Source organism: Equus caballus, chromosome 18, assembly GCF_041296265.1.
Source record: "Equus caballus isolate H_3958 breed thoroughbred chromosome 18, TB-T2T, whole genome shotgun sequence".
Taxonomy (NCBI): domain Eukaryota; kingdom Metazoa; phylum Chordata; class Mammalia; order Perissodactyla; family Equidae; genus Equus; species Equus caballus.
The window spans coordinates 70,337,297-70,481,475 of record NC_091701.1 but is presented as its reverse complement, the minus strand read 5'-3'; the positions used below and the strand labels follow the sequence as shown (position 1 = coordinate 70,481,475).

General features: G+C 34.7%; 1 pseudogene; it reads left to right on the top strand.

The window, feature by feature from the left end:
* Window positions 1-66,238: 66,238 nt before the first annotated feature.
* Window positions 66,239-66,335, top strand: LOC111768947 (U6 spliceosomal RNA; annotated as a pseudogene).
* Window positions 66,336-144,179: the final 77,844 nt, after the last annotated feature.

The window sequence follows — 144,179 nt, the reverse complement described above, 5'->3', positions numbered from 1 at the left end:
TAACCGTCATGTCAACCTTATGCGTTAGGCATTACAATCTTTAAGCTACCAAAGCATAAATTAAAACTCAGGCTAAATTATCTGTCCAAGTCACATGGTTGGTAGGAAGGAAAGCTAAGGTTAGAAGCCAAGCAGCCAGGCCCTTACTTTCCACCCAATACACTTTCTCACCCAATAACCCACATTACTGGCTTCACACATAAGTTGCCTTGTCCTTGACATTGAATGTCTTTCAAAATAGGGGTTGTGGGAAGGAAAATTGAGCCCACAGTAACTTCAATATTTAAAAAAAAAAAATTCAAGGTATAGGTTTAATGTTGACTTCAAATACCCTTTAATCCACAGTTGGATCAAAGATCTGCCTGAGCTCCTGGATACCCACTGTGTCACTTACATAGAGCCTGAGACTGGCTCTTTTTTGATTTCTGTCCTCCAGATTTCTTGGAGCAGATTTCTTGACTCATGTTTTACTTACATCAGCAGATGTATTTTCTTCATTTTTACTAATCATTTCTCCTCATCCTTGTCATTCTTGTCAAAGTGATCCTTGCAGCAGGTGCTGGTGAGGAAGTAGGGAACAAGGCTTTGAGTTAGGCCTTAGGTCTCTTGTTTGCTGATTAACACAGGAACAGTTGTTTAAAAAGAGAGAAAGCTGTTGCTAGGAGCGAGAGCAGTAGAATGGCAAACAAAAAATAGGGTGAGGGCAGAGTATATAGAGCTGCAGAGTGGGAGAGGCTGTCTGTCTATGAGTAGTTCACATTGTCGTGTTATTTCTCCTTGACACTGAGTGCCTTTTCATAATATGACCTTATTCCTGCTCTTACTATATTTTCCTTAGAGGTAGGAACTAGAGTTTTAATATCCGATTTTCCACATAATACTACTAATAATTATTGGGGTTTATTGAACGTTGCAAAGAACACATCTCTATAGTGCTGTATAGTAACCGCAATGACCAAGGTTTTTACATAACCAATAGCTCCAGATGGATCTAATTTTCCCATATTTTACTTTGAAGAATCTTAAAACTCCATCTTAGGAGGTGTTATATAGAAACCTTTAAGTTTCCAGATCTTGAAAGTAAACACACGTTATGTCCCACAAGGCAATGTTCGAAAATTACATATTCTGAGTGTCAATTCACATGCTGTCAAGTTCAGCCAGTTTTCAAAATATCGCATATGTTCTTTTCTAGCAAGAAATACACTGGCATTAAAGTCATGTCAGACTCTCCAGAAAGATAACAAGAAAAAATACAAGATAATTCAGTTCTTTGGCATAAAATGATAAATGAGTCATGCTGAAAAGTGGGCAGTTACATCACATAAAAAGATAATGACTAAAAGCTTTCCAAATAGCCATCTGACTCGAGCCAAGTAGGTGGCCGGCATGCTGGTTTGGCAGAATGGGTGGCTGATTGCCAGAGCATTTTTGAGCAACGCAGCTATTCATTTCACCTGCAAAATCGGCAGTTCACTCTGACATTGCACATAATGAAAAACAAGCCAAGGGCTATTTTTAGGCTAAACTAATAAAGAGAGACTAGAAGTACAATAATAGCACTTTTTTTTCTTCATGGAAAACACCTTAACGGATAATGTTTCTGTTCTAGGATTATTTTTTTTATTATTATTCATTGTTTGCTTTTTTGACTTAAGTTTTATCAGACAAATGGGATGTAGCTTTTGGCAGTAGTATTATGACCATTCTGGGTTCTGGTGAGGTTTTAGGCCTGAAATAAATTATATCTTTTTTAAATGTATTTATATTATTTTGTATGCATGTGTATATGCATTTAATATTCTTTACATTTAAATTAATCAATCTTAATACTTATTACGAGTGTTATATACTATTTATACTTATTTGTAGAGAGAAGATAGAACCAGAGAATAATATTTGAATAGAAACATAAATATATTTTCTGTGAATTATTTCACACATTGTAATGTATACATATGTTTATATGCATATGTGTATTTATATGAATATGAAAAGTATTGATGTAAAAACACAGCATAAAGATTGAAGCAATACTTAAAATACACCTTAGCACTTTAACGGAAAAATTTGTTAATAAATAACAAAACAATATATTAAACCAAATACAGTTACCATTATAAAACATACACACAAAAATAATAATTGAGAGTGCAAAAGGCTCCTATTCCTATTTAGAAGATAAATGTGTGTGTGTATATAAATATAAAATATTATTAGCATTTATATTTTACTGTATATCCTACATATAATAAATAAATGTACATTAAAATATGAATGCTAATATTCCACAGATTTACTCATTAAATTTGTTTTAATGTGCATAATATACATTTCTAATAGATATTTGCAGAATAGGAAAAATTGTCATCTCAAAAGTCATTTGTAAAAGTTTACACATGAAAGGGGAGGTGATTTAGTCAATTAATATGGATAATTTAGAAAATCGTTATATAAATACACCTGTTTGTTTCTTGTTATTTCACTAAAAATTTTTGAGTTGTCTCAAGCAGGAGTCCAAGGCAGTATATCTGTAATATATAATATACAGTAGATGCAAACACTATCCTAAATATGTGTTTCTTTGCTGGTGTCTGTGAAATCTTGTATTCATTAGAGTATCAGGTAAAGTTTATAAAAACAAAAAATCAAACGTTTAAAATTCACTTATAAGTAAGACTGTCAAGTCCATGCGATCTATTCCAGTAAAGGTTACATGTTAATTTTAATTAATAGTAGAGAAACTTAAGCTCCCTGTGCTCTAACATAAGAAAGTTTTTCAAATGACTGGGGCAAATAATTTTCCATATGTAAAAATTTAACTTTAGAAAGATAAGCCTTTATTTATTAACAATAAATGAGTAAAACACAAATTTATTGCTTTTTGACTAAGTAAACATCCTAATAGAATAATTTTTATTACTCCCAGTGAAGATACAATTACTGTATTTACATCAGAACTGAGATCTAGTGTGGAATAAAATGCAGTGAACAACTTACCAAGGGGGATATGGTAAGAATCGAAATTTTAGGCAAAATTTGCAATGGCTCGATTGTATTAGTTCCAACAACTTTCATGATCAATTCTTTTTCCTGGAGTCTAGTCATTACCTTTACTCTTCACCCCTTGTATAACTAAAAATATTAATATTATTAAACATATGCATGTTTCTATGAAATTAAAGGAATATATATATTCCTTTGTATATTATATTTTATATATACTTTATTATATAAAGGAATATATATATAATTTGATATACTTTCATTACTCTTAGTTCTTATGTGCTAATTATTCTACAATCGTTATTTTTTCCTTTGGGGTAGCAGTAAATCTAAAAGGAACTGGAAGGCCTTCAAAAATGTTATTTATTGAATCAAAACTACACTCTAAAGGAATACGCCGCATCATACATATCTGCATCATCATACGTTCTCCTTATTAACTGAAAATAATAATCTTGTGTTGAGTAAAGAGCTTTTTACAATGATATCTCTGATTTATACGAGGAAGTGTTGGAACACAACATGACCCCTCTTTAGTAGCGATGACTGTCAAAGAAACGTGATTGATTTATGTCTCAGTTGAAGAGAAAAATCAATACCAGACAGCTCTAGGGGAGATGTTTCTAATGGCTTTACTGTTTTAGAGCCGCCTGCCAGATGCCTTTCAAAGATCAACATGGCCAAACAAGATCAGTCCATCTATATCGTGGACCAAATCCAGGGGGCTCAAAATTTAATTTAGAAGGAATCCATCTGGGTTCATTATTCCAACAAAAATAAGCATTCTACAAAGCATGCATATGTAGATTACTCAAATACTTTCGTTGTTCTTATAATTCATCATAAAATATTGTATATATAGTTTCAAATATTACCTAGTTTATAATTTAACTGGAATTCCTCAGGTTAATAAATCAGAATAATATGATAAGCAGTACAAAATTTTCTATAATTTATTCATCATCCATTTTTTCCAACAGTCCGTTTTTGTTTGTTGACTGTCTTTACAGTTTTCCCAAATTGCTGGTGGAGATGAAATAATTTTGATAAAGTTTCTATCTGCATATTCTCCAGACTTGAAAGGCAATGTAGAAGGCATGGAAGAACGTGTAGAAAAGCAGTGTATGGTTTAAAAAAGCTGCCAAAACATTGATTTTTTCCTACACGGAATTGAGATTAATCTAATAGCGGTTTGAACTGATTTAAATGCTTTAAAAGAAATACTACACAATCAGACCATTCCCCTGGAAACTGTTTTGTAAAATCAAAGCTAATACTTCACACAGTTTACTCTCAGCTAATTAGTAGGGGCAGTCCTTGGATAACATATCTTAGATAATCTGGCACATTTTAAAACACTTTATGGATTATTTAGCATGCAAATTTATTCAGGTCAAAATATTTTTTTTCTAATGAATATTTTCTGTAAAATTGTTACTGGACATGTTGCATGTTCTGTGACATAAACAAAGTGATTCATTAGCAGTATGTGAGTTTCAAGTGGCATAAACCCAATTCAAACTGGCTAAACAAACATGGGAAGGTAATGACTTACGTAGTTGTAAAACCAAGGGATAGTTGCATCTGGGGAAATCAAAGGATGTTATAAAGAATGTGCCTCTTTGTTTCCCTGGGTCTCCTTTTTTCTGGCGTAATCTAGCAAGATTTCCCCATGTGAAGGTAATTTTTCCCCATGCTTAACACTCCAAATAGCCTAAACTCATATCGTGTTTACAGTGCAAATCCTGAGTGAAAGGAGCACTATCTCCTCTGCCCTAGGTTCCAGTTCAATCTCTGAAAAATCCACATTGAATTGTCCTAGTTGGGGCCATGTACTCCTGCCCAGCACCTGTTCTTTAGCGCATCTGTGATGGTAGACATTGGTCCATGTGTTTGACAACCTTTAATAGAAGCGGACAGATATTAAGTACAAGATTTTAAAAAAAACAGTCCAATTCATCTGGCATAACTACATAATGCATTCCATTCACCAGAACACTTCTAACCCTGCCAAAGCTTCCTCACTCAACCAGTCTCTCTCAGAGTTTCTTGCCTTTGAATATTATGTTCTTGCTAACATGAAGTGTGAAATAATTGTGCGTACATTTTAGTATCAATCATTCTCCATTGGTAGTTGGTTGGTTTCTTTCGTGTTGTTCCTTTGTTCAATTCTCTCTATATTTTTGTTTATCCTGTACATGTTTGTGCTTTATCTTTTCTACATTTAGGTGATTATTTACCAACACATGTGTATTTCAACTCCCTGTTTTTAAATTCTTGTGTTTGTAAATTTCATAGTAACCTGAAACTTAAACACTTTTTTTTTTTTAAAGATTTTTTTTATTTTTTCCTTTTTCTCCCCAAAGCCCTCCGGTACATAGTTGTGTATTCTTCGTTGTGGGTCCTTCTAGTTGTGGCATGTGGGACGCTGCCTCAGCGTGGTTTGATGAGCAGTGCCATGTCCGCGCCCAGGATTCGAACCAATGAAACACTGGGCCGCCTGCAGAGGAGCGCGCGAACTTAACCACTCGGCCACGGGGCCAGCCCCAAACCTTAAACACTTTTTAAAGAAAATACTTGGTTGTACTTTCCCAAATCCTGCCAAAATCTAAAAGTACATTATTTTTAATACGAATGTAATCTCTTTCAGGAAAAAAAATTATGCAATTTATATTTATATCCTCAGATTCTAGCAAGGTGACACGCATTGTTAGATAAATGGCAGGTGTGCTAAGGTTTTGGTTAATGTTCTTTTATCTAAAATCAGCTTAAATAAAAGGAAAATGACAGAAGGACAAATAAGAATCAATGGATTCATGCAATTGAAAAATGAAAGGGGATACCAACTTCAGACACTGGTGAATCAAGGATACAAAGAAATTTTTATTATGCTTTCTTTTTATGCCTCAACTCTATGTGAAGGTCTCATCTCTCTTACAAAAGAAAAAACGGAAATAAGCATCTCTGGTTTACATGGTACTTACAGCTTCTGGTTTCTAAGGCAGACCAATTCTGTTCTAACATCCTTATACAAAAGTTTTAGAAAAAACTTGGAATGTTCGAGAGATGCCTGTTTTGGCTAATGTAATATTTGGTGGATCTTATGTTCCCTTTTCAATAGCCCATGTATATGGTGACCAATACAAAATAAGATCAATATTTACAACAACACTCCAAATATAAAATCATAATTCTAGGTGGAATGGTTCTACATATTGCAGTGTTGATGAGATTCTACCCTGAAAAAGAACTACAGGGCCACCTAGGAAATAATTAGGAGTTGACAATATCGCATCAGTCAACAGAGCCTAAAAATGTAAGAGCTTGTAGGGCTTGAAAATTCGTCCGGGGACTATGCCCATCAATGTATCCAAATGCTGTATGACTGAGAGAAGAATTACTGAAGAATCTAAATGAAAGATAAGTGAGATAAAATTAAATCATGAACAATGATAGTTGAAAGACTAGATACTTGGCTAGAACCTAACTCAAGAAGTAGGAGAATAAAAGAAGAATATTGCAAATGGAAATTTCTTAAGCAAAGCTTAAAATAAGTGATAACCTGAAAACTATCAGGAAAGTTTGCTTCTCTAAGTTTATTCTGGAAAATTGAATAATTTTAGAAAATATCTCCATTTAAAACAATGGGTATGTATCAAACAAAGGATACATTTTACACCAAATACATAAATGTAAATATCTCTAAGAAGGGTTATGGTTATGGGGAAGGCTTACTTGTGATGTTAAAATTTCCTGCAATAGAATAAAAATTGTCATCATGTCGTTAAAACAATTTACAGGGCCGGCCTGGTGGCTCAGTGGTTAAGTTTGCATGTTCCGCTTCTCTGCAGCCCGGGGTTCACCGGTTAGGATCCCTGGTGCAGACATAGCACTGCTTGTCAAAAGCCATGCTGTGGTAGGTGTCCTAAGTATAAAGTAGAGGAAGATGGGCACGGATGTTAGCTCAGCACCAGTCTTCCTCAGCAAAAAGTGGAGGATTGGCAGTAGTTAGCTCAGGGCTAACCTTCCTCAAAAAAAAAAAAAAATTTTCAAAAGAATAAAATGCTTAACGAGGGACTTGTCATATTAACAATGCTTAAGAAAAAGAAAAAAACGATATGATATTAAAATTCTCCTTTTAAAAAGCATTTCTGGTTAGATTCAGAGTTTTTCTTTCTAACAACACAAAGCAAGCATCAAGGGAAGGGGCAGGGCAACAGCAAATTTTTTCCCCAGAAGGCAATTATAAAGCTGAACAAAATTGCCATCCTCTCCCACCATTAAAAGTACAAAATAAATAAGTAAATAAATAAATGAATATAAAATAGCACTCTGGAAAATGACCAAAGACGCAAGACCTAAGAAGATTCTAGGCTTGAAAAATTCCTGAACTTCCAGTAAGAATGATGTGCATCTGAGATATTCTGGCCTGGGGCTGCTCCCATCTCTCCCACATTAAGTACCCTCATTACCTACCCCCAGTTTGATTGACAAGGAAGTTCTCCCAGGTTAGGGCAGGTTGTGAGGACCACCAGCCAGCATCTTTTCTGCTGTGTAGAAGAAGGTTGTCTCTGTGGAGCACAGGGCAATGTTCATTCCCAGTGACACTGCCTATGAAAGTGAAAAAGATTTCAGAAGCATGTGGATAGGAGAGGACTAAGGGCTTAGCTCTACCAGCCTGAGATTACGGTCACAGTTGAAACAAACATATTCCTAGCTGAGGCTGTGGATACACAAAGGAGAAGTCAGAGAGGGCCAAGCCCTGACTAACCTTGAACTTTGAATGTATTTTCCCGTCCTAGCACAAATCCATCTGGAGAAGGTGACTGGCTTTGTTGGCTCTTGGCTCTTTGAGCACAACCTCTGTCCAGTTGTTGGCTGATCACTAAGCTATGTAGACACAGGGGCATCCATTAAGAAGGAAAGCGGGCTTAAAAATAAAAAATAGAATATTCAAAATAAAAATTGAGCTGAGACATTAGTGGCTGCATACTGCTATTATTATCTATAGTAATTGAAACAATGTGGATAGACCCATTGGTTGGGGTACAGAATGAAGGCACAAAAATTGGTCTACCCACATATGAGAATTTTGTATATGACAGAAGAAGCAATGCAAATCAGTACGGAAGGATATTGAAATAAAATGTGCTGGGACAATTTAATATCCATATGGAAATATAACAAAAGTGGATCTCCTATCAACAATCATTTCCAGGTAGCTTAAAAATTTAAAACTGAAAAACCAAACTTCTGCAGGAAAAAATAGAATAATATTTTTAAAGCCTTGCGATACAAAAAAATAGCATAATCAAAGGAAAATTACTAGATTTATAGTTCTGCTACACTAAATCTAGTAACCTCTTGGGAAGAAAATCTGTGATAGATATAAGCAAATAATGATCCTACAGATAGGTATAGATATGGTCTATTATGGTCTATAGATATATGTACACACATATACATATAAAATATGTAACACATGAACATCTTAAAATCAAACCAACACATTAAAAATATCAAGTAGAAAAGAATCTTCAAAAGATATAAAGAAGTGGCCCACACAAAACATAAATGGCCAATTAACATATACAAAATGTTCTATTTCACAGCTAATACTTGAAATGCAAACCAAAATGAGATTCTACCGCTCTCATTATTTCGCAAATTTTATAATACCTACCAACACCAAAAACTGGCGAGGATACGGATCGATGGAAATCTTATAAGCTGCTTGTGAAAATGCAAATTAGTGTAACCAATTTTGAAATTGACTTGGTGTCATCTCTTAAATTTGAAGATGTGCATACTGTTCTATCCAGTAAATTCGTTCATTGGCATTTTTGTGATATGAACAAACTAAAAACAATTCAGCTAATAAATATGCTCTATTCATGCAAAGACCTACCGTACCATACAAATAAGTGAATGGCAGCTCTGCATACATGAATGTAGGGTTGGGAGACAATTCTCCGTGGTGTTTCTACACATCTCATGTAAATTTTTGTTCCAAACTATCTTTTCAAGTATGTTTATGGAGCAAACAGCTTTGCAAGATAAAGTGTCTTCCTTTCAGGCAGAGGGAAGATTTGTTTACTGTCTAAGATAGTAAAGATAATGTCTCCATCTGGGGTAAATGTTGCACGGGTTTGCCAGTAGCCTCCTTTAAAAGACTGGGGATTCTGACCTCCTCAACTGTAACACAGACTCACTGTGTGTGTGACAAGTACCTGGCCTTGACACCACATCGCCCCAGTGGGACTTTGGGGCAAGTTGTACGCACATAGCATGAAGATCATGCTGCCCTCTGTGATGGGAGTAAACGATTCCTTTGCCCCTCCCCAGGAGTCCCATGTGTTCTTCCAGAATCTTTAAAATTATAGCAGACTAGCTTCTTAGTTAGCAAATAGGGTAAAAATCTCAGATCTTTCACAGTTTTTGATATGTAGAAAAGTCATAAAACATAATGTAGTTGAGAATATTGAGATAGAAGAAAATGTACATAATTATTTCATTTATATTAAATACTAAAACACACAAAGCTAAGTAATACATAGAATGTGGGAAAACTGAAAATAAAAGGAAGTTGATATTAACATAAAATTTGGAAGACCATCTATCTCTAGCAAAGGGAAGGAAATAGGATTGAGAAGACGCATGCAAGGACCCATATAATTATCAGATGTTTAATTTCTTTTTTTTTTTTTTTTGCTTTTTCTCCCCAAATCCCTCCAGTACATAGTTGTACATTCTAGTTGTGGGTCCTTCTAGTTGTGGCATGTGGGACGCCGCCTCAGCATGGCGTGATGAGCAGAGCCATGTCCGTTCCCAGGATCGGAACCAGAGAAAGCTTGGGCCACTGAAGCAGAGCTTGCAAACTTAACCGCTCAGCCTTGGGGCCGGCTCCTCAATTTCTTAAGCTATGTGGACAAAAGTAGTCTTAATTTACCATTCTTTATGCCATTCTATATATTCATCTATTATATTTTATAAGTAAATTTTAAATCAGAAATAAACATAAAAAAAGAAAAAACTACATTTTTTCTTTTTTAATGGTCAAAAAATTGAACCCCAAATTTCCAAGCAAGGCAAAAATCATAGAGGGTTTAGGGACTACAACCTTTTAATGACATTAATATCTTCAATTGTGTGATTTTTTCCCAAAGGGCTCAGCATCACAAGTAGAAGAATGAGCAAGTCATCCTCTCTGTATGATCGAGAGTTGGGGTTTTGCATGGCAGGTGAGGCAGAGGACACAGGCTGAGGGGTGGAAAAGAGATGAGGCTGATAAAAAGAGTGTCCTTGAAATTATGAATCAAAAAGTCTGGAGCAATTAAGAACAGAAAATCAGGACGAGATAAAAATTAGGAGATAAATACAGGTACAAGAAAAGGTTTAGCGGAAGTAATTAAATGAAAGGATTAAAAAGATAATTTTGTCAAAAAACATGATTTCGTTAATACTTTAGTGCCTGAATAGTATCTGAGATACTCGTTCAAGGATATATTTAGATATGTGGGTGGCTTAAGTTGAATGGAAGAAAAGGTAATTAGAATTAAGGAATCAAATTACTGTAATGAAAGAATGTTCTTTTGGATATTGAATTTATACAGAATGATGGACACATTTGAGCTGGAAGAAGTTATGACGAAAACATGCTATCAGAATCACTACTTCCTGTAAAAAATGACTTGGAGGTTACTAAATGAAAATGATGAAAACAGTTAAACATGACCTTCTTTGAAGGCCTAAATATTGATTGATTATAAAATAAAGATTACAAATAAGTCTGGTCTAATAATAGATTTTTGCAAAAGATAATATTATGACATTGTAGGAGTTGTTAACACATTCAAAAGTATCACAGGTAAGAATCAAAGGGTTATTTCCAAAAGTGTTGTTTTCAACAATGATCATGATCAAACAGTTCTGATTTTACAGAAATTTTGCTTATTTGTACTGGTACAATTTTGCATGTTGCTAAACTCTCGTGGATTTATTGTTAAAAATATTGACAAATTTCCACACCTATTAGTAAGGAGTTGCTTTGTCCTCTACCTTCAAGATATCTCTTCAAGTCAACACCTGAAGTATAGATGCCTGCCCTGCAGTTGGTCCTCAACAACCTGCTCTGCTCTGGTGTGGCACCAGCTGTTCAACATGTTGACAATTACCCCTGTGAATGTGTGCATTTCCATACAAAAAGTCGTATGCATGTATCTTAATATCAAAGACACATCCCTCTGACTACAGCCTCCTAACTTTCCTCTAACTGCTTTCACCGTGACCATTCTTCAATTTAACCAGCAAATTCACTTGTTTTATCCCTTTAAAGCTGCACAGTCGTGACTCCCTCCATGTTTTCCTCCCACTTTACCCTGTGTTGTGTATAGCCAAATTTTAGTACTTCCATTGTCAATACCTTTAATCTCTTGCCCAACACCCCTGTCTGGCTTTTATTTATTGAACTCATTTAGGACTCAGTCCTGGGCCCGTATCATGCTCCCATTTTTACTTTTACTAGTAAATTTTTACTTACATGATTTCATAGTGCCCACTTTTCATAGTTGCATGTATAAGTTTATGAATCCCAAATGTCTGTTACTGACTCTGGTTCCCTGAATTTCATGCACCTATAGGCAATTGCCTACTGAGAATCTCCACTCAGCGATATCATTCACTCTTTATACTCAGAATTTCAAAAACTAAATGTATGACCTTCTTATCCTATAATAGTTTGTCCTTGTTAAGTTTCTCTCCCTTTTTTACTTCTTTTTCTTTGCTTTTTGCTTTTTTGTCAGTGAAAGTTGACATCATGCACTGAAATATGTTTTACAGACAAGAGTCCTGAGAGTCCTTTTTGAAAAGTCCTTGTCTTCATTCCCCATTTCCAAATCGTATATTTAATTCACTCATTTCCAGCGATTAGTTCAGAAGTTACACATGTCCTAAGCCAGTTCAATAAAAGAATCTTACTGTTATTGCTCAGAAAAGCCAAGTGAGATGCAAGTAACTCTGCAGAAAGCAGAGAAATGACACAAAAAGAAACTGGGTTGTATCGCATTGAATTTTTAATCATAAAACTCTCTTGGGTAAATTTTGTCAATGGAGCCTCCTTTATTTGATAAAATCTGTCATAAAATCTGTTACTAGAATATGTCAAACCCTCTTCTTATAAACTTCTAGAGCATCCTGTATTTTCTTCAAAGTTCCTATGCTAATTTGTAACTATGTATTTGCATAACTGGTAAATAAGTGTCTATGGTTTTCATTAGAATGTAAGTTTCACGTGGCTAAGAATAATATGGTTTTCTTACCATTCGACCCCCAAAGCTGTCACAATATAAGAGATGAAATTATTTTTATGTGAATAAATATAGAGACTTGAACATAACATACATGAGTTAAATAAAAGTGCAGTGGATCAATACATGGATGGAGAGACAGATTTCTTTTAAAAGGGCCTTTTTAAAAAAGAAGATTTTCATGGACTCTAGAGACAAAGTTATCATGTTTTCCTCTGAGAAGAATTACCTTCTTCATTATTAATTAAAATGGAAAGGTTGCTGAGAAATGTTTGTTTTACTAGAGATGATTTATGACTGTCTCTTGTCAGTGTACAAGGACATTATAATTTGACTAAGCATTTCTCTAACGGAGTGAATTTAGTTAAGCAAAATATTTTTAAAGGCCATCATCAGTATACCAGTGTCAAAGCACCAGTGATAAATTGTATTCACAGATTTAACTTTTGGAACACATGGCATTTAACCAGAAAATACACAGGAACTTTTCTATTTTTTTTTTTAAACCTTGATAAAGTTTGAAAAGAATTTTTTTCAAGTTACACCTTTTACCTGACATTTTTAGCAACATTTAAAATACTCGTTCTCCAACTTTCCTGAATTAAGGACTATTTTGAGAATGTAAGAGACCCATATCACAACTAAAAACACATATACATATGCACACACAATTTTGTATGTAATTTCAAAGTGTTCATAAAACATTGAACCCAAATTCCAATTTAGAATAAGTGATTTACTGGATAAAATATGAGACTTGATAAAAAGTGTATATATATATTTATATATGTATATTTACATTTTTTCACACAAATTAATTAAGCAGACAGAATTCAGCCAAATTTACTTGGAATTTTGAATTATTAATTTGACTGTAAAATGTTCTGATGTCTTAAAGAGCTATATAGCTTTGAAACTGATTAAAAACTGTCATCACACTAGGCAAAATGGGCTAAAAATACCCAACAACACTGTGCACGCAGTGTTATGTGCTTCAATCTTAACACTGCTCTTTTTTCTCAAAGAATTCTGGAGAGACCAAGGTTCACTGGTCTCCAGAGCCTATACATAATATACAGCATTACAAACAAATTTTATGTAGCTTTTACTATTATCGTAAATTCTTATTTTATGGTTTATTGTATAAGACATTAACCCAGTGAATGTTAATTTTTTATTGCATATGAAGAGAAAAGAAAAAAATACTGATAATAATCTGCCTAATGACAGCATCTCATGAGGAACTTTTATGTTACAAAAGTTCTTCTTTATTTTCATCTTCTGTAACTCTTAGAGATTTCTTTGACATTGCACAGATTCTCATCTGTTGCAGATTCCGTAAATTCCCATTCAAAGCTCATCTTTTCCATCCTTCACATAATATTTTGTTATTATATCATATAGCTTTTCTCCAGTTCTCTCCGATGTCATGGCACAAAGAGAAAACCAAAGACTGCAAAGACTAATAAGCAGGCTCTACACTCTCCTGTCAAGAAGATGAGGGCCCAAGGGCTATAACCTGTTAGAGACTTTGATAAGTCGGCTTTGCCTTTATGTAAAATGTTAAAACATTAAGTGCCAAAGCATTCAAAGGGTGGACGTTTGATGAATATCAACATCAAGGCCAATGCTTTACTTTAATATCTTGTTACAGGCCACTAGTTCTCTTAACAAATAAATATACAGAAAATAAACCTTGTCTCTGAATACTGAAATAACATATTCTCGATTCAAAACAATTATGTCTACCACTTAGCAAGTTTTAAGAACATTGCTTCTTAGAAATATGATTTCTAGATCAAATCCACTTTGCTGACAACATACATTTCAAAAACCCAGCTGTGGAGAAATATCACCTCTGTTTTCAGTTGCAGAAAGAATACTTTAATTTGTTGACGCCTCATTACATAGAAATGATTACGGACCTAATTTTTTACCATCACTACACCTACTGCTGTGTGAAGTACAAGGGTCAGTACCTGCTTGTGGTTCTAGAGTATCTTGATGAGATGTTATCTTCTAGCTTTATTTTCTACCTGGAGAGCTGTGACTATTGCAGAAAAGACTTCCTTTAAAAAATTATATAAGCCTCTTCATTTTATATTTTCTGCTGGTACACCTTGTATCTGAATTTTTCTTTTACTTTCTGTAATTTGTCTAAAGCTGCTAACACTAATATATTTTGTTTTTTTCTTTCAGTTACCAAGCCCTCCAGTGTCTCTCATCATGACAGGCATGGGTTCCCACACCTGCTCAGTCTTGAATACCTTTACTGCCCCATCTTACCAGAGCCATTTACTCTCCCTTCTAGACCACGCTATCTCCTGCCCATAGCATCTCCATAGTCAGAGCTTGGTTTTGCTGACAGTCTTTTGCATGTAAACTAGCTTTTTGCCATCAATTTTGGTTGACTTACAGAGTTCCTTTGTTGGTAAGAATCAGCACTTTCCTAAACTGTATCAAATTTAATGGAAATATATGGGTCCTCTCATGAAAAAAAAAACAGCAGATTTAGGACAATATGAGTAGAACTTGGAAGTGGGAAGTCACCAGTAACCTAAGCAATGATTCATTTATTCTTTCTCTTTCTGTCATTCTCTCCACCCCATCCCAACACTTGGCTTGTCATCTCTGCTTATTTCTGCACGTCTATTCTATACTATGCTTCTTTTTCTAAACTGTTTTCTTTGCATAATAATTGGCTTGAATTTATCTTAAAAAATGGCTTTTCTAGCTCCAATTCAACATGACCTTACTATTTAGTTACCTATAATGAATTGGAAATTATGTGTCTTTCAGCTGAAATTCCCAAGAAAACTAATCTGCCTCTTTATCCATTATTGGACTCTTCGTAGATTGGGTGTCAATCCCTGACCCGATCCGTGGCACCCAGGGACGGAGTCACCAAGTAGAAGTACCACTGTGGCACTTCTTCAACACAAATTTTGGCTGAAGAGGTGGTTTTAAGGAAGGAGGCGGGAACGGATGGAAACTGCAAAATATATCTATGCTAGCTTTACTTATGTAGACGTTTTAATTCTAATTCCACTGATCTGATATTCAGTGTTAACTTCTGTCAGATTTTGGCATTAATTTTATTACATGCTCAAGATTTTTATAAACTGTATTACTGAAATATGATTCATATGCCATACAATTCACCCTTTTAAAGTGTACAAATCAGTGCTTTTTAGTTTGTTTACAGGGTTCTGAAACTGTCACCACAATCTAATTGTGAACATTTTTACTCACACTGAATGAAACCCCATACCAGTCTGGCAGTTCCTTAAGAATTTAGACATTGAGTAACCATATTTTTGAGTCGCATTCATGTTGTAGCATGCTTTACTACTTTATTTCTTTTCATTGCTGAATAAGATTTCATTGTATGGATTTACCACATTTTATTCATTAATTTGTCAGTTGATAGACATTTAAGTTGTTTCCAGTTTTTGGCTAATATGAATAATGCTTCTCTGACTCATCCGTGTACACGTTTTAGGGTGGACATATCTTCATTTTGGGTATGTCCATGAGGGGTACGTATTTAGGAGTTGAATTGCAGGGTCATATGATAACTCTGGACCCTGATCCCACTCAGGAGTCATTTTTGTTGTTGCTGTTGTTTCCTTTGTCGTTTGTTTATTTGTTAAGGGCCTTCGCCAAATTCTATGAAGTCAATTTCCAACACAGTATGCAGTCTCTGATGTCCTGATCAGATCCTCCCCTTTTATTATCTTTTATGCTGTTATCACAATTCAGGCAGTTTATTTATTTACTTTTCTGCCCCATCTTCAGTCAGCGACCTTCAGCTGGGAAGTTCTCTCTGAGTATCTGGAAGGAGACAGCCTCGGCCATTTAAACAATCTTCCCAAGTGTCAGGGCTATGTAGGATTTTGTTTTTAAGCCTGCTGTCCTAGGAGTTGCCCATGGGTCAAAGTGGATTGTTGTTTGGACAGTGGTTGGTCAGAGGTTGTGTTAAGCCCCTGTACCAATGAAGCTTCTCATCTGTGTTGGTGGGTTTGTGTGCTTTCAACTCTGCTCTCACATCCTTATCTGACTGTTCCTAAGTGGGTGCAGCCTAGAACATTTGCACAGCTTTCCAGAGCCCCGGGTTGACTGTGATCCGAGGAGGGCACTTCTTGGCTATCTCTTTCCCTGGTTTTCTCTCTATTAAACTTCTAACTACTCTGCCATTTTGCTTATATCATGGAGCGACCCTCCTTCTCTTAATTGCCCTCCAACAAAATCTCCATTGTTTTAGCCAATACCCTATGCATGGAATTCCCCATTCTGTATTTTAAAAATAGTCAAGTCATCCCTTCAGGCAGAGCTGAATAATTGGCCTCCTTATAGCCTGCTCTCTCCCTAGGCGGTGCCCTTGTGCCACTGCAGTGGAGTGGGGTGGTGGGCACTCTGTTTTCTTGGAGTAATGCTCTTTCTCTGTGGGTGGGTACTGGGAGAGGGGTGGTAGCCTGTGGTCTTCTTGGCTTGGCCTTTCCAGAATGGAAACTCTGCTCTATGAATAAGCAGAGGCAGGGGCAATCAGGGCCCCAGTATTCATGATTCTTCTAGGAGGACTAATTTCAGGTAAAGAGATGTCTGACCAGACTTGACTTTGCTTTGAAGAATAGCTAGGCTTTCTGAAATTCTATAATTTTTCTATCTTGTAATAGGATCTTTACAAATGATTTATAATTGTTTAATATCTTATGGTTTACAAAAAATTATCATAAAATAACTATCTCTTTGAACTCCCACAGACTACTGTGAAGTAGATTAATGCCCTCAATTTAAAAGTCAGAAAAATGAAAGAGATATATGAACTAGTTTGACTAAAACCATTTGACTAGAAACTGCCATGAAATAAAATATGAAGTTTTCCATACCCAAGACCTGTCCTTTTTTCATATACTACAATTTTATTCATATTGAGAAATTACGGATAGTATATTAGACTATAATGTTCAATAAAAAGAGGCGTTCCATGAATGTTATGACACATCGTCATGTTCTGATCAATAGAGATTGCACAGGGCTCTTGCTTTCTACTACATCTGACTTTAGCAAAGCAGGGCAGTCATATTTGACATGGTTGTGTGCTCTTCTATGTAATATCAAATTCGAATAAAATGAGGAACTTACAGCATGAAATCAGTTGCTAGTTTTAAGGAAGACCGCTTTCACCTTTGAAAATGTTATCATATTTAAAAAGAAAGAGACTAGATTTAATACTTTGAAGTTGGACTTTTTTCTTGACTCTGTGAATAACGTCATTGGAGAAGTATCTGAATGCTGATAGATTAAACACAACAGCAACTGAGCTATGACTTTATTCTTTCACAGATCATTTTAGGTGCAAAGACCGAAAATGAGAAAAGAACAGTGGAAAATGAGAAGTTTTAGAGCTCTGATTTTATAGGAATCTAATTTTATAGTATAAGGTTAGAAGGATAAGTCAAGAAAGGAGTATAAACCCTGCTCTCATATATTGATGCAGAACTTCCATTTTGAAGCCTATTGCTTTTGATGGTAGATATCTTTTATGACAGTATTCATGGTTTTCTGTATTTATTTTTTATTATGTTGTTTCTCATCTGCCATATATCTTGGCCAAGGTAAAGAAAAATGTACCATCATACATTACAAAATACTGCACCGTCCACAGAGCTTTGAAAATCAACATCAGGTTTAAAATGAAACCCATATTTGTATGGGATTAAAAAGTAACATTTCAAAGTGCTTTGATACATATCCTCAATTAAATGAAAGATTTGTTACTATCCTTTATAATTTTACTGTACTATTTATGTCTATGAAAGATAAATCCCAATCTTTAGGATGACTAAACAGCCCATACTCACAGACTCAAAGGGTCTCTTTAATTATTTTTTAAGTAAAAGAAAGACAGCCATCTATTTGACACTTTAAACACTTGTCCACCTCAACCTAGATGACAAGAGCTTACATATTATTTAAGTCTGTCCCAGTTCTGTATTCAAATGTAATTGCCATTTAGTAATATAAAACATAAGACACATTATATTACTTAATATTGATCTTTTGTCTGAGTTAATATTGATATTTTATACCAGTAAAGAGACTATATTTTGTTCCCTCTGTATTAATTAGGAAGACATGTAAAAAGTAAGTTTAGTGTAAGAAGAAAGAAAATCATAAAAGCAAATGATATATAAAGACATCACCTTGTAAATGTTGACCAGCGAGGAGAGTAGAGTAAATTTATCAGCTTAACCTTAGATCCCTGAGTAGTGACATGGGTGGTATCAGAATTGCAAATTAATCCCTTTGAATGGGCTCTGCTTTGGCAGATATTATTTTTATTTATTTATTTTTGTTGTTGTTTGCTCATTTTGTAAATGATATAGTACAAATTGAAATGTCTGCTGTAGGCTCTTTTCTGAGTAGATGCATTTGATCAGATACAAAACTCAAGTGAAGGGCAAATGATTTTTTTCGTAACTTTTGGGGCAGTTTCCAATAAACTCTCAGCCCAATAGTTAAAGAGATAATCACAAAAAAATTACTTCTTATAATTTTAATAAAATGTATAGTACATATGCATTGAGAGGTTTGACAGGGGGCAATTTCAAAAACAGAATTCATGAGATCATAGAGATCATAGTGAAAACAGTCAGATTTTACTAGAAAGAGGATATTGGAAAAATGATATAATAGGACAACTTTGATGGAAAGCATAGGTATAAACTATCAAGATAAACAAAAACTGAACTTTCCAATAAAATTAATCGCAACTGGAAAACACAGATGAGCACAACAGACCATAATAAGCAATACAAAAAGTATTTATTAAGAATGAAAAATATGAATAATCCAATATAATAAACCCACTTACTTATAAAAGTAATTGCATATTTGAAAACACAAGCATTATCGCCTTAGGTATTTTATATAATCTCCATCAGTTTTATAATATTTAATAATTTTATTTCATTATTTTATAAGAAATCACCTATTTTCTGCAAGATAGAATTGCTTATCTTATGCTATGGTATCTTATTTGAAATTATTCTAATTACACTGTACTACTGATCACCATCAAGTGAAAGTACACACTTTACCCCGTTTGCCTAAAATATTAGACTAGATGCCATTCAAGGTATCTGATTATTTATCATATGATGGACAAAATAGGACTATATATTTATAAAGTTTTATTTGTTAAAGTTTAAAAAGTAAAAACAAATGGTATTAAATAATATATTTGTTTAAAATAATAAAGCTAAATTAAGGGGAGACACTCATTGAAAAATGCTTTCTTTATATATTTGTATACCAAAAATGCTGTGTTCAATTTATAAAAGACACTGTATGTAAAAATCATTTTAAAACAAGTCTAGCCTACATTTCTTTTCCTTAAAACAGATAAATGGAAAAATTCCAAATAAAATCCACTGAATTTGTAATTTCATTAAATCTTATCAAAGTTACAAGAAAAAGAACTTAAGACATACAAATTTATAAAATATACATTATAGACTTCTAAGCTAAATGAACCAGAATTTGATGCAAGCTACGAAATATATATTTCCAATGAGAATTTATAGAGGACAGTCCTCTTTATTCTATTCTAGAATTTATAGCACTGATATATCAAGGTATATGAACACACAGTATAATTTTGCAGATGTCTATCAGGAAATCTAGATGTTGAGGCACAGTGGTTCAGAGTCAGAAGTATGCATTCAGTGAGAAGCCATTTGTCTCTCAATGCTGGAAGGTGGAGGTACACTAATATGCCTAAATGAGCGTTCCTGATATCCTAGAGCATTATGATCTGGTTAGGCTTTGTCAAAGTTTTCCAAAAATAATAATGATCTTTTTTCCAGAATGATATTAAGATAGAATTTGGAAAGTTCCCTGAGGTTAGCTATAATTTTGAAGGTGATAATGACTATGTTTTAAGAAGCTACAAATAATTTCTGATGACACAAAAATATACTAACTCATTAAAGCTTCCTTTGTATAATATTAAAATAACACTGAGCAAGTACCCAAAATAATCTGCTCATCTTTGGTCTTAATCCAATAATTATAAGAAAGTTTGATGACTTTAGTCTTCACTATGTGTTCCTTTACAATGTCTTCAAAACACAGTTCATTTACAGATATTCATTTGTAAGCCAACAAGAATAAGCCAACAAGAATAACTCAAACGGACGATGAGAGAAGAGAAAGAGAGTGAGAAGAAATTAGCAAAAATAGTATGCATTCCTTTGCAACTCAAATTCTCACAGCAATGAAAGCAAACGTAGGAATAAAGTCAAAGTTTGCAAAGTATCATTTACTAGTTGCCAAGTGTTAGGAACACATTTTGCCCCTTACTGAACTGTACAAACTTATACAGAGAAGATTTAATTTACTGATTATTTCCCTCAACTGAAAGTATTTAATGCTATTTATACTTCACCTCACTAACCACCCGCCAAAAGAGACTCAGAAACTAAAAAACCCAAAAATAATAGAATTCTATTTTTCATAAAGAGAAATGTACAACATAAATATCAATGTACATAACCATATGTAGTAAATAACGAGGCTTAAATGTAGAAGTCTTACTGGAATACCTTACTTTTTCCAAATTCATGTAGAATCAGACAGCAGACTTTCAAAGCCTTGTTCAAATAGAAGAGCTCACTCTCAATCTTAACATTTTAATATATATTTTTCCATTTTCTGTACACACGTATATTACTTAAGAGCATCTGCATCCGTTACTAAAGAATTTGTCACACATAAAATGTCATTTCTATAGCTATTTAATATTCTAGTCTATTTTAATTTAACCAAAACATGACTACTAGAAATGACAGATATTTAGAACTTTTCACTATTACTAACAATGTTGCAATAAAAATTTTTAGCCAAAAATTAATAGACATCTATGATTACTTTACAGAGAAAAAATTTGTAAATTGGACCTGCTGGGTCCAAGTGTTTGAATATTTTAAGGCTTTTTAAAAAATTTGCCCCTTAATTAAGTTTTTATTAAGTTGCAGTTGGCATACTATACACTGTTTAAAGTGTACAATTTGATACAATTTGACACATGTATATACCCATGAAACCATTCCTGAAATCAGGATAATGAACGTATTCATCACACACTAGTGTTTTCTTGTGCTCCTTTGTGACCCCTCCCTCCATCTCTATCTCGCTCACAAGGCATGTAACAATTTGTTTTCTGTCGCTACTAATGACCAAGAGAGTTGTTGAAGTCCTATCTATGACTGTGGTTTTGTCTGCTTCCCCTTGTTGCTGTGTCAGTTTTTGCTTCATGTATTGTGAAGCTCTATTGTTTGATGCATACATGCTTAAGATTGTTATGTCTTTATGATGAATTGGCCATTTTATTATTATATATAACTCTCTTTGAACTTGCTAAATTTCTTTGCTTTAAATCTAGTTTTTCAGAATCTGATATAGTTTCCTCAGCTTTCTTTTGCTTGATGTTTCATTACATACCTTTTGCATTCTTTTACTTTTAATCTAACTATATAATTATATTTGGAGTGAATTTCTTAGACAGCATATACATGGATTTTATTTTTTTAATCCATTGTGCCAATCTCTGTCTTTTAATTGGTGTATTTAGATTATTTACATTTAATGTAGTTATCAATATATTAGGATTTAAATCTACCAATATATTACTATTTTTTCTGTTGTTTCCTCTGTTTTTTATTTCTGTTTCCCATTTTCTGCCTTCCTGTGGATTACTTGAACACTTTTAGTATTCCATTTTGATTTATCTATAGTAGTTTTGAGTATAAGTCTCTGTAATTTTGTTTAGTAGTTCCTTTAAGTACTACAATACACATATATGGCATGACAATCTATGAATATTGATATTTTACTACTTCAAGTGGAAAATAAAAGCCTTACTACCCTTAGGTTCCTTTACTCTCATCCTTTTATAATATCGTTGTCATAAATATTTTCTCTACTGAGAAACTATATGACATAATATTATAATTTTTACTTTAACATCAGACATAATATTAAAAACTCAAGAAGAAAAGGATAGTCTATTATTTTACCCATATATTTCCCTTGTTTTCTGTTCTGTCTCCATCATATTCCAAGTATTTTTCTATTTTCATTTCCTCTCTGTTTCAATGACTTTCTTTAGCAATTCTTTTTTTTTCTGGTAACAAATTATTTTAGTTTTCGTTAATTTGAGAATGTCTTATTTTATCTTTATTCATTAAGAATATTTTCAACAAGTATGCAATTTTTGGATGACTTTTTATTTTTCATTCAGTACTTTAAAAATATTGTGCACTTCTCACTGACCTGCATGGATTAGTGAGAAATCCATTGCTATTCAAATCATTGTCCTTCTAAATATAATTTACTGTTTCTAAAAGCTTTCAGGACATTTTTTCTCCTTTGTCTTTGATTTCAGGCATTTACTTGTGATGTCTTAAAGTTGGTTTCTTTGGATTTATTCTACGTGATTAGATCTGCTTCTTGAATCTTCAGGTTTAAGTCTTTCACTGAATTAGGACAGGTTTGACCATTATTTTTTCTGTTATTTTTTCAGGACCATGCTCTTACTCATCTCCTTCTTTGACTCCAATGATTTAGATACAAGATCTTTATTTATTGCACCACCGGTTCTACAGATTTATTTATTTATATTTTAAATCTTAATTAAAAGAATTAAAAATTTTACTTTTTTAAAGCAGTTTTAAATTTACAGCAAAATCCAAAGGGAGGTAAAGTGATGTCCCAAATACCTGCTGCCCCCACACATGCATATTCTTCCTTATTTTTGACACTGCCCCCAACAGGTTTATTTTAAGAAATCTATTTTCTCTCTGCTGTTCAAACTGGATAATTTCTATCAATCTATCTTCAATTTTACTGATTCTTTCCTCCATCATCTCCATTCTGCTGTTGAGCTCATACAATGAGTATTTTGTTTCAGTTATTGTGTTTTTTCAATCTGAAATTTTCTTTCTTCTTTTACATTCCTATTTATTTATTGAGACTCTATCTTCATTTGTTTCAGAAGTAATCATAATTGCCCGTTGGAGAATTTTTATGGTAGCTTCCTTGCAAAATACTTGTCAGATAATTACACCTTATGTATTACCTCAGTAGTGGTGCTTTTCTTTCATTTTAATTAAGATTTTCCTGATGCTTGGTAAGAGAGAGAGTTAAAAAGAGAATGACTCTCTGGAATATAAACAAAACTTGATAGTTGTGGTTGCTTCAAGATATCCTTAGAATCTGAAATGATAATTATTATTTTCTGCATAACTTTTTGTACATTTTGAATGAGTTGTCTCTTCAGAAAATAATTAAGATTTATTTTTTGAAAAGAAGGTAAAGGGTTAAGCATTTTATCTTTTATTTTTTACCACAGCATATTTTTATAGCCTTTAATGTTCTGATAAACATTAAAACCTCTAATAGGACTTAGAGGAGAATGAAATATGCAATATTTCTCAAATTTAATTGATATGAAACATTTATGTGTCATAATTTACAGAATTAGTGTGCATAAAAACATTTTTTAATATAGTTAACATAATGAAGGTTAGATACAGACTAAACTGTTTCTGTTGAACATTTAATGAAAATTAATCTCTTCTTCAAGGTTTCTAATTATTGTTTGTATACCGTAATTAGCATATCATTACATTCTATCTTATTTCACATTACATGAACTTCCTAGTTTAATAATGTCAATGTATAATGTCATTTTATGTATATAACTTTGCCTACTTACTCCTTGGTGAGGCTAGTCTTTTTTTCCACAACTGTGTGTGAGGACTGTTCCTTGAAATCCATACTGCCCAACAAAAATTATCAAAATACAAAGTTGATATTTATTGATTTTAGTAATAATTTTTATCGTCAACACTGTTATCTTCATCTTTATCATCGAGATTGAACATGTGCCTAAGCAGTGGTAATTATTATTATGATTAAGAAATTTAGCAAATCGACAATTAAAATGACCACAGTATAATCCTAAAAATCTACATACTTCTTAGTCTAAGGGAGATTGATTTTAAAATAATACATGATTCTTGAAGCCAAGAAGTAAAGCAAAAAACTTTTTGTCCTTAACACCATCCATTCTGCTCCACTTCTTTATTCAAATAAATTATTTAAAGATGTTTAGCATTTATTCTTTTGTTGTATATTTGGGTTTTATGTTTATGTTAGGTTTCAATATTACCGTTCTGTCACAACTTTTTCATCATCTTCCAATTTCACTATATTTTCTTTCCTTTCAAATAGAGTGCTTTTGGCTGCAAATAACAGAAATTCAGTGTTGGTTCAAGAGATGAACAGTGCTATCAAGAACGAAAATCTTTCTTGTCTCTCTTCCGCTACCTACAGTGTTAGCCCCATCCTGTCACCGATTCCTCACCTGATTTTAGCATGACTGCCAAAAGCAAGAGGGATGTCAATACTCATTGACCATTTTTAGTGCAAGAGAGAAAGAGTTTTGTTTCCTGTTGCTTTCTCTTTAAATAGCAATTGTTTCCTTACCAAGGGAAACTGACTTGTTTTCAGCTAGGCTCTGAACCAGTCAGAGTCAAGGAAAATGATTGGCTTAGACTATTTGTCCCTACCCCAGATCTCTCGTGCTGTGGTCAATTTCCCAATTTTCTGCAGTGAAAGGGAGGATGTCTGGAATTCCCACTGAGGATTCAATTGCCAATGTCCTTTTCTCCTTTATTCAAAACACACATTATTTTGTTTGCCTACTAATTTCCAATATTTTGGGGGGCACTGAAATTAGTGGAATTCGTTTTGTCATTTTATGGTAGAATCTTGAGTGGTGAATCAATCCCTCTTTACTATTCTTTGTGTCTTATTTAAGCATAGAAAATAATTTCAAAGAAAATCTCACCAAAATCCAAAGAGAGATAAAGAATTATATATGTATATAGGAGTGTATGTTTTTCCATTAATTATACTTTTTATTTACTTTGTGCATAAAATATATCAATAAGTTAGAATTTTCTTGTTTACCTAGATCAATCTGGAAAATTATTTTTCATAATTGTGCAAATTCATTTGTACTGCCTATTCCTAGTTTCTAGAAGGAAAATACTTACGATTATAAATTATTGTTTTTGTAAGCAATACTGTACTGAGAGAGCTTTAATGGAAGAAAAGACATGCAGTTTTCAAATTAATACTAGAAGGAAATTGCTGGCTGAGGAAACGGAATTAGCAAAACGGTCTCATTAGAGATGAACTAAATTTAATTAGCTGGGTCTTGTAGTGGAACAAATATGGGAGGAAAGAAAGTTTCTTCCTAGTTGAACTCTTGTTTTGCCCAAATTCTCCAAGGTTACTTTAACCTAGAACTGTCAAAAAGTGCTGCTATTATAGTTTAAACGGGCTTAAGTAAGTTATTTTTCAGGATCAGGCATTTTCTGGAGAACCAGAGTATTCAGTAGACAGCTCTTCTGCTTGTTCTCTGAGGGGAGATAGAGAAGAAAATAAAATCCCTTGAAATGATAAAAATAAAATCATGAGGATAAGCAAATTTAGTATTATTTCACCAGTGGGTTAATGAATCTGGCTATGTAATGTGAAATATCAATGACTAAAAAAATGGTCATAAATATTCAGGATGAATGCAACGTAATGAAGAGAATTTAATTAAGATATTAAGTCAAAGAAAATGGTAATAAACTGAGAAATATGCTACATTTTAGATTTCACATAAGAAACCTGGCTATATTTATTCAAAAATGAAATTTAATAGTATGAAAGATACCCCCCCACACACACACACACATGAATGTGAAGAAAAATGACTGGGTATTTAAAAATGACAGCTAACTTTTAAATATAGCAAATTTAAGTATAACTGTTTGACGTACATGTCTTAGGACTCTAAGAAACTCATAAAATTGAACGAGTTTATTTTTATACAACAAATGAGTTTTTAGCTTATTACAACTTCTTTGTAAGATGAATAATTTATAACATGTGCATATCATTTTATATAAGCTTCTTGAATTATGCTATAAACATAATTTAAATGAGATAAAGATTTTCATTGTCTACAAACATATCAGACATAAACCTGGCAAAGCTTATATTTACAGTTGAATTACCTGGGCTATTTTTCCACTTTGTTTATGTTCTACAATGCTTTTCTTGTCTTATTCTGCTTTTGACATTGTTTAATTAAGGTGTTTTTTAATAAGGATGAATCATCACGTAATGAGACATTTTGGGAACTAAATATCAAGATAGAACCTATTATCTTACTAATTGTCCCTGGATACTTGAGAGGAAAAAAACATCAAAATATCTGCAGCAAATCGTTTCTAGTAAAAAAGTGAACATGTTTTCTTGAGTTTTTCCTGGTCCCAACTTCCCCTCATTTTTATGAGTCGTATCTCATCGGTGGTCTATGAGGTGTGCATCTTTGGTATCCCAGATTATTTTAAAGCAACGTTTGCCCCCACCAGCAATTCTGCTTTGGTCAAGCATTTTTGCTCATAACAGCTGCCTCTCAACAAATATGTTGAAGATTTACGAGATTTGCCTGCACTGGTTCCCTCAAAAGTTTCTAATCTTCTCAGCAGCACCTTCATGGCTGCCTGTGTGAATTGTTTTAGAAAACTCCCGCACATAGTGTCAACTTCATGGTCCTGAAAGGAAATGTATGGCACACTCAAATGAGGAAAAGTCATTGTGTCTTCCTTACGATGAGAATATTCACAAGGTGTGAGGACCGTTCAAACCATAAAGAATATGCAGGGAGCCATAACAAGCCGCAGCAGAGGAGCTTTCATTTACCTGGGAGCAGAGAGATTCTAAGTATCCCAGGCACGAAGGGGTATGGGGATGGAGTGGCTAGCAGAATCTGGAAAGAGAACAACGAGCAGACAAAGTTGTATTGAAAGAACTAGTGGCATCCATCTGAGAAATACATACAGACCTAATACCTCCCAGGGACAAAAACAGTGGAGTAAATATATTTAGATCAATATAATTCCTACTCCTTGATTTCCTGTCAGGACTCTGCATCAGCTATATACAACCGGAAGCCAACAAGCTCAGCTTCCCAGCACAGAGGACAGGAGAAGAAGGACAGAGAGTGAATTTATAGCCACAAGTGGAAGATCTGGCAAAGTTCACAACTTTGCCCCCTCAGCTTTTCACTCTTGTCCTTCATTCAGGTAAAAGTTTGGGTCTCTATCTAAGGGTATACACAAAGTACAATCACCTGGTGATATCAATTTGTTTCCACTGTTGTTCTTCATGTAGGGTAGTGGGAGTGGGGAGAAAAATACATAATATGAAATAAATATCTGCTATAGTCCTGAGCTTCCTAGCTGGTCATGAAGCATAAGTTAGTAAAAATAAATACCTTTATGTGTCTAAATAACCATAGGCACTAATCATTACATATCTCCTTCATCCTTTTCTACATAACAGATAAGCTAGGTTCTTGACCTGGTGAAATGAATCAAAGTGTTATTCCTGCAGAATTTGAGTTACTGCTGACCATTTTTCTAGTAGAAACAACAGTTTTCCGTTGACCAGAGTTATAATAAGAAAGACAGTTCTTATAAGAATTACAGTGATTTCCAAATAGTCTTCCTGCCCCGCGAGAGGCAGCAACAACACAGTTTTTCCTAGTAATCAGGATCAATCAACACTGTAGTTTCCATGTTGATTTATTATTTGATCTGAATGAGGAATGTCAAATTTTGAGGGACATCTTTCAATTTCCAATTCATTGGAACCGCTTTTGTGTTCCCTTATAGAAGCAAGCTTCTCTTGGGCACAGTGACCTACGAACAAAAGTTCAAGGTCATAGAAACAGGGACAAGCATTCTTCAAATAGATTATTAGGAATAATAATGAGAGAAGCCACTCCTATCTCTACTCTCAGTTTGGAGATTCATGTTTCTGGCTATCGGGGAGAGTGCATCATATATTGGTTGCTGATTTTAGACAAATGCTTCATCCTATAGGCCGAGATCCCAATGCAACAGGTTCATGTAGGCCACCTGTTGCCATAACTGAGCCTTCCAAAGGTCATTGCACTGCTCTTCCAAGCCAAGTGCTTCTGATGAATGGAACACATGATAAGACTAGCGAATTCCATGCAGGAACAATTCCTTGCCATAATTGCCCTGGTAGATAATGTTAATGTGGTACACCACAGTGATGAATTCAAAACTCTATAAATCCATGATTAATAGTACTGGCAACGTACTATATACAAAGATGGCAAATCTATACCCAAACTTTAAGGGTGTCTCTGGGAGGATAATTGCTGCTGTGATGGAAGGAGTCTAATGTAATCAAACTACCATGATGATACTGCTTTGTACCCTGTTGGGAAGGGGGCCATGGTGAGGGTTTATTTGATATTTCTACAGAAACAACCTGCATTCTGTCAGAAATCAAGAAAATTATGATTGAGTACATCTTAATCTTTTATCTGTCTGCCATATGTTCTTCCTTTTTCATTCCAGCTCTTAATCAATGGCATTTCAATCTCCTTATATACCTGAGCTAAAAATCTTAGAAACACTCTTGGCTTATTTCTTTATTTTACCCTCCATGTTCTATCAGCAGCCAAGTTTTAAAATAAAATAAAATAAAATAAAATAAAATAAAATAAAAATTCTATTCAAAATGCCCCACAAATCTGTGTTCCCTTCTTCACTGTCTGTCACTGCCCAGAGACTTTTCCTTCACCCCACAGGAATAGTCTTCTCTCTATCCATTCTGTTTCCAGTCCCTTCCCTCTCCACACTGCCCTCAAATAATTTCTAAAACAAAATACAAATCTATCACTTATTTTCTTTTTAATTAATTAAATCTTCCATAAGGGTTATTATGGCACACAAGATCCATTAGAGTCTGCCCTCACCTTAGCTTTCTTTCACTTCTTACCTATTTGTCCCCATCCCATAGGTTTTCTGTTCTAACCACAATGTGCTAGAGAATTTAGTGTTTAAGACTATAAAGATAATATAGAACATGTTTCTGGCATTATGCTCTGTGCATTGTGATTTTTATTATACTTCAGAACAAATGCAGTCAAGTGCATATGAGTGTAATTTGAAGGTAGAGTAAAATAAATAGATGCAGGAATAAATTTATTTAATCTGCAATACATAATAAGAATCAACAATTTCCTATCAAACTAAGGAGCCCAAGAGCATTTCATGATTTTCAGTTTGGTAAAATAATGTCATATTTGTCATTTTCCTGCCTTATTTATTTTCTCTCATTTAGTCAATTACTATTTATTCCTTAAATGCTTGAACAACCATATCCTGGCAAATTAAAAAAGGAAAGATTTTAAGCACAAGATATTAGCTTTCACATAAAATGTATGGATATTTATTTATTTTTTAAAACCATTGAATGCAACAACAGTTTTTACAGTCTCTGTACCAGGTATAAATTTATCTTTTAGGATGCACATGACAATGCCAATTAACAAGGTATATGTGTCCACTATTTATTTTCACACATAACATACACAACATGACATTTAGTATCCAGTCACCTTGTATAAAGGGTTTTGTTTTGTCTGGTCTTGCTTTGCTTTCCATTGATTAGATGGGTATGGAAGCAGAACTTCTTTGTCACTTCACTGGAAACTGTCTGGATAGCAACGAAGTGTATCATAAATCAATTCTACCAGGAGAACAGCTCACAACCAAAGTCAATATCATGGTATAAAGCATCCATAACAGGAATCAAAATGAAATAAACCTGAGCCGTTGCTTTATCAGAGAACTTCAAAGTTTTTAAAATGTGTACAATAATATGATAAAGGCCTATGTTTATTATTTTTTAATCTATATTTAACAAGGTATGTAAATGCTAAACATATTTTATGGAAGTGGGAAATACTCAATAAAGTAATTGATGGTATTCTTAAAGCTTTTGTTACAGTATAAGATGTATAAACATGCCCCAACAGAAATTCTGCTAAGTCAAATCTAAATTATTCAGGACTCCTTGTTCCACTAATAGGTCCTACTGATTTTTAAATTCTGTAAACAACTCTGGATTCTGTTTAGTAGGTATTGAATAAATTTTGTGCATTTTATGTATACATATATATATTACTTTCCCCACAGATCCTTTATTCTATTTGTTTCCCTGAATTATTTGCTTTATCTCCAAAATCTAAAATTGAAAAAACTGTCATTCTAGTTTATTGCAATTATTTACATTTTAAAAGTGTTGTACAAATATAGAGCAAAGAGAAACATTGGTCATGCAGGAGAAATGCAATTGAAGCAATCTGGTAATATATTCTTAACTTGAAAAGAAGTTCCCGTTTGTAAAGCATTATTGCTGTTACTTATTCAGTGATTACAGCATTTTACACCTACTGAAGAGAAGTAAAGAAAGGTCATAATCTTCAAGGGAAAATTTCGGTTATTACAATTGCTATAATGATTAAGTAATATATATTTTTGGAGTGCAGTACAATACATTCAAAGATTTAAGTAAAAAGAGAGTTGAAAGGTTAGTGGAGACACTAAGAAGAATTTGCTGTCCGTTTCCTTTTACATATGCTTTGCTTATAGAATAATTTGCTTATTCTTTGGCTGCTTGTTTTTTAACAGATATTCAGTAACCCTTTTTAATGCTCAGTAACTTTTCTTGCTGAGGAATTTTCGCTCTGAGCTGATGTCTGTTGCCAATCTTCCTCTTTTTGCTTGAGGAAGAGTCGCCCTGAGCTAAAATCCATGCCAATCCCCCTCTATTTTGCATGCAGGTCACCGCCACAGCATGGCCTCTGATGAGTGTTGTATGTCCATGTGCGGGAACCAAACCAGGGTGCTGAAGTGGAGCATGGCAACTTAACCACTAGGCCACTGGGGCTGGCCCAATGCTCAATAATTCTTAATGCTGAGATAGGACTTTATAAACGTTTAAGAGTATTTCTACTGCAGTAGAGTGGCACTGATTGCCAAGAGCTTGCAGTAACTCATGGTAAAGTTGTTTAAATTCAAAAGGATTTTAATGTCACTAGTACTATTTCTATATTTTCTGCTCATGCTTCTTTTACTTCCAATACTAATGTTGGTAGTTATTATTAGTGTTGTTATTGATATAATTATTATTACGATTGTCATCGTTATAAACAAGCAGGTTTGAATGCTTATTGAACAAAGGGTTAAATTTTAAACTCAGTGTGAAACTAAGGTTATATAAAAATATTATATCTGAATAAAGTAAAAGAGCAGCATAACATAAGACTCATAATAGCCTTCAGATGGTTTTTGCTTGTAGTTATTGTTCTTTATATATTGCTAGAATGAAAGTAAATTGGTGTATTTACTGCTAGTCTTGAGCTCATTTCAGCAATATATTTTATGTGTGTGCGTATCAAAATCAAAAATATACATACACCTTACCCCAAAATTCTACCTTTAATACATATACTTAAGTAGATAAATTAAAAAATGAATAGAGGGCTGGCCTGGTAGCATTATGGTTAAGTTTGCATGCTCCACTCTGGCAGCCTGGGGTTTGCAGGTTCAGATCCCAGGCACAGACCTAGCACAGCTCATCAAGCCATGCTATGGTGGCATCCCACACAAAAAAAATGTAGGAAGATTGGCACAGATGTTAGCTCAGTGACAGTGACAATCTTCCTCATAAGAAAATAAATAAATGAGTAAATAGGGGTTATGTATAAATTGCTCATTACTACTTTAAAATTGTATCAAGATGGTGATTGCCTATGTTCAAGAAATAACTGCTTAATAAAGTACAATCCATTCATTCAATGGAATATGATATTATTTTTAAAAATATGTAGACATGTTTGTTAATATGAAAATATATCTAAAATTTATAATAATCAGTTTACAAAAAGTATTAATTCATTCAAAAACATTTATTAACTAAAAATATATCAGTAAACAATAAAGATACAATGCATAACAATGTAATTAAGTTAGTGAGAATGAAGAGCCTAAAATAAATTATATCAAGTATATTAATTATTACAGAGAATTACAGAGTACAACCTTATTTGAGGGATTAAGGAGGTCTTGGAAAATTAAAATCAAGATGAAATGCCCAGAATAGGAAAGAATGAGTCAGGTCAGTAAAAGTTGGAGAGCATTTCAAGCACATCTCCCACCTGTCTCAATGCTGGGGTGCTGTGAGGAGATGGCGGGACCATTGGCCAGTTTGGTGAAGGGAAAGTACAGTTTGAGAGGCTAACGAGGAAGCTGGAGCCAGGCAGGCCATGTTAGGCTATGTGGAGGGTCTAAGATTAGATCAGAAGTAAAAGATCATGGCAATGAAAAGTTTTTAATCTGGGGAGAGGCACAACCTTGTAAAGATCTCTTGGGAAGCAGAGAGATGAATGGACTATGGACTAGAGTGGACAAGAGTAGACCAAGGAACCTGGGTATGACAGCATGCAATAAAGGCTGGAGAGGAAAAATGGCCTACCTAGATTACAACAATGAACCAGCTATTTAGATAGATATATTTGATAAGATATAGTAATTGAATTTGAGGTGTGAGAGAGTGAGAAAAGTTGAAAAAAAAATTCACAGCAGTAAAACCAAGCAGCATGTCTAAATGTGAGTTACATGAGTAGAATACCCCCAAACAGACATACATAAAAATGTTAATAGAGTAATCACTGGTAGGTATAATGACAGGTGACTTTGGTTTACTCTTTATACTTGTACTTATTATATGATATTTTTCAAATAACACTTAAGACTTTTTCTGATCAAAATAAGCAATGTTGTTAAAGCAAGTAACCCAAGCCACAGCCTATCCCATGTCTTAATTTCTTGATTGGTGAATTCTGGCTCTGGGCATGTACTTAAGACTTCCCCTTAGCCCTAGTTAGATTGTCTCAACTTTCTCTACTCTGGCTGTCGATTTGAGAACGGGTTAGAGTGGGACCAGTGTGTATACTCAAGAGAAAAGAATGTAGACCTGATCTTGGCATTCCTGACTTTAGATTTATGAGAACGTGGGTCTTATGTGTTTTAGGTAGTATTTTTATCCTCAGGATATAACATATTGCTTTGCAATTAGTGGAGAGGAATATGTTTTGAATAAGACTGACTAAACCATTACTTTTTTGCTTACAATTCCACACTTTTAAGCTTTTCTCAATATCTTGCCCTAATTCTTCTAGCATTAAACTGGCATAAATTGTGTCTTTTCTTGGAACTGTTTCCTTAACGCTTTACGTGACCTGTTTCCATAATTATGCCCATGATTCCTGAAAGGACAGGCCCTCCTGATATTTCAAGCCAACCTTGGAGTTCTCCTTCTTGCTAACTTGATTCATAATTTTCCATCAGTTCACTTCACACCTGGGCCATGCTCCACTTACTTCTCAAATGACAAATTGCATGCTAGAAGCAGTTGCCTGAGATTGACAAAAAGAACCTTTCCAACCGTGAAACTATATGTAGTCCAAAGACTAAGATATTTTTTAAATAAAAAGAGTGGACTTGATTATGTAGCCCTAAAATAATAAAGAATTTGAAACTCTTAAAATGTTTTTTAAATATATATGGGAATGTTATAAATATTATGGTGAAGTTAGTTATTTCTAAAATCAGTATAACCCCAAGAATACTGAATAGAGAGTTTAAAAAATGAGAATTTACATATTTTTAACACTAATTCTAAAATAGCTGCTGTTAATTTGTGTGATTAGAAACAGAATTCTATCCTTTTAATGAAATATGTATACAGAAAAACTTATGTACATATCATTGTCACAACACTGGCAAAATTATAGGACCAAAACTGTAGAAATATGTAAGAAATAGAACGACCACCTAAAATCTTTAAGATGTTTTTATTTATTATGGGGAAAATGCTTTTACATGTAAATTACAGGTGAAATTCAAACTATGTATGAGTCCTATAAAGAAGATATTGATATTATTCTAGCAAAAAATAAAATTGAACAGGCAGATTCACAATTAGACAAAATTTTCTTATTACAACAGACTTTGGTTCCATGTGTCTCAGGTAAGAATTTTATTTTCCCTTTGGCATTAATAATAAAATGGTTATTAAATTTATTAAATCAGACAAAAGCTAAGTGGACTATTTGCTAGATGTTTAAAACAAAAGCAAAATACTAACACATCTACCCTCACAATCTCAAAATCACTCCTATCTTATCACTCTCAATTAATTAAAAATTACGTAGGTTCAAATCAAAGAACTTACATAAATTAAATAAAATACTGGGTTTGTTTTGCAGTAAAAGAACACTTACAGGGAAGATTTTAAATATTTCAAAGACAACTTACGAATTTTTCAACCGAAAGAAAGTTAGATGTCATGCAATAATAATTCAAAATATTTTCAATAGAGAATATCCATCATTTATTGCTCTGTCCTATCACAAATTCACATTTGTATTTATCATATATCAAGGATGAGAAAAAAGACAAAATGAAATAATTTTGAATATAAGAGATCAAGAATGCAATATTTAAATTGGATGAAATAAAATGATTTTTGATCTGATATACAGGAAAATTACAATTTTATCATTTGGTGAAACAGAGAAATTTTAAGGACTACTTATAGATTCCTTATAAAAAAATTATGAGGGTACAAACTCAATTTAGAAGAAAACATTTACTAGTAGGCAAAGAAAACTATAGCAGTGGTGAGTCATACAATTAGTAAAAACACTATTCTCGAAATTAGTGTTGTTGAAAATACTATTTTGAAAATCAATCTGAAAATAAAATTTGTCTTATTTTCAATATGCAAATAGAAGTAAGAAAAGATTAAGATACAAAAGAACATTGGTATATTAATTTCAGACATTTAGAAAAAATGAATTTAAGCAATAAATCTAATAGTTTAAACATAAAATTGATTTATTTTAAAGGAAAAAATGAACAAAGAAACTGAATAATCCAAAAAAAGGAATGAAAAGGGAAAAGGAGGAAATTTATAACTTTAAATGCCTAATTCTAGAAAAGAAGACAGATCTCAAATCAATTATCTTATTTCCACCTTAAGAAAATAGAAAAAGAAAAAGCAAAATAAAGTCAAAACAAACATAACAGAGGAGATAATAAAAATTAGAGAGTGAATGAAATTTTTAAAAACCAAAAAATAGAAATAGAGAAAATCAGTGGAAACAAATTTGTTTTTTTTTTAAAGATTGACAAATTTGACAAACCTTTAATCTTGGCATGGTAATGTTTTGCTGCAAGTTATCCTCTGGGTAACAGAGGTACTGAATAATTTATACTTCATTAAGAAAAAAAATATTCCTGTGTGTATTTGCTTAATGTTTAATGGTCATTAAAGTTTCAGAAATATAATCTAGAGCATCCAAACCATCAAAAGACTTTAAAAGGAAAATTATTCAAGCAATAGATATTTGGGAAAGACAAAATTAAATTCAACAAAGAAAAACACAGCAAACTTCAAATTGAAAAAAAACACATAAAAAATAGAATTCAAGTGTGTCAATAATCACAGTACATATAAACACATTAAAATTATCTATTAAAAGATAAGATATTGTCAAGTGATCTCTAAGCAGCAGTATGGCTTCCAGGCTTGCATTGCAGGCAGCAGGAGCTCCATGTTGGCAAAAATTGTCCTTATGCTCTGTGGTGAGACTGGGTGGGGGTTATTGCAGGGTGGGCCCAGGCGGATCTGTGTCACAGCTGAGGAAAGCCAGGCTTAGGAGACCCCCTGGTTTCCTATATAATCTTCCTACCTCTTATAACGGGCTGCTGGCAAACCTGTCCATCCTTTGCTCCCAAGTAGAGAGTATCTCTATTACCCAGAAATGTCAGCAAATCTCCTATGGAGAGAAGAGGGAGACTTTACTATTCTGGAAGGTAAATTAATCTACTCTCCAACTTGCAGGGAGACACTCTCTAATTTTGTAGGCTGTCTGCTGCATAAATGCCCTTGAAAAGAGAGTCTGAGATGTGCCCACACACCAGGAAGAACTGTGTACTCACAGGTATCAGAATGAACAACATAATACAACTCTGTATTATTTACACCTCATTATTCTTTAGATGTCATTCAGTGAGATAAAATTAAAGAGATGGAAAATAAATACCAAGTGCTATGGACCGAATATTTGTATTCCCCCAAATTCATATGTTGAAGCCTAATCCCCAAAGTGTTGGTATTAGGAGGTGGGGCCTTTGGGAGGTAATCAGGTCATGAGGGTCCAGTCCTCATGAATGGCAGTAGACGGTAGTGTCCTTATACGAAGAGACACAAGAGAGAGACATGATCGTTCTCGGCCATGTGAGGATACAGTGAGAAGATGACCATCTGCAAACCAAGAAGTGGGTCCTCACCGGACATAGGATCTGTGAGCGCCTTGATCTTGAAGTGCATGTACGTCCGGAGTGCATGACTTGGACAATTTAATTTTCTCTGCCTCAATATCATCATCCATAAAATGGGGATGATAATAATATATATGTCAAATCAGTTTGCATATTAAACACACTTTTCAACAATGTCTGCCACATTATATTGTGTAACTATTAGCTATTAACATAGCAACTTTATGAAATATATAATAACATTATCCTCAGTTTATAAATGAAGACACTCATCAGTGAATTAGTCTTTAAAATGAAACCTGAGCTACTTACTAGGGCTAGAACTTTCAAAACTATACATATGTTTTCAACCTGTGTCTCTTTTCATTATCCTCTTCGTAACTATTGTCTAATCAGCTTGGTTTTGTGTTCTTCACAGAGGCGAATCCTTCTCTTGCCCTGGTTCCTCAGATCGGACTGTTTCTCTCCTGCTCTTGTCACTTACCTTCTTCTCATCCACCAGGGATCACTTCCTGCGGACCCCTATATCCAAATTAGTTGCCACCTTTGTTCCCAGTATAAAGCCCTTGCTCTTCAACACCACACCAAAATCCCTCTCCAGGGACAAAAGGCCTCATTTGGAGCAGCAGCATAGCTGGAGGCAAAGAGAAGCAAGGCAGGATAAGTGTCATGGCCCCTAAGCCAACACTCTCATTAAAAAGGAATATTATCAGGATCACAATCTGTGAAATGCCAGAGAAAAACTGGTACCAATATTTAAAATGTTTCAAAGCTGCCATGTGTTTCTCTACGATTCACCCATTTTTCCACGGTCTTTAGTTGAAACTTGATGGGATTTACATGTATATCTCATATACATGCCTTATTTTTCATGAAACAAGATATAAAATACCCAGGTATGTAAAAGATGAGTTTTTAATACTTGTAAGTGCAAAACAACTAGAAAACTCCATGGTTAGTGACTTTAGTAGAAAAGAGAAAGAATCATAACCAAAGATATAGTATGCTATAAGAAATATTGCAAATGAGTCCATACACATCCACCTGACATCTTGAGAACAAAGTAAATTGCATTGTCTCAAGCAAAACTGAAATTATTTTTATGTATCTTCACTCGTTTAACTAAAATCATAATCCCCTTGAAAAATTTCCTTATCTTCTCCGATGCTTTATTATGTCATGATTAAATGGAAAATCAGATGTGGAAACAAGCATCTCTCTGGATCTCATTCAAAGCAACCATTGGGGTCAATTTAGGGAGGAAAGACAGTCATGTTTTCATAAGGGTAAAAACAATAAAATAGCTTTCCTAACCCTTTTAGGAAATAAAGGAAACTTCTGTAAGGGCAAAACACTGCAAGAATTATATTGTAGAATCACATATATGCATTCAATTTAATTGTATTTAATATTCTTGAATTTATATACAGGGACCATAAAAAGACAGAATGGGATACTTTGAAAGATAGAAAATAACAAATTAAATACTGGAAAATTCTTATTATCAATCTACTCACTGAGCTTATACCCGAAAGCAAGCTTGAAATTGGATTTGCCTGTTCCCTTCGGCTCAGAATCCCTTGGCCCAGAATTGGGTAGGTCTCTCCTAATGCTCAATGTGATTCTTGTATTTAAGGAAAATTTTCAATATAGAGCCCCCAAATGTGAGTCAACTACTTTGCTGCAAAACAAAACAAAAGAGCCATCTCTTTCAATGCTAGAGGAAAATGTCAATGAGTTACAGCCAAGTGCATGAGGAAAACTAAGTAGTCTTCAACAGGACAGCCTTGTAGGAAACTTTGAAGTGTAATTTGGTCTACGTTGGTTTTTAGACTAAGGATTTCCAAGGATAATTTTGCCTTAACTATTTGATTGTCAAGAGAAATTTTGGCTTTAGATCCTGACTCTTCCAAAATAATAAACACCACGGTATTTAGACCGAAGAGCAACTCTACTCACTTATGGCAACTATCGTCATTCTATTTCATTTTATTGAATATTTGCTAAACAAGTTTATGTGGTAGGCATTATAATTCTGCTTGGAACTCCAAGATCTTGAACGAAAATAAAGCACAACAGTGCATTTCACTTTATTAACTTCATTTGTTTGTTTTACTTGAGACTGTATTTCTGGTGAAATTTTTACAGTCTTGTGTTAGATTATTTTCCTTTCTTTCTATTCCAGTTTCCTTAATATTTGACATTGCTCGTTGCCCAAACCTTTTACTCTTGTTCTTTCATGTGTTTATGTTTCACATTTACGTATGTTTGCACACCCTAAAGAAAAATTAAACAATATATTTCAAATGTATATAGTTCAGTGTATCAATGCATAACTCTGCTAACACAGATTTCTATAGTATGTACATTTTTTTTCTAAGAGTTTGCCCTGGCTATTTGCCATTATCAATATTTCTCTTTGAAATTGATTAGTGATATATTTTGTAACCCCTTTAGCAATACATAAATGTATTCTATAGCTATCATGATAATTATGAAGGGATAATATTTCTTCAGATTCCCCAAAGGATCAGATTGACTTGTGGGTCCTACAGACTTGAACTGACTGGAGATATCCTAGATTGTTAAAATTAGTTCAGCAAGCCTACTTCATTGTTTATTACCATAGTTTTCATTTTGACATGTTCAGGACTATCAGTGATGTCAACATGATGATAATAAATCCTTCAGCAACTTGAAGCTCATTATACTGTACTATATTAACAAAAATAGCATTTAACATTATTCAAATGTTTGATGGATCTATGGCTTAAATCATTTAGTATATTATTTTATTAAGTATACTTTCTATTTTGGAAAGAATTCAGATAAGAAATACATTTTTGTACAATAGACAAGAAAATAAACAACCGTGCATTTTCAGCGAAGTATTAAATTGTGCCTCATAATTTGAACACTTTTACTGTATTCATTACCTTAAGGACTAAAAGGAGTTAATAAAAGCAAACATATCTTCCCCATCTGATATATTTTGTTCCTTATTATCTGCAAAATAAAATAGATATCATACTCATGTTATAAAATTAAACTATTAATTTCAATATTTTTAAATGGTTGCAAATAGACTATAAGATGAACATTTCATAAAAATGACCTGACCTTAACATTTTAAAGCAAAATGACATGGGTTTTTTTGCTCAAAATAGTTAGAATCTGTTTTTATCAAACTCTTAAGGTCCAGATGAAGGTAAATATTTAATGAATCTTTAATTATATTATTGTTTAAACCACATTTATGAGTAGATATTTGCATTTAAGATTTCCTCCACACTTGTGTGACAATAATTCTGGCAAGCGTGTAATTTAGAAATTTTATAAAATTAATGTTTTCAAATTCCACATGAAAAAATTCCAACAGCATCTGAAAGTTACTTGGCTTAAAGTACCAACATTAAAACACTTTTCAGTTGATTCCATGAGTAGAGAACAGCTAAGCTGCTTCACAAGGATACGAGAAAAACTATAGGGAGATGGAAGAGTTCGAAGCCAGCATTTTTCTAGTTCCGACTTCTAAGTATAGACTCGAAAGCCTGGGGCAGGCCTCACTGAGCTCCGTCTGATAACATACCCGTCACTGCTTCAGCGGTTGCTGTCACGAGTCCCCACATCTATTAAAATGCACTTCATCAAAATGTAGTCATCTTTCCTAGTTCTTTCTAGCGGAAACATATTTTAAAAATCTGAATAAGGTACACTTTGGAATATCACCATTGTACATAACTACCAAAGGAATAAAGCAACAATCAGTTTGCCAACAAAATGAATTTAGGAAAAATACACTGGGAGAGCATTTTTTATGTCATTACCTTAAGACTTTCATCAGTTGTTCTTTCCTATTTTGACGCTTCCAAAAAAAAAAAAAAACCTGATGCTACAAATCAATGCTTTATTAGCAGGATTTTTCTTTTTATTCTAGGGGTTTAATCTACGCAATCAATTACGTTACCTCTGAATAGAATACTGGATTAAAAGCTTCAATAATATGCTGTCCTATGGCTTGGACATAGAATGATAGTAATAGTGTAACCTGGGGATATTTTAAGACTATTTTTGTTAATTCCACTTGAAGATTGGCCATTACTTTTGGCATGCATTTCAACATTCTACCATTGTCCTACAATTTTCTGGTGTTCATTTGTCACACTGACAGAAACCGGTTTAAAATTTAAATCCATATCCCTCCTGAATCCTATAAAAGAGTTTGTAAGCCAAAGCCTGTGCGGTGACTGATGACGCTCCTGTCGGGGGCCAGAAGATCCAGCAGAACTGCTCAACAAGTTTCTTAACAAGATAAGCAATAGGGCAGATTACAGAAAAGCAAATGTCTTCTCATAAGGTTGCTTCCACAGTCTTCTTCATATTTGCTCCCTAAAGTCATTTCCACAAATATGCTATTTCAAAAGTAGGATGTATTCCTATACATATATTGATATTTAATTCTCTCTTAGCTCATTTACACACAATAGAAGCATATAGTAAAAGATTCCTAAAAAACATACACTTTAATGTAATCAAAGTATTTTTTATCTCGAATATAGATAGATAGGATTTGACTTTACACTAACTCTACTATTAGTTTATTCATCATTATGACTCAGTTCTCTCTGTTTGCAGATTTCCAACATCAAGACTATTGCCCATTAAAGTGCTCTTCCTTTACACCGGTTTCTCTCACGGCCTAAGCCATGGAGGATTATTGTTGCATAGTCTCATTCCAACACAAGCCATAGTCAAACGTGCGTTATTCTAAGAGACTTTTTTTCTAACTGCATATTTAACCTACAGTGAAAGTCACAAAAAGTGTGCTATTAAAAGACAAAGCTATATTAATAATTTTATCCAGATGCATGAAGTTCTTGTGTTTACCCCCTTCCTCTTATGGCAGAATATATGCATGCCTTGATTAAATCACTTGTCATATGCATTTTACCTGGGCTAAGTGGTCTATAGTTTTAAAAATATGACAGCTTGTTGACTTTACCTGCTTAACCATTGTGGTACTTTCTATGAAAAAGTAAACTTACAACATACCATTGATGTGTTTATTTCTGTTACGTCTGTCTACTCAACAAAGCAGACCCACTAGACAAGAAATTAAGGGGTTGTGTTCCCAGGGACTGCCACCAGCTTCTGAGACAACACACATATGCACTATACCTTATTCCTCAATGCACCAGGAAAGTTCTAATGATTGATAGGCTTATGTATTATCCTCATGCTGACATGAGTATAATTGCTTTAACTCTCATAAAAAATTAGAAATTAGTTCAAGGTTTTGTATAGTTTTCCTCTGGAATTATAACAAAATACTAGTCACATCATCTTAGATAATTTGAATACTTTTAAAAGGCTTTAATACCTATAATTCACATGAAATGGTATCAAAAGGAAGGCAAAAACTGCCGAAGTCTGTGTTGATATCATATTGTGACCCATGTGTTACAGAAAAGAAGAACAGCAAATGATTACTGAAAGCATTTTTGGGAATAAGACTTAAAAGGAACAATTGGTCATTAATTAATTTTAGAAGCACATTTTCTATTCATCCATAAAGTGCATTACAATTGCACAGGAAAAGAGCTATGATTAGAAGTGCAATTATATTGATTCACTTAACTTGAATATACAACTAATTCACTGAGGTTGCAAACATCCAAAATATAATATCCTTAATGGAGTAGGTTGAAGTATGTGGAATTTGGTTTTTAAGACAAAAAGAGAAATCCTCTGGAACGCATACTCAAAATGTATTAGAAAGTATTCAAAGGACAATATCCTGTGAAGTTCCGATGCCACCCTTGACAGTTAACGTTCCTGAAAAAATGACACAGCTAGAAATGTGTGAAGACTTCATAAGAAAAGCGTGCCATACCTGTCTATGAGACTAAATTACCACCAGAAAAATAGCTTCACAAAGTGAATAAGACCAGGGATAACCTAGCTTTCTAACAGAAGGAACATAAATATAATTGCATCTGCCATAGCCGTGATCAATGCAGCCCAGCATTCTGGTAGTGACCCTCAAGAGTATGAGACCTGCCTACTTGGTTGTTCTAACAATTCAAACATAGCATTTCCTACTGAGCTCTCTATCCCCATCTAATCTAATATTCTCTTTTGACTTTAATTATAATTAAAGATATTTTAATTTTCCTCACCACTTAGGTACTGATGATTTTGACTTTTCATTATACCCACACTTCCAAACTCAGTTATCAGCTCTTCCCTTCAACTGTCTCCTGCTTTAAATGCCTCCTTTTAATTACTTTCATTGCTACTCTGGTTCATGAATGTATTATCTTATACCTGGGTTATTGCAGTCTTTTTTAATGCATTTTCCAAGTCTCCTGTTTCTCCAAGTTAAGATTTCAAACCAATTGCTACTGAAATGATCATCATAAATTATCACTGTGGCACACTCCTGCTCAAAAATTTTGATGGTCTCCCTTAATGAGAGAATATGCCTTAAACATTGACACCAACATTTAAGGATCTCCATATCTGAACTTGAGTAGGCTGTGTAATGCAAAAATTATGTTCCTCAGTAATAAAAATCATTGGGTAAAAGGAGGAAATAAGACCATACAAGGTTAAAACTAGAGTGTCTAGGGGCTGCATAAATTATTGAGCTGTTAATTTGATTTCCCCCATATTTATTGTCCCGTATGTGAAATTATTGCCAGACTTTGACTTTCCTTTCCTTAGGAATTTGTTTTTATGAGGGAGAAAGCAACAGCTATTTGAAGGTGCTGGCTCTGGTTATCTTTTATGAATCATTTAAGAATATTGAAGAAATTATGCTAGGTGCCCAGTAGGATAGAAGGAAAGAGGAGGCTGGTAATTTAAGGGCAATGGCTTGGAATAAGGTAGTGATGTCTTGGAGCGTAGATTCCATAATTACTAAATATCCATGGAGGTACCCAATGTTGGTGTTGGGAACAATGCTTCATGAATATTGTCATGTTTCTGCATCGTCAGAGCTTCCAGAGCAAAGAGCACTTGTACCTGAATTTAAAGAGGACTGAATGGCAAACACACCTTTGAAGTTATAGATTGTATATGGCTCTAAAGGAATGTAAAGTATGTGTTCCTTTGGATCCATTTGCTTACATTCTAAGGATCCTAAATCCTGAGTCATTTCTTTACATTTCAGGCTAGTGAAAGAGAGCTAGAGACCTTCTCCCCACTCGCCAGCCCTCCTTAGACAGGATTTGTTTATATTCCAGAACAAAGGTCCCCCTCACTCTATCTCCGGAGGAAGAATGTCCAGATGTACCAGGTGCCCCACATAAGCTCCAGGTTTCATAATTCCAGAATCCATCTCCTCTGGTACAACTTCTGCATTTGCAGGTGACATTTTGCTCTCATTGCATTGGTAGGGGAACCATTGCCACTAAGATTGCTTGGTGAATAAATAAAAAAATTTGTTCTCTGATCCAGAAGTACAGTGTTCCTGTTAGTATATATAGATATAGACATAAATAGATGGAGATAGAAACACACACACATACTCTGTATATATACAGATATGTGTGCGTATATGTATATATATGTGTGTGTGTGTATACATATATATGTATATACATCGTGTGCATATATGTATATATATAACTACAGCAGGCTATCATATTAATGAGGTAACACCTAAAATCCTGCACAGTTTCCGACTTAGTCAGTATCAAGAACTACCTGAGGTAAGAAAAATGTTGCAGACTCTGAAATATGGAAAGACTACAACAGAGACTACTTTCAGAACCAATTAGGAAAATAAATGTGAATTTTTGACGTATAACAATAGGAAATTCCCCAATATTTGGCACTAATTAATGCCCTTTAGCTTTTGAAGTTGCTAATTTTGAAAAGGAAGAAATTTTAAATTTCCTTGAGATGGATTGGATTGAAGTTGGAGGTACTGTGAATCAAGTTGAATTTTTCACCGTGCAGTTCGTATATTCATGCCTCCTGTTGATGTAGCCCATTTATGGTGGCTAAATGAGTTTAGTGAACTGGGTATTAGAAGTAATGAGGATAGGGGCCAGCCCCGTGGCCCAGTGGTTAAGTTCGTGTGCTCCCACTTTGGCGGCCCAGGGTTTCGCCAGTTCAGATCCTGGGCGCGGTCATGGCACATCTCATTAGGCCATGTTGGGGTGGTGTCCCACATGCCACAACTAGAAGGACCCACAACTAAAATATACAACTACGTACTGGAGGGGTTTGGGGAGAAAAAGCAGGAAAAAAAAAAAAAAGATTGGCAACAGCTGCTAGCTCAGGTGCCAATCAAAAAAAAATGGAAGAAGTAATGAGGATATTAGGAAGGAGGCAAGGGAAGAAATACAGCAAAAGACTTTAGCGTCCATGTTCGAAGGAAAGTGGGTAACTGTGGTTCTTACGTCAATTCTAACATAATAGCACTGCTGTATTTTAAGCAACAATTCCACTATGAACTATGTATCATATTTCCTATTGTGGTTCTGTCCTTGATGTTAGTGAGCACAAAATCAGAGACCTTATTAGAAGCACAAAAAGAGCACTTTAGGAATAGATGTAACAAGGGGACTAATGGAGGAGAAATGAGAGACAGATGTGATATGACCTGAGATCATATAATGTAATGACACCGTATAAAGGTCTAGTCCCCATTATGTTCTCATCTGGAGCAGAATCTTGTTGAATCCCTTTGGCTAACCTTGGAGAGCACAAAAGTGTGGCTGATAGAAAACCAAACAATGTCGTCCGCCTTTTACAGGTTGGTTGGGTAGCTTGAACCACTAAGAGCCTCAGCGAGTTTGCAGACAATTATGTGACACGATATATATCCTTCATATCGCTAACAGTGAAACAAATAAAATAATTGATAATAAACAAGAAATGAATGGCCTCTGCTTGTCACTTCTAGCAACTCTCTCTTTTTCCTCACTGCATATACTATGCCTGCAAGTCCTGCTGTGTATAGTCTTTAATCCATGCTGCCTCATGCATCTTTAATAGAACTGCATGGTCAGCAATTTCAAGATCCCTAAATGTGCATAATTGACATCAGTAAAGGTTAATTATAGCTACCCATAAAGTTTCATTACAATCTAGCAAAGAATAAAACCAAGCTGAACATTTTAATTATTGTATAAATTATAATTATCTGGTCAGAGTAGTAGTCACTGTAAACAGGGTTGAACTAGTCTTCTGAAACAGGATTTTTGAAACAATGATCTATTTCATAAATAAAACAGTGCAACTTAAGTAACGATCATACAGTTTCAATATTAACGATTTTAGCAGAAACTCTAGTTACTATTTTGAAAATCATGTAAAATAGGTAAAAAGGGAAATGTACAGTTTTTTTTTCTTGTCTTATGGAGCAGGGTGGACAAAATTAAATTGATCTTATTCCTTTTTTCTCAACAGACTAACATCAGCAGTCCATACATGCCCTTTCATATATTTACTTATTTTTAACCCTAAAGGAACTCCCATAAACATCCAAAAATTAGAATATTCTGTGTAAAACACACCAGTCTACATGCTGCTCAAAGGGGAGAATTTGTAAATATTTTATATTTTTGTTAAATCTTTGATTAAAAGGAGATGAGCACTGAGATTCAACAGTCAGCTACTGAGAAAAATAAAGATAAGAATTTTCAATTAAGGGATATCTCAGAATGATTCCTCAGGGAAAGCAACACATATTGGGTTATTGATACTTATTGGTAGTTGTAGTGTAGTTTGAAGTATAGTAGTAACAGTTGGAATCAAGGTGGCAGGAAATAATTAACAATATTTTTAGGACTACATCATAGGAAATTTTTGCAACCATATATAGTGCTTGTTTCTAAGCCTAAGATTAAGATTTTCTGGATAAAAGCTTGTAAATGATTTCTTGGGTCACATGCCCCTTGCATGTTCAGAGAAAGACAATTCAAATCTTTTGCCACCTCCTAGGCCTTTTCCCTTGGTAAAATAATGCCAACTCTGTTCAAGTATTACAAGGACACTTATATTTGTCTAAGCTAATAATGGTAATTGAATTACCTTAGGCATTATTGGTTTAAGCGTAGACATGGTAAGTGTGGTAGATTGTAAAGATGCCTACAATCATACTATGCACACTTTTTGTGTTATTTGACTTTGCAGCACCTTCCATCAAGAGGTATCTATTTCTAAATTTCTTCAGCCTGGGCTTGGCCACGGAATTTGCTTTGGCAAATTGTACAGAAGTATTCACAATGCAAGCAGAGACATGAAACATACCTGTGTGTTGGGGCTTGCCATTTTTTACTACTCTTTGAAATTCTTTGACCACCTCTGTGTAAAATCCCAGAATAACTTGCTGGAGATAAGTGGCCCAGTGATTTGCATCAACGCTTCTGAGAGCCAGCTAATCACCATGTGTATATACATGACCATACACAGCCTCTGTCTACACATGCAAGTTCAGCTGACATCCAACTGAGTTAGACACAGACTGTGCAAGTTTAGCTCAGCTGTATTTGATATCCCACATATTTTTGAGCAAATAAATGACTGTTGCTTTGATATATAAATTATTGGAGTAGATTTTTATATGTTGCAGCAAAGGCTAACTGATACATTATGCAACCTGTGTACCCAGATGAAATAAGGGAAAGCCTGCTGGTAGACTGAAAAATTTTTCTCACTCCTTTTTGCCTTTGGATGCAACTATATAAGGAAATAAGACCAATGTGATGGTATGAGAAAGCAGATGATATTTTGAATATGGAAGAATAGAAAAACAAGGAAATGTAGGTCCTTGATTACATCATATTATTGGATCCATGAATTATCTGACTCTTGAACCACTTTACCTCCAGACTTCTTTTCTATGTTAAAATAAATACATACTCTATTGTGTAATTGATTGTTATCTGGTCCTCTCCACTTGCAGCAAAAGCATCGTAGCTGATACAATGACTCTGAAGAAACACATGACCCGGGGAGAGCTAGAGCCTGAGAATCTATGTCAGAACACTTCCACTTGAGGAAAATAAATCATTACAACTTTTCATGGGTACTTAAGCTTGAAAGAAAATAACTGGAGACAGGAGGGCTTCACACGCATAGCTTGCATCCCCTACAATATGTTTGTCAAAATATGGGGATGGATCAAGCTGAGAGCTAAAAAACTATGCCAAAAACCTTTGAAAATATAGTAAAAATTCTCAGACTCTCTAGGCTGGAGAGAACAAGGTCTGCCAGGCTTGCAACTGCCTAGAAGCAGGAATGAACCAAAGATAGACTCAGTTTTACCAAAACTGCAGTGATTCTTGACAAAATTTAGTCCATTACTTGCTTAAGATCATCATTTCTTTACTCTGTCAACTTAGCAGAGGAATTGTTGGACTCTCCCTGACAGAAGATAAAATCATCATAAGTCTCTACACTTTATATATATATATATACACACACACACATAAGATCCAACATTCAATCCAAAAGTATGACGCTAGAAAGTAGAAGGAGCTGTATGATCAGTAAACAAGAGAAACAATAGAATCAGTCTCCCAAATGTTTGCAATAATGCAATCGGCAGACAAAAACTTTAAAATCCCTAATATTAAAATATTCAATTAAATATAGTAAACTGGAAGATTCAAGAAGTGCATTAAACCCAAAGTAGGATAAATGTAATGCGCTCCCACTCACAAAAAGACATACATGTTTACACATCATAGATAACTTATTGAAGGACTACATAAAAAGAAAGTCTAAAAGCAGTCAGAGAAAAAAGACACATTGCCACTGAAATGCAACAATAAGACTTATAGCTGACTTCTGAACAGAAATGATGGATGCAAGAACACGATGGGTCTTGTCAAACTAGAATTCCCTGACTAGCAAAAGGATACTTTAAAAATAAAAGTGAGTTTGAAAAATAAATTCAAAAGATGAGTCTTGTGTCCAAAAAAATCACTAAAAGGAGTTCAGGCAGAAGGAAAATAATCCCAAATAAAAAGAAATCAGCACAGAAAAGAAATTATGTCAGAAAAGATAAATATATGGGTACATATGTAAATACATCTTGTGTGGTTAAACAATGCTAATAATGTTTTCTATAGCTTAAAACAAGTGTAGAATTGCTATTCTTGACAATCCTAATACAAAAGGTTGGATATGGGATGAAGGAGACAGAAGTCAAAGTGTTCTAAGATTCCAAAAGGAAACAACTCCATGAATCGGGACCTTATGATCCCTGTAGACAAACTAACTGAAAGTCTCTCTTTTACTTTCCTAAAGACAGGGTTTCTCTCTACCTTTTGTGGTGTCCTTCTCTCAGTTTACTGTATTCCTTCCACTATGTTTTTTCAAACAACTTGTTACACAGAACATTGCCGTGAAGCAGAGAAGATGAGAAGCTAAAAGCTGAAATGGTAAGTAAATTGCCCGAGGTTATATATCTCATATGCAATAAAACCAAGATTTAAAGGCAGTTCTTCTGATCCAAGATCAATGTTATTTGCTACCACTTTGTTTTGTTTTCCAGGGTTTACTGACATTTATCAATTTTTTCCCTCAGATTTTCTGGAACAGTTTTGCTGATAGCCAGATTTTGATGGATTTCCAATGAAGGAATTACTAAACCACTAGTGTCAGACTCTTGTAAATCCGGGAGCATGTTCACTGCAATTTGTGGACTTTTTCATAACTGATGTGTTTGGAATTTATGCATTGATTTCACAGTTAACATGGTTGTTATTTGTTTCCTCTAATATCGTGATTTCAGGTTGAGAGAGAAAATGTTGCCCTGTCATCAGCATATAAGTACTTAATGTTTTACACATTTCTTGAAAGTAATGCTTGAACATAGGCAATATGATGAAATACTAGTTGACGGTATTGGTAATAATTATATCATATCATTAAAATAAACACCTAATAAGTAAAAGTCAAGACATGAGTCAAATATCGTTGAGTAGAAAGAGTTTCAATCATAATGTTTCCTTAAACACTCTAAATAAGTATAATTTTGCCTTGAATATTAACACTTTAAGTCCAATATTGAAACCTTACGGTAGGCTGAATAATAACCTTCATCTAAGATGTCCATGTCCTAAGCCACATAAACTGTGACTATTACCTTATATGGCAAAAGAGACTTTCAGATGTGGTTGAATTGAAAATCTTCTGACGAGGAATTTATCCTCGATTATATGGGTGGTTCTGTTGTGATCACAGGGATCCTTCTAAGAGGGAAGCAGGTCACTGAAGAGATAGAAGGAGATGTGAAACCAGAAGCAGAGAGATTTGAAGATATTTCACTGCTGGCTTTGAAGATAGTGGAAGGGGTAAACCAAAGAATGTAAGCAACGCAGCTCTAGAAACCAGAAAAGGCAAATGCAAGGATTCTGTCCTCAGAGCCTCCCCAAGGAAACAGCTTTGCCATTAGACCAGTGAAACTGCTTTAGGATGTCTAAACTCCAGAATTGTAAGAGAATACACGTGTGTTATTTAAGTTTGTGCTGTTCTTACAGCAACAATAAGAAACAGATAAAGAATTTTTCAACTCTTTCTTAACTATGAACTTAAACGTTTCACTTAAGTAGCTACATGTGTTTTATTGTGCTCGATTTTGAATTCTTCTGGAACTCAATTTTAATCTGTAATATTGATTCTATGTGTAATTTTATGCAACGCACTTAACATCTCAGTATACTTCAATTTCAGCATCTTCAAAACGGAAATTGTGTATCTAGGAAGTCCCATGGTGTATTTTCACTCCTAGTCTGGATTTCCTCAATGGAAGAGCATTATGAAAGAATGTCAGATACAGGTCAATAATATCTACTCAATAGCAGAAATGATTACTAAACTAATGTCTATAAACTTTCAGATTCTTATCTGAGAGAAACTGCATTTGGGGTCTCGCACGCCTGTAGGAAATATCATTGAAAGGCAATGCAAATCAGAGTGGTTGCTCCTGCAGCAGCCATTCCCTGCAGGGACCTTTCAGACATAGGAAAATGCACTGCCATGCAAGAGAGTTTCTGCTAGAGCTTATACCTGAGGCACAAATCTAGAGCCCAGGTTTTGCCACTACCAGAGATAATGAATAAACAAAACAATATAATTTACTACTCAGATTGTAAGATCTTTAAGTCAAGAAACGTTATTTAAATTATTCAAGTCATAGATGGAATGTGCCATTTAGCCAGAGGAAAGTGAAATAGTAAACAATGAAATAGGAAAAAATGAAATGGGAAGCAAAGAGTCTCTAAATATTGCATTAAGTACTGAAGATTTTACTTTTCAATTACCAAAAAATTACTTTTCTCTTAATTATTGCCAGTTTTTTCCTAGAAAAATTTTTAAAAAGTAATAGCTGAGGTCACATTCTACTTGAGCAGACCCATTCTTTTGGAGAACAGGAACTAACATGGGCAGTCACGAAGTACACAGGGAACTTCCATGTCCTAACTGATTGAGAAAAGCCTTCAAAATTGTTCTTGAAAATTATTAAATTCATAACATTTCATCGTGATTTTTACCCCGATATTTTACCAAAGTCGTGCTTTAACACTGAATATTCAGCTGTCTTGCAAATACAGGGTGAAAACCGTGTTACATTCTGTTGTTCAGATGAGGAAAAGTCCCAAGAATCCCAGTGAGCCCTTTGCCCAAAGAGAAGGGGCTAGCCTCCTCTTTGTGCTCTTGTGTTAATGCTACCCATCGGCATTTATTTATTTGACAAATATTAATTGCCCTATGTAAGGAACTAATAGAAGCTTAGAATAAAAATAACCATAAGAGGAGGTGGAACAAACAATAAGGTGGATGGATAAATTAGAATATAATGTGTCATATATTTTAATACAATTTTTAACCGTGTACTAGAAAATCCAAATGCCATTTATTCCAGTGATGCTGTACTCTTATGTGAAAACTAGTTTTACTTACAAATGTGTCCTTTACTTTTGGAATAGTCTATAAATTAATGACTTTAGATAGTCACTTACAAGAAATCAGTTAGTAAATCAGTTCATTATTTCAACAAACATTCACTAATATTTTCCAAAGTAGTAATCTCTTTGTACTAGGGAACATAAATATTAGTGAGAAAATGTTTTCATAAATGATACGTATCTTTCACATAGAATAGCCTATTTTGAATACAATTTAGACAAGGATTTGGGGCAAACTCTTGATATCAACTTATTCTATAAATCTTTTTTTTTTTAAGATTTTATTTTTTCCTTTTTCTTCCCAAAGTCCCCCGGTACATAGTTGTATATTCTTCGTTGTGCGTCCTTCTAGTTGTGGCATGTGGACGCTGCCTCAGCGTGGTTTTATGAGCAGTGCCATGTCCTCACCCAGGATTCAAACCAACGAAACACTGGGCTGCCTGCAGCGGAGTGCGCGAACTTAACCGCTAGGCCACGGGGCCTAGAATATGGCCTAGAATATGGCCAGCCCCATATTCTATAAATCTTTATCAAACTGATTGATAAACCTTGATGTTGGTGTTGTCAGGCTGGAACATGGTAAAACCCTTTCCAAAAAGGGAGTTAATGTTAATTAATGCATTACAGGGGATATAAATTAATAATTTTGGTGTTTCAAATATCATAGGATTTAATTAGCGTATGTTAACGCAGTGTAACGAAGCTCAAAGAGGTGGTTTTGTTTATTTCTACCTTAAGGTATAAAGATTACCAGTTATTGGAAGAAGTGGGTAATCCGACGGTTATCCATCAATTTGTCATAATTCACTGCTTGGGATAATTCCTTGCCAGCAGTGGAGCCCACTGTCCACATCTCCCTCATTTGACTTCCGGCTGTGAGAAGCTCAGGTAGCTGACAGCCTCTAACCTTGGGCTCCAACTTCAGGATCTCCTGCAGCATTCCCATCAAAGCCACGCTCTTCTCAGGCAGGGAACGGAACTTAATGAGGCAAGGAGTGATAACAAAGTATGGACATATTTCCACTGCTTCTTTATGGCATTGTAGCAATCTACATTCCTGAATAGCACTGCAAAAGCAAACAAAAAACTTCATTTGGTGGCAGTAGTTAATTTCTGAACCACTTTAACGAAACCAATGTGACAGTGCCCAGGGTTTATGGAACTGGTTAGAATATTTCTCAATTCTTACAAAAGCATCACATTTAAGTGCAAAGGGCATTGTATTTAAGTATGTAGTTGGCCATTGAACTTGCAGGCATTCTACAATTGGCTTTAGAAGGACATGAGATTAATGGGCTGTAAAGTTTGGTTTCAGAAAACTTTAATCTTACAATACAGCAATAAAGGTCATGCTATTAGTTTTTCTAAATCTATGTTTAGTCATGACTGTATGGCTAAAACTTAAAGGTTATCCGTAGATACAGTGTCTACACATTGAAGGAGGGCTCCCCACTAAAACAGAGTAATTATGCTCTTATTAAAATATACATTAAGAACAATAATGATGGGGAGCACTTTCTATATCCAGCCCACTTATTTAAACTTTACATTTTTATCTCATTTAATTGTTAGAACATACTGAAGAATGTTTAGTATACACAGTTTACATGTGAAGATGAATTGCAGATTATTTAGATAGTTCGGATAAATTCAATCACCTGTTAAGTGGCAAAGATTCAAATCCAGTTTAGGTCTAACATTATAGTCTTTTTTTCTTCATTATGCCACTCTGATTCTCAACACATTTATTCAAATACAATATCTGCGGATAAAGTTTTACACATAATAACTCAGCTTTATTCTAATATTAGCCGTGGATTTTCCTTAAAGGTCGCTTTCTACCTAGTACTAAATCATGTTTCATGGTTAAATTACTTCCATGTTTTCTCCTACAGGCTGGTTTGGTATCAAGGCCACCCTTGGCCACATTCTCCACCCCAGCTCATCATCCACCACCCATTCAACCACTTTTTGACATCTATAAATATTTTAATCACCTGAGAATAAAACTTTCACATTTGACACCCATTCACCAGTCAGGAAAGTCAGGAAAGACATTTTCCCACTTGAGTCAAAAAAATAAAAATAAAAAACCCAAACAAACAAACAATAAAAGAAAAAAAATAATTTTCCACCTACCTCGTGTTATTGGTTGTAAATAAAAAGAATAACATATGCTCAGTTCTTGAGTTCACTTTACTCAGCACTGTTTCCTTCCCCTCCTCTCACAAATACTTAATGTTTTCCAACAGAAGTAAAAAGGAACTCATTACAGGGACCTGGCCTCATGGCTTAGTGGTTAAGTTCTCATGCTCTGCTTTAGTGACCTGGGATTCACAAGTTCAGATCCCAGGTGCAGACATAGCACCACTTGTCAAGCCACCCTGTGGTGGCACCCCACATAAAATAGAGGAAGACTGGCACAGATGTTAGCTCAGGGCCAATCTTCCTCACACACACACAAAAGCAATTCATTACAGAGAATAGTTACCTAATACACATTTTGGAAATGTAGATATCAGACAGGATATGAGAGAAAGGGCTCCCCAAATCAAACACTGTGTCAGGAAGTCTCTTGCTACAATTCTAAGAAACAAATTAGAAACTAGTTAAGCAAATAGAAGCAAAACATATTATTTATTTTTTATATTAATAGGCTATTATCTTAGGGACTGCTTTGCCCAAAAAATGCATATTTTTTATGTTTAATTTTGGATATTAATGTAGTCACATTCCCAGTAGACACATGGAGCTTATCACATCTAGAAATTCATAATTTTTGTTTTCCCAAGGCTTTGTATTACATATATTTTCTTGAAGGCAAATAAATGCATATTGAAAACACCCTTTAAAATTATTAATTACCTTGACAGAAAAAAATGTTTTCCCCAAAGGGTATCTGGTAATGAATTTAAAATGAATTTAGAATTTAAATTATTTTTTGTTCACTACATTTAGCAGAAATATTGCAGTCAGAAAATAAACTTAGATTTTTTTGTTTTTCTCTGCTGGGAGGTAGAAACATTGATCCAAAATTAAAGTTTAGTTATAAGGATTTCACAGGGGTATTTCATGAAATTTAGGAAGCAAGCTAAAAATGTGTGGTTATAGCACAATGTAAGATGGTGCATCCGTTTAGAATGGATATAAGCGATACATATTGGAGTCACTCTGTTCAAGCCTTTACCTTTTCTTATCCAAAAATATTTTTATAATTACACATTTAAAAACAAATACTCATAACCAATAAATAGCTATTTAAACTTGAACTTTGATTATATTGATGTTAATTTCCTGATCAAAGGTAACGACCTTTTCAGAATGTAAAATCTAACTGAAATAAAATACAGTTTTAACTGCTGTGTTTATTTAGTGCTAATAAACACTTATGGGTGCCTAATAACTTTTATGAGATAGAATAAATAGTAGATAATATCTAAAACATATATTTTATCCTTTCTTCCTCCACCTTAGTAATGAAGGGAATTTTTTTTAATAAAGAAATTAAGCCTGTTATTTCTTCAAAATGATAGGGAGAGGAAAGTCATTGGGTGGGATAACGGCTCCCAAAGCCTGGAGTGCACAGAAGGAGGTTGTTCATCCTAGATAACATGTCTAAAGCAACAAACGCACACAGCTTTTCTTATCACATCATTTATGCATTTTCACAGAAAATCGCAAGTATACAAAATTACTAGAAAAATTTGTTTCTAATTAACATTTATTGTCTTATACAATAATGAATAACAATGAATACACACATAAATGACAGTGGTAAACAACTAGGCAGTTCACAGTGAATTAGGTTATACCAGCTTGGTTAACACTATTTTGAGGTCCGTTTATTGACTCTTTGAAGAAGTTGTGGATGCTTTGTGTAGGGTAATATTATTCATCTAAATATAAGTAATCCAAAATTTAGAAAAAGATCTAACTGTTGAAGAGGCTCTCCGTGCCTGATTTATTAGGTCAGCACTCACAGGTCTTATATACAATAGCGTCTTTCTGTTGCACCTACAACTCTTTGCTTAAGGGTTGCTCCGGCCAGAATATCCTCTATCCTCAGGCCTGGCAGACCGTAAGTGATAGAATTTACCAGCCCAGGCACAGTACTCAACCAAAAGTGAAGGAACTTTCATGCCCCTCAGAAGACACCTCTGAGGGAGAATCCCAACTTTGTCCCAGAGGTCCCCACTGGGATTGAGCTCCAATCACCCAAAACACCAACACTTCTTCTAAGCCCTGTCTCACTCGCTCCCCCTGCTGGTAGTTCCCATAATCATCTCTCAGGGAAACTACTTGCGTTGAAATCCAGTCTCAGGGTCTCCTTCCGGAATAGACCAACGTCAGACAAGAAGATGCTTATGAAGCTGATGATTTTATAGTAAATTATGTTCTCAAGGGGTAAAGCATTAAATTATTTTTAAAATTTAAGATCATCTTTAACTTGCCAAAATCCTTTGCCTTATTTTCCTTTATGAAAAAAAAAAAGAAAACAATTTTTGTCTTGTCTTTTAGGTGTGTAGCTTCCCTATCTTTCCTTTAGATATGTACTTTTGACACTTTTAATATTTTTTAAAAAATCAATGCTCTCTTTCGTATAAGGGAAGTTAACATGATTTTTGATTAAAGACAATAATTTTTTATCTGTCCTAAATTATCTGGTAAAGTCTGAGAATAGGGAGAATATTTTTAAAAAATGAATGAAATATTAACATTGATCTAGTGCAAATTTTTTATGGTTTTGGTCAATTTGTTTTTGGGAGAGGTATGTTCAAATTTCTCCTTACAAGCTGCTAAATTTTGCATTCATATATTTTGAGGATATACTTTTTTGGAGATAGGGTTTCAGCTTATAGGACTTCTCTGTCCCTCTTTCCTTGCTCACCCCAATATTTTTGTTTTGTTTTGTTATTGGAGACTTTTGTCTGATTTTTAAATTGATACTCATATTTTGTGACTTTCGCAGCGTATTTTTCTATTTATTTTCAACCACTTTATAGCATCATGCTTTAGGGATGCTCTTATACACATAATAAAGCTAGATTAAAAAAAAAAACCCTCAACCTGTGAATTTACTGATAAGGAATCTACTCTCAGTTGGATTGTCATATTTTAGTGGTCCTTTCTTTTTCATTGATGTAAAGATATTCACTTTATCTGTTCAGTGTGTTGATGTTCCATTGTAGCTGATTTTTAATTTATTTGGTTTAACACTTCTCAGAAATCACTGGGTTCTTTTAATCTGGGAATTCATGTCATACTTAAATTCTGAAAATATATTATCAAATTTATCTTCAAATATTCATGTTTAATTTTAAAAATGTCTTTCCTTCTTAATTTCTATTGCAAAGTTAGAATGAGGTTGTAACTTTTCATTCTATCATCTATATTTATTAAATATTTTTACATTACTTAATTTCCTTGTGACTTGTGGAATTTTGCTGCTCATATGTTGTTTAATTTATCCATTGAGGTTTGATTTCAATTATCATAGATTTTCTTTAAATTTGCTTTTTGCCTTTTGTCCATTCCGATTGTTCTTTTTCTTCATCATTCTCTTTTTCTATGATAGTTTACATTATTTTTAATATATTTAATTATTTCATCTTCTGAAAACAGTTTATTTTGTTCTCTAGTTTCCTTCAAATTATTATATTTTGGTAGTTGGAAACTACTAAGTCTGTGTTGCATCTGCTGCCTTTGCCACATAGTGATTTATTTTCTCACGTGATTTAATTTTTTAAAATTATGAAGATTATATCCAATAGTTTTTGTTTTCCAGTTGTATTTTCCTATGCCCATGAATATGACATTATTCCCCCCAAAATTCTGCATTTTGTTTTACTAACGTCTCAGTTTTGCCTTGAGCCCATCCTATGATTTATGGATATTTAGGTAGGATAAATTTGGACAACACGTGAGCTTTAATCTCAAATTTTCATGTGAAATATTCTTTTTTTGGTCCTACATAGAGCACAGGTATGTTACAAGCTTCCCTGCCACCCAACTTAGGATTTTGTTTTTGTTGTTTTTTAATTGCATTACACAACAACGGGGGCTGGCCCCGTGGCCCAGCAGTTAAGTCGGCGCCCTCTGCTGGGTAGCCCAGGGTTTTGCGGTTTCGGACCCTGGGCGGGAGCATGGCACTGCTCTCAGGCCACGTTGAAGCAGCGTCCCACATGACACAACTAGAAGGATGTGCAACTAAGATATACAACTATGTACCGGGGGGATTTGGAGAGGTAAGGCAGAAAAAAAAAGATTGGCAACAGTTGTTAGCTCAGGTACCGATCTTTAAAACAAAAAGAAATACACAGCATAGAATTTACAATTTTAACCATTTTTAATTGTACAGTTTAGTGGCATTAAGTGCATTCACATTTTTGTGTAACCATCACTACTATCCATCTCCAGAATTTGTTTCATCTTCCCAAACTGAAATTCCATGCCCATTAAACAATAACTCCCCACTCTCTCCTTCCCCTGGTCCCTGGCAATCACCATTCTGCTTTCTGTCTCTACGAATTTGACTACTCCAGGTACCTCATATAAGTAGACTCATAGAGCACTTGTTCTTTTGTGAGTGGTTCATTTCACGTACCGTAATGACTTCAAGCTTCATCTATCTTGCAGCAAGTGTCACAATTTCCTTCTTTTGTAAGGCTGAATAATATTCCATTCTGTGTATATACCACATTCTGTTTGTACATTCATTCATCAAAGGACACTTAGGTGGCTTCCATCTTCTGATTATTGCACACAATGCTGCTATGAACATAGGTATACGAATATCTGTTCTGTTCAAGTCTCTGCTTTCAATAATTTTGCTATATACCCAAGCTGGAATTGCTGCATCATATCATACTGCATTTCTGTTTTTTTGAGGAACGGCCATACTGTTTTCCAAAGCAGCTGCACCACACAGGTTACTTACCCACCAGCAATAAAGCACAACAGTTCCAATTTCTATGCATCTTTGCCAACACTTGTAATTTTCTGTATTTCTTTGTTTGTGTTTTTTTTTTTTTTAAATACTAGCCAACCTAATGGGCATGAAGTGGTACCTCTTTGTGGTTTTGATTTGTAGTTCCCTAATGATTACTAATGTTGAGTAGCTTTCCAAGTGCTTATTGGCTAGTTGTATATCTTCTTTGAAGGAATAAATACTCAACTCCTTTGCCCATTTTTATATCAGGTTGTTTTTCTTGTTGCCATTGAGTTGTAGGAGTTATTTATGTATTCTGAATCTGAATCCATTATCACGTATATGATTTGCAAATATTTTCTCCCATTCTGTAAAGTGTCTTTTCTCTCTGTTGTTAGTGTTCTTTGATGCACAAAGGTTTTTAATTTTCAAGTCCAATTTATCTATTTTTTCTTTTGTTGCCTGTTACTTTAGTGTCACATCCAAGAAATCATTGGCACATCCAAGGTCATGAAGGTTTCCAGTGTGTTTTCTTCTAAGAGTTTTATAGTTTTAGCTCTTACATTTAGGTTTTTGATCTTGAGGTAATTTTGAGACTTTTTTTAATTGTTGTAAAAAACACAACAGTATTTATCATCTTACCTATTTTAAGCGTGCAGTATGGTATTATTAACTATATGCATATTGTTGTGCAAGAGATCTCTAGAACTTTTTCATTTTGCAAAACTAAAATTCTATATCCATTGAACATCAACTTCCCTTTTCTCCATCCCCCCGTCTCCTGTCAACCACTATTCTACTTTCTGTTTCTGAGAGTTCTACTACTTTATATAACTCACATAAATGGAATTATGTAGTATTTGTCTTTTTGTGGCTGGATTATTTCATTTAGCATAATGTCCTTAAATTTCATTTGTGTTGTACTATATGACAATATTTCCATGTATTTCAAGGATAAATAGTATTCCATTGTATGTATATGCTACATTTTCTTTATCTACTCATCTGTTGATTGATGTTTAGGTCACTTCCACGTCTTGGCTCTTGTGAATTATTCTGCAATGGACATGAGTATGCAGATATCTCTTTGAGATCCTGTTTTCAACTGTTTTGGATACCCAGAAGTTGGATTGCTGGATGATATAGTAATTCTATTTTTAATTTTTTTGAGGAACCTCCATAGTATTTTCCATAGTGATTGCACCATTTTACATTTCCACCAACAGTATACAAGAGTTCCAGTTTCTCTACATCCTCACCAACATTCATTTTCTTTTTCTTTGATAGTGGCCATTTTTACAGGTGTAAGGTGATATCTCATTGTGCTTTTGATTTTCATTTCCTTCATGATTAGTGATGTTGAGCATCTGTTCATATACTTGTTGATCATTTGTATGTCATCTTTGGAGAAATATCTTTTCAGATCTTTTGCCCATTTTTAAATCAAGTTACTTGGTTTTTTGTTGTTGATATGTAACAGTTCTTTATATGTTCTGGGTATTAACTCCATATTAGATATATGGTTTGCAAATATTTTCTCCTATTCTGTTGGTTTCCTTTACCTTCTGCTGATTGTTTTCTTTGCCAGGTAGGAGTTTTCAAGTTTAATGGAATTTTATTTGTCTATTTTTCCTTTTGTTGCCTGTGCATTTGCTGTCATAGCTAAAAAACCTTGCCAAATCTAATGTAATGAAGATTTTCCCAAATTTCTCTTCCAGGATTTTTGCAGTTTCAGGTCTTACATTTAGGTCTTTAATCCATTTTGAGTTAAGTGTTATACATGGTTTAAGGTAAGGGTCAATTTCATTTGGCATGTGGATATACAGTTTTCCCAACACCAATTTTTGAAGAGACTATCCTTTCCCCATTGAGTAACCTCGGCACCCTTGTCCAGGATTATTTGACCACATACGTGGGGATTTATTTCTGAGCTCTCTATTCTGTTCCATTGGTCTATATTTCTGTCTTAATGCTAGTACCATACTGTTTTTATTACTATGTCTTTGTAATATGTTTTGAAATCAGAAAATGTGAGACCTGAAGCTTTGTTTTGCTCTCTCCTGATTGTTTTGGTATTTGGGATCCTCTAAGATTCCAGATTAATTTTAGGATGCTTTTTTCCATGTCTCTTAAAAATGCCTCTGGGATTTTGATAAACCAGTCAATGCCACTGCATTGACTCTGCAGATCCCTTTGAGTAGTATGGGCATTTTAACAATATTAAGCCTTCCAATCCATGAACATGAAATGTCTTTCCATTAGTTTGTATCTGCTTTAATTTTTTTCAGCAATGCTTTATAATTTTCAGTGTACGAGTCTTTGCCTCCTTGATTAAGTTTATTCCTAAGTATTTTATTCCTTATCACACTATTGTAAGAGGGAGTGTTTTGTTAATTTCCTTTATAGATAGTTCCTTGTTCGTGTATAGAAAGATAATTGATTTTTGTGTGTTGATGTTATATACTGCAACTTTGCTGAATTTACTAGTCCTAACATTTTTTTATGGCGTCTTTAGGATTTTTTTATGTATATAAGATCATATCGCCTGCAAAAGGGGACAATTTTACTTGTTCCTTTCCAATTTGGATGCCTTTTATTTCTTTTGCTTACCTAATTCCTCTGGCTAGGATTTCAAGTACTATGTTGAATAGAAGTGGCAAGAGTGGACATCCTTGCCTTGCTCCTGATCTTGGAGGAAAAGCTTTCAAGGTTTTCACCATTATGTTAGCTGTAGGTATTCCATATATAGTCTTTACTATATTGAGATGCTTTCTATTCCTATATTGTCAAGAGTTTTATCAGGAAAGGGCGTTGAATTTTGTCAAATGCTTTTTCAGCATCTATTGAGATTTTCATGTGATTTTTATCCTTTATTTTGTTAATGTAGTGTAACATTAATTTTCATACGTTGAATCATCCTTTTATCTCAGGGATAAATCCCACTTGGTCACGGTGTGTGATCCTTTAGTGTGCTGTTGGATTCCGTTTGCTGGTATTGTGTCAAGGACTTCTTTAGCTCCATTTTTTGGGATATCGGCCTTTAGTTTTCTTTTCTCTCAGATTTTTTTTTTTGGGCTTTGGTATCAGGGTAATTCTGGCCTCATAAAATCAATTTGGAAATGTTCCCTTTTCTTCAACTACTTTGGAAGAGTTTGAGAGTGACTGGCATTAATTATTCACGTGTTTGGTAGAATTCACCTGAGAAGCCACTAATCCTGGGTTATTAATTTGTTGGGAGGTTTTTTTTGAGGAAGATTAGCCCTGAGCTAACATCTGCTGCCAATCCTCCTCTTTTTGCTGAGGAAGACTGGCCCTGAGCTAACATTTGTGCCCATCTTCCTCTACTTTATATGTGGGATGCCTGCCACAGCATGGCTTGCCAAGTGGTGCCATGTCCACATCCAGGATCCGAGCCGGCAAACCCGAGGCCGCTGAAGTGGAATGTAAGAACTTAACAGCTGCACCACTGGGCCGGCCACTATTGGGAGATTTTTGATGACATTCAATCTCCTTACTAGTTGTAGATTTCTTCATATTTTCTATTTGTTCAAGTTTCAGTTTTGGTAGTTTGCACGTTTCTAAAATTGTACCCATTTCTGCTAGGTTATCAAATTTGTTGGCTTATAGTTGTTGATAGTAGTCTCTCATGATCTTTTGATGTCTGTGATCTCAATTGGAATGTCTCTTCTTACATTTCTGATTTTATTTGACTCTTTTCTCTTTCTTTTAGTCTATCTAAAGGTTTGCCAATTTTTTTGAGCTTTTCATAAAACCGACTCTTAGTTTTGTTGATTTTTTTCTATTGCTTTCCTCATCTGTCTTTTGTTTATTTATGTTGTAGTTATTATTTCCTTTTTTCTTAAGACTTTGAGTTTAATTTTTTGTTTTTTTTCTAACTTCTTGAAGTGAAAAGTTAGGTTATTTGATATCTTTTTTCTTTTTAGTGTAGGCATTTACTGCCATAAACTTCTTTCTTAGCACTGCTTTCGCTGCATCTCATAAGTCTGGATATGTTGTGTTTTCATTTGTTTCAAGGTATTTTCTAATTTATCTTGTTCTTTTTTGACCCATTTGTTCTTCAAGAGTATGTTGCTTGATTTCCACATATTTATGGATTTTCCAATTTTCCTTTTATTATTGATTTCTAGTTTCATCCCATTATCTTTGGTATGATTTCAATATTCTTAAATTTTTTTAATACTTCTTTTGTGGTGAATGTGATCCACCCTGGGGAACATTTCATGTGCTTGTGAGAAAACTGTGTATTCTGCCTTTGTTGGGTGTAGCGTTCTGTATATCTTTGTTAGGCCCAATTATTCTACAGAGTTGTTCAAGTATTCTGTTTCCTTGTTGATCTTCTTCCTTGCTGATCTATCCATTATTGAAAGTGGAGTATTGAAATGGCCAACTGTTATTGTGTTACTCTCTATTTCTCCCTTCCATTCTGTCAGTGCTTGCTTCCTATATTTGGGTGCTCTATTGTTAGATGAATATATATTTATAATTGTTATATTTTCCTGGTGAATTTGACCTTTTTATCATCATATTATGTCCTTCTTTGTCTCCTAGGAAAGTTTTTGACTTTAAGTCTATTTTATCTGATGGAGTGTCGCCCTCTCTCCTCTCTTTTGATTATCATTTGCATGGCATATATTTTCCATCGTTTCATTTTCAGTGTATGTCCTTATATCTAAAATGAGTCTTTGTAGACAGCATTTAGTTGAGTCTAGTTTTTTAATTCTTTCAGCCGTTCTATACTTATTGATTGGAGAGGTTAATCCATTTGCATTCAAAATAATTATTGATTGGGAAGGACTTCTTATTGCTATTTTGTTAATTGTTCTCTTATTTCTTTTAGTGGTCTTATCCCTCTTTTCCTCTCATGCTGTTTTCTTTTGTGTGTCATTGACCTTTGTTTGTAGTGTCATACTTTGACTCCTTTCTCATTTTCTTTTGTGAGACATCATAGGTATTTTCTTTATGGTTAGCATAGGGATTATATAAAACATCTTATAGTTATAATAATCCATTTTAAACTGATAAAAACTTAATTTTAATCACATACAAAAACTTTACTCTCTTATATCTCCCCTTCCCACTTTCCATTATTGATGTTAGAAATTAATTAATATTTTTTAATCATTAACATAGTTTTATAGTTATAATTATTTTTATGCTTTTATATTTTAAATTCTATACCTGAGGTAAAAGTGATTTACAAACCACCATTGCATTGTTACAAGGTTTGTATTTGTCTATCTATTTACCTTTTCCAGAGAGCTGTATATTTTTGTATGCTCTTATGTTGCTGTCTAGCATCTTTTTGTTTCAACTTGAAGCATTCTCTTTACTCATTGAATTATCTTGGCATCCTAGTTAAAAATCATTTAATCAATTATGCAAAGGTTTATTTCTGGACTCTCTATTCTGTTTCCTTGGTCTATACCTCTGTTTTTTTATGCCACTACCACACTGTTTTAATTACTGCAGTTCTAAAATAAATTTTACATATTCCTCAACTCATAGAGGAATGGTACTTCATTGGTTTGTTTTCTTATATGTTACCGAATGTCATGTCTCCATACATGAGGACTCTAGTTTATGTCCTTTTCTTATCTTGTTGTTAAAATGCTAGAATTATCTGAGCTGCATAGTTTTGGTTCTTTCAGGATCAATGTTATGTTATCTCTTTATTTTTGGAATCTGGAGACTTCTTTTTCAAATTTAATTGTTCTTCATATAATATTTTCTCCAACATTTATAAGCATTTGGAGTATGTTTATATAAACTTTGTTCACTGTGTTGCTAGAAATGCCCATTATTTGAAGAGGAACAACAAATGTAAAGTACACGAGAAAATTTAGTAAGAGTTATGTGGCAATACAGAAGATGAGGAAGCAGAAGTTTCATTGGAAAAAGAACAGTAATTTACTGAGGATGCCTTTTGTATATACCTTAAATAAACTGTTGCATTATTTTAATGTCACACTATACATATCATGAAACAAAAAGATAATTTAATCACTATTTTTCATGTGTGTAAGCATATTATACTGGTATTTAAATTAAACATTTGTCAAGCAGGTTAAACACTGCTTTGATATCTTCTTTAAATAAATGGACTACTGTTTGTAATCTGTACTCCAGTCACCCTAAAATCTATAAGACTTACAAAAATAGAAAACTTATTTCAGAAAATAAGGAAATATTTCAGGAAATGTACCAGTAACACGTAAGCATTTAAGATTAATTTTAATTCTTATATATAAATTTATAAATTTGAAATTGCAGTACAATAATTGATCTGAGAAAGAGCATCCTGACTGAACTTCAATAAATTTTAACTTTCATTTTTATGGTATCAGATATTGAAAAGCCAAACTTGAAACTAAAATGAGATGTGTCATTTTCAATTTGCCAGACTAGGTAAATTTGTGTCTAAGATCATCCGAAATTCCGCCAGGATTTATAAATCAACAAGTCTACTTTTGGCAACCTATGTAAATTTTTTGTACTGTCTATAATAGCTAAGAAAAATATTATCAATTCATATGTCAGTAATAACCAGCTGAGAAGTTAGGGTCTTCAAAAAATTTCTCAATATTTCTAAAGATCATGAGATTTACTACTGAAGAGAAAATGTTACATTCTAATCGTTGGCAATCAAGGGCACATGCAGACATTCTCTCTCACTGGGAGACTGCATAGTGCCCAGCTCCAATCTTTTCTTTCATGGAGGCAGAATTACAAAACAAATAAAACAATGAGCAAAACTGTCTCCTGAAAAACAATAGTATCTCAGTAATATGAATCAAAATATCCAGGGAGTAAAGAGTAGTTATGAGTGAATTCCTTTCCAATGACATTTTCTATGACGGAGTGATCCTGTTCTCTCCAAATGTTGGAAACTTAACAGCCTTCAATTAAGGGCATCAAAATTTGTTTTCCAAATGAACATGTTTATAGTAGAGGATATCTTCATATTCTATATCTGTAGTTTTGGCAAAAGTTAAAAAACAAAGTGTTATAAGACGTTGGCTCCATTAAAGTTCAAAACTGTCATCCGTGTGGACGGGGATTTTTTTCTTTTAAGGAATTGTGGGAGTTTCCATATCAATGTACATTCTTTACAATAATATGAATTAATTCAATGAATTACTGAATTAACTAATGAACTAAATTAATTAATAAAATGAATTACAGTAATATGCTAAAATTATTTTGAACAAAGTGATGTAATTAGGTTTGCTGATAAGAACTTCAGATGATTTACCTGTTTAACAAAAATAATGGGGGGCCCCATGGCTGAGTAGTTAAGTTTGCTCACGGTCTTCCTGGTTTGGATCCTGGGCATAGACCCAGCATCACTCATCAAGCCATGCTGAGGCGGCGTCCCACATAGCAGAGCCAGAATGACCTACAATATACAACTATGTACTGGGGGGCTTTGTGGAGAAGAAGAAGAAGAAAAGAAAAAAGATTGGCAACAGATGTTGGCTCAGGGCCAATCTTCAAGAAAAAAATTTAAAGAGTTAAAATTTTATTTGTCAAAGGAATTTCACCATTTCAAAGATTTTAACAACATTTTCAGTTACAAAAATATATTCACAATGTAGAAATTCTCCTCTGATTTTGCCAGTGGGTAGAGGGAATGTTCCATGTCTACTGATTAATTTACAAGCAACTTTAAAAGTCTGAAGAGTGCTCACTTCAGCAGTACATATACTACAACTGGAATGATAGATTAGCATGGCCCCTGTGCAAGGTGACATGCAAATTTGTGGTGTTCTATATTAAAAACAAAAAAGTTTGAAGAAATGTTAGACATTTTGAAGTAGTTGACATCATTTATCCAAACTGTAACATCAAATGTTTATCTTCTGTTCTTAGTTAATAACCAACCAACTGAAGTATATATCACATGTTCTCACTTAAGTGTCTTCAATTATATGTGGTTTCCTTTGCTTGGAATATAAAAACAGCAGCAACAATGACAACCTTTGTAATATGCTTCAAGACAAGCCTTTTTGTACTGGAGCAAAACCAAATTTATATACGGTTCCATCAAACACCCGGCTCTGTTGCCTTCAAATATACATTGCTAAGAAACTTCATTGAAAATGATACATTTCACCTATTACATCCTATTATGATCCAACATGATAAACAAATAAAAATGTTAATTAATAATAAGTTTCTTATCTTTGTTGTTCTTTCATTTTACTATAGGCGAAAATGATACAAAAACATTTGTCTACAATTATAATGACAGAGTAAATTTTATTTAATTTATATTAATGAGAAATTATCCTAGAGAGGATAACTTAATAACTATTATTATTCTTCATTTGCCATAATAAAAGTGATGCACACTCATGAAATATTTCAAACACAGAGAAAATCAAATTAAAAGTAAATCTCTTCTTCCCCATCCCTACTTTCCAGATCAGCATGATAACATATGGTAACAGTCTCTTTGTATTAGTGCAAAATTTTTATGTGAATACAGATACATACATATATAATTTTCTGAACAATAAGAAAAATCTAAATAGTGTACCTTTCTGTTCTTTGCTTTTCTCTCCTTAATATGTCTTAAGTATATTGCATATCAATATATATATACATGTTCACTAAGTATATATATATAGGAAAATTACGATTTAAAAAAATTAATACACTAAAACTCTCCATACTAAGCAAAATCCCCTCCTTTTTGAGCCCAATTGTTTAATTTGTCTTAGTACATTTCTTGCCCATATTTACAAACATTCCATCCATACGCCTTTGGAATGAAACAAGCTTTAATATCAAAATTTGAAAAAAAAATAGTTCATTTAAAAATTTTTTTTTACAAAGAAAACCATAGTCACGTATCATATATATATAATAAATCTATTTCCCATATACCCTGGAGCCCTTCTGATACACTTTCTTGTACGCAAGGAACACTGGATAAGGCATCTAAAATCAAGTTCAGACAATCACTTTCATTGTGCATAGGTGGATATTCCAACTGACAGGCATCTTTTCTGGTTTTAAGAAAATAAAATTACAATTGTTTTCATGTTTATTATTGCTTGGGGATACATACAGAAAGTGTAACGGCTCTTTAACTCTTCTCTTTAGATTACAGATCACAGCGATGTGAGACGTATAAATATTTCAGAATTTTATCTTTCAAATACCATGTTATTCCTCTTTTTTCTGCTAGAGGAATTCTGCAATTCACTCCCATTGGTCTGCTATGTGATGATATTTTGGTGGGGCCGGGGGGGGGGTGGATTGTAAATTTTATTTGATCTGAAAGCAAATACTGATACTTAATTTTAATATAGAGAACTTATCCAAGAAAAGGATTAATTCTTACAGTTTTCACCAAGTTCCATATTAAAATATATATCATTTAATTTTATATGGTAAGCTGTGTAATGACAATAAATAATAATGCTTGTGAATGAACAACACAGTTAAGACCTTAATTTCATCATTTAACCCAAAATTATATTAATTTACTAATTTATTGCTAAAACTTTAACTTTACCCATTCTAAGGGACACAGATCTCAGATATATCAGATTGTTGTCAGATACAAACATAGGTTCTTTATCCACCACACAAGAGGGGCCAAAATAAAAATGGGAATGCCAGGCTTACAGCAAGGAAAGAGCAGCCTGACTAGAAGATGGGAATTGGTTAGAACTTAGATCACCTTTTCAAAGGAAAAAAGGTAGGGGTTTTTCTTTGAAGTTTTAGGTAGGGGACGGGGAGCATGTGGCCTTGCTGGTGGCATTTTCCCACCAGCCTGCCTTTGCCTTGTGTGGCTGCTTTTAAGGAGGGGGATGGTGAGACAAGGGAATCTGCAGATAATTATCCTTGGTTGTCTGCCTCCATGGTGCATGGCGGATTCTGGTGCCAGGAAGCCAAGGAGTTGGGGTCTAGGAAGCTTCAGCTTCTTAATATTCTCTGGATATCAGTTTCCCTATAATAAAACTTCGAAGGATCCATATCTAGCAAAAAATGTTAGCACGAGGCCACCTGGGCTCTAATAATTTGTAATTTCTATTTGCCTTGTGAAGTTCAGGGATACAAAGGTTTAAAAACCTAATATTTACGTCTGAGTGTAACAGAGAGAAGCAGGAGAAAGGGATGAGTGTTTTTGGTTTTATCCCCGTACGTGCTGGGTTTAATGTAGGGGAACTGAGATCAGGGCCACTATCAAGATGATTAATATAAATGAAGAAGGATTCTGAAATGGGCATATAGTACCTTATTTACTATATTCTTACTTACTGCAATCACTTACTAAGTTCATATATTCATACAGAATGATTTAAAAAACAGTGGTTATCACCTGTCACATCTACCTGCTGAGAGTTATGATGGCAAATCCCACTCGTAGACTGACTCACTGGTTTTCTGAATAGTGATGTATCTTACATTATGAAATAGAGAAGAAATAATTTTCATTTTTTTTTTCTGTAAAGCTGAAAAGAAAGACCATCGTTTATATTTTCAATGGCCACTCTCACTGAATTTGTTCATATTCCACAGAGGAAGAAATCTGTAGCCATAGCATATTGTTCCTAGGGTTTTGTGTTTGGGGTGTCAACAACATTTAAGGAAACAAAATACATTTTATAATAAAAAAGTTCAAAGCAGTCAGGTTATGCAGCTCTCGTTATATATCTTTACAAGTGTGTCAGGAGGCCATTTAGATGATACCTTACTGCTTAAGACTCATCTTTCTTCATTTACATTTTATCTCATTTCTACCATTCTGTCTTAGTACTTATCATCATAATTGCCTTGTAATGATTTTTGACACATACAGGAAGGACAGGAGAGAAGGGTGTTGGGGTGCTGATACAGACATAAATTCTACTAAAGGTGCCATTTTAAGTTGACATGACAAAGGTAGTTTTAAATTTTTTCAAACTAGTTTTTCATCAGAATCATTTTAAAATATATAGGAATTTCAGGTGGAAATACCAGGAATAGGTTGAAATGCTAACAGTCTCAACTTTAAAGCTCATTTAGAATTTTCCTTATATTAAGTTACAGCATTAAGAAATCTTAAATGCTGTTCCAAGTCATCATTTTCTGATGATAAGCCTAAGAAAACAATGCCACCTTATTAGGAAAGATCATTCTTTGAGTGTTTAAATGCTTTCGTGCCTCCAATATTAATGGGTCAGAACCTTCCCTCTTTGTAAATTTCTAATTTTTCAAATAAAATATTTATCCTTTTTTTGAACCAAAGTCTATCTCTATAGCTTTTACTCATTGTTTCAATATGCATGACTTAGAAATGTGAAAAATTAGAATGAAACCACTTTCATGAGGTAGTCTCTCAACTGTTTGAAGAAAACTATGAAAGTCTCCGGCTTAATCTCTTCTCTAAATTCAACATTCCTTTTCCCACTTCAGTCTTCATCCTCTAAAAAAACTCCAAATTATCTCCATGTCCCTCCCACTTCCAGACGGGAGTACACAGTGAAGTTTTGCTGTAACTTCTTTGCCTAAATACTGTGTGTGTAGCAGTGCAGTACAATATGGGCCTCCTGGTAAGTTTTTGGTTATGTTCAGTACAGCATTATATGATCTCACTGAGGAAACACACACTCCCCAGAGGAAATCTTCTTATTCAATATGGTAGTTTTCCTTACAGCAGTTGTATTTATATAATGCCACCATTTCTGGCAGAATTTTCAAAGTGTGTATTTTGAAACAAACCGTAGGGAAAATGGAGTCTGGCCCTGTAAAACAAAAGATACAAGGGTCGTGGAGAAAAATGAAATGTCATAGAAATTATTTTTTCAGAGGCAGGTAGAACAGGAAGAAGGGAGGTAAAATCATTCCAAAGAGGTAAAATGATATACTTTTTAATAACCTACTGGGTTTCATAATCAACAGTCATTTACTCAATTCGAGCACATCATTCTTTGAACTATTTCTTATTTTCTTAATAAAAAAAAAAGAATAACCAGAGATATTTGGAGCATGAACAAAGAACATTAGGCTCATAGTAAGAAGTTCTAGTTCAAATCCTGATACTCTAATTAATTTGCTCAGAAAACACCAGCAAATGAATGAAATTCCGTGAGCTTCACATCCCTCAAATGCAAAGCCTTAAAAACTTGTATTGAGCTTCTTTCCAGACTAGGTCTTAAATCAATTTGCCCTGCACAGATGTCATGACCCAAAAAGCCATATTGTAAGTAATAGTAAAGAAATAGTAGAGTGTTGGAGGAGGTAATTGAGAGGACATGACCACCAGTTCACCTGAGAGCTGGATCTGGGAAGCACAGTTTCCTCACTCCCACCCCAGTGCTTGGAATGTACGTTCAGCCTTCAGCCCACCATTCCCACAGTGGAGCCATTTTCAAGGAGGCAGCCTTGAGAGAGCAATGTATTGTTAAGGCCATCTCAACAGTATATGTGACTGAACTCTGTTAAGGCCTCTGTATAAACATTTAAGATTCTGGCGGGCAGGTGCAGAGAGCTACTCATCCTGAGGCCACCCAGGACAAGCCTCACATGTAAGTTCCTTGCTTGTTAAACTGCCACCTACCAATCTGCAGTGCCTCTTTCTTCAGATTCTTGTTTCCCTCCACATAGAATGGCCAGTTTGTGAACCAAGAATTGGCAATCCAGCCAGGAGACTGAAGAAATGGGACTTGGAAAAGAGGCCTCCACAGGGGAAGTCCCAAGTTGGCCATCAACCTCTATGTGGGGAGGGGTAGTCTGTATGTCAGATGCTTGCGTGTGAGTACAGGGTCACCCCAAAGACTCTGGCTAGTTTGACACGCTTATTTGGGGAACTGCTTGTAAGCACTGCAGCAAACAGAGAAATGAATAGCTGATGCATTGGGCTGGCTTCTACTGTGGCCAGTTTGGCTGACCACTGATGCCCAATTAGAGGCTGAAGTTCAAGTTAGAAAACTGAAAGAAGAGCTGAGGTTAGAGAACAACGTGCAATTGTCCGCTGCTCTACTGGCTTTGGGGCTGGGAGACAAAGTGGGAGAGCAGAGTCGTCAGTTGGAGACCTTAGTATGCCCTTTAGCAAATCTAGGAGGGTGCAAGCTGCCGCCGATTAAGATCCAAGAGCTTGTGACGAAGCCTGATTGGGATGCTAAGAGGTGGAATCCCTAGGAAAGTGATGTGAGCTAAGAGGAGGATGTTGTGGTGATTGACACTGAAATGGACAAAGTGCCCCATGGTGTCGGACGCCTAATACAAAGGAAAGCAAAAGCACAGCAACAGCAGCCCCAGCCAGCAGAGCTGCCCCAATTCAGGAAATGTCCACAATGAGAGAATATACTCTCACTGAGCTTATTGCTATAGCAGCCAAGTTCCAGCAAAAGGTCAGAGAAAGTACTCAGTGCCCTATGGGATATGGGAGATGGGGAGATGGTGATGGCATTTCTCTGAGGGGACAGGAGGCAGAGAAAATGAGCAACATAACCACACACCCTGCCCTCTGGCAGTGCCTGCCTGATGTTCAGGGGCTTCAAGATACTCACTCCCTTATAGACTGGATCATTCTAGTCTACAGGGAAACTTACCAAATGAGGGGGCTCTCTCTAGGCAAATGGGACACTCACAATCTATAGAGGAGGCACAACAATTTCTTAGGGAGTTGGGAATGAGACAAGCCACCTACACCCCTACCTTGGCTGGATAGACCAAAGTACTGTTCCAAGTTTAATACATATGAATGATCAACCTGTTGCCCCATATACACAACTGGAAACACTGCCAAGACACTCAATACTGTAAATGTATGGAAGTCAAGGGAAACAGCCATTGCCCCAACTCTCACTGTGGCTTAACATGCTGTGCTGTTGAGAACACCAGGCCTCATCATAATGGGAAAGGCATTATCTACTGGAATTTGCAATGAGATGTCCCAGCCGTGTGGGTGAGTTACTTCACACCCCTAGGTGAGGGGGAACTGCTCAATGTCCACTGGGATCCCGTTGTCCTCCTGCGAGCTGGACCTGTTGAAATGCACTATAACTGAAATGGAACAAGCGCCAATGAAAAAGTGGAGAAAATGGGAGTCTGGTCTGGCATATCCCCCTAGTCCATCTCCTCACACCTGACAGTGCTGCCTCCCCCAGGCAACGTGTATGCTAGACACAATCAGGTTAAATTCTAAATGCTACCAACCCCCCTTTCCTCAAGGTCAGGTGGGAACTTTCTATTTTCCACTAGTACAATGATTTGGCTGCCATCTTTGTTCTCTCCATTGGCCTGGAGGATGTTACAGCACACATAGAAGCCCTTACTAAATTCACCCAATAAGCCTTAAATGGTAGCCAGCAAACCCTGTCTTTACTGAATGCTAAAATATCTCAAATGAGAAAAGCTGTTCTCCAAAATAGGATGGTCTTGGACGTTGCTATCGCCTCCTAAGGAGGCACCCATACCATTATCCAAACAGAAGGTTGTGTGTTCACACCTATGAGTGTGAACAATACTCAACAGGTTGAACGTTCACACCTAATGAATCATCTTAATTAAGTCACATAAGGACACAAGTGAACGCCCTGAGTGACCAGACTCCCAGCCTAGGGAAGTTAATAAATCAATGGTTTTTATCATGAGGCTCTTGATGGAAAGAGTTGTTACTTATTTTGGGAATCATTATCTTAACCTGTGTTTTCTCTTGCATGTGCCTATACTGTTGCTCTGGCATCTACCTCAAATGCAGTCAGATAGCTGCCCAGCGAGCCACCTCCAAGCTAATGAAACCCCTTACTGATGGCTCAGGCACACTGTGGTAGATAGGGGCATGTAAGATTGTAAGAGCCAGTCAGGAGTGACAGAGTGCTAGAGGAGGTCATCGAGAGGACGTGACCACTGATTGACCCTCTAGCTGGACCCAAGCAATCAGAGGCTCATTACCCTCTCCTCTGTTCTTGGAATGCACATTCTTCCCACAATCCCCACAGTAGGAATCGGTTTCAAGGACACAGCCTTAAGAGAGCAATGTGTTGCTGAGACCATCTGCACAGTATATGTGACTGAACCCCCCAGGGCCTCTTTTAAGATTCTGGTGGGTGTAGAGATCTATTCATCCTGAGGCCACCCAAAAGAACACCCATATGTAAGTTCTCCTGCTTATTAAACCTGGCACCTACCAATCTGGAGGACTTGACCTCTTTCTTCAGTCTTCCTTGCCTTCCATGTTCGGGGGCCTATTTGCAAAGCAACATATAAGGTGGTTGTAATATTTTAAAACACTTAATTCTTATAGGATTTGGATAATATATCAAAAATCAAAATAGTTGACAAAATTCAAATATCCCACACTTGGTTGATAACTTACAGTAGTTTTCTGTATTGAAGGACAAATTTCCAAAGACATTAGAAGGCATGTTAATGTGTCCATGGCATAGGGAATTTCCTTTTTGGACTTCATTAAATTGAAAGATGATATTAACAATCTATATGTCTCCATTTATTCTTATAAATTTGAATTGTATGCTTGCATGCTAAATGGCTTGGAAAAAATGAGAAAGGTGATTGCCAAATATACAATGTTTGTTTGTGGGCATAAAAGCCCACTTGGTTTATGCTAATTTAATTAATCCTCACCTAACGCATACACAGTGTCCTGGTACTTAATGTACTGGAAAAATACACATAGCATTTTGACACCATCCTGTACTACCAAGAGGTAGCACTGTACTCTGACATTGTATTAATGAGTCGCTAGACAGCTTCCACCAGGGATACAAGGTCATACTCTCTAGCTTTGTTTTTTAAATGGGAATTAATTCCCAGGGTAGAGCTGTCTTTATGATTTGCATTTGTTTTCTTTCTTTGTACATCACTAGTCTATGACTCAACTCCTGAATGAATGCATATTTTAAAGAATCAGTATAATAACAAGGGGAATCAGAAATAGATCATTAGAAACAAAATATTAAATTTATAGGCAGTAGCATTGCTATAAATCTCACTGTGGGATTCAATTATCTAACATCTTCATTTACGTTTTTGTGAACTTGGAATTCTGATTCTCTCTTAGCTAAGAAGACAGAACAACTAATTGCTTTGCATTCACTATCTTGGCTGAAGAGTGAGAAGCTAAAACCCAATTTCTCCAGTAATTGCTACATTTGTGAAAAACAGCATCAAAGCCTTGATGTGTCTCACTGTAGTCTCTTGGGAAGGCTCATGTCTAATTTTTATGCTGATACGGCTCATAATATAGTCCTCTGACTCTTCTATTTGCTCTTGCAATTACAAGGTTCCTTATTCTATTGTGAATATTCCTCTGAACTAAGATTAGCTTAACTGAGCTGCCTTTGAAAACTTGCCTACCCATCAAATGTGTCAGGCCTAATGCAGGCAGTAGCCAAAGAAAATCAATGAACAGCACACTTTTCTGCTTCCTGCAATGATCAATAGGATTCACATAATGGGTGGAAAATTTTTAATCATGACAACTCAGAATCTTCTTAGCATAAATCTCCTCTGCATTATAACCTCTCCATTTCCCACTTCCTTAATTTGCAAGCATTGAGTAGTATCTACGTAGAAGACATATTATTAAAAGTAATACAATTAGAACTTCACACTTCGATAGTAATGAGTTTAGATCTCAAAGGCCTATTTTCTGGATGTGAAGTCTTTTATATTTTACATCTGAAATCTACAAATTGAAGATATTTTGTTAGAATGTGAACTTATTCAAATGCAACTTAATTCAAATATTCATGTTGAGGTAAGGAGATAGTATTTTGATTTTTTTCTTCATTAAAGTTTTCAAGTCATATTTGAGCTTTTTAAAACTAAAATTAATTTTTGTTTTTTGATTTTGTAAGAATATGTGTCTCAGAGATGAAAAATCAAAGGGCTCAGAGTTGTAATACTCAATAGTGATGTCTGGGGAAATATTATAAAGAGAAATGCAGCTCTACAATCAAAGGTGAACAAAATTCATTTTGAATCTAGGTTTTCTGTCATGAATTTATTATTTATAAATCTATGGATTAATTGATAAATTAATTAATCCCCCAAACAACAAGTGATTTCCTTCTGTGTGATGTGTGCTGTATTAGCTGTGTTAGGTGCTGGGCACACAGAGACAAAAGGCAGTTCCTGCCTTTGAGAAGTTAACAGTATGCTTATATACAAGTGGGAATTTCAACTGAGGCAATCTGAAGGGGGATGTGTGTGCGCCCATGTGCGCGCATGTGGGTGTGTGTATCCCAAAGATGTATCAAACAAGTAAAATAAAAACATGGTTTTAAAACTATATTTGAAACTATATTTCAAAAACATTAAAGAATCATAATACTAAACGGTACATTTACATAAAAAAGTTGTTTATGAGTGAAAGGACAGGCCCATGTTTCACTCATCTTTGTATCCAGCACTGGCATTGTATATGATACGTTGCGTGTGTGTGGGTATGGGTATGGGTATGTGGTTACTCTGCTTTTCCTTCTCTTTTTTCCTTAATCAATTTTCTTCCCTGATTTTGCTGGATCATATCATAATCATTAACTTGTAACATATTCCATGTCTCATAATTTTCCATTCTACTTTCCTCATGACCAAAACAAACATTCTCAAATAGCTAAGCTTACTATTTCTCTCCTGAAAATGGAATTTATAAAACATTCTGTGCTGTTTTCTTATGTTTTAGAAATAACTGTCCATATTATTCTTTCTGCTCAGAATATATCTTAGACTATAAAGTTATTTTGTAGGTCAGCTATTACAATTGTGTCAATATCAAATGCAATCATATACATGAAGACAATCATAGATGACATGTACAATTCATTGTGTAAGATCTCTTAACTTTGATATTTAACCTAAATGTCCATAAGATAATAAGGCCAAAATCCTGTAGCATATATTTGATATTAATGACTCTCTTTAGTGCAATAAACGTAATATATCACATCTATATCATAGATGGTCATACATATACATGGAATGCATACACATTTATATATTAATAAAAATTTGCATTATATTTGTTAACATTTAAAATTTCTAATCTTAACATTAATATTAAAATAACACCACAATTTTTTTAATAGCTGACACTCAAAAGTAGATTGTCAATATATAGATTTCATTGAATAACTTACATAAATCCAAGTTTTATATTTTACCCTTATAGCAACTTATGGTTTTCCTTTGGAGAATACTTTACAAATAGATTTATATATCTAGTTATAATAATTAATAATTCTTTTTTCTACTAGAATTTATGATCTAAGAGAAAGTGTTTATTTTGAAATATTCGGTTAGTTTCCTGTTAACGTTAATATTTCCTACTAACATTAGTTTCCTATTGTTCTCAACATATAAAGAATGTAAAAATTTTGTTACATATATAGCTCTATTAGTTTTATCAGCTAAATATTATATTGATATTTCTTCTATTTTGCACTGTAAATTCTTTTACAAATATGACTCTCATACCTAAGCCACGTGAATATCCTAAAGTCAAGTCAACTAATAAGAAGTTAGCTAAATAGTTCCATATAAGCAAAAGTTTTAAAATACTCCATGCTGTCCTTTCACTTGACATACAGCGAACTAGGAATATTGATGAGGGGGCAGATGATTAATGTAGTAGGTTTTTAATTTGGGGGGGGTTCTATGTAAGAAAGTAGGAACAAAAATTACTGCCTGTAATCAGAATAAATCAGAGTTAATATATGCCCCGGTACAGTCCCTCCTCCCTTATGTTACCTCCAGTTAGCTTCTGTCATCGGTACTGAACGATCTTTAGAAGGCAGAATTCATCAGAGCTGTCGACTCAGCATCTAAAGGGATACAAGAACTATCAGCAATCTCCTGAACAGCACATATCTTTGCTTCTAACCCTAAGTTATTGGAACATAAAACACAATTTGGAGGTTGAATTTTAAGAGTTTAGCAAATCTATAGTTATTAGCAAGGATTAAAAACATTCCCCCACCTTCCCACATGGTACATATCTTATTATCCAGATGTTTCAATGTCTTATACTCTCCATGAATTATGAAGCCATAGACTTCCTCTTTGGCCTTTTCATATAATGCATCTAATTCACTAGTTATTCAATTCCCTTCTCTTTTTATGGCCTCAGTAACCTGTGGGGATAGAAAGAATTGCCAACCAATCCTAATGTGAAATATTGAAAGGTCAAAGCTGTAAAAAACTCTACTAAATTTCTCAGAGTATTTTCGGTACTAAATTCTGCTACTGACGAGTATCCAAATGTTAAAAATAATAAGGTTGGTTAATTCTTGTCCTAACAATTCAAATGACAAGTAATCGATGGGTGTCTTATTCTCCTAAATCTACAAATCTTCATTAAGATGGACAAATCCTTCAGGAACACTCTTTCTTAGTCATATTTGTTCTCACTTCTATTATACTTCTATTATCTCATAATTGAACAGGGAATAATTTTTAAAATTCCTTTTCATCTAAAAAGACAATAATAAACTTTCTTAAAACTGTTTAACCTTTCCAAATCTACCACTTTCTGTAAGTCTCAGTAAATTTATTTGCAAAATTAGCAATTTTGAGTAAGTTATCTTTAGTACCCTTTCCAACTCTGAAGTCCCAAGATCTTTTGTGTCTGAAGGAAGCCAGCAATGTCCCGGAAATCAACTTGTGAGACAATGGATGGATATTTGTGTACCTTGTTTTTGTGATGCCTGTTTCTTTGCCCAAGTTAAACATTTCCTTTCAAGAACTCACAAGTCTTGGAGCCAATTCAGTAGTCTGGGCAGGGGGACTGGCCTCTACCATCACTTGGGAGTAATTTTTGCTCTGTCTCCCAAGCCCCAATGCCCTGGAGCCATCTGATATTTCACATTTCTTTTTGAAAGCAGACTTGTTGTGCTTTCAAAAGTGTCATTTCTCCAATGTGATATATTCATCTAAAAAATAAGTTAATGAACGTAAGGTAGACTACCTGTGTGCTAATTATGTTTAGTCATCATAATTTTGGCTTCCTAACGAAAATAATCCCACCTTTATGTTTCTGCCAATTGAAATGACCATACTGCTCTTTATTCAATGTCTTGAAAGAAGTATGATGTAAGGAAAGATATTTGTTATATATGAGGGAATCTGGGAAAATTCTGTAAATCTTACCCCATAGTACCCTATCACCGTTCCTGATTCTTCCAAGGCAGTCTGGGTTTACGCCTTTTATAGATCAATTGGTACATGGGAATTAGTTTTTGTGTGCCTTTCATTACCAAAAGTGTCCCTGTTTAAAAGACAAATTATAGGTTCTTTACCTATTTCGTCATTTACACACAACCCAGCTTAAAATTCTGAGGAGCTGTCACACAGACTAAGATCACAAAATTAATCTCTCAGTAAAGTACAAGTCAAAAGAGTTTTCTATTTTTTTATTTGTCATGAAAATAAGCATAAACTGCTCATCACACTAATCAACTCCCTTATATTTCATATCAATACATACTTGGTGTTGTGTTACTTATCCTGATGAAAAAAACAAACTTGTAATTGTAAGTAGCGGAAATGCAGAAGGAAACAAAACCTTAACAAGGAAATGGATGAAACAATCCAAGAACAACAAAAAAGTTTGACTTGGTGACTGGGCAGAACAGAATGGTTGAGAGATGCTTTCTTATTTGTATCCTGTATCCTGAAATAAAGGAGGAAGATGCATGTACTGGTAAACCCCGGATATTCTGTCAAGGAATTTATCTATTTCTTTGCCCCAGATTGGTCACCTCTAATCATGTCCTTCTCGTGCTTTCGTATCTTGGCTCCATGGCCCCCAAAGCCACTGATATTTTCTGTTATGACAAAAAACTGCTAGGAAAAAAATGTAAATACCTGTGGTCTGCAAGTATTCATGTTGTATATATACATATTCTAAGAGGTAAATTTGGGGTACAATAAATGAATTCAGAGAAATAAAAGAAATCAACGTTCTGTCTATATGCAGCTTTTTTAAAACAGAAATATTTTTCATGTCGGACAAGTTATTATGTGGGTTTACTGAAGCTTGTCTTCCCACATGCATTTCAACACACATTAATAGTTTCAATAGTAATAGAGGATGCATATTTTTCAGATTGATCAATTTACTGACCGTTAATCCAATGATGAGCACTATTTCCTTCCTCGCAAAATTGTTTCCTGTGGACGTCCAGAGTCTCCTAATGGCTAATCTTCTCCAACAGCTACATTTTCCCAATCAAGTAAACATCTCCATGCAGATTCAGAGATTTATCAAAGCGCACTTTAAAAAACAATCCAGTGCTCTCATTATTTTAAGTAATCTTTGAATCTTCTTTACCAAGCATACACAACACAGTGTTTTTAAAGTAAATATTGCTAAACCTATAGCATATATATTTTTCCTAGGAAATTGCCAGTTAACATGAATTTGATCTGTAGAATTCTAGAAGGGAAAAACACAAAACAACAGCTTGCAAACTACTGTACATATATTTAATTTTTTTTAGATACCAATCAATGAAAAAACTAAACTCATTGAAATGTTAAACTCCCGGGAAAATAGCATAAAACTCCTCTTTTACAAAATGCCTCAAATACAGTTCCTAGTTTAGAAGTGAAATGTGGACAAGACCTCAAGCACAAATCATATGCAGGTTGTTCTCTAATAGAATTGCATGGGCTTAGTACTACAAATAGCCCAAGGCATGAGGTGCTATGAACATTTTCCTGCTGACACGGGTACCTCTTAACACTTTGTCGACATTCAAGTTAAGAATATGTGTCCCAGATTGAAAAGAGGCATTTGTATAAGTGCTAGAAAGAGAAGGAAAGCAGGGATAACTAATGAGAGGAAAATTCCAATTACAACCAATCTATGCTTCTTGTTTCACCCATTATTGAACCTCTGTCTACTTTGCTGAGATCTGCCTGAATCTAAATGCCCTGATATTTTTCAATCCCAATATTCTGCTCACTGATATCTCATTAGAATTTTCTTCTTCTTTCTCTTATTTTTCAAAATGAGACAGCTCAGTTTCCAGTTGTCCAATCCCTGGACACTGGGGTCTCTTGATTCTTTGCAGCCCTCATGCAGAGGCAGATTAAGCCAGCTGACCTCAGCATCCTCAGTCCTAACCTCGCTATTTCATGCTTTTGAGTTAATCATACTCACTCCAGAAGACCTTGATTAGACAGTAAAGGCTGGCTCCTAGGAACAATATGTTGTATCATCAGCCATTCATCTGATGCGAAGTAATTTTTCAGACAATCTTAAGAGAATGAGCCTTATATTATGGGTGATTTGAGAAGGGAAATTAGAGCTATTTCAGAGTAGGAGATAGCGCCAAGAAACTAAAATCAGACGTTAATCTAAGAAGAGAAGTCTAAAGGGTGAGTGAGAGTACTGGGTGCCTAAGATGGAAACATATATGAAAACAGAACTAGGAGGTAGCAATGATAACTTTCACTTACCTTGATACAGTCTCAGAGGCTATTAAATATCTTGACATTATGTCCAGAAGATTATTTATAGCTTTAGTCATTTGAGAAAACACTTCCACCATTTTTAACCTCAGAATAAAAAAAGGAGGCATTAGTGGTAGGAGAGAATGTTACAGTTCCTAAGTGATTACATATTCACTGCTTTGTAAAAAAAATCAAGCATCATGTTTACATCAAAGATTTCAAATGGCCTGTCTCAAGGGGTATTGTCATACCTTCTAGGAATTATCATATTGAAATTAAGGAGTTGCTATTACCGTTTCAAAGTAGATGGCAGCCTTTTAGGATGAGTATCAGCTATGAGGCTCATACACATTAAATGATGTTCCTCATCGGTGTAACACCAGATCAATGAAAAGGAAGAAGGTTGAGAAGGAGAGCAATGTCAATGGGTCAGTCACTGGCTGGCAATCTTTATACACGTCATCGTAAATATGGAAACAAAACATTGAAATATGATGAAAAGATTTACCATCACTTATTTTATGACATAATATATAGGTATAATAAATAAAATATTGTGGTTCAAGGGACATTACATATGAAATAAATTCCAGGATAGGTGAAAATATATAAGAATATGGTTCATATAATAAAGGAGTATTACAAACCACTGGGGAAGCTTAGAATTACTATTTATCAAGTAATATGAACGTTTCACTAAATTTGAGTGAGGTGTGAACTAAGTCTGTGCCTTGATATAGGAATGCCCAGTGGAAGTGATACTTGAGTGACTGAATTATATAAGTAAAAAATAATTCTCAGAACTCATAAATACAGTACAATACTGAATTATGTTATTGAATTAGACACAAAAGTGTATTTAAGAATTTTCGTTTATTTCTTAACCATTTAACAAAATTTTCTTACTGCAATCCACATACAGCGTCATAAAAGAACCAAAAGGACCACTTTGATTCAATTTCTTCCCATAAAGCCCCAAACAAACCGGACTATACCAATCAGGATACTGTTAGATTTTCCACGTAGATAATATCACACTGAAAGTCAGAATTTGGATCCAATGACAAATATTTGCATGTAAGGGCTTCTCTGTGAATTAAAAAAATATATAACTTGAATGTTATTACTTTTAGAACAAACTTTTGACTATCCTTTACATTTTCCTCTCTTGATAGTATTCTAGAAAGGGTTAGAAAAAAGGTTAGGATTAGAGTCAGGACCCATCACTACACACATTGATAAAGTGTCACCATAAAGCTTATTTGTCGCAAAAGATTTATTTAGGTATTTGACTCTGTGTCCCTCATAGTTTGTTTTGGCATTTCTCACAGAATAAGTGTTTTCCAAGCATCTATCTTCCCAAAATCTAATCTGTGTTCTTGACTGAGTGTGGTCAGTTATATCTATAGATTGTTTTTTCATTTATTTGTTTATTTTCGGATGTACATCAAAATATATTTCAAATTCTGTGTAGACTACATCATGTTCACCACCAGGAAACTAATTATAGTGCATCCCCTCACATGTGAGCCTAATTACCCCTTTTGCCCTCCCCCCTCCCCCCTTCCCCTTTGGTAACCACCAATCCAATCTCCAATGCTACGTGTTTCTTTGTCGTTGTTTTTATCTTCTGCTTATGAGTGAGATCATATGGTATCAATCTGTTGGAAACATTTTTGATTTAATGATCTTCTTCTTGAATGTTAAACTTTAACTGAATGTAAGTCTTCAATTATTAAATTATTAATTATTATTAAATTGTTGCTTCAGATCTTGCCCTTATCTCCTTGTTTTCTTGGTCTTAAACCCAGTATTGCCAATTCATGAGGCATTTTTGCTTTGGCTATTAGCTGTGAAGTCTTTTAGATAATTTATTGAGTTCATTCTAATACTATTGCAACACTTCATAAAACAATTTTGGTTCTCATTGGGCTTTCCCACATTTAATACAATTTCAAGTCATTTTGTTTTCATATGCGCTGAATATTTTGCAGTAAGTTGCTGAGCAGTTTGATCATTTGGAAATTTCTCATGCCTTTAAGATATTTAGACTGAGAAATACAAGTCCAATTTTAGATGATCCTATAATATTGCCTAATTAGCAACTTAAATTGTATGCTTTACTAGTGTACTTGTTTTCTGGATCTGATGAGTTTGCAGATGTAGTACAATTGTTTCATCACAATGGGGAATATATATCAATAAAATATATAATGCTTAAGGGGCTTGTGATAGTCCGTGTTATGAATCAACATGGCTACCCTAGTCCCAGTCCTACAATCAAACACTAATATCGATGTTGCTGTGATGTATCTTGTAGATGTGATTAACATCTATATTCACTTGAATTTAAGTAAAGGAAATCATCCTAAATAATCTGGGTGGGCCTGATTCAAGCAGTTGAACGACTTTAGGAGCAGAACTGCAGATTGCTTTTTTTTTTGAGGAAGATTAGCCCTGAGCTAACAGCTGCCAATCCCCCTCTTTTCTCTGAGGAAGACTGGTCCTGAGCTAACATCCATGCCCATCTTCCTCTACTTTATACGTGGGACGCCTACCACAGCATGGCTTGCCACATGAGGTGCCCTGTTCGCACCCGGGATCCCAACCGGCGAACCGCAGGCCGCCAAAGCAGAGTGTGCGCACTTAACCGCTGCACAACCAGCCGGCCCCTGCAGATTCCTAGAAAGAGAATTCTGCCTGTAACCCGCAGCATCAGCTCATACCAGAGAGTTTCCAACCTGTCCTTCCAGATAACCTACCCCACGAATTTCAGACTTGCCAACCAGCCCCCAAATCATATAAGCCAATTCCTCACATGAGTATCTTTCTCTGTCTATATATACACATACAGATATTCACTCCTCTCTCTACATGTATGTAGAGAGAGAGAGAGGCTTTGTTTCTGCTCATTCTGTTTCTCTGGTGGAACCCTGACTACTGATACAAGTCTATAGGCTTTTATATCTCTATAAGATGATATGATACCTATGATGTGATATGATTTGATATATATTTCATATGCACATATACATATATGTATTTCCTTTTTGTATCTTTTAGAATATCTGAAAAAATATATTTATAAGTTGAAAATGTAGTATTAAGTAGCAAATGAGAAACTATTGAAATATCTATGTTCATTTAATCCAACAGCTAAAATGGACAACAAATATATTGTCCATCAAAATATTTTGCTAACTACATTGCTCATCATTAAAATTGAAAAGTCTGCCATTCTCTTATTAAACTGTGTTATGTTAAATTATTATTTCAATTTAGACATAGATAGCATGGCTTTTGTTTTTTAAGAGATGAAATGGTAATTCTTTATGAAATTCCACCAGAAACTTCAGCAAATTTTTAGCATGCAAATTTAATAATCTATTAATAAATTTAAAATTTACCAAATTGAATTTTTTTAGAAGTACTTTTTGCCAGCAATAATTATAGTAGAACAGTAATTTCTTTGAAAAATAGAACAAATTAATCAAATGTAGGTTATTTCTATGCATAAAAAATACATAGAATTTTATTATATAAATTAATCACAACAAGGAATAATTAGACTATGTGGGAGAAGTTAACGATACAGTGCACGGACATTATAACATGATGTTGCCACTACTGGGTACTCTCTGGTGGCAGGGGCCACACTTACGGTCTTCTGAACCAAAAGAAGCACAAGGGACATCACAATCAGAACATTTGTCTCCATGCTGCTAAAATTCAGCAGGTGTGCTGTGAGAGCCAAAGAATACATTTCAAGCATCATTTCAAAGCTACGAATGTTGTATAGTAGTAAATTTTTAAAATTTTGTAATATTTTACTATAAAATTTTGTGGCCTTCAATAATATTTACATGAAATGCAGAAGCAGAAAGGGTTGAAGCAGGGGATGTGTGACACATTTTGATTGAAAAAGGGTGCCATCTTTTCTCTTTCATGCCATTATAATGAATTCCTCATCCTGGCGTTTCTTAATCTGAACAGGAGAGTTAATGCCTAGACAAGCACATGCCACCTCTTCAGGGATTCCTGGAACAAAGAAAGAATATTTTCCAATAGAGTGGAGGTTAGTGTGAACTAGCAGTCGACCATGAGATAAAATCTGATAGTTAGGCAGTGAAAAGTCTTCTATTCAAAACTTTGTCTTAGTGCCCCTGACCTGCTCTTGAGCTTGGAATGTCTGTTTTGCAAGATCTTTTATTTGGAGGAGGGATAAAAGAACCTACCTCTAAAATGCAAAATGCCACTGGAAAATCTATTATTTTATTTATTAATAATTTATTCTCTCAAGTATTTCAAGGAGAGTTAATGCTGATTTACTCATGGACAAAAGTGAAGTTATTGGGATTAGAAAGTCAAAAACACTCAAGACCTGATAATATGAAGCAAGAAAGGAGAAATTAGAAGAAATCTTTGCCTCCATGTTGGTAAAATTCAGGAAGCTTACAGAATTAGAAGAAAATATAAATTAGAAGAAAATATAAATACAGTAAAATAAGGCAAAAGATGACACTTTCTCTCTGTGTCTCATCTCTCTCTCTATCTCTTTCTGATTTTCTCTCTCTCCTTCCCTCCCTCCTTCCCCTTCATAAATGCTTAATATGACACAAATCTTCAAACTTTTTCTCACCGAAGTGACTGACCCATAACAATGGGCCAGATGCTCCATTAAAAGGAAGGTACCTCAGAGGAAAATGGCAGTGACCTAGAATTCCCCTGATGCCTCTATTTTTGGATGTTCTGTGTTACATTTACTCTTTACCCCCGTGCCACCTATGATTCCCAGTCGCTACTTCTTCTTTTTATCTTGTTTTTAGACGTGGATTGGCTTTTCCTCCTGTACTTAGGGTGATCAGTGAAGAAGTGGATGTTTGGGAGGGAGGTGCATTTAAAAGGGAATCTTCAAATCTGTACAATAATAATAATCACTGACACATTGCATTTAAAATTCATGTAACCCTTTTTAAGAAATGTTTCATGCATTGACTTATTTACTTCTCTTCACTGGAATTGTACACATAGTTAATAATTTTGTCCATATTTATACATGAAAAGCCAGGGAACAAAGTTTTACAGCAGCATGCCTATGGTTATACAGCCAGAAGGTGAAAGTGCTACTTAAACCAAAACGGTCTATGATCTAAACCAATGTATTGTCCTGCCTCTGTGAAATCTATACAATTGAGAAAAACAAAGAAACTGGCTATAGCCACCAGGAAATGGGACTATTCATGTATATTCTGTCACATCAACTGAAGAGCAGCCTCTGATTTTCTTTCTTTGCTTCCTTGTCGGGGTGCAAAGTTGGTTCTATGATGACTATTGTGGTAACAAATAAACACAAAAAGAAACAGAAAGTCCTGGAGGATATTGATAGCGTGCTGAGCTGGCAGCTGGAGCTTATCTTTACTGACACGCAGGTGTATTATGCATGTTATAACTGCTGGTTCCTTTGTTTAAACTATCACCCCTCCTTTTATTTAAGGCAGTTATAAATCTTACTTTTGTGCTTGCTAGTCACATAAAATAAAGAAATCAACCAGCCCTGGTCTGAACGGGAAGGAATAGGTCAAATATTATGATCAGAATTAATACCATGAGCAGGTAGGAAGGAGTAGGAGCAGGAGGCTCTTGTAGAGGACAAATATCCCACAATGGGTCACACATAGTATCGATGATCCACCTGGTCATGGAACATTGGCAAGGTTTATATAAGGGACTGCGCATCTTGGGATGTGAATAAGTTGCTGAGTTGTTGGTCCTGTCAATACTCACAGAGAAGAGAGTGGAAACAGAATTTATTAGGTAAATACTGACTGTCATAAGAAAGAAAAATTGTAGGCTTTGATAGGCTCTGATACATGAAGAATCCCTGAGGAAGAAGTAACTGAAAGCCATGGTACAGGTTGGAAACTGGGAAACAGAAATGTTTAAGTCTGGGGGAAGTGCTTTGTTTTGTCATTCTCTGTTGGAGGATATGACACCAAAGAAATTCTACCTCATTCACAATTTCAGCTACGTGAATCCTATTTCATGAAAATCGTAAATAGGTGTAAATCCATCCTACTCATAAAGAGATAAATATGAATGACAGTTGAAGATAAAAGAGACTTTTGTAATAGTGCAAGTACACAGTTCAGCACAATCTTTGAATTCTTGTGTCTAAAGAAAACTTCAAATTCCCACTGGCTGATAAATCTGGTAAAAGCACAGCCAATCAACCAACAAAAATGGAGCATGTCTAATGAATTTTTGAAACTCAAAAGGAGGAGTCATATTCAATTTATATATGTTTATGCATATAATCATGTGAAAATCAAATTTTTCAAAGCACTTGATTAGATTGATCACATTATACATGAACTTTGGTCATTTTTTTTTAACTCCGGAGAGATTTAAAAAAAGATTATTATAGCCTAGAAAAAAATTTACATTCTGTAGTGGACACGTCCAGTTCTCTGTCACGTATCCTCTCTGTCTCCACTTAACTCCAGTTAGTACTCATTGCTGTGGCAATGAGCTACCTTAGGTTGACCTGGTACCACTTCACCTGGGCTGAACTATGCTTCTCTTGCTTTCTGCCCCAAGGCTTCTCTTGAAATGTGGGACTCCTACAGGAACCAGTTCAGTCATTCTGATTAGGGCACAGACCTGAAATCGCAAGGGTTAACAAAACCTGGGACAACGCTTCATCAATGAAAAGAAAGTCTGTGTATACATTGTCACCCTTCCCTTTTTCAAGTGCACAAGTCTCAATTACCCCAAGGTAGCCAAGAGAATTTAGGTGCAGTTGTCCACAGAAGTAAGCAGCAGAAAAGTAGAAATTTCGATTGGCTTTTCAACCTCTCCTGTTCCACGTTTCCAAGTCTTTCATGATTGTTCCTTAGGATCGCTTCCTAAAGTAAACTACATGCATGCAAGCCTTTGGTCCTAGGCACTGCTTCTGGTGAGAAATTAGACTGAGAAATGCCTCTTATCCAAAATATTCCCCTCTAAATTTTGTAGGAATGACACTATTTCTTAATGAGAGAATAATAGCATTTTGTATTTACTAAATATCACTATTTAGTACTAATAAAAGCTTTGTGTTTTGTAAAAATAATGTTGAACTCTTCCTGACTACCAAGAGGTTGAAAACATCCTTTATGATGTGTAATGAAATTTCTCCTTGTTCATTTAGTCTTATTGAGTATCTTCCTGCTTTTTCTTATCAAAATAAATACGACAATTATAAGCAGTAATTATTTTCTTCTTACCTTAAACGACATTTTGCTTTGAAATGATAGCACGGTCAGGCACCACTTGCTGACAGAGATACATTCTGAGAAATGTGTCGTTAGGTGATTTCATCGTTGTGCGAACATCATAGAGTGACTTCCACAAACCTAGATGGCACAGACTACTGCACACCTGGGCTGTAAGGTATAGCCTGTTGCTCTTAGGCTACAAACCTGTACAGTAACGTTATTGTACTGAATGCTGCAGGCAGTGGTAACACAATGCTAAGTATTTGTGTATCTAAACATACCTAAACATAGAAAAGGTACAGTAAAATTCCGGTATAAAAGATAAAAAATGGTGCCCCTGTATAGGGCACTCACCATGAACGGAGCTTGCAGGACTGGAAGTTGCTCTGGGTGAGTGAGTGAGTGAGTGGTGAGTGAATGTTAAGGACTAGGACATTCTTGCACACTGCTGTAGACTTCATAAACTCTGGACACGTAGGCTAAATTTATACTAAATTTAGAAAAACTATTTTTTCTTCAATAATAAACTTTAGCTTACTGAAACTATTTTACTTTATAAACTTTTCAATTTTTTTAAACTTTTTGAATCTTTTATAATAACACAGCTTAAAACACAAACACATTGCACAGCTGTATAAAAATATTTTCTTTTTTTTTTTTTTGAGGAAGATTAGCCCTGAGGTAACTGCTGCCAGTCCTCCTCTTTTTTTGCTGAGGAAGCCTGGCCCTGAGCTAACTTCCGTGCCCAACTTCCTGTACTTCATATGTGGGACGCCTACCACAGCATGGCGTGCCAAGCGGCGCCATGTCCACACCCTGGATTCCAACTGGCACACCCCAGTCCGCTGAGAAGCGGACCATCCGAACTTAACCGCTGCGCCTCCTGGCCGGCCCTGTATTCTTTCTTTATATCCTTATTCTGTAAGCTTTTTTCTCCTTTTAAAATTATTATTATTTTTTTTTTTTACTTTTTAAACTTCTTTGTTTAAAACTGAGACACAAACACACACATGAGACTGGGCCTACACAGGGTCAGGATCATCAATATCTCTGTCTTCTACCTGCACATCTTTCCCCTAGAAAGTCTTTAGAGACAAGAGCACACCGGCATCACCAAAAAGAGGTGAGCCATGCATTGCACTAGGACGTTATAAAAGCTACGATGTCACTAGGTGATAGGAATTTTTCAGCTCCATTATCATCTTATGGGACCACTGTCCTATATGTGGGCCATCGGTGACAGAACCATTGTTATGCCCGTGCATGGTTGTAGTTAACAGTTATGAATGGGATTAGCACCCTTATAAAAGGGACTCTAGAGAGCTCGCTCATCCTTTTTCCGCCACATGAGGATACAACTAGAAATGGCAGTGTGCACGTCAGAGGAGACCCTTCACGAGAACCTGACCATGCTGGCACCCCGATCTAGGACTTCCACCTTCCAGATATGCGAGGAATAAATTTCTGCTATGTACAAACCACCAAGTCCATGGTACTTTATTATAGCAGCCCAAACTGTCTAAGATGTGTAAGAAATTATTTATATTTCTGAGTTTGTTTTTTTTAATCTAGATTCTTTTCAATCTGTAAGAGAATGATCACATCAGAAAATATACTGAATGTTTTGAATAAAGATCTGCTTTAAAAGTGGAAAACAGGGTAATATTTCAGATAAGTGTTTTAAAGCTACATATTTTCCTTACATCGTCTAATTATCTTCTATATTTTATTAATTTATTCAACTATTTAATAAATATTGAGTTCATACTTCATGAAAGCCACTATAATAGGTATTATTAAATATCTATTGTTTTACCTATTTTCCTCAGAAAACGCACATCACTTTTTGCATGCGTGCACAAAGTTACTGTTAAATGCTATTTTTTCTCATCAGATCATTATGCTTGATATTAATGGTCAAGATAGTTGGTGCCCATCTAGTTGTGCCTAGAGTGCTCACTCATATATATTTTTTCTATTTAAAAATATCTAGATTGACAAATGCTTTGGGATAATTGGATTCATCTCTCACATGGAAGAATGACTTTATTTCCCATTGGGACTTTAATTAAAATAGTTGGACAAAATAACATGTCTCATGGGGAAATATGTCATATCATGAAGAATCTTTTAATATGTGACATATTTAATCATGCTTAGTAAGCAAACTCTGAATGCAATGAATAAATCTTTATATTAAAGCACATTTCAGAAATTTGACTTAATCTTTGTGGATTTTAACAATATATGTTAGTCATAAAAACAGCATAAAATAGGTTATATTACCCCTCACTGTAAAAATTAATATTGATAATATTACATTATTTAATAATATCACTGTATTTTAAAGTAACTGATATTGGTAACATTTTATTTCTTCTATCTGTGCTTTAGCAAACGTCTCCTTGTGCCTGCTATAATAAAATAAATGCAACAAGATTTATTATTTTTCAATTCTCTCCTAAAAAATGTTTCATCAGAAACTCATGGAAATGGTTATACCAAAAATGTTTTAGAAGTTACTCTGAAGTGGTTGGTAATTTTTTTAAGTTAGAGAAGAGTGATTAATGATTTTAAAGAGTGGGGTAATTGAGACTTTCTGCAATATCCACTATCAAATCAGTTACAGATTTGGTCTATGCTATTGAATGTTCAATCTAAGACATCAAATTATGCATTACACTCTGATTAAGTCCCTAAAAGGGCAACATATTTACAAAATAACATTATATAGCGATTTTTAATCACTTACTTTATTCTATATGAGTATAATCTAAATTTTCTAGATAAAAAACAGACTTTAAAATGATTGCCACAAGGAAAGGGAACCCTCATACACTGCTGGTGGGAATGCAAATGGTGCAGCCACTACGGAAAACAGTATGGAGACTTCTCAACAGATTAAAAATAGAAATACCATATGATCCAGCTATCCCACTACTGGGTATTTGTCCAACGAACACAAAATCCACAATGCAAAGAGATTTATGCACCTGTATGTTCACTGCAGTATTATTCACAATATCCAAGATGTGGAAGCAACCCAAATGCCCCCATCAATGGATGAATGGATAAAGAAGATGTGGTATATAAATACAATAGAATACTACTCATCCGTGAAGAAGACAAAATCGTCCCATTTGCAACAACTTGGATGGAACTTGAGGGTATTATGTTAAGCGAAATAAGCCGGACAGAGAAAGACAAACACCATATGATTGCACTCATATGTGGAAGATAAACAAATACGTGAATAAGGAGAACAGATTAGTGGTTACCAGAGGGGAAGGGGGTTGGGGGGTGGGCAAAAAGGGTAAAGGGACACGTATGTATGGTGATGGAGAAAAACTAAACTATAGGTGGTGAGCACAATGTAGTCTATACAGAAACTGACATAGAATACTGTATAGCTGAGATTACACAATGTTATTACCAATACAACCTCAATAAAGTAATTTAAAAAAATTTGAAACACCCAAAAACCTAAAAAGAAAAAAGAATGACTGCCACAATTTAGCCCTACTTTTACCCTCTCCTAAAGAAAGATGCAATCAATAAAACTTGGAAATGACTTCAACTAGACCCATATGCCACGAAAAGATTTATGTGTAGATTGATTTGGGTAGTATGGACATTTTAACAATACTAATTCTTCCAATCCGTGAATTCCTTTCCAGTATTTTTGAATATTGAGTATTTTTCCAATTATTTGTGTCTTGAATTTCCTTCATCAATGTTTTATGGTTTCCAGTGTACAGATCTTCCAGCTCCTCGTTTAAATTGGTTCCTAAGTATTTCATTCTTTTTGATGCTATTGTAAATGGTATTGTTTTCTTAATTTCTCTCTGACAGTTCATCATTATTGTATAGAAATGAAACTGATTTTTGTATATTGATTTTGTATTCTGTAGCTTCACAGAATTTATTTATTAGCTCTAACAGATTTTTTGGTGGAGTCTTTAGGGTTTGCTATATATAGTATTATGTTATCTGCAAAAAGAGACAAATTTTACTTCTTCCTTTCCACTCTGATGCATTTTTATTTCTTTTTCTTGCCTAAGTGCTCTGGCTAGGACTTCTGGAAATACATTGAATAAAAGTGACAAGAGTGAGCATCTTTGTCTTGTTCTTGATCTGAGAGGAAAAGCTTTCAGCTTTTATCACTGAGTATGATTTTAGCTGTGGGCTTGTCATATATGGCCTGTATTATCATGAGGTACATTTCTTCTATATTGATTTGTTGAGTTTTTATCATGAAAGGATGTCAAATTTTGTCTAATGCTTTTTCTGCATCTGTTGAGATGATCACATGAGTTTTATCCTTGATTTTGTCAATGTGGTGTATTGATTAATTGATTTGCAGATGTTGAACCATCCTTGCATATCTGGAATAAATCCCAATTGATCATGGTGTATGATCCTTTTAATATACTGTTAAACTCAGTTTGCTAATATTTTGCTGAGGATTTTTGCGTTTATGTTCATCATGGATAGTGACCTGTAATTTTCTTTTCTTCTAGTGTACTTGTCTGGCCTTGGTATTAGGGTAACGCTGGAAGTTTTCCTTCTTTTCAGTTATTTGAGAGATTTTGAGAAGGGTATGTATTAATTCTTCTTTAAATGTTTGGTAGAATTCACCAGTGAAGCCATTTGGTGCTGGACTTTTCTTTGTTGGGAGGTTTTGAGTATGGGTTCAATTTCCTTACTCATAATTAGTCTATTCAGATTTTTTATTTCTCCATACAGTCTTGGTAGATTGTGCATTTCTAGGAAGTTATCCATTTCTTCTAGGTTATACAGTTTTTGGGCATATAATTGTTCACTGTAGTTTCTTATAATCCATAGTATTTTGGTGTTATTGGTTGTAATGTCTCTTCTTTAATTTAGTATAATTTCTTTAGGTGGTATTTATCTTCTCCTGCTTTATGTAAAATTATAATACAAAGAAATCTGGAAACAAATCTTTGTGGTTTTTGCTAGCATTGATGAATGAAGTTAAACATATATACTCATCATGATCTTGCTAATTTAAGATGAATAGTTTCAACCATATATGCATACATTAGGTTATCCAACTATATGTTCACTATTCATTTCAAATCACAAATTTTGTAGGGTAATATTAGATTTTTTTGGTAGTACAGCTCAATGAATACAATGGTAATGATTCATTATCTGTCTTTTATGAAAACACGGCAAACTTTAGGATCTGTTGTGGGCATTCAATGTAAAATGGCAGAGGCAGCAAAAGGGAGTTATTATACAGAAATATGATCTTTGTATTTGAATCTGTTCTAATGGGAACTGGGGAAATCACTAGTACTCTAAACCTTAGCTCTGTCATTATACAACACGTACTGAATTAGATTGTAAAAATTAAACGAAACAATATTGATAGGGTGGCAAAAAGAATAATGGCCCCACAAAGATGTCCATAACCTAATCCCCAAAACCTGTGTATATGTTACCTTATATGGCAAAGGTACTTGGCATATATGTTTAAGTGAAGGAAGATTATCCTGGATTATGCAAGTGGGTCAAATAGAATTAGAAAGGTCCTTCTAAGAGAGGGTAAGAATGTCGGAATCAAATGAAATGTGACAAAGAAAACAAAGGCCAGAGTAATGTGTCATAAGCCAAACCATGTAGGCAGCCCCTAGAAGCTGGAAAAGGCAAGGAGCAGATTTCCCTCTAGAGCTTCTGAAGAGGCACAGAGATCTTCTAACAATCGACCTTGGCCCCATAGGACCCATTTTGGACCTCTGACCTCTGGAAATAGAAGATAATAGATTTCTGTTGTTTTAAGTCACTAAATTTGTGGTCATTTGCTACAACAGTGATAGAAAAATAATACAGCATTTGGCATATGGGAAGCATTAGATAAATATTAATAATTCAACGAGAATAGTTTATTGATTCAGTATATTTTCTTTTTCTTTGGGTGTCAATAGCAATGAGTTAACAGGAGACAGTGGAGAAAGTAAAGACATGAGAGTAAGAGATGCATTTAAATCTAGGAATCTTTATTATCTGCACAAAATGGGTAAATTATTCTATCTATAAAATCCTGTTTTCTCATTTTTACAAAGAGAGTTCTAATATCTGCCTTTCAAGTGTTGTATTATTTAACATGATAATGTATAAAAACCATTTGCTCAAGAAAGCCTGGCCGAACAGCAGTAGTTGTATGTTTTTAATTTAGTTTAAATTCAGGAGTAACTGATAATTTCTGAGTTTCTTCAAATATAGACAAACTGGGTTCCCATACTTCTTCATATCCACAGGGCCTGTTTCAGTGATTGTTTCATAGTAAGTACTCAATATGAGTGTATTGAATGAAATCAGTTAAAATTTTCTTTTGCCATTTTATAACGGAAGCCTATTTTGAGGTGAGTAGTTTTTAGATTTTGGAATGGTGTTTCTATTAATTTAAATAAATTGCTATGAAAATCAATAGAGCTCAGAGCTACATAGGATTTTAAGCCAGAGTATATGGATTTGAATCCTGACTTCACCACTTATTTATTGTCTGTGTAAATTTGGGAAAAGTATGTCACCTCTTCTTGCCTGTTTCCTGCTCCTTAAAACAAGGATAAAAAATTCTTTGTACCTCAGTTTTGTTTAAAGAATAAGATAATTCACCTATAGCATGTCAAATAATATATATTAGATATTTAAATGAGTCTCTGTTATTTATGTACTTGTATCACAGATTTATTTTGATTACCTTATGCCATGGTGGTTTACAAAGAGGGTGTGAAAGTGCCCGTAGGAAATGTGAGCATCTCTCAACTCCCAAGGCCTTAGAGAAACTGAAGATGGGAAATCCAGGGCATCTCCAAATATCACTTTTTCTTGCTACAACCGATACAATCCTTGTTCTCTACTCCATGTGTGTCCAGCCTTCCCTGCACATCGGAATTACTTTAGGAGATTGTAAAACACGTGATGCCCAAGTCACACCCGCTGTCAATGAGCCCCATAACATCTGAAGGTGGGAGACACTTCCTCAGGAGGGGGAAAGGGGCTGAAAGAGTGGACTAAGCACGGTGACTGACCTATCCATGCCAATTAAAAGTGACTCTCCATTCTTTTAAAGAAGGTCAAAAACCCTTCTCTTCGAAACATTATAAAATGTTGATTTTCATATCATAAGGATCTTTTTCTTTTAGCATTTTGTCTTTGATACTTTGATAATAGGAAGTTTGCTACAAGGACCTTTAAAAATTTTTTGATTAAAAGCTGCCACATTTGACGTTCTTTTCATTCCCTGTGACATATGTGCGCTAAAACATCTCTCTTTATCTAGAAATGATCAAGAACTTCGCTATCTTTATTTACATCTAGACCTCGACCAATGTCTAGATCAATGTCCAGATCTGGATCAGTAGATGTAGAAAGAGGATTTCTTCATCATTTCCTTCTGTTCTTTCTTCAATCCACGAAAATAGGCACGTTTTTAATATTCTGTCATAGATGTTAAATTTTAACATCAAATTCACTTTTTTCCTTTACAGTTACTCACAACCCTCCTTGAAGTCAGCCAGTCCTATCCTCAGGGTGCTGTTTGCAACAGTAGTTACAACTCAAAGTTTTGAGGTAATATCCGCCAGTAGTTCAGGAACTGGATGGAGCAGCTGTGGAAGACTTTCAACGAAGACAGATTGATTGAAGTTGTGCTGAAATCAAAACTCTGCTCTAAGTTATGCTAATTCTTCTTTTGCAGTTTCTGTAAAACTCCCCATTCTGTCTGTATTACTGAAGAGGTTTAGAGAAAAAGCTGATGACGTGGATTATAGAAGAGGAGTCTTTTTAAATACCCTACGAGAGCTTTTTACCTCTTTGCTTTTCTTGAAGATTCGCCAACTTAGAACTGTGTTATTTATTCCTTCACTGCCCTACTAGCTGTCTTTCACCCATTGACCCAGAGTACTATTTTCAGTCATCTGCCGTGGTAGATGACATTGTTCATATCTTTCCATTTTTATCACCTTACAAAGGAAGTTGAGAAAAACTATGTATGGAGAAGGGAGCGAAAAATATATGAAAAACAAGAAATAGGGATTGTGAATTAGTGAGCATATCTGACTTATCCTGCAGCTACTACATTATCCATATTTGCAGTTATGAGTTATATGCACTTTAAAATTAAAGTTTGGACTAATTTGTAGAAGCAATTGTCACTGGCTCAATATGCTAACAATGCTGAGTTCTAAAAAGTTTCTGATTATCTTAGGTGCTTTTAATTCTCTGTAACAAGAAATTTTTCTCCATAAGTTCTATTTTCCTCTAGTTCCTTTGCAAATCAGAAAAAGAAGGACAACCAAAATGAATGAAGAGAGAAAAATTATCCGTGAAGAATCATCAAAGGAAAGGAAATGCCTGGGTCTAACATACGATGAGCAGGCCTAGGCTTCCTCCTCCGAATTTGGGCTTGCCTTGTTAGCCAAATCCTCCTAACTCTAACCTCTCTTCTTTCCCGATCTATTAAAGCATTTTTCCCCAACTTTCTTTACCTGGCTGACATTCCCAAAAGTGTATCAATGCTAGCAACTGTTGTAACCATGTTCTCAGAGTCTATCTTCACCCTGCCACCCTTCATTATGAAAATAATGCTAGTTAGCATATATACTCAAAGGTTGCTTCTATTCCTTCCAAGACAATGACAATTTTACTAATTAATCAATATTCTTAGCAGAGGCTATTTGCATTCCAGCCAAGCAAAAAATGTGATTTTGACTAGTGTTTACTAGATAATGACTTTCGTATGTTCCCTAACTTGGAGTTTTGTTCTAATGGTGTAGGTATAGTAGTCGGAAATGGGCAAGAAAGTATGATGGCAGCTCCAGGGAGGAAAGCTATGTTTGGTCACTGAAGCCTTGTGAAATCCATAAATCTTGCCAACGAGTGCCTGCTTTATTTAACTGTTGAAATGAATGATAATATTATTTCATCTCACTAATGCTTATCAAAGCTTAATTTCCCACTGGTTTTCTTTGTTTTTTAAATGCCTATCTAAGGGACTAATGGAGAAGAGAATTTTTTCCTTTATATATAGGCAACACAGCTATGAAATGTATAGGAGCAGTTATGCTAAATATGGCATAAATCTAGAGTGGAACAAATCAATTTAAGGGACCTAAGATGAATATGTTGACTTCCTTGCCCCAAATTGTGGTGCAAAACTTCTCCAAGCTGTTCTCTAAACTGGCTGCTCTCTACTACGGGCTTTATTCTTGCAGATCCAACTGTTCTCTTCTCTTGCAATTATTCAGCATAATTAGAAATATTTAGAAATTTACTCAAGTGTTGCACATTTCCTGTGTAGGTCTTGGTTTTTTGCCAAGTAAGAATTGCAGGGTATTGTGTTCCTTAATTCTTCAGAAAAGATGCCTTCAAAGACAATGAGGTGTCAATTATCCTTAATTGCTCTTTAGATTTCCATCTCTCTTAAGCATCTATCTTGATAGACTATATTGGTGAATGGAGTCTGACTAAAATAAATTCGTATACATGTTTCCTCTCCTGTCTAATGATAGGTAATACATAAGAAATCAATTTACAACAGAACACGTGGGGGATTCTACTCTTTCGTATGTGTGCATATGGTCTCTTTGCTCCAATAATACATTTTCTTCTTTGTGCTCTAAGCCATATATTCTTACTTGAAAATAATAAAAAGCTGTTGGAAGTCTAACTGGTATTACATATGTAGTCTTCAAAGTTTAGAGCAATTCCTACTAGGGCTACTTTCCAAGTAAATGTTAAATTATTCTATATTAGATTGTTTGAGGCTGTGTTACAAAGTGCAAAATTTTTCATCTGAATCATGAAACAAATTTTTGTGCAAAGAGAATATTATAAGCTGTGTCTCTTTTAAAAATCTGACCTGGATGACATCTTTTATCATTTTTATCAAAAAGTCAGTGAAAAAATGGGGTTGGTCCCATGGCAGAGTGGTTGAGTTCACGCACTCCGCTGCAGGCGGCCCAGTGTTTCGTTGGTTCGGATCCTGGGCACAGACATGGAGCTGCTCGTCGGGCCATGCTGAGGCAGCGTCCCACATGCCACAGCTAGAACGACCCACAACGAAGAATATGCAACTATGTACTGGGGGGTCTTTGGGGAGAAAAAGGAAAAAAATAAAATCTTTAAAAAAAAAATCAGTGAAAAGCAATGAAGATATATTATTTCAGTTCATTATACTGAGATGTAATTACTTTTGACATCAGTGAAATGTTACTTTAAATAAATAGCCAAATAAATAACAAACTACCAAAGAAAAATTGGATCAGACAAGTTAGACAGGCAAGGAAGACTTTATTGAAGACTATTGCAATAGGGGAGAGAGATTGAACTCAACTCTACTGAAACAAAAGGTGGAGCTTTTATATGCAGGGGTGACATAATAGAAAGTCATTGGAGGATGTTAGGGAGGGGGGTGGTCACTGTAATTAGGTCATCTGTGTTTGCTAATGGTTGCTTGTGGACATTAGACTTCCAGCCTCCAACAGAGACTGAAAGATAGGACACTATCTTTCTTGATGTATACATTTCAAGGAGATGGCTCCCAGGTCCTTGAGAAAGACATTGCTGGGTTAAAAAATGGGCAAGAAGCTGGAAGAAGATTTATCTCTCAAAAGGGCAGATAAAGAATTTACAATTGAACTTTTTCTAAAGTAAACGCTCTACGAAAAGGGAGATCAGGGGCCTACAGTCAGGAAGACAACTGTCTTAATCAGGCTGAGAGGAATGTTAAGGTCATCTTGGTCCAAAAAAATTTTTTTCTCTTTTCTGGAGCTTCTCTGTTTGTAAAGCATGGCGCATCTATACAAGAATTGCTCTAAGAATTAGAGAGTTCCAACTTTCAAAAATATTTTCTAGAGTACACTCATAGAAAGTAGGATTTGTATCTTTTTATGGCATAACCTGTTGGTAGTATTTATTATACTAAGAATTCAAATATTTTTAAAAAATAGTCAGAGGTGTTTCACTCAATGTCCAATGCAGTGTGTCTGTCTAGGTAAACGTTTTTTACCCTTGCAGAGTAATCTCTCTGTAATGTAAGATGACCTGAAACTGATCATGGTGATTAGGAACGTTATCGTCTTTGTATTTCACAACTGTTTAGAAGAATGAAAATAGCAACACTCAAACAATCTAATAGTAGCTTTTGAAGGCATTTGCAATTTCAGATATTTCTGGCAGAAGTGTTGGTTCATTAAGTTTCAATGAGATGTTTAGTAGGCATATGAAAGTAATTCAATTTAAAAGCTCTTGAGCAAAATATGTTCCTTCAGTTCACTGGGATAATTGTCTATATGCATGTGGAGATTAGGACATCTTTCCAAACAAAATCAATTTTAGATCATTTCGACTTAAGTTATTTAAGTAGTAAAACAAAACTACTGAGTCTCTGTGAGTATCAATCTCACTGTCTCTAAATGCACTCATTTAAATAGATTCATTATTTCTTTATTCTCCTATTAGTACTCCCCTGGAAATCTATATTTCTGCTGAAATGGGTCTAAGGCACTTTTTATATTATATTATGTCACTGACATGTAAAAACATTTAGAGTAATGGCTAATACCTCTTGCACTTTCTATGTTCAAGATATTAAATGTCTTACATATATTAACTCATTTATTCTCTTTCCAAGCCTATGAGTTAGGTTCCATTAACAGACTCATTTTTGTTTTTTCCTGAGGGAGGTTTAACCTGAGCTAACGTCTCTTGCCAATCTTCCTCTTTTTTTGTGTTTGTGAGCTGGCACCACGGCATGGCCAATGATGACTGGTGTAGGTCCACGCTCAGGAACTAAACCTGGGCTGCCGAAGCAGAGCGTGCCGAACTTAACCACTAGGCCAGGAGGGCTGGCCCAACAGACTCACTTTATATATGAGTTAATCAACTTGCCCAAGATCGCAAAGTAAGTTGTAGCCAAGATTTAAACATAGGAAGTCTAGATCCAGAATTCTTATGTTTATCATTAAGCTATAGAGTCTATGTATTTATAAAGTTCAGAAAAGAGGATAGAGTAATAATGTTTGATAAACTCATGTCTAACTTGTATTGGTCTTTCTGTTTTAAATGAATAGTTAAAATAGTTCCTGAAAGTTAGAAAAGGAAGAGTTTGATATTTCATACAAGTTTTTTTCTGTTTCTTTTTTTCTGAATTGTATTCATCTGTAATAATATTAATAGAAACATTAAAGGCAATTTTTAAAAAGAAAAATCATCTTTCCTAATAATGTTTTCACATAGATTCTTTCAAAAATCAGTAAAACACAAAAGTTTTGCATTAATATTGCATGTAAAATATATCCTCTTCCTTTGTGCTTAACATTTTACCAAAATATTTTACAATTTCATTTTCTTCATTATTATTTTTTTCACATTCTGTATAAATATTCGTAGGATCAATTTATCGTATTATTCTAAACCATCATTCATTTAGCCTATTTGGGTTATTCCATTTCCCTACCACCATGCAATCCTTTAAGGCTTTAATAGCTATCGAATATTACAAAAAAACGGCCATGTATTTTGATTCAGTAGACAACAGTGTTTTTGGGGGAGTAGCAATAAGATATTATCTTTACATTTTGTAGTTTGTTAATTTCACACACTAAAACTTGTTTTCTCATTGCCATCTATAATCCTTAACCATAATCTTTACACTGTTCTTCCAGCCTCTGCCATCAGCATGTTACTTTCTTCACAATTATATTATGGCTTGGATTTTCTCCTGGATTGGCTATCCACAGCAGGAAGAAAGTGCATATGAGGTGGTATATTTTGTTACAGATACCTGTGGCTATGTTTTTATGTTATTTCTTACTGCAATTTATGTGCCAATGTGTATTCCTTGTAGTGGGAATAAACTTGAATAAATGAATCTTTTAAAGTACTTTTTACCACTTTTGCAGGACTTAGAAAAATGTCACACTGCTAAAACCACAGCTTAGTGATCATTCTTTGCTCTGTAGGGTGCAATATCACATCCACCTGAGGTAAAATTATTAGAGAGCATGATGATATTGCTTTATTCACAACAATGCATTATCTACCATTTATTGAGAGTTCAGTATGTATTTTGCTAAGTATATAAATCATTTTATGTGAATTTACTTCATTAATCCCTAAAACCATTCAGTGAGGTAGATCCGTTTTCTCCATTTTTCAGATGACCACACTAAAGCTTACAGGTGATAAATTCTTTTCCTAAGGCTATACAGCAAATAAGGCTCAAACAAGGATTCTAAATCAGGCCTACCTGACTTCAAAGTCCATTTGTTTAAATAGAATTCTGACTCCCTTTATTATGTGTATCAAGTTCTGCTTGTTCTGTGGAGGAATTATGAATTAACTCGTCTTCAATCCAGTCACTTTTATTCAAATCCAAACACTTAAATATGCAAAACTTTTCTTTTTTTCTCTCCTCAAAGCCTCAGTACATAGTCATATATCCTAGTCGTAAGTCCTTCTAGCTCTTCTGTGTGGGATGCAACCTCAGCATGGCCTGATGAGCGGCGCCACGTCTGTGTCCAGGATCCAAACTGGCGGACCCCAGGCAGCTGAAGAGGAGCAGGTGAACTTAACCACTTGGCTACGGGGCTGGCCCCCAGCAAAACTTATTTTTTAAATCCTTTATTTTTATATGTCTAAGTAGATTGATCTAGTTGTGTCTTCTCTCCGTCCACCCTGGGATAATATTTGTATTAACTACATCAACTTCAAAAGTTAATGGCTTCTCAGTTCAACTCTGTAACCATTATGCTTCGGTTGTTAGGCTTTTTTTCCCCCCACAAATCTAACCTATTCAATAAAAATGAGTTTAATTATATTCACTTACTGTATTAATAGCTAATAATAAGCAAAATAATTAAAATACTTTCACATCCATAATAAATATTTCAAACATAAAAATAATATATCATACTCAGGACTCAGTTCTGGATAATCTTTTAATACATATATTACTTATGAGGAAATTAAGCAATTCAGAAAGCACGTAAATCCAATAATTTACCACATAGGGACAATGCTGTGAGTACTATTATTAAAATATGTATACTTTTTTCTTAAAGAAAAACATTTGTGTGTATGAATAGTTTTAAAAAAAGAGTACTTTTTAAACAAACAGATTTTTTTACAATTAAACCAACCCCAGAAGTTTGTTACAATTAAACCAACCCCAGAAGTTTGTCCGTGACTGCTTACGTGACTGCTTACAATCTCTGCAGAAACCTTAAAACCATTTCAGAATGTATATGATAAGAATAAAGATAGGAAAAGGCAATTTACTCAGATTTCCATAGACTTTGTCTAGTAGTGAAAATGATCATTTTTTGCTCAAACTCAGATTTGAAATTTATAGCAGAATAAATGAGACAATTTTATTTCATTGACAGACTAAAATATCATTGAGTGGCTGACACTATAAACTAAATTATGTTCTTCCCAAGATCTTACCTATTTAAAGTTCCTTGAAAAGCTTCTTTAATAACACACCTTAGAAAATAGCTTAAAGTAAAATGATATATTTTATTGTGAATGATTGCTGAATTTTATTGTGTGGGAATTATCATTGAGTTAAAGGATGTTACGTGTACTATGAGATATAGGTTTTTGTTTTGGGTTTTGTTTATTTGAGCAGGACACATTTAGATTGAGAGCCCCTTTTTAAAAGTATACTTCTAGGCAAGGTTGGAGAAAAAATTTGATGTGTTGTAGAAATGATCAGAAGCAGTGAAACTTGGGTAGGGACAGTAGTGATGGGTTTGGAGCCTATAGATAATCACTATAGGTCATTGCAGTGACTCAGTATTTTATTCAGTTTAATCAGGACTCTATAATGTATTTAGTCAAGGGAGTAATTTGATCCATTTATATTTTTAACAGGACACTGGTCACTATTCTAAGGTTCAATTTACAAGAGAGGCACAAACAAGATTGGAAGAATGGAGGTTATTTCACTAGTCCATGTGAGGAATAGTGATAGTTTGGACTGGGGTGAGGTGGCAGTACAGATAAAGGTGGGAGAGCAGAATTGAGATATATAGAGCTTCTACTAGCTGAAGTTGGTGATTTACTGTATGTCAGCAGATGAATAACATGGGGGAAGAGAGGCATCAAGAATGACCACTCTATTACTGGTTTGAGCAACTGGGTAATTGATGATATAATTTACTGATATGAGCAAGACTTGGGGAAGAATTGGCTTTAGACAAAATATAATGAGTTTCTCAACGTTGTAATAAACATAAAAACTACTTGTCCTTATTAAATCCTACTCGAAACGTTAACATAAGATTAATATGATTACTCTCTTTAACAAATTTAAGGTATCCATTTAAATCTCTTTATTCAAACAGCATACCTTCATCCTGAATTGTTTTGATGGTCTCTCCTGGGGTGGTGGATGTGGTTGTGAAAATTTCACCCTTCTGATCACTATTCTAAAGAAAATCACGTGTATAAAGAATGAACAATTCTTTGGTTTTTAAATGCTTTTGAAATTTTCAAAAATTTTTCATGTAATTAAAGAGAATAAAATGGACAAAATGTTGGTGCTCAATATTTGTTAATAGTTGATTTTAAAATAATGTATAAATGCACACCTGCTTCTTATGTCAGTTTCTATACTCTATCATACAAAACTTATTCCCAGGAAACTCAGGTCCTGTCCTATCTCACTCATTCTATTAAATATTTTGAGTACACAGTTTCCAAGGCTTCTTGGCAATTTGGTTTGCTTACCCCTTAGCTCCTCTTTTCTTAGGGAGAGCGAGAATTAACTTTTTTTTTTGTTTTTAGATGCTTTCCCGAACACTTTTGTTTGTAAGGTGAAAAAGAGTCTAAGCCCCTTCTTCTGTGCAACAGAGACCCCTACCACAGTTCAAGCCATTAGAACACCTAGGACTTAAATGGTAGGAAATTGGAGAATAAACGCAAAGCCAATCAAAACAAAAGTTTAAAGTTAAGTCTGTTTCATTAGAAAGCAATAAAGATGTCAGAGCAGTGGGAAAAAAGTGTGCTGAGGAGAATGAAAAAGAGGGAAGACCAGGAGTAGCAGTGGCAAATTCCCAAAAGACGGAATTCAAATTAGAGAAATTTGGATTTTATACTTTCAAGAAATTTAAAATATCTGAGGAAAACAGTTGCAAAGATCAACTGGTATTAGTCTAACATTAGAATCAAACCAGTTCAAAACAGTGGAAATTTTTCAGTATATGTATGTATTTTTGCAACTCAGACACCAAAAGTCTTGGTGCATTTTCTGTAGAAAAAGTTTGGATTAGTATTTTCCTTACTGCCACAGCAGAATTCTCTGGTTCTCTTTCTTGACTGGACTCCAGTTTGTATGCCAGATGCCAAACAGTTATGCATCTGAATCAAAACGAGACATTTGTAGTTCTGATAATTGTACTCTGGTTGGAATGAACATTGGGGAAGTTGAGTGAAGAGCATAAGACAACTTTCTGTGGTACTTCCGCAATATCTGAAATTATCACAACGTACAATTTTAAAAAAATCTGATAGATTTTAAAAACTAAATTTAAAAAATTTAAATAGAAAGGAAAAAGTAGTGAGCTGTGCAGTCACATAGAGACATGGAGGAACTTAAATAAATATTGCTAAATGAAAAGCCAGTCTGAAAAGTCACTGTATAATACCAATGATGTGATGTTCTGGAAAAGGAAAAACTAGAGGGACAGCAAAAAGATCAGTGGTTGCTGGGGGTTTAGGGGGGAGGAGGGAGGGATGAGTAGGAGAACACAGGGGATTTTTAGGTCAGTGAAACTATCCTGTATATGATACTATAATGGTGGATACCTGTCATTCTACATTTGTCAAAAGGCATAGAATGTACCACACAAGAGAGAGTCTTAATGTAAACTGTGGACTTAGGTAGTAATAGTGTATCAATATGGGCTCATCAACAGTAACTAATGTACCACGTTAATGCAAGGTGTTAATAATAATGGAAACTGGGGTGGAGGAGTGAAGGGGATATGGTAATCGTCTGATTTTCTGCTCAATTTTTCTGTAAACCTAAAACTTTTCAATAAATAATATCTGTTAATTAAAAAAATCTGATAGATCACAAAAATAAATTTATACTACTTTATAGTAACACTAATTAATAAAATATTCTATATGTTTCTTGTAACTAAGTCTAATGTGCCAATATTACAGTCCTTGAAAGAAATAACGATAGCAGTTCTGGCTTGATATATTATTTTACTTTTTTAGGTGTCAGTTAAAAAATGAAAAGAAAGAGCATTGCAAAGCATTTCTTTTTAGCAATGGTTCTTCCAATTATCCTGAGTATCCGTTCTCATTTACTTTGAACTAGATGAGGTATTTCTATAATATCATTGTAATCCTGTAGGCTACAGAATGTAATAAAAACTGATATCCATGGATAGACATTTTAATAGAATAAATTAATTTGAGTGTTCTCTCAACTATTTGTTCCCTTCTTCTTCTTTGACATCCAATAATAGGAAACACATTATTTTGAAATATTGAGTGCCAGAGGGAGTTTTAATAAACATCATTTAATTACCTATTTTCATGATTATCAAAAAGGAAATGAAGCCAAGTTTACTGACATATTTTCAATTTTATTACTAAAAAAAACCCTTTACTTTGCAATATTTATTTATACAGAGAACTGTGTATGTCTCATATTCTCATAATTAAGCATGGATATTACTTTATGAATATTTTAAAGCCCTTTTAGGAAATGAGTGCCAGTAATAAGGGAATCTAAATCTCTTGTTTTCCTTACCAAATTATTTGAACTTTGTTTGGGATACACTTTGTAGTTCTTAGTGATTAGTAGCACAGTCTAATAAAACTTTCGGAGATGATGGAAATGTTCCTTATCTGCACTGATCAATGCAGTTTCTACCAGCCACATGTAGCAACTGAGCACATGAAAGCCAGCCAGTGTAACTGAGGAACTAAATTTTTATTTAATGCAATTAGCTTAAATTTAAATAGGACAGCACAAGTATAAAATGAAAGGATTAATAATTTTCACTTCTGCGAGTTATATTAATCCTGAAAAATAAACAATAGATATCTATAAGTTGTCAGTGTATATTGACATCATTCTCTTTATTGTTGATGCAGTAATGTGAAGTTTGGGCTATTTAAATAATTATTATTAATCAAGAGCATAGGGCTTTTAAACAGGGAACCTTGAATAAATAAGAGCTATTCAAGAAAATTACCAAGAGATAATAAAAGAAACAAGGGTCAGTCTTTTAAAAGTGACATAACAATGACAAACACATATTTTAGTTAAGGAGAATGAAAGTTCCCCAAGGTAAGCAAACTCTTTTCTCTTTTAAAAATGGTCAATGAAATTAATGATTTCAGTTAGTTTACTATATGTAAACTCATTTAATTTTCCGATTTTCTTAATGAGGTGGATTCAATTATTCCCATTTTAAATGGGCTCATTGAAGATCAATGAGTTTTAGAAAATCAGGCAGTTGTTGACTAGCTGAGTTGCAATTTTTACCTACATTGGTTTGGTCCATGCCCTCCTATACCATCTCGGATGAAAACACATTCTCAGAGTAAAGAATACTAACAGTCACACCTCAAGAAAACCTATGGTAGTAGTTTGCTGGTGCTGCCATACAGAATACCACGGACACGATGGCTTAAACAACGGAAACTTAGTTTCTCACAGTTCTGAAAGCTAGAAGTCCAAGATCAAGGTCAGCAGGCTTGGTTTCTCCTGAAGACCTTCTCCTTATCTTGCAAATGGCTGCTTTTTTTCTGCCTCCTAATGTGTCATCCCTGGTGTCTCCCTGTATGTCCTAATTTCCTTTTCTTATAAGGACACCAGTCATACTAGATTAGAGCTCACCCCAATGGCCTCCATCTCCAAATACAGTCACGTTATGAGGCACTGGGGCTAGGGCTGCAACACGTGAGTTTTGAGAGGACACAATTCAGTCCATTACACCTATATAAAACTAAACTGGACCAGTACTGTTTGAACGCATTAAGAAACAACGCTATAATTTTTATTTTAAAACAATAAAAAGATTCTATAAAATATGAGAAGCACTGAACAGAGATAAGAAGAGGCAAAACAAACGAAAATTTCAATTTAAACATTTCCGTGAAAGTAAGTCATAACTTGGCCTAAATTGATAAAATGATATTCATTCTCTTAGAACTACTGGTTATCAGTCTGATGACTGATAGGATATTTTAAAGAAATAAAATACATTTTAAAAACATAAAATAAATTTCCCTTATAAAGATGCTTAGAAGATCTATTTGATGGAAAGATAAAATGAAGAAAAATAGTATTCAAATTGTTTTAATTTGAATGACATTTCCAAGAGCCTGAGAGTCCTTAAAGGCAGTTTAATCTCTTAAACATTTGAAATTCTTTCTGTGAAATTATTTTTTTACTGCTTACTTTACTATGGAAGAAGAATGATTCTCCTAGAAGACTGGGAAACTAACTCAGTATCTGAATTATTATAGATTCTGAAGTGATTCCTGTTGAATGAATGCAAATTCACCTAGACCAGAAACAAAAGAATGAGTCAGGATGCACAAAACTGCAGCTACAGGAGAGGAGGATCAAGGTGCCACGAAGAAATAGAGACAAGGCACTGTAAACGAATACCGCGAACAACTGGAAACGGCTGTCGGAACACTTTACTGGGGTAATTGGTAGGTGGCATGAGGCTTAGGTTGCAACTGAAAGAAAATTTACAGATCAGAACAGATAAATATAAAATAAGAAAGAATTTTGATTTATTTTCTTAAAACATATCCTTACTGATAACATAGTACTAAGGAAAAAGCAAGCTTGTAGAGACTTATATGTCATTAAGTACTTCAATAAGTATAATTTATAAAAAATGTGCTGCAATAACATAAAGCATTCTGAACACTGTGTGCATCTTAGGGGTTTCTACATTTATCTGGGATCCATTGTCTTTTAAAGGCTTAAAAAGTAAAATATTTACAATATTTACCCCTTAAAACCATTGGTTTATGAATAACAGCACCAGATCAAAGTCTTCGCCAACAATAACATAAAGAGAATGAAAAGGCATACTGTTAAGTAGTCCATTCATTAAAGTATCTTTGGATAAAAGGAGTCTTTACATCCTGCTGAAAGTAAATATTCAACAAATAATAGGCAAAACCAGCTTGTGCTACTGCTATTTATACCTGTCAATGAAAGGACGTCAGCAGCCCCATCAGAGACAAGCAGATGTGTAAGCCTGAGGCAGTGAGGCTGAACATTTTTGTATTTATAAGGGGATTATTAATATTATGATTTAAGCTTCCCATGCATAAAATTGCTTTATTTTTTATTTTCTGGATCAAGAGCGAGATTCAATAAACTCTATTTTTAGTTCCCATTTATATTTCAAATGAACACTTTTGGAGTTCCTGAAACGAAATGACATGTTTCCTAAAATATTATACAAAAATGTTTGCCAGAAAATGATTTCTTAATCATTATTTTATGTTGTTATTGTCATTTCTTTTATTTATTCTTCCGAAGGCAAATATTTAAAATGTGCATAATTGTCCAAGTTTTTGTTCACTTAGTCCTCTAATTTGAACAAATCCTTCATTCTTTCAAGAAATCTATTTAGCATCTGCTGAACTCTAGGATCTTTGGATATGCTACCAGTAAACAAAAATTGTAATTTTTTCCTAAACACTGATCTCATAATAGTCTAGTGAAAGCAGTAGGTTTAAATTAATACTCCAATGAAATGTGGTGAGGAAGTAATAATGTGAACAAAATGTGGCAGTGCTGGATAGGGAGAGTAATCATCTCTCCATCTCTTCCCTTGGGAAATGGAAAAAGTTCCACATTAAGTTTGGGACTTACAGAATGAGTAGAAAGTTCGTTGAAAGTAATAAGAACAGGCAGAGCGTCAAGAAAGTCTATGTCCTAAAGGGGAAACTTTGAGTGAATTACTAATGGAAATTGAAGAGCTGGTTGAAGATGAGGCCAAAATTCTAATTTGTGGCCAGCTTTGTCAGTTTCTTGTGTGCATCTAGCCAGTGTGGATTTCACCTTATAGCCATTCAAGAGGTTTTTCACACGAAAGTAAAAGAATCATAGTGAGGAAAGTTAAGACACTAGAAAATAGTCTGGCATGGGAAGAGCCTCATAGCAGAGACCAGTGAAGTGGAGTCATCACAGCCCACACCAGAAAGAAGGGAGAGACGGCAGCTTCCTGAAATCAAGAGAAGAAAAGCTGGATTCAAGAAATAACATGGAGTGAAAAATCAGTATGGTATAAACGCCAGCTGAAGCTCAGGAACGTAAGAGAATGAGGGTTCAATGACAAATACAAAATTTTCAATTTCAAAAATTGGGTAGGTGGAGATATCACAAATAGAGGCAAGATATAAGATAATGTGGGTAAGAAAGCAAGAGATGCAGTAAATGGATGCTGGATCTTTAACGTAATAATTTTGAGTTACCAAAATAGGTAGAATAAATATATGTAGATATAGTTAAAGCTATGGATACCATTTTAGTCAACGAGTGAATTATAAAATAAGATTTTATGAGTTTTTAAAAGTATCTGGTAGTATTTTTTTCCTAAGGTGGATAATCATGCCTATTACAATCCTTTATGTGTTGCAATAATAGATTTTTTAACAAACTGCTTTTGTTAGAATTATGAAAGAATAAAATCTTTTTTAATACAAGCTCAGACTTTCACAAATTCTGAAATTATGAAGTTGAATTTTTAAATCAAAATTTGTCTTCCATTAAATTTTATTTAATTTTCTATTAAAATGTTTATTTAATTTTAGTATGAAGGAAAGGCTAATGATTTTTCACTATGAGTCCAAAAAATTAATGTTTGTGATCTTGAAAGGACTAAAATATTATTTTCTACAAGACTTGACTTTGCTATGCTGCCAGTTTTAGCTTCATACAATGTTTACTAAGCTAACTGGCCAGTCATAGATAGGATCCTATAACTCATGCTTTGCATAACTGAATAATGAAGCTTATTTTTTATAAACCTATGTATTTCAGAGATGAAAACCTTCTTTTACATTTTAGCAGATGATCTCATCATGATTTTTAATAAAAATATTTATTTGAGAAGGAGGTGGAGCAAAATGGTGGGGTGAGCTGACCCGGGACTCTCTCCCCTCCAAAGTACAACAAAGGGCTGAAAAAAAAACCACACCTGAATTTCAGCTAATGAACCTAATGCCAGGACTCAGAGACCTACAGTATCAAAAGACAGAAGACGGAGCCCCTACTGCCCGCCTCAGAGGATCTGGAACAGGGAAAGAGAGAACATTGCGCCATCCCCTAGAAACCGGGATTGCCACAGTCGGGGAAGGAGCGGGGGAGGGCCACACGACCAGGAGATCGTCTAGGACTCCTGCCGCTGGTACAGTGGAAACCTGCTGGCGAGGGAAAGCTTCTGTGCAGGGACCCCATAAATACAGGGCGGGAGACCAGAGAACAGAACTGATCGAATCCAGATCCGTGTGCAAGAGAAATTGCCCACGCCCCGGCCCCCGCCCCCGCCCCCACAGAGCGCACTGGGCGCAGACGTCTTGGCCAAAGGCAGAGAGCTCAGAACACGTGGCTCTCGACCCCCATCTAGTGGCAACAGGCGGTAACTGCAACCGAATTCTACCACCACGCGAAAAAACCGCTCCTCTGCCATCTAGCAATTTATAAAAGCCCCAGACCAGAAGGAAAACAATAAAAGCATAGAATTAAGTCCTGAGGACTTGGACTTAGGTAAACTAAATGAAAATGAGTTCAGAGCAGCTATAACCAAAAAACTCAATGAGGTAGAGAGAAAGATAGAGAAGCAAGCCGAATTCTGGAGTTACTTCACAAAAGAGATTGAAATTATAAAGAAGAATCAAACAGAATTACTAGAGATGAAAAACACAATGGACGAGATAAAACAGAATACAGATTCCCTGAATTCCCGGGTAGACTCCATAGAAGAGCAAATTAGTATAATCAAAGATAGACAGGCTGAATTGCTCCAGACAGAGGAAGAAAGAGAATTAAGGATTAAAAGGAATGAGGAAAGTATCAGAGAGATAGCAGATTAAATGAGGAGAAAGAATTTAAGGATCATAGGAATTCCCAAGAATGTAGAAAAGGAAAATGGAGCAGAAAGTGTGCTTAATGAAATTATAGAAGAGAACTTCCCAAATCTAGGGATTGAGGGAGAAATGTGTGTAGAGGAAGCTTTCAGATCTCCTAGATTTTTCAATGTAAAAAGACCTACTGCAAGGCATATAGTAGTAAAATTGGCAAAAAGGAATGACAAAGAAAGAATACTCAGGTCGGCACGAAATAAGAGAATTACCTACAAGGGAGCCCCTATCAGACTTTCAGTGGATTTCTCTGCAGAAACCTTACAAGCTAGGAGAGAATGGAGTGACATATTCAAAGCTTTAAAAGATAAAAATCTTCAGCCAAGAATACTCTATCCAGCAAGAATATCCTTCAGATGTGAGGGAGAAATTAAATCTTTTCCAGACAAACAAAAGTTAAAGGAATTTGTAGCCAAAAGTCCTCCACTACAAGAAATCCTCAAGAAGGCTCTCATACCTGAAAAAAGAAAAAAGAGAGAAAGGGGTCACAAACCACAGAGTAGGGAGACAGATAAATAGAACCAGAACAGGATAGCAAATATTCAACTATAGCATTAGGATAAAAGTAAGGAAACTACAAAAGCAAAGACGATCTTATCACTCTAACTACAAACTCATAATGCAAGTTGGAACAAGAAGTGAAAATAATAATTTAGGAGGGGAAGAGCAAAGGGACTAAATTAGTCAAGGCCAAGTAAGTAAGAGACCACCAGAGAATAGACTATATTATACACGAGATTCTACATACAAACTTCAGGGTAGACACTAAACTAAACAACAGAACAGAGCCACAAAACATAAATAAGCAAAAATCTAAGAAACCCAGCATAAGAAATTGCAGTATCAAATGGGTAGGATAAAGCACACAGGAAGAGAAAAGCAGGAAAGCCAGATAACGAGAAACAGATTGACAGCTTTAAATCCACATGCATCAATAATCACTCTCAATGTAAACGGATTGAACTCTCCAATAAAAAGACACAAAGTGGCAAAATGGATTAAAGAACAAGATCCAACAATTTGTTGCCTCCAGGAATCACACCTCAGCTCCAAGGACAAGCACAGGCTCAGAGTGAAGGAGTGGAGGACCATGCTTCAAGCTAATAGCAAGGAAAAAAAAGCAGGTGTTGCAATTCTTATATCAGACCAAGTGGATTTCAAAATAAGACAGGTAAAGAGAGACACAGAGGGACAATATATAATGATCAAAGGGACACTTCATCAAGAAGAAATAACACTTATAAATATCTATGCACCCAACACAGGAGCACCAAGATTCATAAAGCAACTATTAACAGACCTAAAGGAAGATGTTAAAAACAACACAATAATAGTAGGGGACCTCAACACCCCACTCACATCAATGGACAGATCATCCAGACAGAAAATCAACAAGGAAATAGTGGAGCTGAATGAAAAACTAAAACAATTGGACTTAATAGACATATATAGATCACTTCACCCTAAAGATGCAGAATATACATTCTTCTCAAGTGCACATGGAACATTCTCAAGGGTAGACCATATGTTGGGAAACAAGGCAAACCTCTACAAATTTTAAAAAATTGAAATAATAACAAGCATCTTCTCTGATAATAATGCTATAAGGCTAGAAATTAATTACAAGAAAAAAGCTGAGAAAGGCACAAAGATGTGGAGACTAAACAAGACACTACTGAATAAGCAATGGATCATTGAAGAAATTAAAGAAGAAATCAAAAAATACCTGGAAACTAATGAAAATGATAACACGCCATACCAACTCATATGGGACACAGCAAAAGCTGTATTAAGAGGAAAATTCATTGCAGTACAGGCACATCTTAACAAACAAGAAAAATCCCAAATAAGCAATCTTAAACTACACCTAACTGAACTAGAGAAAGAAGAACAAATAAAGCCCAAAGTCAGCAGAAGGAGAGAAATAATAAAAATCAGAGCAGAAATAAATACTATTGAAACGAAAAAGGCAGTAGAAAGGATCAATGAAAGAAAGAGCTGGTTCTTTGAGAAGATAAATAAAATTGAAAAACCCCTAGCCAGACTTACAAAGAAAAAAAGGGAGAAAGCTCAAATAAACAAAATCAGAAATGAACAAGGAGAAATAACAACAGACTCTGCAGAAATACAACAGATTATAAGAGAATACTACAAAAACCTCTATGCTAACAGAATGGATAACCTAGAGGAAATGGATAAATTCTTGGACTCTTACAATCTCCCAAAGCTCACTCAAGAAGAAGCAGACAATTTGAACAGACCAATCACAAGGAAAGAGATTGAAACAGCAATCAAAAACATCCCAAAGAATAAGACCCCAGGACCAGATGGCTTCCCCGGGGAATTCTACCAAACCTTCAGAGAGGATTTAACACCTATCCTTTTCAAGCTATTCCAAAGAGTTAGGGAGGATGGAACACTTCCTAACACATTCTATGAGGCCAACATCATGCTGATACCAAAGCCAGACAAGGACACCACGAAAAAAGAGAACTACAGGCCAATATCACTGATGAACATAGATGCAAAAATTCTAAACAAAATTTTGGCCACCAGAATTCAGCAATTCATCAAAAGGATCATACATCATGATCAAGTGGGATTCATACCAGGGACACAGGGATGGTTCAACATCCGCAAATCAGTCAACGTGATACACCACATCAACAAACTGAGGAATAAAAACCACACGATCATCTCAAGAGATGCAGAGAAAGCATTTGACAAGATCCAACAGCCATTTATGATAAAAACTCTGAACAAAATGGGCATAGAAGGGAACTACCTCAAATAATAAAGGCCATATATGACAAGCCCACAGCCAACATCATACTCAATGGGCAAAAACTGAGTGCCAGCCCTCTGAAAACAGGAACGAGACAAGGATGCCCTCTATCACCACTCTTATTTAACATAGTACTGGAGGTCCTGGCCAGAGCAATCAGGCAAGATAAAGGAATAAAAAGAATCCAAATAGGGAGGGAAGAAGTGAAACTCTCGCTGTTTGCAGACGACATGATCTTATATATAGAAAACCCCAAAGAATCCATTGGAAAACTCTTAGAAGTAATCAACAACTACAGCAAAGTTGCAGGGTATAAAATCAATTTGCATAAATCAGTAGCATTTCTATATTCTAACAACGAACTAACAGAAAAAGAACTCAAGAACACAATACCATTCACAATCGCAACAAAAAGAATAAAATACCTTGGGGTAAATTTAACTAAGGAAGTGAAGGACCTATACAATGAAAATTACAAGGCCTTTCTGAGAGAATTGGATGACGACTTAAGGAGACAGAAAGACATTCCATGTACATGGATTGTAAGAATAAACATAGTTAAAATGTCCGTTCTACCTAAAGCAATTTACAGATTCAATGCTATCCCAATCAGAATCCCAATGACATTCTTTACAGAATTGGAACAAAGAATCCTAAATTTTATATGGGGCAACAAAAGACCCCGAATTGCTCAAGTAATCCTGAGAAAAAAGAACAAAACGGGAGGCATTACAATCCCTGACTTCAAAACTTACTACAAAGCTACAGTAATCAAAACAGCATGGTACTGGTACAAAAACAGGTGCACAGATCAATGGAACAGAATTGAAAGCCCAGAAATAAAACCACACATCTATGGACAGCTTATCTTCAACAAAGGAGCAGAGTGCATACAATGGAGAAAAGAAAGTCTTTTCAACAAATGGTGCTGGGAAAACTGGAAAGCCATATGTAAAAGAATGAAAATTGACCATTCTTTTTCACCATTCACCAAAATAAACTCAAAATGGATCAAAGACCTAAAGGTGAGACCTGAAACTATAAGGCTTCTAGAAGAAAACGTAGGCAGTACACTCTTTGACATCGGTATTAAAAGGACATTTTTGGACACCATGTCTTCTCAGAGAAGGGAGACAATAGAAAGAATAAATAAATGGGACTTCATCAGACTAAAGAGGTTCTTCAAGGCAAATGAAAACAGGATTGAAACAAAAAAACAACCCACTAACTGGGAAAAAATATTTGCAAGTCATATATCTGACAAAGGCTTAATATCCATAATATACAAAGAACTCTCACAACTCAACAACAAAAAATCAAACAACCCAATCAAGAAGTGGGCTGGAGACATGAACAGACATTTCTCCAAAGAAGATATATGGATGGCCAATAGGCACATGAAAAGATGCTCATCATCGCTGATCGTCAGGGAAATGCAAATCAAAACTACACTAAGATATCACCTTACACCCATTAGAATGACAAAAATATCTAAATCTAATAGTAACAAATGTTGGAGAGGTTGTGGAGAGAATGGAACCCTCATACACTGCTGGTGGGAATGCAAACTAGTGCAGCCACTATGGAAAACAGTATGGAGATTCCTCACAAAATTAAAAATAGAACTACCATACGATCCAGCCATTCCACTACTGCGTATGTATCCAAAGAGCTTGAAGTCAGCAATTCCAAAAGTCCTATGCACCCCAATGTTCATTGCAGCATTTTTTACAATAGCCAAGACATGGAAGCAACCTAAGTGTCCATCAACAGATGAATGGATAAAGAAGTTGTGGTATATATATATACAATGGAATACTACTCAGCTGCAAAACAGAACAAAATCATCCCATTTGCAACAACATGGATGGACCTTGAGGGAATTATGTTAAGTGAAATAAGCCAGTTAGAGAAGGATAATCTCTGTATGACTCCACTCATATGAGGAATTTAAAAATGTGGACAAAGAGAACAGATTAGTGGCTACCAGGGGAAAGGTGGGGTGGGGGATGGGCACAAAGGGTGAAGTGGTGCACCTACAACAGGAATGACAAACATTAATGTACAACTGAAATCACACAAGATTGTAACCTATCATTAGCTCAATAAAAAAAAAGTGAAAAAAAATATTTATTTGAAAGTACTGATTTTTTTGGTGTGTGTGTGGGGGGGGTGTCAAAGTCATAATGAATTATGCCAGCTCAAATGCAGGTTAAATTGCTGTTCTTAAACTTTTTTGTTGCCTCTCCGTTGCAGCTTGAATTCTCTAGAAGTAGAAAGATGAAGATAGATATGAATTTCGTATCTATGGAATTCAGGCTCTCTCTGACAGATTCAGCTGCCCCTTTCTTTTAGCCCCCAGCTAGTGACATATGGTGTTTTTCTCTAATGTGCATGGGATAAAGATCCCATTCTACAGGATCTGGCAAGCCTGCCAACCACCACTCTGGACACATCCCCCAAGTTAAGACTGACGATATCTGGAAAAATCTTCTGCTCTGCCACCTGTGAGCTGCAGGAATGGCAGGGTATGATTTTCACATAACAAGGGACCACACCACCACTTGAATTGTTCTTTCCAGGCTCGTGGCATCGACAGGGTCTTGACAAATGCTTACACTAAAACTACAGTTAGGAAGCACAATTCCCATCTTTCCTATTTACCAATATCCACAAATTTCATAGGGGAAATTGCTTTTTATCTTTCTTTGTACTCTTCTCGTGCATTCATTTTGAGTGTTTAATGATCAAAGAGTCTAAATGACTTCTAAAAATGCTATACCGATCTTCAACTGATTGCCTTCTCCTCCCTCTAGATTTTGTTATATGAAGAACAAACAGAAATTGTCTCTTTCTCTCTCCTTTGTCTTTCATGCAAATCATTTACCTTTGAAATTAGCAGTTTAAGTGGACTCTTCACTCCTTAGTAATGGGCTGCCTCCAAAATGGCCCTCAACGTGTTGGTCAGATGAGGGAAATGCAGAACAGGCCTCCAGCAATGCAGAAAATGCTACGTCCCTAAAAATCTTTGAAATACCATCATCCTAGACTGGAAAGACCATGAGGTCAGCCATCAGGAGGCCTCTGCACATTCTATTCCTAAATGATTGTCTCCAATTGAGCAAATTACTCTATACCCTCAGGGCTTTGTTTTCCTCGTCTATAGAGGATAAAATAGAGCACATGTGTTAAATTAACTTGAAAGTCTCTTTTGTTTCTCTAAAGTCATGACATAAAATGTATTGAATGTTACTTAATTATTTTACTTTTTTAAATGATTTTTCCTTTAACATTCATAGACAATGTTCATCATTCTTCTGAATTTTATAATTAATAAATTTTCACTTTAAAACATAATTTTCATTAATTGTACAAGTATTTAAAATATGGATAATTTAATCAAATGATAGTTTACTTGGGAAACAAAACTATGCAGCAAGTACATGCTAACAAGACAAGTACATGCTAACAAGAAAACTGATGAATCTAATGTGCTCTCCTCAAAATTATGTGTTACGATCTTCATTCATTAGACTTAGGAGAGTAGTGCCCAAATACTATTTGCTATAATTTTGTGGCTTAAACAAAGAATTCATCAAACAATAAAGGAAGTCATAATCACAGAGCTAGTTAAGTCGTAAATAAGCGCAATAGCAATGTCATGAATTTTTTGTTCAATGAAAGAAAAATTCCTTCACTAAGTGAGATTAGGTGATTCATTTGAAAACTATTGTTTATACTTTAAACAAATATTTATTAATCAGTCACTGTTTGCTCATTAGTTACTGTTTGAGGCACTGAGAACACAAGAGAACGCCCTCGTTAAAAATAAATTCACCAATTAGTGGGAAGACAGACTTTGAGAGACAAAACAAAGGAGTATAAAAAAGAACTATGAAAAAATCTATAATACATCGTATATTAAGGGAACAGACAGGTACCCGATTCCTTTTGCCTAGGATAAGGAAATTGCAAAAATTTGGTACCTATATTGAATTAAATTATCCAATAATCATGATAGAAGTGGATATTTAGAAAGATTGGAGGTGGGAGTATGGGACAGGCAGTGAATCGTTGCGAGCAGAATGTGAACGTGGGAGAGCCTGAGGTAAGAAGAGTTTTTCTGAGAATGCAGATAGTTGAGAATGGCTGAGTTGAGAGCATATGTGGAAGGAAGAACAATAGAGAAATACAGAAATGAGATTGTAGTGGTGAGCAGTGACCAAATTAACCCTGGAACCAATTACACCAAAGTTGCAATCTTTTTTAGTCAGATTTTCTCTCTCATCTATTTGTCAGTTCCCTTCTCTGGCCCTAAAACACATTACACGGAGTAGATATGCTTCTTTCCCTCTCAATATAACTGCTAATTTCATGATGCACCCTTCAGTCTAAAAACATTAGTAAAATATGATGAATAAAACTAAGATGTATAAACACCAAAAGTATCATAGTTAACCAATAAACATACAGGTTGGTGAACAGCGAGTTAGAGAAAAGAGTAGACCTAGTTTTCTAGTAATTATTCACACATTGCTTTCTTGTGACTGTCGCTTCATTGAGCATCCCTCCTGCTCAGAGCATTCATGACTGCCTCGTATCTCTGCATGTGATTCTTCTATTTGTAATTGTTTTACACTAGATGTTGCTTGCACATACTTATCAGGAATAGTTAATACGTGGTGCATGTGCTACTCCCCCTTTCTTCCACTTTCTAGACTTTGATTTTACAACCTTGAATTACTTCCTTCTGGAAATGAATGTGACCTGGGAATCCTACGCCATACATTGTAGATAGTCCCTAACAATGATTTAAAATTATCATTGGAAATAAAACTTAATTGCTAACTTTTGAGAAGAGGTTTAATTTACCATTTTCCAAATTAAACTGAAAAAATGCTCTCTCTTCTTGGCTTATGTAAGTAGTACTTTTACTTTAAGTCCCCTTTCAAGGTGAATGATTCCAGTCATTACTGATACTATCCTTTTCTCCCTTACTGTTGTGCCAATAACCAGAAGGAGGTAATGTGACACTCACTCTTTCCCTAGTTTTTTCAGGTATACTTATTTTCTTTTCTAAATCAAAGAATACATTTCTCCCAGGGTATTTGAAAACTTGCTTCTTGGTTATCCCATGACCAGCACAATAGTGGACATAAATTAGACAATAATTACCTTTTGATTAATGTATATAAATATTACACAAACTTTTTATGCTTTTTAAAGAAAATCACACAGAAAGAAAAAAATAACATTACACATTTTAAAAAATAAAAAATATATACAAGGTGAATTTTATAAAATGAAATAAAAGAGAGCATCTGAAGTCGCTTTCCTAGCTCAGCAGGAAAATAAAAAGAAAATGTTTCTGCTAACTAATTATATGATTTTTGAAGCAACAATTCCAAACCAAACTATTCTTTTCAAATACAGATAAACTCTCATTAGAAGGTACAATTTATTTGTGTATTAACAGTTACTGCTTTCTCTTGAGAAATTAGTCGGCTACATATTATTAAATGTTCTCAGTGATTAAAATAAAATAAAAATGCCATTTGATTTCACTCACATGTGGAAGATAAACACATAGATAAGGAGAACAGACTAGTGTTTACCAGAGGGAGAGGAGGTGGGGGGAGAACATGGGGGCAAAGGAGCATACATGTAGGGTGACAGATAAAAACTAGACTGTTTGTGGTCAACACGATGCAGTCTACACAGAAACTGAAATATAATAATGTACACCTGAAATTTACACAGTGTTGAAAAATGGTTTGTTAGGAAGACTGGACGAGTTAGAGTTCCCTTCGATCTTGGCCTCAAGTAAGTTTTGGGAATTCCAAATGGAAATCCAGTCTTCAGATTCCTGACTAGGAGGTTTTGTCAAATACAAGAATAGCATTCAGTAAACAATATTTTCCAAGTCCTATACTTATCAATATATCCCTACAAGCTCCTTTTCCTTTATAATTTCAGTATCTACCAAACTGCTTTCTCTGTTAACTACGGGCTTTGGATACCAAGCTGCTCTCCAAAGAAAAGACTCTCTATGGCGAGGACCAAAGCCCCGGATGCTGTGCGTTCTAAGCAAGGGCCTTCTATGTTCTGGCTCACTTTAGCTTCAACTTCTACCATTTATCACTTTGCACTCCATGTTCCAGCAATAGAACAATAAGTGGCACCCCTCTTCCTTTGACGGGCTTTCTGGCCTAGATGAGCTTATCAGATTCTCTGTCTAGCAAATTTGTGCTCTTCCTTGAAATCGCGACTCATCTATTACCTCCACGGTAGACCAGTACTTAATGAGATCTTCCTCTCTTCCTCCGCGTGGGGAGGGGATAATGGAGGGAGATTCATTTGTTAATGCATGTGCACTTTTATATTCTGCTTTTAATACATTTATCTGATTGCAAGTCTATCTTTCCTGTTAGACCATGAGCATTTGATGTCAAGAACCACGATTTACTCATCTGCGTTGCCAGGGTCAAGGACAGTAACCTACGTGTAGTGGATGCTCAATAAATGTTTCTGGAATTTATTCACAAACGTAACCAGTAAAATGTACATCTGCTGTCAACTCGGCTATGTAGCACATGTGGTTTTCGAGACTGACTTTTCCCCGTTAGTGGGTGCATTCTGAGTAATTAAAACAAAGAATCTGTATTTATTGTTTCCAGTATCTTTCTTCCTTTCTATCCCTCTCCGCACCATACAATTCGCCCAACCTCAGAGAGTTAGATATATATGAAAATAAGGTTGTGCGTGTACCTGCATATGGGAAAGACAATGATTTTACCAAGAAGTTATTATCCTTGCTTTTTATATGCAGAGATATATTTCTTTATGTGGAAAAATCTTCTCAAAATGAATAATTTTATTCCTTTGATATCAAAATAACATACAAAAGAATGATATTTTCAGGCTCAATCATTAACCTAAAGTCTTTTATTTATCTTTTATCATTTTTTCATATGTTGGTATTTATATTTATTTTACTTAGCCTAGACTGACAACTTTTCATCTTTATTAAATAATAATTTTCTTTCAAAATATGCCTACACTTCATTATGAAAACATCTCCAACGTCCCTCTAAGGAAGGGAAACTAATGATGTGTTCAGCAACTTTTTGGGATGATTTGAAGTAGAATGATACAAGATTTGCAATCTGAACCATGACAATGAAGTATTATTCCATTTATTGGACATGGAACGTGCTTAGTGATTTTGATCATAAAACAGAAAAAGAGAATTGAATCTTTGACATGAAAAGTATTTCACTTCCTTTTTTTACATGTACTCTGGCAGGTGTTTATTATTAGGTAAGAGTCATTTTCCAATATTCTTTTTAGCAGGAGGAGTACTATTCTGACCTCTAAAATGTCGTGCTTTAAGGGTAAATTGCCATTTACAATATTTATTAATAAAAGTGAGTCACCTTGGAAAAGGCAATCATCTGGTCACATCTGGTCATGCGTACCCCGATCGGAGCTTCCAGCAAAGCTTGAAAGTACAGTTGAAGAGGAGGAAAAGGAATTAGGTGAGAATGTTAGTTTCCTTGATGTTGTCCCACCTTAAATAAAACAAGAAGAAATAAAGCCAGATGTAGATGGATTCTTCAGTTGAATGCATTGTAACTACTTACCACTTCCCAATTTTATATTAAGCTGTCCTGCCATGGCTCAGTTTCCCGTGACGTATAAACAACTAGACATATTTAGCAAACAAAAAATATTTTATTAAAAACATTATCAAGAAAGAGAATAATCTTCACCTTACATAAAATATTTAAAATAACCTTAATGACTAATGGTTTTGAGAGCTTAGTGTGTGGCAGAAAATACTCGAAGCACTTTCAGGATAATAGGCAATTTAAGGCAACCCCACACAAGTGCGCTCCTCTCTCATCGTTCGGCACAGGAGGTGATGAGGAATCCCCACTCCACAGCACTGGTGGGAGGATTCAAGGAGAGACATAAAAACGTGAAAAGCTTTTACTCTGAGTATAAATTTTCATTTCTAAAGTTCTTGACTACGAGGAAAATTCACATGAGTATCCACACCCCTGGAATTACGTTTCTCCTCGTACTTTTCCATAGATTTTTATTTCAGATTGGGGGCAGAAATTACAATCCTATTACACCTCTTTAATTCATTCCAACATATGTGCCTAATTTATGGCCGAGCAGGCAGAAGGTCTGGGAGTCAAGGATACAACTTGAGGGTGAGAGGAAGACGTGGGTCAGGACACAGGTAATTTTTAGCTGCTGGACTCATATGTGAAAAACTTTGCTTTTCTTTTGAAGTTAAATATAAAGGAGATTTCCAAAGATGCATTTCAGAATGAAATGAAAATGTCAACCTGCACTATTTGTGGTTGGCCTGAGGCCTGGTCTCCAAAGGTTGGTTAGCAAAGGTAACGATGCAAGTGTGGACTATTTAGAGTTCTGTCCACTCCCTTTGGTAAACTAAGTTTGGTAGACGTATTTTTACTTTCCTTTAATTTTTTAAACTAACTTGAAACTTCATTGAGCAAAGACGAAAAATCACTGACTCAGTAAAGAAAATATTAAAGACAACTTTGTTAACTCTTTACTAATTTAGGGGATGTGGAATTGACTGATAAGCACAATGGGATGCTAAACCATTATTTAAACATAGAGTATTCAAGATGGAAGTAGTTAGCTAATAGCCAACACCTGGGCAAGATTCATCATTAGCTTATAAAGAGATGGGCTTTTACTCTGACAGGTGAAGAGAGAGGCAAAGGAAAATCATTTAATATTAATAAATTTTAAGAGTAGACATTTTTAAGCATTTTTCCATAATTTGTTAGGGTATAATACAGGTAAAAAACATAATACCTTAAATCTGAAATATCGGAGAAAGATTAAGTGCTAATTTTCATGTTCCTCTTTTCCCAAAAAGAGAAGTATAATTCTATATTTCAGCATTAGGCAGAAAATTAATTTTTACTTGCAAAGCTTCCCAGCTGTCAGGAGGAGGACATTTTAAATTTTAAATCCTTAATTATGTTGCCGAAAACTTCTATCAGAACATATTAATAACTGCAACGATAGTGACTTACTAAATATAAATAGTGCTTTAATATAACTTTTCACATCATACAAAATCCTGTGCCCCAAGAATGAGAGCTTGTCTACAAGATAAGCAACCACCTAGTAGAGAATAATTAATGTCAGATGTTACATATTCTCTCAGCAAATTACTTTTTTTTTTTTTTTGCCGAGAAAGATTCGCTCTGAGTTAACGTCTGTTGCCAATCCTTGTCTCTCTCTTTTTTCCCCAGAGCCCCAGGACATAGTTGTATATTCTACTTGTAAGTCCTTCTAGTTCTTCTGTGTGAGCCACTGCCATGGTGTGGCTACTGACAGAGAGGGGTTTGTGGTTGCACGACTAGAAACGAACCCCAGCCACCAAAGTGGAGTGCACCGAACATTAACCACTAGGCCCTCAGGGCTGGCTCATCTGCAAATTAGTTTTAAAAGGTTGCTCTTTGAGGCATTTCAGAATGTGTTTGCAAGCCCCTTGGAAGGACTTGGTCTCAATTTAGGATATCCTTGTTTGGCCCGAGGGAATTCATATGTATTATTAGCCGTATATTTGGCATGACTTCCTGAATACTAGTCGTACCATTTGTTAACACTTAAAATCTCTTGGGGGCTTTAAGTACCACATTTTTATACAGCATGAAACACCTCCGATCATTCTTCTCTCTTTTGACACTCAGTTTGCATCCTTCATACAGCGGCTCAGAAGATTTCCCAAACTCTCCAGAAAAAGCTCTCAATTGACCTTAAGTTAGGTTTTGAGGAATTTCTTATCCATACTAACCTATAGGAATCTGTAGATATCAGAAAGATTCTGCATTTTTAGCAGAATGATCTTACTTTTTGTTCCTTCTAGATTGTTATCCTCCTTTTTCTCAGTTCCTTATTTATGCTTCCTCCCCTGGAATGGGGGAATTCCTCACTGAGTTAATCTTGTGGAGTCCTAAGTGTTACTCCATGCAAGAGTAAGTTTAGCCTTGTCTAAACTCAAAATGCTAAATCTATTATGAAAACAAAATGATTGAGATGTGGCTTTGAGTTAGTTTGGTATTTTTAACAAGGCTGAACTCCAAAAGCATGCTTTAGGAATTTAATTTGAGTCAGTTTTCTCATTACATACTTTCCTCCACATCATCTGTAACATTATTTCTTAATATACTTAGAGGATCTATGTTAAGAGTTTCCAAGTTTAACTCATCTCTTAGGCCAGTGTATTTGAAGCCCTGTGGATTAACAGTTTAAACAATTTATGGTTCTTCTAACTAATAATTTAGTTTTTAAATGTATCTTACTATTATACTAATTTTTGGTTAGGAAATTGTTTTTTATATTATGTTACATTATTGTCACATGAGTTTTCTTAAAGTAGAAAATATTTTTCAACTGATGTATCTTCATTCTGCTCTGCAGTCGTTTCTTAATTTATCGATTGAATAAATACTTATTAAACAAATCCCGGGCTTGATGTGGAAGAGCTCAGATGAAACAGAGAGAACTGAGGAGTGGGAAAAGCAGTACATGAGAGGTGAGGTTGAAGCTGAGACTAGGAGAATAAGCTTCTAGGCAGTGAAAGTGGGTAGGGACGTCTCAGAGAGGAATCAGCAACGGCAAAGGTTTTCCAGGTCAAAGAGATGCTCATTCAGTGATCGGTGAACAGTGAGCCTGCAGTGCAGGGGCCGTGGGGAGGAGGGCAGAGACTGGGAGCTCATTCAGTTCTGTGCAGACATAGAAATGTGGGTGGGACTGACTTCTGACAATGTATTTAAATATGTTTTGCCTACTTGGCTCCCTGAGTTGAACCATGTAGAGTTTAATGCTGAATTTAGCAAAGAGCATACTGCTTCTACGTGATAAATAATATATAATAAATCCAATTACATTGACCATGTCCATAAATCTGAGTTGGGCTTAGAACGTGGCCAAGACCTATAAACCAAGCTATCTTTTAGAACCTTCCAGGTAAGAGCATATTTTAAAAATTAATTCTAGAATGGATTTTTAAAATTCATCAGGCCACGGAACTTAATAGAGCAATTTATTAAAAGTAATACCCAGTTTGACTTGTTGATTAATATGTTTACTGTTCAGCAAGTATTTCCCTCCTCCAGCCTCACTTGAGGGATCACATTTTCTAGCTCCCTGGTGGTTTGGTGTGGCCACAGGACTAATTCTGGCCAATGAGTTGTAAGCAAAGTGAGGGATGCTACTTCTATACAATGCATTTAATTGCTAGTGTCAGATTATCCAGAAGGCTCTCTCACCCCCTCCCTACCATGGTGACCTGTAGTGTTCCAGAGCACAGCTTGTCTGTTGCTAGTCCCCAGGTGAGGCAAATATGGACAGGTGTATGTTCCAAATGTTACCCCTTTTTTTACTGAGTTGCAGTTCTTTATATGTTTTACAAATATATTGTTTCAGCCTGTGGCTTACCTTCTCAATGTCCTAACAGTGTCATTAGAAGAGCAAAAACTTTTAATTTAAAGTAATTACCAATTTTTTCCATGGTTGATGCTTCCTATTTTCTAATAAATTTTTATCAATGATAAGAAGAATATTTTTTCCAACTTTTCTTGTTTTTTTCATAGTTTTAATTTTAACATTTATGCTTACTATCTATGTTATTTTCTGTGTCTAAAGCAAGGTTTAACATTTATTTTGATTTTTCCGTGTGAATATCCAGTTGTTTCATCCCAGTGTTTTGAAAATACTACCCTTTCTTCATTGAGTTACCTCAGCACTTTCATAAAGTCTTCAACTGACCATATATGCGTGGGTCTGCTTCTGGACTCTAATCTTTTCTGTTTGCCTGTAATTCTGTTCTCACAGATTTCCAGTTGTGTACACGTGTTTTAACGAGTCCCTGTATACTTGATATTTTGGATTCTATTATAATGATCTTATTCTTTTGATTTAATTTACAAATGTTTCAAGTACATAGAAATACAATTGATTTTTGTGTATTAACCTTAACGCCACAATTTTTTAAAATGCATTCATTATTCCTAGGCTTCTTTTGGAGATTCCTTAGGATTTCTAAGTAATAGATCATATCCTCTGATAATACAGATCATTGTATTTCTTCCTTTCCAAAAGAAATGTTTTCCTTTCTTTTTTTTGTTACACTGACTCGACCTCCAATAAAATGTTGAATAGAAGTTGAGAGAATGGGATTTTATTTGTTTCTGACATATTTTTCAGCCTGGGGCAGTTTTCAGTTTTGCTCCTTTGAGCATGATATTAACCTGTGGGGCTTTTGTTCATTTATTTGTTTGTGGGTGTCATTACCCAGATTGAGGAAATTACCTTCTATTACTAATTTGCAGAGATTTTTTTATCTTGAGTAGTTGTTAAATTTTTCTGCATTTATAAATATGACTTCATGATTTTTTCTGTTAAAATGGTTTATTACACTGATTAATTTTCTAATGTTGAACCAATTTTGCATTCCTGAGAGAAAATCTTCTTAACCATAATAGCATACTTCTTGTCTTGTCAAGTCAGAAGCCAATGAAGAGACATCTTTAAATTAAAGAAATACTCATCATTGAATTCTATGCCAAGTGAAAATATTCTTGAATATGTATTTATCTTTACTGGCATTCTTCTTTCAATCCATAGAAATTTGTCAACATTTTTTATAGTTCAGAACTGCTGGAGACATTTTCTCCTTTTTTTTTCTTTCCTGAAAAACAGTTCATTTCACTTGGAATAGAATTCTAGGTTGAAAGCTTCTCTCCTTAATTTAAAGATGGTTCTTCCTTGCCTTCTTGAGAAAGGCTTGAGAAAACAAGAAACATGCTATTTTGCTTTACTTTGTTATTGTGAACATAATTATTTTGCTCTCTGGTTGATTTTAGCTTTTTCTGTTTCCTATGGTTTACGGAAGTTTGATTATAATACATTGTGTTGTGTTTTTCTTTATGTTTATCTTGATTAGTTTACATTGAGAATTTTGGGTCTGTGGATCGATCATTTTCATTAAATACAGAAAATTTTTCTATCATTCTTTTTTAACTATCACCCTTCTTCTGAGACTACAAATACATACATATTAACATTGTCTCTCAGAACACCAATGGTCTGTTCATTTTTTTTCTAGTTTGAATAGTTTCTACTGCCATGTCTTCTAGTTTACTGATCTGCTATTGTATCTCATCCAGTCTTTAACTTTACTGACTTTTTCTTTTGTTCTTATATAGCATCCAATAGATGTTTTTCCAGGTATTCTTTTTTTTTAATTCCGGTTGTTACATGGTATTTTGTTTATATTTCTCATTCCTCTTGTTATGTTTACTATATTTCCCTCTAACCCATAACTGATGTTTTAAAGTCTTTGTCTAATAATTCAGTTATGTTTATAAATGAGGCATTTCAGAATGTGTTTCAAAGCACTTTGGAAGGACTTGGTCTATCCTAAATTTAGGATATTCTGTGTCTATTGCTATTGACTCCTTTTTACCCTGCTTATGGGTCTCATATCCCTGTTACTTCTTATGTCTAGAATTTTGATTAGATCTTGGACGTTATAAATTTTCTGTTGTTGTGTGATCGTTTTTGTTGTCTTCCTTCAAAGTGTGCTCTTTATTCCAGAAGACATTTAATTTCCTTATAGTTCTTTTGAGCATTGTTTTAAGTTTCTTAGAACAAGTTTGGATAACCTTTACACTGGCCATTTTAGACTTTCTGCTGTGGTTTATTCCTTCTGAAGTCTCTGCTAAATGACTCAGAGGTTCACCAAGTGCTCTTCACACAGTCGGTGAGAAGCCAGCTGTCTCCTAGCCCTTGCTGAGCTTCAGCATACAGCCTCTTGACTTTTTCATGCCTAGCTTTATGGAGTGTCACTCTAAGCATGTATTGCTCAGTATTCGTCAACTGGCTCAATGGTAGCCTAATGAAGATTATTTGAGCTCTTTTTCCACGTAGCTCCAACTTCTCTGAACATATATTCTGCAAATTCAAGGTGCATTATCTTCCCTGAATTCCAATCTCTTTCTCCTCAATTCCGAGACTATGAGGCTACTATGTTCTTCTTGAATTTATTTTATCTGCAGTGTAGGAGAAAACACTTTGTGAATATTTTTCATGTTTTTACATGGTCAAGCTTCTCTGAGCAAGAGACACGTGATTTATAAGATAAGTGAATGACATACATGCCTTGGAAGTTAGCAATTATGTATTGCTCTCAAGGGATTTAAAGAAAGTCTTCTCTCCATTGAAGCCATTTGCTCACGTTCTAAGAGTAATAAAACTCAGTGACATCTTTTCTATCCCACAGTGATGAAGGACACCTAGAGACTTTCCTTTTCCTCCTCAGAGAGGATTTGATTGCATTTAAGAGTAAGAGTCTTTCTTGCCATCTCTAAAAGGTCGGATAGACAGATGTGCCAACAGCTCCTGTATAAGACCAAAGTTTCATAATTTTAGAGTTTCTCTCCTGTGGTGCAAATACATGCAGGGAATAGCTGGCTCTCAAGTGTCATCTCATATGGAATTGGAGCATGACGAGCTGACGCAAGATGCTCTGTGCATAAATAAAATATCTGTTCCCTCAGCCAGAGGTCTTGTGTGCGTGTGTGTGTGTGTATATCTGTGGTAGACCAACTTGTTAGCATGCACGTAGGGTAAAATCTCAGACCCTTTCTGCTTCTTGACTTAACATACACCATGGCCAGAAAGAGACTCCTAGAGATAGGCCATGACCATCGTAAGACTCACCTCATTTGCTTACATTCTCTCGGATATGATATTCTTTAGCTGTCTGTTGTCCAATATCTAAAAATACTTGTTTCATGTGTTTTTCCCTGCTACTTACTCCTGGAGATAATTGCAGTGCCATTGTATCTTTATGGCCAGAAACCAAAGTTCCACTTTCATTTTTAAATTCCATATACTTTAAATTTAACAAACTGTGCAGATACTGGTTGGTTTGGGTACTTAAGGATTCTCCTAATGCAAGTATAATATAAAAAGTTTAGTTTTTGTAATCAGACAAATTTGGGTTATGTGCTGGTGTTGATATTTATAAACTGAATATCCCAGGAGAATTACTTAAACCCCTGAAGTCTAATTCTTCATGGAAATAATAATTGCTAATATGAATATTTGCTACAGATTATAGATTTTAAAATATATAATAAACCTTGTGTACAATAGGTGCTTAACAAATGTTTGTGCTCTTACTTTGCAATTTTTTCATTTTCTTTTACATCACGTGCAATTTCCTAGACAGTGTTAAGTTTTTAAGAGCTTCTTAAACTTTTGAATTCTTTTCCCATTTTTAGAATTTTAGGAAATGGAATATTACCACTTTTTCTTACCTAATTTTTAAAGTTTATATTCCTAATGGATAACATGCATTCTAAAATGCCTAACATTTTATGCTCTATCTTTCACAAGTGAAGAATGAGTAAACACTACATCTTAAAGATTCTGTCACTTTTTTTATGTCAAGAATATTCTTTGGTTGATTACATTCACTCTGGATTATATATTATGTTTCTTATTTCTGCTACTTTCAGAGGAGTTTCTATTTTCAACTAAGGAGCCTGATACCCCACTATAAGTAATATAAAACTACTTGACTGTATATAAGCTTTTGTAATATCCCTCTTTCAGAAGGAGAATTTTTAAAAATGCATTTGATTTGTTAATGAGAAATTTTTTAAAGAGGCAAAATAACTGGTCTTGAAGAAGAGAAATTTTGGGGGAAAACTCAATTTATAAATAAGTCCGATATTTCGAAATTTGCCTAGGTTCCTATGTGACAATAATCTTTTTTTAAGGGTAATTACTACCACGCTAAAGTGCAGTGACGTGGAGGAATGTAACGAGAATAAGCTACGGTGTTTCTTAGAAGACTGGTGAGAGTGTGAGGATTTTGAGTGGTCCAGAGAAGCAGAAATAAACGTTGATTAGCGGTCACATTTTTGTTGTCTTAGCAGGAGTCGGTAGCACTGATTCTTGTTTGGTGATGAACACTATAACTGCTAATAAGATAATTGAGACTAAAAACTATCACTAATAGGGCAGTACCACAATACAGTTTATTTGAAAATAAAAACTTCGGTAGAGGGTATGTTTTTTTAATGTTGATTGGAGTTATCATCCAAGAGAGCTAATGTTGTTATCCTGGGGAAAGGAAAAAGATGAAAGGGAAGATATTTAAAATGGAATGGCCAGGGCAGAATATCTCTCTTGTTTGATTATAGGTCATCAAATTAGGAAGTCCTCAATGATGTTAACGGTAACTGAAAAAATGGTTCTTCTTTAGCAGAAGGAGATATTTGGCTGTAAAAATAATGTTAAGCAAGACTAGAAATGGACAGGGTAAACTATTTTCACGTTGTATTGAGTTAGCTCTTTAAGAATTCATAGAGGGGGAAATGGAAACAGCCTGGTTGACACTAATGTGTAATTATCACCAAAATCATTAAAGCATTTTTATACTCATTGAAAAACATGACATAAATTTTGAGCCCATTAAACTTCAATGAAGTCCTTGTGGTAGCCTAGATGATTTGAAGGAGAGCATGTCCTAATGTAAACTGCACTTGCTCCCTTATATGTCAACTCATTTATTACTAACCTGATATTTTCACTAATTTCAAGTCACCTACTCTATCAGAGTTTAATGAATAATTTGGGGTTTTAAATCATCTGAAATAAATATTTTATAGTTTATTTTTATTTACTTGTTTTTACTTTTATCCAAATTGCTTATGAAAACATTTACCCAAGAGCAAAAGAAGACACTGTAGACTCAGGAAAATATTAGTAGAAATTTTCTCAGGCCACTTTCTCCATTTGGCCAAGTTTCTTAAAGTACTGCACACCAGAAGACCAAAAACAAATACAATGGCACAAAGCAAGAATCAAAGCAAAACAAGACTAGGTTGCAAAGATTTATGCAAAGCATGGAAATATAATTTCAATCAAATGATGGGAAGTTTAGGTTTTAATTCTTAGTGTGACTTTTAGAAAAATGTTACCCTGTAAATAGTTTGAGCAGTGTTTATGGCTCTATTCATTAGAATAATATTCCATGTGCTTTTATAGCTATGTGCCAGTGGAGTTTTACCATCCCAATGTTTAGTAGAGATTCATAGCCTGTCCCCCTCCCCAAATTCTTCTGAAAACAGCATCACTGCCTAAATTATAAAAAAAATAAATGTTTAGATGAAAATTTCAAAACTGAACAATATTATTAATGTTCGAATCAAAATTGTAGCTTTATTCACAATGAATGCACCAATAATCAAACATAGCACAAAATGAAAATATCTAAGTCTTTATTAATTTAGTAAGCTCATATACGAGGGAACTAGGAAAAACTAATCTTAGAAACCATTTATTTATTTATTTTAAAGATTTTGTTTATCCTTTTCCTCCCCAAATCTCCCTGGTACATAATTGGTGTATTTTTAGTTGTGGGTTCTTCTAATTGTAGCATGTGGGATGCCGCCTCAGCATGGCTTGAAGATCAGTGCCATGTCCATGCCCAGGATCTGAACTGGCAAAACCAGGGGCCACTGAAGTGGAGCTCACAAACTTAACCACTCAGCCACTGGGCTGGCCCCGTTACCGTTTGTTTCATATTATTTCTCTCCCACGTTTACCTTAAGGTAATTTAACATAAGAGAAAAAAACTGCCTTTATACCATGTTTCTTCTAGTTAATATCTAGTAATTAATCTGTCAGATGATCTGATTGAGATAGAAGACTGAGTGATCATGTGGTCATATCAGAAGGATTAGATATGAATATTAGATACGAAAATAAGTTTCAAGCCCAGAAATACTTTTATGGACCTCAGAAATCCAGATAGTTTGCCCTTCTCTTAGTGTAATTAACAAATGGCTGAATATATAATACACCGAACTCTAACCACCCATGTTCTAGATTTTCACCAATTTAGTAACCTTCTGAGTTTTGAGAAGCTAATTTGACTATTTGAAGCTATTTGACTACTAGAAAACTTTATATTAGGAATTTACAATGAGAAATGGAAAAGTTCCTTTGAGAAATTCCAATTTCAGGGGTATAGTAAGGCGGTACAAACATGGCCCACCTACTTTTTATTGTTACTCTATATTTTACTGTTACTTATGGGTTTATATAACCTATTTATTTTTTGAATAAATACTTCAGTTATGGATGAAAAAGATACAATCACTTTGCAAAACAGTTTGACAGTTTTTTAAAGTTAGACGTACGCCTACTCTATAACCCAGCTGTTTGTTTCTAGAAAAGAAGGAATATGTAGGAATATAAAAACTTGTATATAAATGTTCATACCAATTTATTAGCTAAAAATTGAAAACAACATAAATAACCTTCAACAGATGGAAGGAAAAACAAATTTGGTATATCCATATAATGGAATACTATTCAGCAATAAAAAGGAATGAGCTGTTGATTCATACAATAAAATGGATTAATCTAAAAATAATTATGCTGCATAGAAAGGGCAGACTGAAATGATAATATACTGTCTCGTTCAGTCCCTATAGAATTCTAAACACTGTACTCTAATCTATAGTGACAGAAAGAAGGTCAGTAGTTGTTTACTTAGGGATGACTGACATATGTGAAGGGCAAGAGATATCAGAAAGTGGCACCAGGATACTTTTAGTGTGATGGATATGCTCACTATCTTGATTGTGGTGATGGATGATTTCTCACACACTCACTTCAAAACAGTCAATTGTACACTTTAAATATATGCAGTTCATTATATTTCAATTATAGCTCAATTAAGCTGTGTAAAAACTACCCACAGAACAAGGGGAAATGCTTGTTTAGAGAAAAGTGAACAGGTGTACACACGTGAAATGTATTTCTAGGTGCACATGGAGTTTTGGAGGAGACATTTGCTTTACACTTGTGAAAATGCTTTTGTTTGTGAGTATTTTTTCTCTATTACATAAAGAAAAATCAGGGTTATTATCTTGCTTTTTTCTTAATTATGTTTTGATGCTTGTGAAAATAGCAGAGTTCTATGTACTAAGTATTGGAATGACTGCTAAAGAGGACAAGATCCCCCAAAGCAATATAAATCCTGCAATTGTAAACAAAGGGTAACGGGCTTTAATGTTTTAATAGGCTATTTTTATATTGTCTTTATCAGCATGTGTATGAACAAGAGCTATAAAAAAACACTGCAAGATACAAAAATGACTAATGGATCTAATTATAACTCAAGGAACCATATGAACTTCCTAAAAGGGGTAAATATAACAACAAAATAGGAATTATAAGCAGAGGCTTACTATGCTACTTTTAGGACTACACTTAGAAAGAATCCCATTTGGTGAACTATATTCAAATTCCTTTAAGTATACACTTAGAATAGAAACAAGCAATTAAAAATCACTGAGTTTTTTAATGTAAACATTTATATTAGAATAGTTTTATACTTACAGAAAAGTTGCAAAGGTAGTACAGAGAATTTCCATACACTCCATAACCAGGTTCCCCTGTTATTAGTGTCTTACACTTATATGATGCATTTGTACCAACTAGTGAACCAATTTTGAGAAATTGTTATTAACTGAAGTACACACTTTATTTGGATGTTTTTTCTTTTACTTTGCACCTAATGTACTTTTTCTGTCCCGGGATCTCATCCAGTATCTCACATTCTATTTAGTCATCATATCTCCTTAGGCTCCTCTAGATGGTGACAGTTTCTCAGACATTTCTTGTTTTTTGTCACCTTAAAAGTTTTGAGGACTGCTGGTTAGGGACATTGTGGAAAGTCTCTTAATATTGGATTGTCTCAAGTTTTCTCATAATTAGACAGTGGTTGTGGATTTTGAGAGGAAGACCACAAAGGTAAAGTGCCATTTTCATCACATCATATGGAGGGCACATACTATGAACACATAGAAAAATAAAAATGCTATTTATTTTATTAAACTCCATACACTTCCAAATCATTTAACATAATACTTATTCACTCTCTGTCTATAGTAGGTGGAGGCAGGGAGGGTAAATATTTTCTCAAACAAGTAGCACAGCTTTATTTTGAAAATTGTTATAGAACTGCTTGATTTACCTCTATAACATGAATTAATTTAAAATTGTAAATAATTCCTTAGCAAGCATAAATCAACCTATTTTCATTGTTATTTTTGTTTCATTTTTTATTTGGTTTTGTTGTTATCTTAGTTGTTTATTCTATGGAAATTCTCTAAAAACATTCTTCTCCATTTTGACTTCTTAAAAATTAGTTTACTGAGAAAAACTTCATCATGACCAAGTGGAATTTATCCCAGGAATACAAGATTGGTTCAGTTCCAGGGAGATCATTAATATTAATGCACTGTATTAATAGACCTAAGTAATAAACTACTTTTATTATCTCAACGATACAGAAAAAAAGCGCCTTCTGACAAAAGCCATCAGCCATTTCTGATTTTAAAAACCCAAGAAAATATAAATTGAGGAATCTTTTCTTAGCATGATTATATATGTCACCAATGCAATTAGGCAGGATAAGCAAAGAGAGTTATTACAGTTGGTGAAGAAAGTAAAATTATCTCTAATTGAAAATATGACACTATACTTAGGTCACCCTTGGTAAAGGGTCAACAAACTATGGCCCATGGATCAAATCTGGCATGCTCGGGCTCAAAGCTGAATTCGTCTCTGGAAATTACTCTTGGCCAGAGAGCCAGCTCTGCCAAAGTTGCATCCCTTCCATGGGGGCAGGGTGCTTCTAATTACTGGTCAATCCTGGTGTTTAAAGCCAAGTTCCCTTTGGATACTTGGGATAATTCTGAAAGGCCAGGCCAGCTCCAGAGATCCTTTAACCCCTTAAGTATTGTGCTTAATAGGACTCCCTAATAAAACTTTCTCTGTACAAATATCTATCTCAGAATGTTTTTTTCAGGAAATTTGATCTAAGACATATTTAAAGTATACATTAATATAACGCCATTCATACGTGTTTTCATGTATATGTATCAAAACTTTTAGAAGAAAATACAGAAAAATATCTTCACAATCATGAGGTAGGGAAGTGTTTACTAGAAAGGGCACAAAAGGCACTAACCATAAAATAAAGATGACAAATTGGACTCCAATTTACAAATGTCTGCTCTCGATAAAAGCTATTAATCAAATGAAGAGGGCAAACACAAACTAGGAGAAAATATTTGCAATACGTGTATCTGAAAAAGGATTTGAATCTCAAATAAATAAAGAGCTTAATAATAAGCGAAAACAATAATAAACAATAAATGAGGAAAAGTCTTGAACAGACAGAATCACAAAGGGAAAAATTTCCACATAAATAACCAATGAGATGTAGATCAATAAGCATATAAGTAGTCATCAGGGAAATGCAGATTAAAACCATTGCATGCTTGCAAGAATGGCTAAAATTTAAAAGATTAATAACACCAAATATTGGTAAGAATGTAGAACAACTGGAAAGTTTATCAATTATTTATTAGAGCACGATACAGTGCAACCAAATTGAAAATTAATCAATTTGTATTTAAACAGTTAAATATACATTACCCAAGTATCTAGCAATTCCCCTCCTAGATATTCACCAAAGATTAATAAAAATATGCAGGCACAAAAAATATTTAAACAAGAATGCCTACAGAAGACTTTTTTTTATAATAGAAAAACAATTGAAACAGTTCAAATATCCATCATGAGGTCAAATGTTTGACAATTATGCTGTATTTGTACAATGAAATACTATGCTAATTAATAATAGAAGTAAGCAAATTACTCATGTACTCAACATGGATGAACCTGCAGATATTATGTTGAATGAATGAAGCCAGATACCAAAAATACCTACTGTATTATTTGATTTAAATGAAGTTTTAGAACAGGCAAACTAATCTATCGTGATAAACATCCGATCAGTAGTCACCCTGTGTTGAGAACCTTGAAGGGACTTTCTAAGGCAATTGATATATTCTATATATTGACTGATGTGGTGGTTACATGGTACACAAGAATACATATTTGCTAAAACACACTTCTCTGTACACTTAATGTTTGTCCATTTTATTAAAGGTATTTTATAAGTACCTTTATAAGTAATTTAGAACTCAATTAAATTCATTTTTAAAAATCGCAATTGAAGTCACAGAAAGAAAATCCATAGTAAAGGCAATTAGCAAAACACTCCTTGAAGATCAACACAGTTATACCAAGTGATAGGATAAACTTTAGAAGAAATTTAAAGAGAAAAATCAGGAAAATCAGCATAAAAATTTGATAAAGAGCTTTGTGGAGTTTTAAGAGGTCACATTGTTTGAGTAGGCATGTAAGTACTGTGTATGATCAGAAGTAACATGACTGAGAAATATAGGAAAATGGGATTATTGGACCAATTACAGTAAAGATGTGACATATTAAAAGATAGTGGGCAGAACAGTGATAAATGAAGTTTAGACCTAGATTAGATGTTATTCTAATAGCAGAATACCTCCTGGGCTGGATTATTAATCTCAAAGAATTCAACATGAACAAGATTACAAGATTTCACATCTCTTATAATGGGAAACCAACCAACCAACCAAGTCTATATAAGAAAACAAAAACACGGGGCATCTGTTCAGATGTTGGTTATCTGGCATTCTGTTAAGGCTGAAATCTGGTAGATTGGCATTGCTCTGCTGTCCACAGGGTTGCTAGGAATTGGAATCCACTCCATGACACTAACAAATACTTTAATGCATCATCATAAAATTATTTTATTTTCAACATAATCACTTTCATCTTTGGACTTTAATTTATAAGGGGATTTATTGTTTTTAGTTTCATTTTTCCCCTGGGGATTTTATAAAGAAATAATCATATTTGATTATCTCCATATCATTGGTATTTTATTATTGGAATGTTTATGTTCTTTTAGTGTCATTCTAGAATTTCTGATGAACTGTACTAGACAGTATGATTGAGTATGATTTGGGCAAAGAAACAGAGTGTGAGTAATATTTCATCTTTATGTTCAAAGTGCTTTGAAGTGCATTTAATTACTCTTTAGAACTGCATCTTCCCTTCTGAATGCAAAAGGTATCCTGCCCACACACACTGCCATACCCTAAGGAGGGCTTGTTCTCATTAGGAACTGACCTTACAAAAGCAGGCTAGGATGTCCCTAAGACACTGCTGAGCTTCACACAGAGGAAGAGCCAGGCCACAGTTACTAGTTAAGAGCAATGAGTCACGAAAATGACAAAACATTAGGTAGAACCTTAACTTTCCATTCATTTTTTTCAGTGTTGAGAGTGCTCCATTAGGGTAGCAATCCTCTCTCCACCAATCCACTCTAAGGGAAGAGGACTGTCTCATCTGATGGGTGAGTTTGAAAGAGAAGCACTAAGGAACATGGCTGAACCCCTTCCTAGTCCTTCTTCGGTTCTGGTATCTGTCTGCAGAAAGGATATGTTCTTGCTACTTCCCTAGTTTAACTTTTACAAGTCCAGCCCACCTTCCATCCCTCTTGGTGATTCCAGCCTTGCCTTTAACGCAGTAATTGTGATTATTCACTTTTGAGTGCAGTTTCGCTAAGCCATTGGGCCAGGGCTAAGCCACGACCTCCTCTATAGCTTCGCCATTAACAAAGGTAGTATCTTGACCACCTTCTTCCAGGCTCCTTCGTCAATCTCTCTGTTAGTTACAAACCCAGGCAAGGAAGACAGCTGTGAATTATTGACGCTTCTAATATCCCAAATGGCATAATATGTTGTAAATACTCCTGGATAAACAGCCTATGTGCTCATTCATTCCCACAGTGCCATTTTCCAATGATCTTTATTGTTTTATTTTAATGTAAGGATCACATAACTCTACTTTAACAATAGTATGAAAACTCCAGGGAGGACGAAGTAAGAATTGATTCCTTAACTGAAAGTTTGTAGCAGAATGAGATCTTTGGCCTGCTTCTATGACTATGTACATTTATTACACACCACTTTCCCTCCTTCTCTATTTCTATTCTCCATACAGCAACCAAAGAAGTTCTTAATGCAAATTTGATCATATGACTCCCTTGTTTAAAAGCATATGCTGTTTTTCCTTTGCATCTAAGATTAAGACCAAAAAACAACCTTGGTTACAAAGTGCTCAATGAGCTGGTTCCTGAGAAAGTGCAGACTCAACCATTGTGCTCTGGCCCCTGGTTTCTTTGTTCCAGCCACACTGGCCTTCTTTCAGTTTTCCAAGTGCTTCTTGCACAACGCCTACAGAATTTCTGCATCTGTGGTTCTTTTCCCCAGAATAATACTGTATTTTCTGCCTATTCACATACCCTACCCCAATGTCATCTATTTAACACTAGACTTCCATGAAAGTATTACTTTTTCAGGATTATGGTGAGCCACAACACACTGTAAACCCCCTAATCCTCTTGGTTTGTGTGAGTGTGTGTGTATAAAGTTGCTACTGTTTGTTCATTTTTCTGATACATTTGATTAAAGTCTACCTTCCCCAGGCAACCGTAAGCTCCATGAGAGCAGGACCAACTTAGGTACTGCTTTATTGCCAGAACCTAGCAGAATGTCTAAAGCTTCTAGACTTCTATTGAATCTTGAATAGTTAAAAAATTGCCTCACCTATTTTATATTCTTTATTACACTAAGAGTAATTTTGTGTGTATGTGCCTGCATACACAAGTGGGTTTGGATGATTTAGACAACCTGCAAGTGCTTAAAAAATTAATGAGGGAATAAAGTAGATGCCAGATGTTTCTTCCATTTGGCAACTGTCTGGGCCCTGAAAAAGTCTTTGAATATAGGTCTTTCTGTTTCCTTCCTCCTTACTTTTACTCTCAATTTTTCTTCAAAACATTGCTCCAAAAACAGCATCATGAATCTAAAGACCTTTAGTCCCAAGGGGAAGAAAACAATCTTAAATTTGATTAAAACTTAATGAAATATTTAACTACTGCATTTTACTATAACATTTGCAAGTTGTATCTGACCATCCTAATAATTTTAAAATCACTATCCTCATCTCAATCAGTGAAGAGCTATGAAAAAGTTCTCATTTTATGATCCAGAAAGTCTCATGCAAAAGAAAAGCAATTAGGTTATAAAAGGAAGGTACTGTATAACTTGCCTAATGGCCTGTAATCTGCTAAAAGTACAGCTGCGGTGGGCAGTTTAACAGGTGCTATGATTATGGAGCATAACAAACATGTTAGGCTTTGTAGCGCATTTAATACCTTATAAACAATGGGGCTAATTCGGACAAGGCTAATGAATTAGTTCAAATGACACTCTTGTAAAGACCTGTGATTATGTTGTGCAAATTTGACTGAAATTCTATGCTTAGCAGTGTGTTCAGCTTTAAATGAGTAGAATACTATTTTCAATGTTCCTGCGGTGAATTCTACCATTATTTCTTCCCTATAGAACGTTGTACTTTTGAATTATGATAATCATTCTCATGATATTCCAGCAGTCTCCACCAGCACAAAACCAGTGCTTAGAATGTTCCAATAGTTCTACTATAATAGCCCATGTACGCTTTGAAAATGGACATGAATCCTTGCCCTGAAACTATCAGAGCAAATAATTTGGGATTTTTCCTGCCAAGCAATTAACCACACATGTGTTACTTAAGCACCATTGAGTAAAGTGACAGGATTTTATGCAGATTTAAAGTCAATTACTTAATAATTGAAGGGAGTGTTTCTTAACTCTCCAGCTGAATACTAGAATATGTGGTCCAAAGGCAGACGAAAAAAAGAAACATAAATAACAAAACCAAAATATACTTTGGCAATTCCCTAAACTTCAAGAATAAGGAATGGATATGAAGGTCATTTAGGGAAAAGAAGAAAAATAGTAAGTCACCTGGCACAGGTGGTGATACGGTAGGCATCCAAATGACAATGTAAAGGGGTATTAGCTTGATGATTCTGCAATTCAGAAGACTTGTCTAAAGCTACAAATTTAGGAGTTATTAGCAGATATATTTTGAGCCATTTGAATAGGTAAGTTCAATTAAAAATAAGTATAGCAAGAGATGGAAAAAAGCTTCAGCATCAACCACTGAACAGCAATTACACATAAATAGATATGGAAAGGAGAGGGAGCAGGGAGGCTGAAAAAGGAGAGGATAGTCAGGTACAACAAAAACCGGGAGATTGTGGTGTCACGGAGACCAACAGAGTGAGTGTTCTGAGAGTGGAAATAGAGTGAGCAAGGCTTGTCGAGTATTGTTGAGGAAATAACAATGTTCATTAGACTTGAGCAGTGTTCATTAGACTTCTTCAGTGGTAACGGAAGAAGCACAACTGGAGAGGGGTAAATTGTAAATTGAGATTTGCATCTCTGGCAATATGTGAGCCAGATGAACTGAAAAATTAAATTGCTTTTGCTACTAATCACCTAGAAATTCTATATAAAATTAATCAAACATTAACTAAACTCCAGTGCTGAACTTAGAAGAACGGAAGGGAAAAACTTATGGGAACAGAGATTAAAAGAAAACTGAAATTATTATTGGTAAAATAGCACTAATTCTTGAATTAAATTTTATCTCATTGAAACACGTGGAGTGATGTTCTGGTGTTACACTTCAAAAGTTAGAAAAATAACTGCAGATCAAACCAAAAGAAAGGAGATGAAAAAACATAATAAAGATAAGGACAAAAATTCTAAATAAAACACTTAAAACAAAGATATTGTACATAGAATCAACAATAATAAACCCTTGTCAAAACTGATGAAGAAAAAGTATAAGTAAGGGATTATGGGGATGAAAATTGGGTTTGATCTCAGATAGATAAAACACACTTAGAATTTAAAGTAAAAATTGTATGCCAATAAAATTAAAAATTTTAATAATTTCCAAGAAAAATACTGCTTATCAAACTTATCTAAAAAGAAATAGAATATGTAATTAGAACTAAAATAACTTGTAAAATTGGTAATGGTAGAAAATAATACATACACACAAAGCCCTTGGTTTTAGTGGTCAGTTCTTCTCAACTTTCCAGAACAATTCGTATATATATATATATATATATATATATCTTATACAAACTATTTTTTAAAAGGCGATTCACTCAATCTATTTAAAATGCTGGTATAATCTTGAAACCAACCCTAGCCAAGACAGTACATATAATTAAAGGCTAATCTAATGAATATGATGCAATCACAAATTTGGCAATCCTCCAATGCCTTTAAAATGCATTATAATCAAGTGAGATACAGATTAGGAATGGAGGGCTAACATTAGAAAATAAGAAAGGTAATCATATTAACAGATTAAATAATGAAACCATATGATCATCTCAGAGGATGCAGCAATGAATTTGAAACATTTTATAGCCACAAGGTGAAAACAAATAAAAGTAAATAATTCTGTAACACAAGTGCTATCTACAAGAAATTTCAAGTAATACAATATTTAACGTTGGAAAAAAACCTGTTCTCCTTAATATAAGGGGATAAATGGATGTTGCCTGGTATCATCTCTTCACATACACACAACTATATATACACAAAAGACGTAAGGATTGGAATGGAAAAAACAAAGACATACCTATGTGTACTTAATAAGACATGTTTAAATAAGAAAGAAAATTCAGTAAATTTCTGAGAGCAAAATCACTATGCAAAAATAAAATGCTTTCTTATACTCCAGAAGTAGATTTATAGAAGACATTGTAAAGAAGTAAATACCATTTACAATAGCAACAGAAATATAAAGAAACTAATAATTCTTAGAGAAGATGAATAAGAGTTTTATGGATAAAATTGGAAAACTGTAATGCAATACACTAAGGAAAACTAAAGTATGTGGAGAGAAATAGCGTGTTACAAACAAAAGATTCAATATTATAAAAAAATAATTCTCTCTCATGTCAATATCTGAATTTAATAAAAAGATCCAGAGGGATGTTGCAGACATTGATAAGTTGATTCTGGGATTTATAAGGAAAATCCAAGAGCAAGAATATCAAGGGATATTTTAACAAAAAGCAAGATGGCATAACTCATCCTAACAGATAGCAAACTGATTAAAAAGTGATAATGACTTACATTTCCAACCACGGAGTAACTGGGACCACACTTACCACCCTGCCAGATGCAAAGAGAGAACTGGAAAGAAAAAGGCAGTGACTTCTAAATAATGGACAAACGTAGCACTCAGCCTCAGCCAACTTTTCTTTTCCACTGCCATCTCCTTACCAGGTCCTAGGACACACAATAGGAAAAGGGAATCTGCAATCCGAAGGGGAAAACCTACAGATATTGGGTAACATAGAAAGAGTTAGATGATCACAGTGACGGCATTGTTATCATCATCATGATGGTCATTATCATCATTGCCCTGGACGTAGCTCACCAACTTTGTCATGAGCAAAATGAAAATGAATAGAAAGGCAACTAGGAATACATTCTAGATAACAACAAAGTAACACAGAAATACAGCATGTTGAAAAGAAATGAAGAACTCACTCCAGAGAAAAAAGCACAATGCAAAGAAGAAAATTTTACATTAGAGCATCATGCTTTAAGAGAAATATAACAGCATGCCCTACTTAAATCCATCTGATTTAAATAAACCTAAGCTTAGATGAATCCTTTAAATATATTCAATTTAATGTGTCAACTCACAAAAATGTGTAAAGTAAGAATTATACTTATTTCACATAAATGAGGCCTGAAATTTAAGTAGATTTCAACTAAGTGTTGAAAAAATTACCTTCTGCTGAAGTGTAATTTTTTATGCTATATCTACTAAACAATTACTCATACCCAGGCAACTTCAATGTCTTCATTAATTTGGAAATGTTAAATAAGTTGTTGTACATCCATATAGGGGAATAATGTGCTCACTAAAATTTTGGTTCTCAAGGAATATATAATAAGATATGAAAATATTAATTTAAAAAAGAAAAATATATAAAATATTCTTACTTGCATATATAATGTGTATATATTTGTGTATATATAATCTTTACATTACATATGTATTTAGTAATTACTTTAAGAAAATAAACACAATGTTTAACACAATATAGTAAACCATGTATTACTGAGTTTCTGGCATCGTATGTTTCTGTATTTCCCAAATTCTACTTATCTGACTTTTATAATGAAGAAAAACACATTATAAATTTGAACAAAGAGGATAAAGTGAAAAACACCACTTTAACGTCTCCTTCATTACATTTTTTTCAACCAATATCTGAGCAATGTTTTCCACAGGGATAAGTCTCAAGTCATATCATTAAAGCTCCTTAGGAATTTCGTTGTCAAAAAATAATAAAAGTTTTCTCAGTCTGCTCACTCTGCTATAACAAAATACACAGAGTTGGGTGGCTTAAACCACACACACTTATTCCTCACAGTTCTGGAGGCTGGAAAACCCGAGGTCAAGGCACCAGCATATTCCACTCCTGTTGAGGGCTCTCCTCTTGGCTAGTACCTTCTCTCCATATCCTCACAAGGCAGAGAGAGAGAGAGAGAGAGAGAGAGATGGGGTCTCTTCCTCTTCCTTTAAGAACACTAATTCCATCGTGGGGGTCCCACCCTCATGGTCTCATCGAAACTTAATTACTTCCCAATGGCTCCACCTCTAAAAGCCATCACAGTGGAGATTAGGGCTTCAACATGTTGCTTTGGTGGGGGACACAAACATTCAGTCCATAGCTTACGTGTTTATAGATCGTAGCAAATTGAAAACTTAGAATGAGCTGAAATTTTACCAGGAAGCAAAGGATAGGTGATTCCGTTTGTGATCATAGTTAAGGTTCCATTTGCAAACAGATGACATAGATGCTTGGTGGTTCACTAGTAAATATCTGCAGCCAAAAGGGAAGCTGTTACAATCACAGTAGAGCAGTAGAGAGAAGTAAAATTTAGGCATCATTGGCAACTAATTTAATTGGAGACAGAAAAATAGAGAATGGTTAAATGCG